Genomic DNA, 128,247 nt, shown 5'->3' on the forward strand with positions numbered 1-128,247 from the left:
AGGGGGTCGCGCTTTCGTAACTGCCCGGGGTGAAGGACCTAGGGGAGGCGCCGGGGGCTGGCCCGGCCAGCACTTGCATAACGCGCCCTGACTCACCGCCACCCGGGGCGCAGGGAGGGTCCCGTTAGGCCAGCCTCACCTCCAGGGCCACCCGCCCGGGGTTGGTGGAGCTGCCGCGCAGGGTGGCCTCACTGGGCCAAACTCTACAGCGGCGACGAGCCGCGTGGCCAGGTCCTGGCCCAGTTACTCAGCCCTTGTGCCAGCGGCCGCCAGCTGCGGCCTGGGGTGGCCTCCAAGCCCAGTAGCGCTGGCTGGAGGTTCAGTGGGGTTTGGTGGGGAAACCTTGGCCTCACAGAGAGAGAAGACACCTAAGATGCTGCCTGGCGCATTAGTGCCCAGGTCCTGGCTGTGCCAAATTGGCTCCTTTGCCTTCTAAGGACCAATTGTGCAGGGTTTGGGGGATATTTTGGCCAAGTGCTTTTTCCTTTCATAAAGGATGTATTTTACTCTTTGGGGAGAGTTGTGGTGCCCTCTGCGTCAATATTTGTTCTTTAGTTTCAACATCGTTAGAAGCATTAAAGTGCTCCCTGTTAAATATTCTCTAGAAACGCTACTCCGGTCAGGAGGGGAAATATTTTAGCAACTGTGGTGTTCGAGCGGTTAGTTGCTTACTTACATTGCTGCACTCCCTGAAACCACTTGGAATGCACACCCCAATTGTTTATGATGCATTTTTATTTAAAATCCATATTGGAATTTTGTTTTATTTTCAAAACAGTGGAGTTGGCAGAGTAGTGGATACAACAGAAAAGTAAACAAAAAACTACAACTTCGAGGGTCAATTAAATCAAAGGGCTGCTAACTAGTTGAGGTATTTGGTGTACGTCATGGCTTGATGTATTCATATTTTTTTCTCTTTCCATTCCATTAATCTCACCAAAGCAATCAAGATTTTGGCTGAATGAGAATTGGTGATATGGCAAAGAAATAAGATTCCTTTCATAAAATATCAGCTGGGTCTCCATGGCCCAAATTGGAAGGAACCTAGATGAACTATTTGCTGCAGTCAGAAATAAGAGAAGATGGAGGGGGAAATGGGTGCCAAACTGAGAAACAAGGAGTTGAGTGGTTCCCAGACCAGCCCTTTAGTTACTTTTTAAAACAACCTTGAAAAGATATCATGGCTTCCTTCAGCCGACTGTAGCCTTTTGGACATTTACCTACCTGGTCTGCCCACCTTCCTCTGAAGCATGCCTTTGAGTCACAGTATCTTTGAGGTATCTTCATAATTAATTTTTCATAATTTGGGGTATTTTCATAATGTATTAACTCCTTACTATCCCAAAGTCGTAAAAGGCTGTTTCTGGCCAATAAGCTAACTAAGATTTCAGGTTGCGCTAATTCTACCAATATGTATATACAGTCCTTCCTGGGAATCCATAAGGGATTGGCTCCAGACACCCTCCCAGTACCAAAATCCAGGGAAGCTCAAGTCCCTTATGTGGCATAGTAATTGCATATAACCCAGCCCATCCTCCTGTAACATTAAATCATCTCTGGATGATTTATAATACTTAATACAATGTAAATGTAGTGTAAATAGTTCTTAAACTGTATTGTTTAGGGAATGATGACCGAAACAAGAAGAAAAAAAAAAGTCTACGCATGTTCAGTACAGAATTGATCATGGTATATTGCTATGTAAATAGTTGTTAACTGTATTGTTTGGGGAGTAATGACAAGAAAAATTAGTAGTGATGAACCATCATGGACCTACTTACATAGCACATAAGCAAGGCTCAAGGCAACCAATGCTCAAACAGCCCGAGTAGAGGGAGCCTGAGGATCCGAGCAGTGGGGGGAAACCACAGCAGCATGTGCCTACACATCATTTCATTCACATGGATTCGGCATATGCTTAATATGCAGCAAATTCTAGTTTTGCTTCTGGATCCTTCCAGAATTTTTTTTTCCTTCAAATATTTTCTATTCATCATTGGTTGAATCTGTGGATGCGGAACCCATGGATGACGAAAGCTGACTGAAATCCCAAACAACTCAAATAAGGTATGCTCCAGAGCCCTTCCTGCAGGAACCATGCATTTGGCCATATGTGCACCCTGGCTGGGAAGGGTCCTCTGGGCACTTCTCTGACTCCTGTCCAGTGCTTAGATCCCCTCTTCAACATTCCAGAGCAGAGGATTTTCTGTTCCTGCTTTCCCTTCTCCTATGATAGAGAGCTCCTGGTGTATGTAGGCCAATTACCTTTGAACAATTGATCACTGCCAGAAAAATTTTCCCAGTGCCTCCACCCTGCCCTTCTAACCACTTCTCTAGAACACACTCTGGTGGTTCTTGGTATACTGCATATTGAATAAATGCAGGGGATTGCCGCAGTCTGGCTGCAGCAAAATAACCGGGGGGTGACGAACAACTTGTGTGCATTGATACAGCAGGAGTGGAAGCCGTTTATTGCAGGACAGGAGCAGTATTTATACATTCCACACAGCTTATCTAATTAGCATAAACTAGATACATCAGTCAACCAATAAGGAATCTCCACACTTAATGGCTCCCTTTTGTTACTTCTCAAACCACTCCCTCTGGCATTTTGCCAGGCACCATCCAGACTTGTTTACGAACTCTAACATTCCCCTGGCAAAATGCCAGGTGTTATTTTGACTTGTTTACAGACTCTGACAGGGGATTTTTATGATGATTGTATTTTTCAGCAACATCTGTTTGTTTATTTGTTAGGTGGTTAAAACACGCCCCTTCCCTCCCCTTCTTATGAAAAATCGTGAACCTTGATGTTTTAGATACCAAAGAAGAAAAACAGTTTATTTTGGCATTATCTCTTAGATTTCTTCATGATTACAAATATGTGAATTTAGGTCAACTGATGTTTTTTAACTTCAATGCTTTGACATTCATCCTCACAAAATAACTTTTCAAATATGCATACATATGCAATATCAAAAGGGAAAATGTTCGCCATGGTTCCTTGATGTGATAGGACTAGATACATTTGGTTTTCTTTGTACCTTTTTTGTGTTTTTCACATTTTCTACAGGGAAATAATTTCATCAGAAAACAAAAACAAATATCTCCTTTGCAAACATTTTCCTTTTCTTTATAAGTGAAATTATGAAGTTACACCTTATGAATCACAAAAAAATGCACATAAAGTTTATTCCCTTGCCAAGCTTCGTGAAAAGAAAGATCATCTTGGTATCTGTCCATTCCCCCTACTTTTCCATGGGATGCATCAAGACACTTGCACATAGTAGGTGCTTAATCCACAGATATTTAATTTTTTTCACTGAAATTAAGCACTTTGTATAAACTTCATAAAGCATTTGTTTAAAAAGACCTGATCAGATATCACCCTTTCTAATATATACATTCTCAGGATTTAGCATTTTTTAAGTTGGCTACTTGTCGTTTTACCAGAAAATTTTTACAGGGGAGTGGTATAAAGTTGGGGACTACAACTGCCTGCCCTTGTCTCCCCTGTACCCCCTTCCCAAAGCTCTATAAAGTCACAATCTTAAATTCTGGTCAATTAAATGTTCTGTTTGTCACTCCCAGTCAGGCCAATTTAGCCCCGACCCATCATCCATGTTCTCTTTTCTTCTTTCATTGGTTACTGGTGGAATTTCCAACAGCCTGGTTCCCTTTGGCAAATGAATTTATGTGAATGAGAAATAAACTTCCATTGGATTAAGCTGCTGAGATTAACAGAAGTTAATGTTAATGCTAACCAAAAAAAGTCATTTAACTCCTAGAAAATATTGAAAAATGTTTGACCATAAAAATTGAAGGAAGAGGAGCTAATGCAAGACATTTATCTTCTTTCCTGAAATTGAGCATTTTGTACAACGTGATATTTACATCCACATCCCAACTTAGAAGTCAAGAAAAATAAAAAATAAGAAAATCAGGTAGCATTTATTGTCTGACTGCATTTCAAAGATACCCAAATCATTGATTGAAAATGAAAAGGTTAGTTATTCAATGTTTTCAGGTATAAAGTGTCAAATAATGTTTCCAACAAGGTTCCCCCTTTTCCCCCAATGGTTGCAAAGCCACTGAAATCTCAGTGATCTCAGTCAATCTCATCAATTTATGTGAAAATAATATGGGTCCCCCCTGATGAATAGTCTCCAAGAATATCTGGTTATACCTATTAATTAGATGTAGGCAGAAAGCTCTAATGGGAGCAACGTGATATTGGTTGCCAGACTGTGTCTGAAATTCCTGCCTGTCCATAATGGCAGGACACAGCATGTAGCTAAGTGGGGGCTGAAGAGTGGGTTCAATGTAAGGATCAGAAATGCACTTAGTCAGCCCTGGACATTGTTGCTGCTTTTCATGTTGATATTTCGACTTTCTGTGCATATCTTTTGTCTATTATATAAGAATAACTTCTTGTAGAAATAGTTAACTGCAATCGACAATTTTAGCAATGATAGTATTACAGGTGGTCATTTATATAGAATACCTCTGACAAATGTCAAAGTGTTAAACAGAAAGTTTAAGAAAGTTAAAGCATTCTTTGTTACATCTGTAAGTTTTTAAAAGGACTGCCTGAAATTTTTATTTAACATTTACATTAATGTGCAAAATTTAATATTTGTCTGGATTTTTTTTTAAAGAGAGAGAGAAAGAGAGAGAGAGAGAATTTTAATATCTATTTATTTTTTTAGTTCTCAGCCAACACAACATCTTTGTTTGTATGTGGTGCTGAGGATCGAATCCGGGCCGCACGCATGCCAGTCGAGCGCACTACCACTTGAGCCACATCCCCAGCCCATTTGTCTGGATTTTTGAAAAAAAAAAGTTTGTAGATGGACAGCATGCCTTTATTGTATTTGTTCATTTTTATGTGGAGCTAAGGATGGAACCCAGTACCTCATGCATATTAGCTCTGCCACTGAACTATAGCCCCAGCCCCATTTGTCTAGATTTTAACTTTTAAATACACAAAGAAAGGATCTTGAGGCTTCCAGTTTTCCCTGTTTGAAAATTTTTGCTTGATAAAATGTCATTTGTCTTAGGTCAGGTGATTTAACAAACTAGCATCAGCTGGGTGGCTTATAAACCACAGAACTTTATTCCTCCAGTTCTGGAGGTTGGAAGCCTGACATCAGGGTGCCATCATGGTTGGGTTCAGGGAGGGCCCTCTTCCTCTTCCACATTGCCACTTCTCCCCCATATCCTCAAATGACGGAAGAGAGCTCTCTGGAGTCCCTGTTGGAAGAGTACCAATCTTGCTCCTGAGGGTTCCACCCTCATGGACTAATCATCCCCCAGAGGTCCCGCCTCCTAACACTGTCACATTGGGGGTTAGGATTTCAACAGATGAATTGGGGGAGATACAAATATTCAAACCATCCCACTGGCCAATACACAGGAGCCCTCCTTTCTTGCTTTTTTCTAATGAATAACTGCTTAATCCTAATGTTTGTTGGGTTGGGTTGGGTCTCACATTTATCCCTTCCTTCCTCATACCCAAGCAACCTCACCCATAGACTATAGAGACAGCCTTAAAGATTTTGTTTATGAATCAATACATTTTTCATTGTATAAATGATATATGTTCACTGTAGACACTTTAGAGAAATCAGGGAAGCAAAGGAGAAGACAAAAATTAGTGTCTTAAGTCCCACCGCTTTTAAATAATGAATTACATTTTGGTATATATACAGATGTGTGCATAGATAGATAAATAGGTATGGCTGTGTGTGTATGTGTGTTTTAATGGAAACATGTTGTGATACTAGTTTGTAATTAACTGCATATCATAAATATTTGTTCATATCAACAAAGAAATTTGAACAACTTTGCTATTATTAGCTATGTAGTTCTCTGTTCTATGGATTGGATGGTATTTATTTATTCAACCTTCTATTATTGAATATCTAAGCTATTTCTAATCTTTTACAAGTGTGTGTGTGTTTTACATCTTTTATAAGCATGCTTTTTATAAGCACCTTTGTAATTGCATTAATAACATACATTATTATTTTGTAAGATAAATTCATAAAACTAGAATTATAATTTCAATGCCTATATGCATTTTTTTAGAGTATTTGATAATGGGCCAAATGCAATATGGTGATCCCTTATTGGCAGAGGACATGTTTTAAGATATTCTTCGTATGTCTGAAACCACACATAGTACTGATCCCTATAAGTATTTTTCCTGTATATAATCCCAATGATAAAGTTTAATTTGTTAAGTAGACAAAGTAAGAGATTAACAACTATAATAAATAATAAAATAGAACAAATAATAAAATAGAATTAAATAACAATACACTGTACTAAAAGTTATTTAAAACTTATAAATTGTTTATTCCTGGAAATTTCCATGAAATATTTTTGGGCTCCAATTGACTGCAGGCAACTGAACCCTCTGAAAGTGAAACTGGATAAGGGGGACTACTGTATAACTTCTTAATCTGTATCTTGATGTCCAGTGTTTCTTTTCTCCAATTTTTCTTGTTCAGCACTACCAGTTTGTAAAGGAGAACTCTAATAATATTACCTCCAAGATCAAAACTTTCTAGTGTTAAGATTCTCAGCCTAACTCTGAGGTCCCAGTAATTTGGGCCCAATCTACATTTCCATACGCATCTCTTGCTAGACTATCCTGGTTAGGCTATGCCATGCCATTGCTCTGCTGATACCACCCAGAACATGCTTGACCTCCACCCTACCTACACCCACTCTTCTGTAATCTCAGAGCCATGTGTACATATGTCACTTCTGGCACTTATGATATTATCTTCTATGGCTTATGGCTTTTATGTACCAGTCTCTTCTCCCTTACTACACTACAAGTGCTTGTAATGCTGAGACCAAGCCTTCTTCATTCCCCACATCTCCTGCAGTAGAAGTGTACCCATCAGAATTCACTCAGCTATGATGCAGTAAAAAACAGCCCTCTTGTCTCAGAGGCTGCAAACAAGATCCTCATGCTACATGTCCATCTCAGGTCAGCAGGGGCCTCTGTTCCCTGACCTCCTCACTCTGGAATTGAAGAGTGAATCCACTGAAACTAACATGGCAGCATGGGGAACAGAACACTGGAGGGTCTCACATTGGCACTTAATTATTTTCTATGTGAAAGTGGCATTTCTGCCCCTGGTCCATTGGCCAAAATTAGTCCTATGGACCCACTAGAGAAGGAACAGCAAAAAACAGTAATCACTCCATGTTACTGAAAGGAGAGAAGAATCTTACAAAGGGAACATGAAGTCTGCCACAGTAGCTATTATGGTGCTCTGCTTATAATGGACCATCAATAGACAGAAGTTAAAACAATGAGCAAATAAATGAATCTGCAAGGAATTATAAAAATAAAACAACGCTGTCTAAAATAGAATGTTTATTTTTCAAATAACTTTTATTTTTATAAATAGGAGAATATCAACACAAGCACATATTGATTTTCCTATTAAGTATAAATTTGTGTACAGAGGAGTAGGAGTGTAGATCAGTGTTAGAGAGCTAGCAACAACAACACAAAAGATGAATGTGTTATGGAATACAGATACATGTTGTTCTCTATCTAAAGAGAGAAGGATGGAACCAGGGAATTGTGAGAATACTGCATGATTTAGGAAGAAATAGGAACTGCACCATAGTCACAGGAAATAACCAGGTAGAAGAGTATCCAAAACTGCATTAGAAGATGATGGTAGTCTGATAGGAGGGGTGACTCAGTTGACTCAACTCCTAGAACCTATGACCTCAACTTCTCTTTTTTTTTTTTATTGCGACTAATAAGATCATCATCACCTTAGCAAGTTAAAGTTTTAAGTTTGGAGAATTAAATGAAACCCATACAGTTACTCTTTTTGAAGCAAACTTAAATGTGGGCCTCATAATAATTTTTAGAGCCACTACAAAATATTGTATATTTTTCACTTAAGAAAATGTGTCATATTAGGTTGGAGCTTTACTGAAAGGTTTTAAAAGACTGTCACTAAGTTTGAAACCAGCACTTAAATATTTGAGACAATTGGTTCGTGAAATGAATAGTTTGATTTATTAGTTGCATAATAGTGTTTAAATATTTGGGAAATGTGCTTAATCGACGTAAAAGCTTAATAAGCTGAACATTAAACAAAACTAAATAGTAGTAAGTGTTCTTACTATGCCAGTAGCCCCTGAGATGTTGAGGATCCTAGCAACTGACAAGATAGCTATTGTCCAGTAGGTTAATATACTGTACCTTGGAGCAAAAATGCATGATGTCTGGCTACTCCTATTGAAAAAAACAAAATCCACACTAATTTTCTTAGGAGGGAAACTCAGCTGTCACCATATGGATCACTTTTTGCAATCCACTGTCTTAACGAGTTAGGGTTCAATTTGTGCCTTGATTAAGTTTGATTCGTAGGAAAATGTTTTCCTGTTTTTGCCGTTTTAGTAATAAGCCCAAGTTTGTTCCTTTTAAACACTTCCTAGGTCAAGCTTTCTAGAGAAGGTGGTTAAGAGGTGAGGGTTTTGGAGAAAGAATAATCCAAGCGACCTGAGTGACCATGGCTTCTAAGAAAGGTGAAAGATTAATAATCACTTTTATGTTGCACTGATGATGGCTGCTACACCTTCCCTCTCCCCACAAAGTGCATTAAAGTTGCTATGAAAACAAACAAGCAAGAAACCCAAGCACTTTCTATAGCTATCATGCAAGAGCAATTCAGAGTGCCAGATGATGCTGATAATTATGGAATATGTTAGTAATTCTTCCTTGCTCTGGACAGCAGCCGTTCAGTTATTTTTTTTCTGAAATAGATACTTCAACTTGACACTTGCCTGGCTGATCTAGGATGCTCTGAGTGTTCTTTGAGGTCTTAGGGGCTAATAATGCTCAGGGATTTAGTGTCCTGAAGAACTCTTTAATCCTCTGCTTCCTGAAGCCCATCATAAGCCACAGCCTTCTGTCACATCCCAGGAATTACAGGCAGTTTGAAGGCTCCACTGAGCAACCTTTCAGCTCCATCTTTGGGGGTCTTAGGAGTTACCACCTAGGATTCCTTCAGTCATTTTGACCAGTATGTACTTCCTTCTTGTCACTCTGGCTCAGGTCACGCTCTAGAGGATTTTCCTTTCTGAACAACAGCAGCAAAGCAAGCCACACCATGGGTGAGATCAACCAAAATGCTGTGGAAAAATACCTCGAGGAGAACCCTGCGTTTGCCAAGGAATACTTCGACAAAAAGCTGCGGGTGGAGGTCCTGGGAGAAATCTTCAAGAACAGCCGGGTGCCGGTTCAGGCCAGCATGTCGCTGCCCGAGCTGACACAGGTGGAGGAGTCAGCTGTGTGCCTAGAGCTGCTGTGGTCCGTGCAGGAGGAGGGGAGCAGTGCCGAGCTGACGGCACACAAGGTCCTGCAGAGGATGGCCCAGCTGCTGCAGGCCGACCGCTGCAGTATGTTCATATGCCGTTCCCGCAATGGCACGCCTGAGATGGCCTCAAAGCTGCTGGACATCACCCCGACCTCCAAGTTTGAGGACAACTTTGTGGTCCCTGATAAAGAAGTTGTGTTTCCCCTGGATGTCGGGATTGTGGGTTGGGCTGCTCACACGAAGAAACCCCTTAATGTCCCAGATGTGAAAAAGGTAGGTGACCTTGGGGCTGGGGTTGTGGCGCAGTGGTAGAGGGCTTTCCTGGCATGTGTGAGGCACTGGGTTCGATCCTCAGCACCACATAAAAATAAATAAATAAATAAATAAATAAAATAAAGGTAGTGTGTCCATCTACAACTAAAAAAAAATCTGAAGAGAAAAGTTAGGTGACCTTCTGATAGTGGGGCAGAGGTCTTGGCAGGGTCAGAAGGAACCAGTGGCAGACAGATGGCACCACTCCAGTGCCACTGGTTTGGTGAAAACCTGGAAGAGTGGGCAATGGGAAAAGGGGAGCACACAGGCCCAGCCATGCCAAATCTAGCAAATAAAAATACGTTAACCAGTTAAACTTAAATTTCAGATGGCCAGTAATGTTTCTCAGTATGCCCTTGTGTGTTGGACACCTTATCAGACACGCCTGCCTGGGCCTGGAAGAGGTCTCCACCAGTTCCCTACCTCCTCATGGCTTTGAAGATTCTTTTTTGAACAACCCCGGGCAAGCAGGGCACCCACTGGGGGATCAGCCAACATGCCCAATGCTCCCACACCTCTGATTCACAACCCTTAGAGGACAAGCAGTTCTTGGGGTTGGATCTGTCCATAAATCCATTCTTTCATCGATAGACCAAATGTGCCAAAAGAAAAAAATTACACCCTTTGAAATTTCAGATGTTTGATTTGGCTCATTACAAATGTGAATTTAGGAGATAGTTAAGTACAGTTTACCCTCCTCCCTCAATAACTCAGATCTATCAAGAATGAATGCCTATCATTAAATGGGACACTGGGACCACCCCCCCAAGACCAAAAGAACATTCTATTAATACAAGGCATTGTTATACCCCCTTATAAAAACAGAAAATTTAACTCTTCTTACCACTGCAATACATATTCATTTTAGAAAAATGGTAAAATATTAAACACCCAACACTTGGCAACATGAAACTTCCAGCATGGAGTTTCTCCTGGCACCCTGTCTCTGCACCCGAGCCCCACTGCTATGATTTCCTATTAACAAAAGGGGAGAAATGGATTACAACGGAGCAGAGGTGCCCAGGAGGGAGCAGCCCCTGAAATGCATTCTGTGCAGGGGTCCGTTGCCCGCAGGTGACCAGGGCAGCTGGAGAGTCAGGAGTATAATCCCCTCGGTGCCTCCTGAAGCTGATTACTGGAGGAGGCTGGCACAGGCCTGGGAGAAGTGGTTTGTCAAACATAAACAAACAATTGCAGGTCAGTCCTCAGGTGTAGGGGACTGCATCAGGCACTTAGCCCCCGCCCTCTCTTATAACCCTTCCTTCACGAAGTTGGAGCTGCTTGAAGTTTTCTTTTGAGGCTATGGCAGCTGCTTCCAGTGACTAAACAGATATGTGCCCTTAAGACAGGCTCCTCTTGACCCCAGCTCACAGGCTGTGTCCCCACACCCTGAGATTTTCTCATGGGAATATGCTTCTTCACAGTTTCCAACTGAGCCCACCTTCAGAATCACTAGAACATCAAATTTAAGAAGTTGACATTCAAGAATGTCTTTTCTGACTTTTTTAAGTACTGGGAACTGAACTCAAGTACCCTTTATGACTAAGCTACCTCTCCAGCCCCCTTTTTTTTTTAATTTTTATTTTGAGAAAGCATCTTGCTAAGCTGCCCAGGCTGTCTTTGAACTTGCGATCTTCCTGCCTTAGCCCCCAGAATAACTGAGGCACCAATTATCTGGCTTTTCTGAGATTTTTTTTTCTTTTTGAAGGAGGGGTGGGTAAATGATTTCTACTATAATACTTTAATGAGCTCAGGGCTCCACGTTGAGGAGAAAACAACAGAATAGAGCTGCTTAAAAGATGAAGCGGCACTGGCCTGTCACTGTCCGTGATGGGCATTTCCACATGGACAGGGCAGTTCGGGGTGGGAGACGGGGCTGGGGAAATGGGCGTCTCCCTTCTCCTGATGACTCCTGCTGTTCTGGGTAGGACAGAGAAGTGTGCCCTACACCCTTCTGAACTCAGGGGAGAGCAAAAGATCTGATTTGCTTTCCATTTCTGTTTCCCCCCCAGCATGGTGCTTTTCAACTGTCTGTTCTTCAAAATCAAACAGGTAGCTTAAAAAAATTATTGATGCCTGAGTCTCTTAGGTGATTACACAGGACTCTCAGGTTGGGACACAGACATTGCTTTTTTTTTTTTTTTTTTAAAAAAAAAAAAAAGCTCCCTAGCTAATTCTAATAGGCAGCCCATGTTGAAAGCCACAGATTCATTGGGTGAGCAGACCCAGGAGGAGGAGTTGAATTTCAAATTAGCTGTGGAATATGAGAGATGGGAAGGGCTCAGCGATCTTTAGTCTAACTCTGTCTGCTCTGTGGCAAATAGACAGCTGAGGTCCCTGAGTTGTTTCTCCTCCATAGTCCATGGTACATGTCTGTGAATGAGACAGGCCAGAAAGGAATGAAGCTCCCTGAGTCTGAGGCTAGCACTCTCCTCTTACCCTGCATTTTGCCATGATTTTGCCTGCAGGAAAATCTACAACAGGAAAGCAGGTGGAAACCAATGTGTTAAGTGAAATTTCTGATACATTCATCACCTTTCTATTGCAACTTGACAATTTATAAAGCATTTTTTACATTCTTAATCTTATTTGATTCTGTCAAAGATGCTGTGCAGGAGATGGGGACCATTCATTGTATTTCCATCTGTGTAGTGGGAATCGGCTCAAGGTCAGGTAGGCAGGCTGTGTCAGGTTCAGAACAAAAACCAGGTCTTCAAGGCCTTCCTCTTTCTACCACACACGATTTTCATTCTGGTTAGCACCTAGACAAAGATGCGGAGCTGGGTACTCTCCACGTTGGGATCTTGAAGGTGGTAACAGGGACGCTATAATGGTGTAGGGCAAATGCTTTGGTGCAGAGCCAAGTCTGAGGTTTAGTAACTGTGTTATGGATTGAATTTCCACCAGTGAGAAATGGAGACAACGAAATGTATAGATTTAATGTACACAAGGTGCCTGATTCAGAGTAGGTGCTCAATAAATGCTAGTTATTATATGATTATCATTATGCCTGTACGACTTTGGGGACTGGGTATGAAGTGTCAATGACTTTCTTAAAACAGGTTAAAGGCAGGAAAACTTTTAACAACAGGAAAGAGAAATATCCTCTTAGAGCTAATTGTTTCTTTTTCTATTGGGAAAGCTGTTCATTAAAGGTACAGATGGTCCTGAATCCGACCCTGGTTTAAAAGAAAGCCACAGGAGAAGGTTGAAGTTTTCAATAATTAACTGGATGCCTAGAGATCTCTTTCTTTTCCCCTATTTCTTCCTCTTTACCTCCCTTGCTGCCTCCTGATTCCAAGGGTTAATGGTGTTTAATCAGGATTTAGCCACACTGAGATCAGGACGGATCAGGCATCCTGTTGCCCGAAACCATGTTCTCCGGTTGCCTTCGGGAGCTTCCTTGGGGGGAAGGAGGACCATCAAGAGAATTTGAGAATCCTAGAAACACAGGATTTACCCAAAGAACTTCACTAAGGACTATTTGAGTTAGTGAAAAAAAAACAAAACAAAACTAGAAAGCCACACCTCCCCTGCCCTGTAATTTGATGGATGATTTATCCTGGATTTTCAGATGTGATAATGAGTATGCATTCAATTTTGAAACTTAGAAGGTGTTTTCTCAAAACAACCAAAGGAACTTGAGAATCTAGGATGAAATGGCATCAAGGTTCGAAGCTGCTGAGATAAATGTGTTTGGAGAGAAATGCTGCCTGACTCCCTGCGGTGGTGCATGCTTCTGGGTTTTATTTATTTTTTAGTGCCCGGGACGGTTGTGTAAATGAAGGTGACCACAATCTGTAATGGATAATAGGAGGAAAACAGGATGAGAGCTGGCCTAGGCAAGCAATGGATTAAGAGAAAGAATCTAAGAGTCTGGAGGTTTCCTGAGCTGAGGGTGAAAATGTTCCAGGAAGCAGAGAGAAGTAACAGATAACAATGGTCAGGAAAGAAATGTGGCTCTTAATGCATGGGACAGAATTGCTGACTCTTTGAGGAAGGTGCTCCTAGGCACAGGAGACTTGTATGCAACTAAGGGCATCTAATTTCTTCAGTGTTTAGAATTTGTTAGAAAAACTAGGACCCAAAGCAAAAGGGTAATTGCAAAATAGAACTACTTTTCACCTAGGATGTCCCCCCAAAAAGGCCAAGGTTTTTCTTTCCAGCATTTATTGAGCTTCTACTATGTATGAGACACTTTCTGAGTGCCCAGCCATGCTATATCAAAACTGTTCTATCTTTACATCATGGACTCTAAGTAGTAGATAATACTATCCCCCTCCTTTCAGAGTAGGAAACAAGGACACAGAGTGTAAGTAACATGTCCAGGATCACATAGCTAGTAGATTGGGGCCTGGTTTTAGTCAAGGAAGTCTGACTCAAGAATCTTCTTCGTTATGTAATGCTGGTTCCTGAAGAAATAGTTGGTTTAGGTGTTTCTGCTTTGGGAAGGGAATAGAAGAAATCTGGGATGAAGGGCTTCATTGGATTCCCCCAGCCATCACCCATTTGCTTTGTGAATGGTCCCTTTTCTAGTGATTGACCTACTGAGTTTGACATTAAAATTACCTGGAGCACTAAAAGTACAGATTCTTGGGGAACAGACATTCCAGTTTGGGAGATTGGGACTTGGTGGGTCCCAATAGGTCTGCAGTGAGGTCTTGGAATCTGACTATCTGCTGGGGATTCTGAGGCACAGCTCGGGTCTGCTGCTCTGAATTGCATTCTCAGGTCTGTTGGCCATCAAGCCCTTGTTCCTTGGGGCAATTCTGGTCTGCAAATCACATCAGTGAACTCTCCTGTGTTTACCTCGGAATCTGATCAGAATACAGCCTCCAAGGTTGATGCTGCTTTTAGAAGCACCATCAACACAGGGAAAGGAAAAGAATACAACTTATATATGCATAGAATAGAACAGGACATTAATTTTGGCCAGTGAATCTCAGAGGTAGTCAGGAAGTTCACTGCTAATTGAAAAAGACCCAAGTTCAAAGGGAAGAATGTCAGAACTCATAGAAGGTTGGGTCTCCATCCATCTAGAATGGATAGTCTCTGAAATTGAAATAATATAATAACTGCCTTCTTTGACCTTCTTCTAGAATCATCTCCTATACACTAATATAGAAAGTTCATATCTGTGAAGATCCATTTTCCTTTATCCCAAAGAAAGAAAAAAAGTATATGAATAAAAGATATTAGCTTGGTAGAATATTAAAAAGCTAATAAGTACTTGATGCCGGCAAGAGGATGGTCTCCTCACACAGTGGAAGTACAGATTTCAGGCTTTCATGAAAAGTAATCTGTGCAAATTAAAGTTGCATAGAACCTGTCAATTCAGCAAAAGGGATTTCCACTTTGGGAATCCATTGTGTAAAAGCAAAAGCAAGAATGATTAGTGTGGTATTGTTTGTTGGAGGGAAGGGGACTCTAAACAGAATCAGTAGAAGACAGTTGAATGGCTCTCAGAGCATCCATAGTGTGGGGTGCTGGGCAAGAAGCTAAGAGGTGAGTTCAAATCCATATGCATTTGTCTTGGGGGATGTCCACAGACATTGTGAAGTGATGAAAGTATTATATAAAATTAAGAAAAGGAGAAAAGTAGAAATGAAATATCTTTGTCTAGGCACATAGAAAGGCATAGAAGGAAACACTGATTTCCTCAATAGGAGATATTGAAAGGATTTTGGAGGATCATCATTATTTTCATTTATGTTGAATTGTAGGGGTGGACCCTTTTGTATTTGAGAATGAAGTCCCTGTTCCCAGCTCACTGTCCTCCCCTGCGCAGGCTTCCTATCTGTTGCCACCCTGTGCTTCTCCTTCCTTCCTTTTAGAATGTCACTTTCCAAATGGCTGTGACATACTTCTTTCCTCCTGGCCCGACCTCAGCCTAAATTAGACAAGCCACAGCTCAGGTAGGACACACTCATCTGCAATGGGAAATTTCATCCCATGCAGTCACAGAATGCGGGGTGCTGGGGAATGTTTGGAACCACTGTTCTGGGTCACCAGTTATCATCGGTATGATTTGGATTAGAGGAAATGTCTTAGATCTACCTTCTACCAAAACGTGCCATTTTGACAACATGTGAACATGTTTTTCAGAACAACCATTTTTCTGACTTCATGGATAAACAAACCGGCTATGTCACTAAGAACCTGCTGGCAGCTCCCGTCGTGATGGGCAAAGAGGTTCTTGCAGTACTGGTGGCGGTGAACAAAGTAAATGCATCTGAGTTTTCCAAACAGGACGAAGAGGTAATGCTAACCTTGCGCATCCACTTAGAGGCGCAGTAAATAAATTTACTGTATAATCAGAGGAAAAGTATTGGAGCCATGATCTGTTCTTCTCTGCCGTCTGTAGGTCTTTACCAAATACCTCAACTTTGTCTCTGTCATCCTAAAACTTCATCATACCAACTACCTATACAATATCGAATCCCGAAGAAGCCAGGTAAAAGAAGGTGACATTAGTCATGCTGACCTGTTTTGACAAAGGGCCCCAGACCCTTCCTCTCCCTCATGGAGATTTGAGCCACATGAAATAGATCCCTGGTGTTCAGTCCTGGGTGTCCCCTCGTGTCTCCCTACCCCACCCCCTCAAACCTCCATCTGGATATACAACTGGGCTCAGCTTTTTTTTTTTTTTTTTTTTAAGACTAAATCCAGCATGGCCTTGGTTTCTTCATCTCTGAGATGGTGATGATAATTAGAGTTCCTATCCTTATGGTTAGTGTGACTATTAAATTGTCATTAGGAAAAAAAAATTGTCATTAAATCTCACATAAAGCTCTTATCAGTTCCTAGATCATGGTAAAGCTATTGATTTGAAGAAAAAAAAATCACTCCATGAGGCAGAAAGATAAAGAACAATATTTGTAGCCAGGATACCTGAGTCTAGAACCTCAGCTTCCTCATCTGTACAATGCAGGGATATTGTTGGGATGGGGGGCTTCTGATGTCCCTCCCCATTCTAACTCTCCAGGTCAGGCTACCTCTGACTAGTTATGAGTGCATGAAGGAGTCCTGCAGGTTTCTACCCACATGGCCAGCAGGAGCCAGTGGACCCTCTGCCCAGGAACTTTCTTGATATCCAACTTGAGAGAACTTGCCCTTTGGAGCCAAAACATTTGGATATGGGGGTCTCATCATGGCTTCTCTGCCTTCATAAACCCATGGCCTTGCAATGGGAAGGTCTCACCAGGGCCTTGCAATCCCAATACCTACTCCTACATTGTTCAGATGAGGAAACTGAGCTTCCAGACTCACATACCCTGATCACAAATTTTGTTTTTTAATCCTTCATCATCCCACTCAGATAATCTGAGTAGTTTGCTGGGTGCATAGTGCTCAAAAATAGAATCGCATCATCTAGTGACATGTGTTCAGTTTATTTGATGCACCTCCTGTTTTTTTGGGGGGGGCAGTGAAATGCTAAACAAAGTGTGTATTTTGTTCTAACTGTACTTTTTAAAAAATATCTACTTTCAGATTCTTATGTGGTCAGCCAACAAAGTATTTGAAGAGCTCACAGATGTTGAGCGACAGTTTCACAAAGCACTGTACACAATCAGAACTTACCTGAACTGTGAACGATACTCCATTGGACTGCTGGACATGACCAAAGAGAAGGTCCTCATCGTTCCACACTGCAGAGCACCTATCAAATACACACCTCACGAAACGTGATCCATTGAAAAACAGATATGCTGTGTAAATCATCAATCATGATAGCTCACTAGAGCCAGTGCCAAGCAGGCATGGTACCCAGTAAAAGTGTGCATTTCTGAGCAAAAATGATCCAGGCTTGAATTTGGGCTCATCCACTCCTAAGCCATATAGATCATCACTAAATCTTTTTCTTTTTAAAATTAACTAATAGCCTTTGATTTTTAGATCAGTTTTAGGTTCATGAAAATTGAGTGGAAAGTAGAGAGTTCCCATAAACATCCTCCTCTCTCCCACCCCTCCCCCAGCCTCCTTTACTGTTGACATCTTGCATTAGTGTGGCACATTTTTATTTTTTTTTTGCAGTTGAGGAAGCAATACTGATATATTATTATTTTAAAAGTTCATCATTTACTCTGTGTGCTGTGCAGTTTTATAGGTTTTGACAAGTGCACAGTGTTATATATCTACCATTACAATATCATACGAATAGCTTCAATGTCCTGAGAGTCCTGACCTCCACCTACCCAACCCCCTCCCTACCCCCGACTCCAAATCCCAGGCAATCGTTTTTTTTAACTGTCTCTATGTTTTTGCCTTTTCCAGAATACCATATAGTTGGAATCATATAGAATAAAGCTTTTACAGACTAGTTTCTTTAATTTAGCAATATGTATTTAGGTTTCATCTATGTCTTTTCATAGCTTGATAGATCATTTTAAAATTTTTATTCCTTAAATTTTTCCAATTTTTAACAGACAATAACTGTATGTATTTATGGGGTACAATGTGAAATTTTGATATATGTATACATTGTAGGGTGATTATATCAAGGTAAATAACATATTTATCACTTTACATACTGATTTTTTTTGGTAGTGAAAGGATTTTAAATTTTGAAAATATAGTGCATTATTAACTCTGATCACCATATTTTAAAAATAAGTCTTGAAAACTTATTGCTCCTAAGTGAAACTTTGTAGCATTTGGACAGCTTCTTTCTAGCCCCGCTGCCCCTCACCCTCAGCCTGTGGGAACCATCATTCTATTCTCTACTTGTGTAAGTTTGACTTTTTCAGATTCTACATGTAGGTGAAATCATGTTCTATTTGTCTTTCTGTGCCTGGTCTATTTCCCTTAGCACAATGTTCTCCAGGTTCGTTCATGTTGTTACACATGGCAGGATTTGCTTTATTTTAAAGGCTTACTATTCCATGTTTTCATTACCTACTCAATCATTGATAGACACTTAGGATGATTCCACATCTTGGCTAAACTTATTCCTTTTTATGACTGAATAATATTCTATCACATGGCATTCACTTCATCTTAATTGCTTCTAATTTGTAATTATGAATAAAGCAGCCATAAACATTATGTGTAGGATATATATATATATATATATATATATATATATATATATATAAGTTTTCAACTCACTTGGGTAAATACCAAAGAGGATAACTGCTGGGCCATATGGCAGGACTTTGTTCATCTTTGTAAAACATTGCCAGACTATCTTCCCAAGGGACTGTATCATTTTGAATATCCACATCCTCTCTAGCAGATGGTGATGTCATTGTTTTTAGAGTTTTGGCCATTCCAATAGATGTGGTGGTGTCTCATTGTTGTCTTAATTTGCAATTTCCTAGTGACATATGATGTTGAACATCTTTTCACATGCTTCCTTGCCATTTGAATATCTTATTTGGTAAAATGTCTTGTCAGATCTTTTGCTCATTTTTAAATTGCGTTTTGTGTTTTCTTATGGTTCAGTTTTAAGAGTTCTTTGCAGACAGGCTCAGTGGTGTGTGCACCTGTAAATCCCAGCACTCAGGAGGCTAAGGTTGGAGGATCATTTGAGCTCAGGAGCTTCAGATTGTCCTGGAAAACACAGCAAGACACCATTTAGAAAAAAAGAGTTCTTTACATATTTTCTACACAAGTTCTTTACTGAACATGTGTTTTGCAAATATTTTCTCCCGGTCTGTGGCTTATCTTTTCATTTCCTACCAGCAACTTTTGCAAAGCAGAATTTTTCAATTTTAATAATGTTCAATTTTTCATTTTTTTCTTTTATGGATTGAGTTTTTGGTGTTATATCTAAAAAGTCTTCACAAGTCCAGGTTCACCTAGATTTTCTATATCAAGATCTAGAATTTTATAGTTTTATGTTTTATATTTAGGCCTGTGATTCTTGTTGAATTATTTTTAATGGAAGATATAAAGTAAGTAGATTCTTTTTGCCTGTGGATGCTCAATTGTTCCAACAGCCCTTCTTTATGGTCTTTGCTCCTTTGCCAAAGTTCAGCTGATCGTATTTGTGTAGGTCTATTTCTGGCTCTCAAATTTCTTCCACTGATCTGTTTGCCTTTTCTTTTGCCAATACCACACCATTTTCATTCTTATACTTTATATCAAGTCTCAAAGTCAGGTAGTATAGTATCAGAATTAGTTCTCTGTCTTTTTTCTTCTTTTCAGCAAGTCTTTTAACCTGAGTCTTGGTTTTCTCTTCTAAAAAATAAGGACATCTTTTTATGTTGTGAAGTTGTGATATAATATACAGAAAATGTATAGTACACAGTAGGTGCATAATAAGTTACCATTTTGAGATTTTGTATTTTGAAAAAAATTTGAAATTTTTTTAAAGTAAAATAATGAAATATATAATATTATTCATAATATAATGTTTATTTCTCATTTTGCTTATTTTGTTGGAGGTTTGGTTGTTCAATATAGCTTATATGCTTCCTGTGATTGATGGCTTTTTTTTTTTTCAGAGTAATTGTTCTAAATGGACTAACATAGGCCCAAACATCAGAAAAGATGGATTCTGATTTTGTCTCTGGCACTTTCTAGCTGAGTATATTGGTTAGAATGCTTTGGGTTGCAAGGAACATGAGACCCAGCCAAAAGCATCTTTAACAAAATGATGTTAAAAGTCCCCTGGTTGGACAGTTCCAGCACTGACTAATGTAGGTTTCAGTATAGACATCAAAGTCCCAGGTGCTTTCCTTTTTTTTTTTTTTCTGGCAAGTTCTTCGCTACCTGCAAAATGTTGTGAGATCTCTTCTTATGGGGACAAGAAGATCCTTGCAGCTCAAAGCATGGTACCTAGACATGACAAAATGAAGAGATATTTCCTCCAAATGTCACTTTTATCTAGACACCTTTCTCTAGTAGCTCTTAAGCAGACTTCTCCCCTTTGCTGGCCAGAACTGAGTTACGTACCTGCCCTCTAACTAATTCAAGCACCTGATACAGTACCAGGTACAGGCTGGCCAGGGCCTTTCTTCCCTAAACAAATTATCATCAGATATCCAAATAAAATGAGATTCTGCTAGCAAGAAGAGGGGAGAGTGAATGAAGGGCAAGGCAACTGACATTGTTGCTGCTCTGAGTGACCTTGGCCAAGCCTCTTAACCGGTCTGGATTTAGTTTAGTTGTTTATTAAGGAAGTGCTCTACGCTGAGGACTTTGAACTATGTGCCAGTTAGTACGTATTATTCATTTAATCCTTACAACAATGCTCTAGTATAAATTCTACTATTATCCCCATTTACAAATAAAATAAAAAAGTCAAGCTACTTGTTTACAGTCACAAGTGTGTAAGCACTATTGCTGAGAATTATAGGTTTTTTTCAGGTCTAACATTCCAGAACTACATAGATTAACATAAATTTTACAAATGAATACAATTCAGATAAGATATGGTAGGTCATGAGACAGTTTGTTTAATAACGTTTAAATATATTTGCCTCCAGGAATTCTACGATGAATGGCCAATCAAGCTTGGAGAAGTTGAGCCTTATAAAGGTCCAAAGACACCAGATGGCAGGGTAAATACAAACATCATCTCTGATGCTGTGTGTGTATGGTGTCAGATTCTAAACTAGGAGGCTGCCAAAGGAGCACTGGCCTGGGAAGGTCTGAGTTTTTCTCCTGCAATGCATTTTTTCTTTAAAGTGGTGCTGGGGATTGAACTGAGGGTCTTGTGTGTTCTAGACTAGTGCTCTATCACTAAGTTACACCCTAATCCTTCTGCACAAGTTATAAGAAGTGCTGGATTCTTCTTCAGTTATGCTGGTTTGGGATCCCCAGGGAAGGCTTGGGTTCGATTTTCTTTCACCCTTGGCTTCAAGCTTTATGAGGTCAGGCACTATGTTTATTTATCTACTTCTTTATTCCTGGCACACAGGAAAGAGAAGTTGATGGCCTGCAATGTACAGGTCTAAGGTTCTTCATCTGCCCCATGAAGTAGAGAGACTAATACTTAAAGTCACTTCTGACTTTGACAAAGGGTCCACTGAGCCCTATTTCAGAGGCACATTTCAGATAAGTCAGTGACAGAAGCGGGCTGTGTCCTCATTGTGCCCAATGAACAAATGATTGCAGTTGAGGAATTATGTGATTTGTTCTAGTGAAGTTATTCACGTCAAGTGTTTCTATATAACAAAATGGGATCACTTAAAAGTAGAAACAGACTGGTGATATGGTAGTCAAAGATTTCCGCCCCCCAAACTGAGTGAATTTCTTAGAAATGAAAGTTCAGCCTTAATGAATATAAACAGTCAATAATATTTCTGACTTATTACAAGCTTATAATTAGTATATGAGTAGTTTAGCAATGCACAAGTTCTTAAATGAGGTGTTTTCTTGGGAAATAATTTCATGCTCATAATCTCCTCTCTTAGGAAGTCATCTTTTATAAAGTAATCGATTACATTTTACATGGGAAGGAAGAAATCAAAGTGATTCCGTGAGTACTGTCATGAAGAAATCGTGGGAGTTGCTATTTTGTTTTTGTGTATGGTGCATTTCTCTCTATAGCAATGATTTTATTTCTTCTAATCTCCCCCCAGGACACCTCCTGCTGATCATTGGACATTTGTCAGTGGGTTGCCAACCTATGTTGCTGAAAATGGATTTGTAAGTTATTGGACAAATTCAAATTCTAAATAATGCCCTATGAAACTCTTACTAGTTAAGAGAGAGTTACAATTGTCACAGCAAGAATGCACTAGATAAGGGTTATGGCTACTTCCTTTGCACAAGACAGAAGAGTCTTGACTACTGAATGTAGGTTATCTGGGGACTTTGAAAGTCTACATGAAAATATTTACTCAGTGTGAGAAAGAATCACCCATCTCTCAACTTCTTACTCGGCAGCCACATGAATTTCAGACATCCTTTTGAAGTCAATGATTTGTGGAAGGTTTAATTTTATCTTAAAAAACTGGTCAATTTTTGATGCAAGAGAGACATGGTGGGGGGCACAGACAGATAGGTAGGGTGTGGGATTTCTCTGACATCTTGATCCATCTATTAATATTCTCTTAAAGACTCAAAGTATGGACTGCAACACATATCACTGATGGAAAGGCCAGAAAAGAGGAATAAGATGTTTTTCACCTCTTTAAACCATGCCTGAAGGGTGCTCAGCCCATTCAAATATATAATACATTCATGATGTATTTGAAATTAATGGATAATTCAAGATTCCTTAAACTATTTGTCTATAAATGCTCATAAAAACTATGAAATATTTTCACATTTTCTTTGTAAGAGTAGTATAAAAGCAGTCCATGTGGTCCAAGCACTCTTAAAAAGTGCTAGCCTTGGTGCCACAGGGCTACTAGCATTTGGTGTGGTGGGCAAAGCCACCTCAGTCCTGCTCACAAAATTGTTACATTCTCAGGAATTTTGTAGACAGATTGTTAAACTGTCATCAACTTGAAGCCTCATGGTGGGAGAATTTATTCCAGGCAAATGGGCAACAGATACAAACCAGAGGTCCCTGCAGGCACTGCCAGGAGAGCCCCTTCCACCAGCACCTCTCTGGAGAGCATGGTTCTGGTTTTATCTCATGTCTTAGAACAAATCACTTAGCATTTTTGGACTTCTGTTTTCTCATCTTTAAAAGGAGAAGCTTAAACTTAATTGTTAATATTCCTTCCAATCAAAATGCTGTGATTTTAAGTATCTAATATAACTTTGGTGGGAAGAAAGATATATATTTTTTTATTAGGATGTATTCATGCTGGGAAGGGTGGTGCACATCTATAATCTCAGAGATTCAGGAGGCTGAGATAGGAGAGTCACAAGTTCAAGGCCAGCCTCTGCATGTCAGAGAGATCCTGTCTAAAAAAATGAGGGGTCGGAGAGCAGGGTTGGGGACTTAACTCAGTGGTAAACCCCCTTGGTTCAATCCCCAATCAAAAAAGAAGAAGAAAAATATGCACTTGTGGACATGACATGAGGTACCAGTAACATAGAATAATCCAAAATGGAGTGATTTCTTGTCCATATGGATGGGAGAAATAGTCTCTGAATTCCAGTAGTTAAAATGATATTCCCACAGTGAATCCTTACTTTGGTGCAACCAAAAGGCTGTCTGGCTTTGTCCCTTCCTGTCCCTTTGCCACCTCTTTTTACTTGGATTTTACTGTAGGAAAAAAAAAACAAAAAAGGAGCAATCCCTGCATCCATGCCTCAGGAGAATGGCCTGTTTAGCTTTCTCCTCTCCTTGGCCTGGACAGCTAGTTGCTTTGGATTTGAAGGTGGGTTCCTCAGAGGCTGGGGGAGTGGGAAGGAGCTGAGAGGGGGTGAAATATCACCCAGTGACTTCACTGAGACGATAGCAAGTTTGGCCGAGCTGAGGTCCAGGGTGAATGCTTTGCCTCCTGGCAGATGAGAGCTGTGGATAAAACCTCGCTCCTGATGCTTTCTCTCTGATTCTCCTCTGTGGCTCCACCACACCGTATTTCAGGACTCGTGTCTCCTCTTGCTTTGCAGATATGCAACATGCTCAACGCGCCTGCAGATGAGTACTTCACATTTCAGGTAACTGAGCCCTCAGCGAGGCCCAGTGCTTACTGGGTGCCTGCAGTTTCTCCTTCTTGCCCCACACACTGAGACCTACTTCCTAGAGAACCTGACCCACTCACCAGATGAGCCCCAGAACCAGTCCCTGTACTTGCTGGCCTGGTGACCCACTCCTCTCCACTCACAGCTCTGTGGTTTGTGTCCCCCACACCCCCAAGTTCATACATCAGTGGTATTTGTTGGTGGCCCTTTGGGAGGTAATTAGAATTAGATGAGGATGTGAAGTGGGGCCCCGTGATGGCATTAGTGGCTTTGTGAGAAGAGGAAGAGAGGCCTGAGCTGGCCCCTCTTGTCATCTCACCACAAATGCTCTTTGCCCTGTTGTGAGGCAGTAAGAAGGCTTTCCCCCAGGGGACGGTGCCATGCTCTTGGACCCTCCAACCTCCAGAACTGTCAGATATGTAAACTTATTTTCTTTATAAATTACTCAGCCTGTGGTATTTTATTACAGCAGCAGAAAATGGACTAAGACAATGACTTTCTGTTTGGACTTGATTGTGGGACTTGGGGACTCTTTTGTCCCCTTTCTGACTTCATTGAGTTCACAGAAAGCCCAGCTTGTCATTTCTGCCTTCCTCTACCCTGATTCCCTACCTCCCTGCCTGTCATACCTCCCCACCTATGATCTCTGCCACTGCCCTCCCCTGACCATGGAAAATAAGCTGACACTTGGCTCCATAACCTCTTCTGTCTGCCCACTGTGGTTATTGGTCTGTGTCCTGCATTTAACAGGCTGGTTAGAGCCCTAATCCCAGATGGGAGTGGAGACTGTCCTCCCTGGTGGGCACTGCTGTTCTCTGTCTCTCTGTTCCTCTGTCTTTTTTAAACACCATACACAGCGCCACCATTTTGCTGGGTGGAAAAGCCAGTCTCTTTGAGGTCTGAGTGGTGCATCCCCAGGAGCAAACGGAACCAGGCCTTGGTTACATGGAACATTCCCCTCAGATCTGCCTTCCTCTCCCTGTGCTCACTGACATGGAAACACACAAACACCACGGAATTATACTGGTTCTCACTTCTTTCTCCCTCACAACTGAAGCCTCCATGTGACCAAGCTGTACCCAGCCCTGCCCTCTATAGTTCCACTGAGTGGGTGCCACGTTAGGACACACAGGAAAAGGAAGGGTCTGAACCTTGGGCAGTCTTCATCTAAGCAGGGAGTGAGCAGACGCTAGCCTGGGAGAGCTCGGCTGCCTGGGAGGTGCCTGGGGCTGGGCTTTCTTGCACCACACACTGTGGCGACTGCAGGAATAGCTAGCTACACAGAAAGGCAGCCTCCCTGATCACCCTGAGAAGAGGCTGAAGACCTCCCTGGGGCCTCAGGAATTCTCGGGGTGGAATAAACCTCCAGTTCACAGGGATTTTCCAGTTCTTCAGGGAACGGTGTGGTGCCCATGGAAATGTGTTTTTCTGACGTCCAACCACCCAAGGGCTGCTGACCAATGACTGCTGTGCTCTGCAGTTCACTGTCACATTTGCACCGTCGCCCTGCTTTCCATAGGCTGCTCCCAGCCAGTGACTGAGTGAGATAGAGGTACTAATGCAGCCCAATCCTGGGAGACAATCAGAATCCTCTGATGGACAGCGCTGGCCTCGGGAGGCTCCCACAACCCTGCAGACTGTCTAGAACTGCACTGTGGTCTAAGGTGCTCCCACACACCCTTGCATCCTTCCCCTTTTCCTGGGCCAGGTAGGGATGGTGTCTCTGTCTGACAACTCCCTCATACCCCTCAGCTCCCTCCCACTTCTCTCTTATAGGCTCCAATACCCAAAGCAAACCCAGCATGGAGCAGCTACCCTCTCCAAGCTACCACCCACCTTCCCTTTCTCTCTCCACCTGCTCATGCCCTACCTTGATTCCCACTCTTCCCTTTTGTACCTGTGAGGTTGGATGGCAAAGCCGGTGGTTTAGAATGAGCTGTTATCAGACAAACCTGCAAAGGCAGTGGTTCTTGGACATTCCTTGGAGGCAAGATGTATTAGTTTCCTACGGCTGCTGTAACAAATAACTATTTAATGGCTTGGAACAACACAAATAAGTCTCATCATACTGTTCTGGACATCAGAATTCTGAAATGGGTCACTGGGCTAAAATCAAGGGACAGACCGTGTCCCTTTTCAGAGGTTCTAAAAGAGATCCTGTCTCCTTGCTTTCTCCAACTCTGGGAGAAGGCTGGGCTTCCTTGGCTCCTTACCCTTTCTGTCTTCAGAGCCTGCAATTGCCTATTTTGATCTTACTCTATCATCCTATCTCCTTCTCAGATTTTGACGCTCCCCTTTGCACCACTTCTAAGTATCCTTATGATTACATCAGGTCTACCTGTAAAATCCAGGCTTGATTTAAGATAAGCTTATTAGCAACCTTATTTTCATCTGCTATCTTAATTCCTCCTTTTGATGTAAGATTCATATTCACAGGTTCCAGGGATTAGGATGTAGACATTTTGGGGGGCCATTTTTCCTTGAAGTGAATGGTAAGGTACATTCTTTAACACTAACTAGAATGACCCCAATTTTTCAGGAAAGAAGTACAAAGAATTTTTTCAGTTTTCAGTTTTTATTTTTTCTTAAGCTGAGATTCCTTTACTGGCAAAGGGTCTCAAATCATATAAACATGAACAGGCAGCAAATAAATATTTGCTAAAATATTGCAAAGTAGCTACTAAAACTTACTTGGGAGGCTTCAACAAACTTCACAACATGAGTACTTATGGTTGCGAAGTTATTTCGTACTCATATATATTTCCTGTTAAGGATTCTGTCCCTAGTTCATATGATGGTAGAAGCATATAAATATTTCTCAGTGTTTTCCAAGGATAAAGGCTTTGAGAACATCGACTACTGTCTTTTTTCTAAAGCTTTGACCATTAAGAGCCATAAACTGAAGTTTGGTTTGTCTGTTTTTCAATCCAAGAACAAAGACTAGTAATAAGTAAGAAACAAGTTATTCATAATACTTGGGTACATAACAGTCATTTATGTGCTTTATTATATTTTATGTGAAAATTTAGTAGTCTATGCGATAGTCCTTGCCTTTTGATAAGTTTAGGAGATAGCCTCAGAGACCAAAATCAACGAGTCTGAAGCATTTAGGAAATATCTGGACATTCAATTGTGTGATCCAGACTATAAGTGCTGTTGGAATGCTGAAAAAAGACAAGTTCCATATGAGTCAGAAAAGTTAGTGAAGGCTTTGTGGGAAAGACAAGACTCAACAGGGCCTCAAAGGTTGATTGAATGAGCCACGGGAGGCTCAAAGAACCAACAATGTGAGGTGTGGGTTTGAGGCTAACTTTGCCTTGTCACATACTATGCAGATGCTCTGTCATAGTTGTCACACTTGAGAGGACACCAGAATTATTAAGGGATCTTATTTAAGACACATGCCCAGAGACAACAAAGCTAGCTAAAAACAATCTGTTGCATGTGGTCTTTGGGCCACACTTTGAGAAACACTGAACCTTCTTGCCTGCATTTTCCCATTACCCTGGAAGTATCTTGAGCCTTGATTTTATTCACTTTTGTAACATCAACAACTAGACCACTTCTTGGCACAGCATAGGGGCTTGGCAGATGCTTGTTAAACTCAATGCACCATGAGAAAAAACACTACCTTTTGTAGCAGCCAGAAAAATAAAAACCGTACTAGGTATTTCAACGGAGAGAATTTGATATAAGAAATGAGTTGAACAAGGGCTGGGCATGTACTTCAGTGGTAGAGTGCTTGCTTAGCACATGTGAGTCCACAGGTTCAATCTCCAATACTACAAAAAAAAAAAAAAGAAAGAAAGAAAAAATATCATAGGACAGTGAGGTAAATCTAGGTAAGAAACTCTTCTCATCGATAAGACTAGAGAGCAAAGGGGAAAACAAGTTAAGGCTGTCAGAACATGGGCGCTTGGTTCCAATTCTGGTACACCTGATTGGATGTACTATAGTACAGTCCCAGCCATGCTCTAACACAAAGCAGGAATTGCATATATGACCATTGTTACCATTGGTGGAAGCTGGGTGAAGGATACATTGGAAATTTCCTTGCATTTCTCTCTCTCTCTCTTTTTTTTTTTTTTTTTTTTTTNGCAAAATAATGGAGGATGCATAATTATTTGTTATTCTGGGATGATATTTTGAAGGGCAATTAAGACATGAGTCACTCATGATTAAAACCAAAATATTGTTATTGTGTCATTTCTATTTCCTGACTTCTACAAATTGCAACATTTCCTACTGAAGTGTAAAGTTTGGGCTTAACCAAAATTCTTTCTAATTCTAGAAAAACAGGAAAGAGTATTTCTATCGTCTTCTTCCCTCTCATTCTCTTTCTCAACCCCAGCCCTCTGTCCAATTTTTAGATTCTGCTTTATTTATTCTACTGTGGTTTACAATTCTTCGCCTGCAATAGAGTATTCATGGTTCATTGCTCTTTGAAAAGCAAGGGATTAATCGGTTTTATTGTGTGGATCTGATTATTTATATGTTATATTAAAATAAGGATCTGGGTTTCTGATGGTGAAGGAAACTGATTAATTAGAAAGCCTGTAGATTGCTCTCACCAAATCAATTTTCCTTTAACTTAGATAATCTGAATCACTTTTTATACATTTCAGACTCTCACACAATTCCTTGGATGGTCTCTTTTAAATACTGACACCTATGAGAAGATGAATAAGCTAGAAAATAGAAAGGACATTGCTCAGGAAATGCTCATGAACCATACCAAAGCCACTCCTGATGAAATTAAGTCTATTTTGGTAAGTGGGGAATTTAACCCTATAAATACTAGGTGGTAGTTGACATCAGCTTCTGGAAATCACCTAATCACCCAGGAATCTGACAAAGGGACATAAGTTTAGTCCTGGGCTAAGGAGGGGAAAGCACAAAGAGGGGCTGAAGGAGGACTTTGGTGGCCCAGTGTACATGGACCCAGGATGCCAGGTTACTTGGTTGGATTGGCCTTTGTTAATAACAGTTCCTGGGTTTATAGGATCTCAAGTAGTGATATCTAGATTCAAGTGTGCTATCAAGGGAAAAAATATCTCCAGGAAGAACAATGTATTAGTCAGTTATTTTCATATAATGCTGCATAACAACCACCACAACAGGTCAGTGGCATGTAGTAAGAGCATCTCTCTCTCACTCATGAATTTGGGGGTTGACCAGGCTTTGTTTGACTTTGACTGAGTGTGGCTCCAAGATGTGAGTTGGGTTTGCTCTATGTGTTCTTCATCTTTCGTGGACCAGAAGCTACCTGATAGATATTTTTCTCAGAGATGACAGAAGAAAAAAAGAGCAAGTCCAAGTACACACAAGTCTTTGCTCACATCACAGTGACCAAAGAAAGTCATTGACCAAGACCGATATCATAGATAATGTGGGAGCCAGATTTTCCTAACATTTTAATTGCCATAAAATGAAAGAAAAACATCACACACCTTTTATCTCCGTTCCTTACATTCTGCTTGATTTGTGGGTATGTGCACAGGTGTAGTTTGGGTTTTGTTTGGTTGGTTTGGGTTCAATGGTGAGTTTGAGAGTTAAAAATATACTTGATTTGAGTGTTTGACATGTTATAGATGAGAAGGTCTGGGGGAAATCATGGGTAATTGCTAATTGGAAAACAGATGCAAGCTACCCATTTTTCTCTTTCTTTCTGTTTTTTCTTTTTACCTACTTACCCACAAATTTAGAGAAATTAGTTGTATTCAATTACTTCTTGGGTACAACTCTTCATAATAAAGTACCAGAGTTTAGTATCCAGAATGCATCTCTATTATGGAACTTAACTGTATTTAAAATGTATCTTTTAACTTATTTTAATAGTAGAGGAACATGATAGAAATCTCCTTCATAGGAATTTCACACCTCGATTGCTTTTACATTTTAGAAATTTAAAGAGAAGTTAAATATAGATTCAATTGAAGACTGTGAAGAAAAACAGCTTGTCAAAATTTTGGTAAGTGTTTTCCTTCTATCCCTGATGTCCTTTTAAGAAAATATATTAGGACCTGCTTTCTTGTTTCTCAAGTAAATGTTGAGGTTTCTCTTCCCTGACACTTTGGGAGGCCAAAAAGACTGACTTTCTGGTTTCCTGTTGTTCTTTATCTTTGTCCTCTCCAGTTCAACTCACAAAGATAATGTGGAATCCCAGTTAGACTCCTGCATGAAGGACCTCAGGCACAGAATCTAGGGATATCATGACCTCGTTTATTTTAATACCTTTGGATTGCACCCTGGCCACCCCAGAGGGCATGCCAGAGTTGCACGCGACCACAGACCCTTGTAGACTCAGTTGACCACGTGCCCTCCCTGACTTCTCTTCTGGAGTCTGGAGGAATTCAGTGCCTTCCTATTGTCCTTAGGTCACCCCTATCATTTCTGGTTGAAATCAATTCCTCTTTTAGCTCACTAGTTCCTTCTCTCATTTTGTCCTGTGTCCCACTCAATAAATTCTTAATATTAGAGATCATCTTTTTCGGTTCCAGAATGCATGCATAATTCCTCTTTTAGTGTTTCAACATTTTTCTATTTTGACTATTTTTAAAATCATAATTATTTTTTAAAAAACCCTTAACACCCCAATCACCTCTAAGTATGGTTCTACTGTTATTTTTACATTGGTTTCAGTCATTTGATTCTGTTTTTAAAAAAGCATGCTTCATGATTTTTAAATTAAAAATCAGATATTGTGAATAAAAATGTAGGATATCTGAATGATGTTATCATTCTAGAAAGAGGGTTAGACTTCCTTCTAGAAGATGAAGAGAATTGCTTTTAGATTTTTTTGGCGGGGGGGTCTTCTTCAGTTTTGCCCTTACTGGAGTCCCCATTGCTAGAGTGAGGTTCTTCTACAATCCCATGAGCTCCTGGGATATTTATAAAGATTTCAGAGACTTGAATCTTAAAATAATATCACATTTAATTCCCTCTAAAACTGCTTCATCCTTTTCCCTCTGCCCTGTCCAATCGGTAATACAAGCATTCCTACAAAACAAAGACATATCATCTCACCTGCCCCCTCCCATGTTTTTAGGCTTTGTCCTCCTATCCTGGCCTTTGGCTCTGCTGCCACAGATCACTGGCCTCTCAGCCTTGTTGAGAGCTCAATTCCTGCCCTCTGTGTTTTTGTGTCCCTGAGGTGCGCACACAGGGGCAAGGCCTCACTATGTTACCCAGGCTTGACTTGAACTTGGGAATCCTCTTTACCTCAGCCTCCCTGTTTGTTGATATTTCATGAGAGTGCCACCATACCTGACTTGATATGCATCTTCTTGTCAAACAGAACCTTAACCAACATATCTGACACCAGAAAGAACCTAGTTCCCACGTAGAGGAGGAAGGACCTGATATTGTAAAGTATAATAGACTTATCAAAAATAGCTTATTTTGAATGTAAAATCCATTTTACATAAATTTAGGAATAAATTTATGTAAATTTATTGCATAAAATTTAGGAAGTAAAACAAACAAATGCGCCAGAAGAATTCTCTAATATCATCCTGGAGTCATTTCTCACCCTGATTCTTTCTCCAGGGGTGCACCTTAATTTGGGGTTCAGGGGAGGTCTAGCCTCTTCTCTAGGGGTGACTGTGGTTCTAGGTCTCTGTGTGGAAGGAGTAGGGTGGCAGTCCCCTGAGTCAGGCAAAGGAGGTGGTGAAGGCCCTCCTGTTGGCTTCCTCCTGCTCTGTGGGCCATTTGGGGCCCTCTTGGAGGCCCTGCTGCTTATGTTGACCAGACCGTAGAAGTTGCAGAGCATTTCCCAGAGATGTGCCACATTCATTTATCCTTTGCTTATTTATTTTTTCATTCAGTAACTATTGAGACACACCATACAAGGAACAGCATTAGGTGCTGAGGGCAAAAAGTACAAACTAGTTCTTATCTGGTTCAAGAAGCCCCCTGTGTATTAGGAAGACAAAAAAATGTAAGCAATGTCACTGCCCAGCTGTGTTCTTGAAGCCTGAATCTCAGGGCTCTGGGAAGGTCGAGGCCTCGTGCCATGCTCAGAAGATGGTGGAGTCACAGGGGAGACCACGGTGCCGAGGTCTGAGGGGAAAGCAGACACTGGCCAGGCCAAGACAAATGATGGGGCCTGCAGATGGCTGGAGATGGGAGTGGGACTCAAGGACAGTGCATACAGGGGTGGAGACACAGGACAGCATGTTGGTCCAGGGCAACCAAAGCAGCTGGGTGTGGCTGGAGGACCGGTTAGCAGCAGAGAAAAGCTGATAGGTGTGGGACAAGACAGTGACCGTCCTGCACAGGGGACCTCAAAAGTCACCTGATTATAGTTCATGGGAGGCAGGAGGCCTGGAGTTACTTTATACTCAGTAGGCTGCCAACAAGCTCCTCCCCTGCTGTCAGCCCTCAGCTGTGATTTCTGCAAAGAACATCAGCTCCATGGAGCCAGAGTGCTACTTACCAGACCAACAAGTAGCCTTTGCTTTTATCCATCTCTCGGGATCGCAGACTGAAAAACTGTGTGATTTCTGTATTAGACTCCCATTTAATTGGCCCGTGACTGTGAATGGGGCCTGGAAGTCATGATTCTGAGAACTTCTTACTTATGTCTCCTACTGAATTACACGTTTATACTTAAGAGTGATGATCCTGCGATGTAGGCAACAACATTTCTAACTCTTATCTCTCAGGACTATGGGCCTGAGACGCCAGGGCCTGTGGGGTGGGTGGGGGAGGAGCGCACTCCACAGCTCTTGCAGCCTCTGGGGTTGATTTTTCCAAGACTCACTAATCACCTGTCTCTCCACATGGGAGTGCATAGTTCAGGGACAGTGGCCATGCCAGCTTCTCTTATTGCCTAGGACATGCACAGGTCTGATAAATATTCCTGAATGAATTAAAAAAAAAAAAAAAGGAAGGGCTGAGCTGAGCAAGGGGTCTGGAGAGGTTTGAGAAAGAAAAGAAAGAGCAGGAAGGCCAGGGACAGCAGAGGGCCGAGGAGGGCCCTGTGAGAAATGGAGGAGGAAAAAAGGGGCCCTGAACAGAGTCCCAATTTCTTTGACCGTTGAAAATGAAACTGGGATTAATTTATGACCAAACAATAAAGTCAAAAATGTCGTTATACTGTCCCATTTCACAGATGAGAACATAGAGGCCTTTTCAGGTGTGGTGATGTATCTAATTAGAACCTAAAACTGAATGCTGGTCTCCTGGCTTCAAGCCATTTCTTTTTAGAAAAAAATAAAATATCTTGTTCGAAGTTACCAGAGTGGCAGTGGTGAGAGGGGCACCCAGGAGGGCCCTGGGAAGCCCCGTGAGGGACGGGCAAGACCCCAAACAGCCAGCCCAGGCACAGGGGCCGGGGGACTAGAAGCCATATTTTGCTTGACGCAGGCATATGCCATTTGTTGTTCTCTAGAAAACTTGAACTTTCTGAGGGAAGTGACATGCTTTTTCTGACTTTTGTGACCCCCTCAGCACAGTATTGGGACAGGCTGTGCAGTCAGTAAGAGTCTCTGAATGAGCTCCTGCAGGTCCATCTGGTGGACCCTCGTGGCTGTTGCTAAACTGTCTCTTGGCACGATCTCTCCCCATCATAGAATCCCCTCCTTCCTTCTCTTTCCTTATGTGATCTTCTCCTTCCTTCCTTCTACCAGCTCATGTCCCTCCAGAGTTCCTTATTTAATTAATGGGAAGCCACCTGTCCCCAGGCACTTGGTTTCTCCCACAGCACCAAGCGCTGGCTGCCATGCTCTCTGATGAGTCTAAGCTCTCACCCCTCACTGGCCTGTATTTCATACCCATTTCAATAAATTAAGTTCCTCTAAGGCAGGATCCATATTTTTATTTCCCAAGTCATGTCAATGCTCACGTACCTACTTTGCTGTTTTTTTCACATACCCCTAAGTCCTAACAAGATGTGGGTTAAAAGAAGTGTCAGCAAATGTGCACCCACACTGAGAGGCCCTCATCCATTCATTCAGCAAACGTTGACTGAGCACCTTCAGAGACAGGCACCATGGATCTAGTGGGAGGCTATCACTGAGCAAATAAAAAGGAAAATACAAGAGGGTGGAATTAAGCAAATACCTGCTGTTGACTGAATATTTCTTGGCTGAAACAAAAGAGGAACTGAATAATGAAAGCTGATAAGACTAAACATTTAATTTTGCATCACAGAAAGAAGACAGCCACTGGAATTGGGTTTGGAATCGAATCCCATCACTTAGAAAGTTTTAAAATAAGGCGGAATCTGTTTCACCACCTGTAAATGGGCATACTTATGTAGGTTTTTGTAAAGATCATCTGTGCAAACTGTACAACCCAGTGCCTGACACAGTGGCTCAGTGAAGGACCTGTGTTACCCATTTATTACAATTTGGTTTTCCATTCAGTGTCGGGTATGTGATCATAAAGGGGAAAAGATGAATGCAATCTAAGACAATTTGTCTTTTCAACAGAAAGAGGACTTGCCGGACCCACAGGCGGTAGAACTGTATGAATTCCGCTTCAGCGACTTCCCCATTACAGAGCACGAATTGATTAAATGTGGACTCCGAATGTTTTTTGAGATAAATGTGGTGGAGAAATTCAAAGTACCTGTAGAGGTCAGATGTTATTTCATTTAAAAAAAAAAACACGGTGTGATTCTGTTGCTGCACTTCCCTAATGTTTTCTGTGGTTCAAAAGATTAACTCAGTTTGGATTTTAAATTATCATTAACTTTGTAAATACATCAGCTTTAACTCTGTCAACAAGACCAACACATCTTTTGAGATAAGATTGTCACAGGCCTTCTAACCTTTAGAATTCTATTCCAAAGTCTGACCAACGTTGTGTCTTTGGGTAACAGGTTCTTACCAGATGGATGTACACGGTGAGGAAAGGGTACCGCGCTGTCACTTACCACAACTGGCGGCACGGGTTCAATGTGGGACAGACCATGTTTACTCTGCTGATGGTAGGTCACGAAGTCCTGGAAATCATTGTAAAACTGCCAATTCCCACTTGAGCATGTGAAAGATGGGTGGGTCCATTACTTCAGATGCTTCATTTTAAGTTCATGGTTACAATCAAACCCCAATCTTGCTGCAGATGATCCCAGGAATGTGGGGAATCTCTGGGCACTGGGCTGGATTAGCACCCCGACATTCATGCAACTAATTTCTTAAAGGAAAATTCAGTCGCCTGCTAGGTTTGGGAATTTCCCAGAATGCTATGTGACACACAAGAAATAAGCCAACTCTCTGTAAAATCGTCGTGGGTGCAGGCAGGCCTTGCTGGGGAGATGTATTAATTGACATAAATATGTGCCTCTGTATATTTTTAGACAGGAAGACTAAAAAAATACTACACAGACCTGGAAGCTTTTGCCATGCTTGCTGCTGCCTTCTGCCATGACATTGATCATAGAGGCACCAATAATTTGTATCAGATGAAGTAAGTGAACACAAATACAGTATTGACATGTCCTTGTGGGTGTTCCAAGGTGCCTAGGGGGAGAAGAAAACTTTCCCTGTCCCTTAGCCCAGTGAATTTCTCTTCACCCTGTTTGGGAACAGCAGGGCCTTATTCTGTTCCCTCCCAAGCTTCAGCCATCGTCATGATGTCTGCTCTTTCTGCCCGGATGCTTACATCCTTCTTTCCTTTCCGTTTCCAAATGCCTTATTTTTATATGCCTTCATTTTTTTTCTTTATTTAATCAGAGTACTGACTTTAAATATTAAATTGCATTCATTTTCTGGGAACAGCGGTGGTGCACGTCATAGTCCCAGCTGTTCAGGAGGCTGAGGCAGGGGGATTGCACGTTTGAGGCCAGCCTTAGCAACTTAACAAGGCCCTGTCTCAAAATAATAATTGTAAAAAAGGGCCGATGCAGCTCAGTGGTAGAGCGTTCCTGAGTTCATTTCACCATACGGAGAAAAAGAAAAGTACATTAATCTTAGGCTTAAATTTGTGTCCATCTGAGGAAATGCTCCCCATCTTGAGCTGGAGAATACTTCTTCCTGGGCTCATTACCCTTCATTTCTTGGTCCTTTGGCTTCTAAAAGTCAAACCCTCCTTTAGCTGGTCTTCTATCCTAACATCAATGCCATTTTCCTCTCTTGCCCCAAGAAAGAAAATGCAATAATAAGGGGGCAGGCTCAGGGTCAGACAGATTTGGTTTCACTGGGTTCACAAGTTATTTCTGCTTTATAAGCCTCAATTTCCTCATCTGGAAAATAGGAATTATAATCATGGCATCTAACAGGTAAGGTCTTTGTAAAGATTATGTGAGATAATACCTATAAAGCCCTCGACTTATGCTAGACTCTTAGCCCTTAATGAATATGAAATATTTTGATTTCTTTTATTAGTCATTGGTATTCTTCAAAATCCAAAATTCATGCTAGACCAGATCCTTGAAAAAAAAATTTTTTAAGGATAAAGAAACTTTCTTATGATGATTTTCATCCTGTACAGACATAACAGTGAGTCCATGTTCGTAGCTTGATGTTTCTCTCAGGTTGTCCAAGTCCAGAGTCACCCAAAGCACCCTTGTTCAAGGATCATGATCATCCTTGATCGTGGTTTTAAAGATGCCCTATCTGCCTCAGCCATACTTCACCCCCATTTCTGACACATAACCCACCCCTCTCCAGAGGTAGTGAGGTGTTTTGAGAAGATCAGGCTTTGGAGTATTGGTTTTGGGGGTCCAACTCCTGTCTGGTTGAGGTATCTTGGGTGAGGTACTTAATCTATTTAAGATTCAGTTTCTTAGCTATGAAATGGATATAATAATCGCCTCTCAAAGATTGTGATGAGAATCCAATGATATTACATATGTGAAACCTACATAGTTGGTGCTCAAGAAAAACATATTGAGCAAATGTAAAGCACTTTGTAGATAGTGATTCCTCACCTTCAGCAGTGGTAGCAGTTAGGCTTTGTCCTGAAAGGGGGATCTGCTGAGGCTTGGGGCAAGAATCTCTTCATCATGGGTACGCCCGGTCCACGCTGGCCATTCTGTCCTGTGTGCAAATCTCCTGACAGTGGTTGGAGTTCTCTGCCTCTTTCACTTTTGGCAGTATATTAACCAATTCAGTTACAAAGGACCTAACATTCATGGGGTACCCTCTTGTGTGCTGGACGAAGCTAAGAACTTGACATACATTGTCTTATTTTTATCCTCCCAGCACCCCCGCCCCATGGGAGATACTGACATTCCCCACTTTTATGGATGAGAAAATCAGTTCAAAAGGAGGAAGTCACACTTACTTTAGGTTACAGGAAGCATCAGGATTGGGTGTGGTGTCTCACCTCCCTGTTTGTAGGAAAAAGATGCCTATCCCATATCCCAGATTTCTGCCTTGGCCAGCCAAGTATGGGGACTCTTAGGGTCTTTAAAACATGTCTCTTCTGGAAACTGGACGTGAGCAATGCATGAAGATTAAATGAGGTCATGTGTAGAAGTGGGGATGGAAAGGTTGCCTGACTGCAGAGCAGGACAGGCCTGTCTTCCCTCAGTCTCAGGTGGAACTACATCCTTCTGGGAGTTCCACTAAGCTCTCGGGGTCAAATGCAGTCTTTTTTTTTTTTTTTTGCACACAGTACTTCAATAGCAATTTTGATGGACCTCTTTCTGTACCCCTATTTTGTTGGAAGAATGGCTCAGGGAGCCCACAAAGATGTTGTGACATTACTTTTTATTAAGCAGTTAGTAAAAAGGTTGAATAAGACTCAATAATTCTTCTCACACTGATGGTACCAATGAAGCCACCTATGGAGTCCCCTGAAACTGTTGGGACACTGATGACTCTGCTTCCTGGCTTGACCTTGTTCCCTTGATCTGATTACTTGTCTCCAAAATGTCTGAAATCCTTCGTTTCCTTTCCACTCTTATCTCCCAGCCTTAGACTATGCCCTTGACAATGCCCTAAAAACCTTGCCATTTTCAAAATTCTGTTTACTATTCCCTCAAGTTTTTGTGTTCTCTTTGTTTACTTCACTCGTATAACCAGTCTGTTTTCCATTCCATGCTTTTATGTTTGTAGATTTCTTTGTCCCTCTCATCCCCTTTTCTCTGATTAGTTTTTTAGTTCACTGGTCTTTGGGTCTCCTTTGATTACTGGAGAAATGCCATTATCAGAAAAAAATCAGAAATTTTAGAATTCAGTCATCCTTCCATCCAGGGTAGGCCTCTCCCATATGCCTTCCTCTTTCCTCTGGTCTACGTTTGATTATTCTCCATAATGGAGAACCCACTTGCTTACAAGGCAGAGCATTCTATTTGGGGATGACTCCCGTGTTCTTCGTGATATTGAACTGAAATTGATCTCCCCACAACTTCGGTTTCTCCTAGTTCAGGTCTCTAGATCTGGCACAATATGTATAATTTATCATCCACAGACTATTCCTTCATCTAGTAAAGAAAATTATCATGTCCCTCTTCCCAAAGTACACTCTTTCCCCAGTTATACACACCAAGTCCTTTTAATTTTTTTTTCATAATGGTTTTCATCATGTAATTCTACTTATCATTCTTCTCTGAACCCACTCCAGTGTTTTTATGTCATTCCTAAAATGTGGGTCCTAGAGTTTGACAGAGTAATCCACACATGGTTTGAAGTACTACCTTGAAACCTGATTAACCTTCATCTTCTTGATTTGATTCTTTATTCTCCTTTTGAGCCATACTCTGTAAATCAACAAATTAGGGCGGGGTTTTTTTCATTTTTTTTTTTTAATCATCTATAGGTTGGAGAGTCATGGCTTCTGTCCATGTTTATTCAAGTCATCGATGAAATATGCATCAGGGCAAAACAAGGGCAGAGCCCTGGGGCAAGGTGGAAACCCACTTGTAGGCAATTGATTAAGGCAACCCCCAAGGCAGCACTGTGGGCTCTGCTTTCTAGCTGTTTGAGTATTGAATGAAGACGCCCAATATTCCAGCCTGCACAGAAGGTATCGAGAGACATCTTCTCTATAGCCTCACTGAGGGCCTGACACAGGCTGTCCCTGGCCTTCTGCTCCGGTGTCACAGCAGGGCTCTTAACATTGATACTGTGGCTGCATCTTCTCTGCAGTTCCCATTGCTTATTCTGTGCATGTTCACACGCCATCTGTTCAAAGTTTCAGAGATGCATCAACCTCCCTGTTCTCTCAGCCTCAAATTGCACCCTCTCCTACTTCTTAAGTTTTATCCTAGCCAGGTGCAGTGGCACAAGCCCATTATCCCAGCAGCTCGGGAGGCTGAGACAGGAGGACCAGAAGTCCAAAGCCAATCTTAGGAATTTAGCTTAGGCCCTAAGCAACTCAGTGAGACCCTGTCTCTAAATAAAACATTAAAAAGGGCTGGGGATATAGTTCAGTGGTAAAGTGCTCCTGGTTTAAACCCCCAGCGCCCAAAATAAATAAGTAAATAAGTTTTAACATAAATTTTACTTGTATCCAGTCTTCAATCATCCAAGCCAATACCTCAACATTTCCTAGAGAACACCAACAATGATTTCCCCTCAACACACACACACACACACACACACACACACTCAAATCCCAGCAGCAGTTGGGAATGATACTCACCTGTGTTAAAGGGCCTCTCTGTGCTCTCAACTCTCACCACCTCCTGCTGGAGTTTTAATTTTCAAAAATTATTCTTGGAAAGATAAGGAAACCTGGTAGGCTAAGTAATCAGATCACACATGTCATCTCTGTTTCTTCAACTTCTCTCCTCTAATTATTTTCTCCCTGAATGATTAGAGTTATTTTCTATACTTCAGGCTAACTATTACCAGACCCTCTAATGTAGAAAATTATTAATGAATGTTGTGTTTTTCTTTTCTTTCCTTTTCTTGTCCTTCCTTCAATGTTCTTTCATCTTCTTTGGAAATTACCTGTTTTTATTTTGGTACCAGGTTGAGCCCAGGGGTGCTTAACCACATCCCCAGCCTGTTTATATTCTTGTTTTGAGACAGGGTCTCGCTAAGCTGCTTAGAGCCTCACTAAGTTGTTGAGGCTGGCTTTAGACTCGTGATCCTCCTGCCTCAGTCTCCTGAGCTGATGGATTATAGGCGTGCGCTACCGTGCTGGGCTTGTGAATTGCTTTTACTAAGAAAACATTTTGCCAGACTAGTTTCCTCTCTTCCCAAATATGTATACGTGTGTGTGTGTGTGTGTGTGTGTGTGTGTAAATTAATTCTTTTTTACAGAACCATTTGTGAGTTGGTTGCAGACATCATGGCATTTTATTCCTAAATATTTCAACATACATTTCCAAAGAAGAAGGGGGGGACATACGTCTACATAAACACAAGATAATGATCACCCTCAGGAAATTTCCTTTTGATAACAATACTATTATCTAACACAGAATTTTTTCTCAAAAATTTTCAATTACCCCAATAATATCCTTTATAGCTATCTGCTCTCTGATTCAGGATATAGTGAAGGATCACATGTACTTAGTTGCCAGGTATCTTTAATCTCCTTTAATCCGTCTTTTCGTGTCTTTCAGGTTGTTGATATTTTTGAAGAGTTATTTTGCATAATATCCCTCAATTTGTATTTAGTCAATTGTTTCCTGATTAAATACAGGTTGACATTTTGAGGGGATTCTTTATCGATGATCTTGTATCTTCTCTGTGCGTTGCATCAGAGGTCCATGGTATCAATTTGTCACTTCAGCTATGAGGTCAAGACTACTTATGGATATGTCCAGCAGATCCCTTTTTCTAGAACATTTTCTCCTTGGTAAAGAATAAGTAATAGGTGAAGTGCTGTTTTGAAGCTGGGAGAATATCTAGTTTCCCAATATTATATTTGATTGATGTTTATAACCCTAACCGAATTAATCATTCACTCCCTTCTAAGTAGAATTGAACTTGATTCATTTAAAGAAAATCTCCAGTGCTGACACAGAGTAGGAATTCAAATATGTATTAAAATTATGATCAGTTATAATACTGCTCCAACATAGTTTAATTGTTCCCTAATCAGAGTATTTTGACAATGACTCTCCCTCCATAAAGTTCTGTTTTCTATGAAGTAAAGTGAAACTTCTCCACTAAGTCTGCCATCTATATTTCTTGTATCTTCCTTTATTAAATTATTTTTTTCTATATTTCTATGACAAATTCCTATAATTTATAGACCTTAGGTTCAGCCTCTTTCTACCTCTTATTCCTTTTATCTTTTTATTTTCAATACAGTTTCCTCTTCCCGGACCAGGAGGTGCTGGAGAAAAACAGAGTACCAAAGGCTGAGGTTCCCATTTATATAACCCTTAACAAAAGGGAACTTTAAATATAAATTTATTTCTCTGTCTTGGGGAAGGAGGAGAAGAATGTTTCTTTATGGTGATTTTCATCTTGATTCTGGGAAATTCTTACTGAACACATTCTAAGCAAATAATTTAAGGGCTTTCACAGGTTTGCTACATGTTTGTAAGTCATGGTCCACCACCATAGATCCTGGGGCAACTTAAACATTTTAGCTACAAGCTAGGTGCACTACTATAATCCCAGGGACACGGGAGGCTGAGGCAGGAGGATTTCAAGTTCATAGCCAGCTTCAGCTACTTAGTGAGACCCTGAGGGCTGTGGATGGAGTTCAATGGGAGAGCACCCCTGGTTTAATTTCTGGAGAAAGAAAGAAAGAAAGAAAGAAAGAAAGAAAGAAAGAAAGAAAGAAAGAAAGGAAGGAAGGAAGGAAGGAAGGAAGGAAGAAAGAAAGAAAGAAAGAAANGAAGGAAGGAAGGAAGGAGGAAGGGAGGAGAGACAGAGGGAGGGAGGGGAAAGGAAGGAGGGAGGAAGGGAGGGAGAGAAGGAGGGAAAAGATTTTAGATATAGGAGATGAACTGAACTCTAATGTAAATAATTTAAGCATTGTTTTTTTCCAAATTCTTTTTTTTCTGAAATAGCATATTCTCGTCTGTTAAACCTAAAGAAAACTTTTCAATATGTTATTTTTGACCATTTCACAGACATTTAGTGGGTGAAAGAGGAGAGATATGGAAAAAAAGAATCCTGAGACAGTAACGATTCTGTATCGTATGGACTTCTGTGTGATCCTTAAACAGCTAAAGTTGTGGTTTTCCTCCTAGGTCCACATCTCCACTGGCAAGGCTTCATGGGTCATCTATTTTGGAGCGGCACCATCTGGAGTACAGTAAGACCCTCTTGAAGGATGAGGTATGTGCGCCTTTCTTTAGGGCAGCTTACTGATTCTGGATCAGAGCCCTAACCCACAGAAAATGCTGGAAAGAGAGTAGCCCTGAGTTATGGTATTGACAATGCATACTGCCCTTGTTTTTGAACCATTAGTTGGAGTAGCTCAGACAGAACCATAGAAAGTCAACAGAATCTCTGTGCGTCCCTGGGCAAAGAAGTAAAAGCATACGGTGGATGTGAAAGACTATACATAAGTTAATGTAAGGGGGAAAGAGGCCACGCAGGTGCCTGGTTTTCTTATACTTCTTGGGACACACACTGTGGAGCCTGGTTTGTGCCTTGGAGAGAGCCGGACTTGATGGTGGAATAGGCATGGATCAGGATATAAGACAGAAACAGGTAGCTGCCATCAGGGGGGCACAGAGTCATGTTCTGGAGCTCCAAAGGGAGGGGCCACATTCATGGGAGGAGAAGGGGAAGGGGTCAGAGATGGCTTTAGGTAGGAAGTGGCTTTAAGTCTTTTGAATTCATGATGAGTGGCACATGTCATGTTCTGCTAGTCTCCCTTCCATAGGAGCTGCTTATTCTTCTTCCCTTCATCAGTTTTATTTAAGGGGTAGATAGATAGGTGGGAAAGTTGTGAATATAATGTAATAACACTTTCTTAAGAAAGTTTCAAACCAAAATCAATTCAAATGAGTCATTATTCAATAGAGGGGACACTATTTTTCACAGGCAACAAACTTACTTAGAATTGTATGTTCATTAGGATAAATACACCCTCTGGATAGTGGGGCTTTTTTCTCATCTACAGTAATAATCTTTTATTAAAGACTCAGGGAGGGAATACACAGGAATAAGTCAAATCCAGAGAGAACACTCAATTCTTCTAGGTAATGAAAAGCCAAGATGGTCCATACAAGCCATGTGGGAACATCTTCTAAGGCAAAGTGACTGGGCAGAGAAGTAGAAAAAGAAGAAAATGATCTGAGTGGTTTTAATAATGTCTGATTGATAAGCACTCAACACTACATCCACCCTAAACCTGCTGTAGCTTTTCTCAATCATCAATGCCCTTGGTGAAACATGTCGTCTATCCTTAGTCTGTTCTGTTGCTATAACAAAAATATCAGAGACTGGATAATTTATAGAGTAGAAGTTAATTTTGGTTCACATTTCTGGAAACTGGGAAATCCAAGATCAGATGGCTACACCTGCTGAGTCTCAGGGTGGAAGAGCAGGTAGGCATGAAGAAGAGACAGTCGTAAGCGTCTGTCTTACTTTATAACAACTTTCATGAGAACAAACTCCCAGAAAGGCATTAATCCCTCCCAGTGACACCATCACTTCTCAAGGGCCTCACCAACACCCTTACATTGCGAATCAAATTCCAACATGAGTTTCAGAGAGGACAAACCATGTTTGATTCACAGCACCTTGGGTGAGTCTAGATGGTGGTTCTCAGACATGGGTGTCCAGACTAGCTTCTTCAGAATTGCCAGTTTACTGGTGTGTGTGTGTGTGTGTGTGTGTGTGTGTGTGTGTGTGTGTGCAGGTTCTTGAAAGCACAGTCTGGCCAGCCTTTTTGGAGCCAGGATCTAGGGTTTTGCATTTGAACCAGGCCTCTTTAATCCTGAGGTGCAGATAGAATCTCTCCCTACAGCAGAAATCCTCGCATAGGTAATATCTGTTCTATGGCAATTAAAAGAAGAGTAGTGCGAGACCCTGGGTTCGATCCTCAGTACCACATAAAAAAATAAATAAATAAGTGAAATAAAGGTATTGTGTCCAAGTACAACTAAAAAATAAATATTTAAAAAAAAAAAGAAGAAGAAGAGTAGAACTGGAAGGAATTCAGGAAAGGAAAACTGTCATCACCTAATTTGTTATGATTCTTTGTTTTGTTTATGGAACAATCTTTGGTTTCTGAGTAAGAATTTTCTGTACATCCCACTGTTTCTATGATACACCATGAGGCCATGTCAAATATATCTATCACTTAATTATACATTTACTTACTAAAGCAAAATACATTTTAAAACCTACAGCCAAATATCTCAATGCTTGACATTGGAAGGCTCCCAGTATCTTACATGTTTTTCTTCTGAGCTTTGACAGTTTATAACAGAGTTATGGTTTCCCACCTTAATTTTTTATGTTATGTACTTTGCAGCCTAAATTGGCTTTGATGGCTATATAAATACTTATTATTCTTTCTAAAAAGGAATATTACATCTCAGTAATCTTTGCTATCTTTTCAAGGACCTGTCTACAATACTATTCGACCTGCTAATTGCAAATGTTTAAAGCCTTGTCAATAGAGTCGCTAGGTGATGTAATCGCATAGCTTATTTATGAGCAAATTGAACACTAAGAAAAAAAAAGATACTTTTATGTATCAGATGTGCTTTTCCTATTTTGGGAACATAATGTAGTTCTTTTGCTTTTTAATTCTGTAAAGAAAATACACATATTAAAGTTTTTAAAAAATTTTTAAATGAATGTAATAATCCTTGGGATTTAAACCAGATAGAAATCAACCCTTTACCTGATTGAATGGGTAGAAATCTTTTTAGCCAGATTTTTTTTTCTTAGTGTTCAATTTGCTCATAAAGAAATGTCTTTTTCTCAGTGCTGAGGCTGGAAGTCCAGGCTTTTCCCATGCTGAGCAGGTGCTCTACTGCTGAGCACCAGTATAAATTTTAATACTAAAATTTGCGCTACAGAAAATTTCTACAAATATGACAAAATAAATTGCTCAGTCTAAATCACAGAACCCTGTTATTACTCAGAACATCCCTTTTTGTTCCGTTTAATACAAAGAAATAGCACAGAAGAAATTAGAGGATCTGTGTCCAGTCACCAGTGAGGCCACAACATGTTGCAGTATTCTTCTGTGGGTGTCAAAGGCACCACCGTGAAGATCAGATCTGCCCATACTCTCTCTGGCTTCAACTCACCTGCGAGCACCAATCAGAGCCAATTAAAACCATTTCTATCTGTTTTGCTGTGCTACATGGACTTCATATTTTTATTGTCATTTTAATAGTCAGGAAAGAACAAAAATAGATTCTTTTTGTGAGCTAGTGAAGCCGCTGAGCAAGTCGGGCTGGGCCTGGCTGGGCCTGGCCTGGGGAACAGCCCCCCTGTCTTCCTTTGGTGCCCTTGTCTTTATATTATGTTTCAGCGAAATGCTCGGTGTATGTGTGGGAGAGGGGACGGAATACCACATCTCCTGTATTTTTTAAACTAATGATTTCAGAGCTATTATAAAAACTATGTATGCCCACTATAAAAATTCAAGCCATAGGGAAAAACTCAAAGACAAATATAGAAAGAAAAAACAACACTTCAAATCCCTCCATCCAGAAACAGATACTTCATTAACATTTAAAGAATTTGATTGCAGTCACCCTGTGACTATATACAGGCAGCATGGAGAGAAACAATTTTTCAAAAACAAAAATCACACCATAAACTATTTTTTGAGTTATTTTTTAAATCAACTTTATTAAAGAAACACACACACACGCGCGCGCGCGCTTCTCTTTAAAATGTACAGTTCTGAGTTTTTACCATTTTATACACCTGGAAAACCACCACCACAATCAAGATACAGAATGTTCCTGTCTCCCCAGATGATTGCTCAGGCCTCTCTCCTCTCCCAGCCCCAGCTGACCACTGAAATGCTTTCAGTCCCTATGGATTTGTTTGCGTGTTCTGGATTTTAACAAGTACAATCATACAATAAGCTCTCTTTCATGCTGGCTTCTTTCATGCAGAATATAATTTTAAAATTCATCCATGCTCTTGTTAGTGATTCCTTCCTTTTCATTGCTCAGTAGAATTCCATTAATCTTAAATAAAAGGCATTGGACTGGGGCTGTAGCTCAGTGGTAGAGCTAGCGTATGTGAAGCCCCGGGTTCAATCCCCAGCACCACAAAAATTTAAACAATAAGAAATAAAAGGCACTCAATGATTTACTTGAATATATCAGAAACATTTTAGAGATGGAAGGAAATGCAGAATTTCACGTGATTGTGTCATTATCACAAGAGATGTTAGTTCTTAAAGACCCCTCTAAAGTGAACAACAAATGTCAGTGAAAAGTTATGGAAGATATATCTGAGCATATAAGTGTTTATTTTTAAACAATATGTGTCAACTTTATAGTATCTAATAACTCCCTGCTATAAAATGTGAAGCAGATAAGATGCTTAAACTTTCCCCACATCTTCACCTCCGTTTTACAAGGAATTTATTATCATTTGAATTTTTTTACCATCATCAGTAGCTATAAAATTTATGTTTTGCTTTATCATTTCTGCTGTCAACTTAATTCAATTTTATGGTCCAGTACCCATTGATCCTTTGCATTTCCATGTGGAATTTTAGAATTCATTTGTCAATTTATAAAAACACATATATAACCTGTTGGTATTTTGTTGGAATTGCACTATGTAGGTTTTTTTTTTTTTTTTGTACTGGGGATTGAACTCAGGGGCCCTCAATCACTAAGCCACATTCCCAGCCCTATTTTGTATTTTATTTAGAGACAGGGTCTCTCTCAGTTGCTTAGTGTCTCCCCATTGCTGATGCTGGCTTTGAATTTGTGATCCTCCTGCCTCAGCCTCCCCCACCACTGGGATTACAATTGTGTGCTGCTATGTGCTGCAGATGACTTGTTCCATTTTGAAAATTACTCATCTTTGAATGTAGCCAGATCTGCTGCGGAATACTGCAGGGAAGAGGCAGGAGCAGCTGGGGGAAATCCTCAGCTTCCAGTTTGTTGCCTCAAACACTTTCACCAATGCATTCTTTTTAAAAAAACTTTGGTTCTTTTTTAGTTAAATATGACAGTAGAATTCACTCGATGCAATTACACAAGCATGGACTATCTATTTCTAAATAGGACCCCTTTCTTGTGGATGTACATGATGGTGAGATTTACTCTGGTGTATTCATATACGTACATAGGAAAATTATGTCAAACTCATTCCATTCATTCTTTTCCCCATCCCCTCTCCCTTCCTTTTATTCCCATTTGTCTTCACACACTGAACCCCAAGTGTATACAATGAGGTCCAAACATTTATTAAACATCAGCCACAGGTTTGGCCAAGAGCATCCTAGCAACTAACATGAGAACAGAAATAGGATCTTCTATATGAATCTATAACCACAACTTAAAAAGAAATACCAATTAGGGGCTGGAGTTATGTGGTAGCTCGTGTGCCTAGCACGTGGGAGGCACTGGGTTCAATTCTCAGCCCTGCATATAAATAAATAAAATAAAGGTCCATTGACAACTAAAAATATTTGTTTAAAAAAATACCAATTAGAAGCTGTTCTTTTAAAAACCTCAGGTTCAAGGAAGGAAGAAAATATAAAAGAATGTAGAATTAGGAAAATATTAATTTTCTCAATTAAAAATATGAGTTTTCAGATAAAAGCAAGGATGAGTGAGATGGAAAAAAGAGTGAAATTTGGGTATACTATGTTCTATACATAGAAGGAGGCAGCAATCAAGAGTTGGATATAAACCTATTCCTCATACCAAAATTTTAAAATTTAGTATTGATATATTTTGGAAAGCAAAAGAATGTTCAATAATCTATCAATTTTAATATTACTGTCTTGTTATTTTGGATTGGGAAAAGATTTGACCTGAATGCAGCAGGACAGCATTAGTCCTATTCATTTCTCTCTCTCCCTTAAAATGTGGCTTTTTCTTTCACACACATGTGTTCTTATCACATTGAATCAGGTGTTCAGGTTTATAAATATAAATAACATGCACTAAAATGATTATTGCACAATAAATATCAATCTATCTTGTTAATGGTGGTATGTTCTGGATTCTACCACCTGACACTTGGTAGAAACAGGAAGTTTCTGTCTGAGGGGATTGTTCATTTGAATTCAGCAGTCTGGCTTTTAAAAAGGATTTCATGTACTGCATATATTAGTTTATCTAAGAGTGTAAGGCATTTTCACACTTTCTCTGACATTCTCTTTTTTTCCCCCTTTGGCAAGTACAGCAATGAAGGTTGACTTTAAATGTTTTGAGTCTCCAGAGGAATGTGTCTGAATCACACAAAGACACACTAATTTTGGAACATAGCATTGTACATCTGCGAAAAAGTACAGGCAGGTCACTACCTGCCAATGCAAATGTGCCACTGGATCACCACTGGTCCAAAGGGGAGACCACCATTCTATGAGAATCGGGAGCAGATTAAGTGGGATTAAGTGACAAATGCTCCATCTTCCTTTCCCTGTCCCTGGCCAGTGCAGACCAGATTGAAAATAACTTAATTCCCAAGATTTAGTTCAGAGATTCTGGAATAAATATGCTAAATGGGGCTGCTGCGAACTGTCCTAAGTAAGAAATTGATTATAATTCAGACAATTTTTATTTTTATTTATTGTAATTTGGAGTGGTTAATAGCCATTGCTTTACTCTCAATATAAAAAGACTAAAGTTGCTATGGTGAATTCATTGTTTTAACAACAAAAAAAAAATCAGTTTTACTTTCTATTACACATGCTTTGGAAAAATACCTCTTGTTATAGATGTTATAAAAAGATTACATAAGTGCAGATTTATATATTGAATAGTATAGTGTGTAAAACTTGAGCTCTGATGAATCATTGCTTTCTATTATTTCAATCTCTTGGAATCAATGAGAGCCACACTTGGTCTTGGGTTCGCAGTTCTATGTTAACCTAGAGCTAGGCTCAAAACTTTATGTAACAATAATAAAGCTACAAAAATTTTTTAGTTTTACAGCAATTTCCATTTTGAAAATGCATTCCCAGTTTTCGTTTCATTTGAGACAACAGATCATTATTGAGCATAGACCAAGTGCTAGGCAGCAAGGTAGGGCTGCTGTTACCATTCCCATTTGAGAAACCAAATTCTCACAGACAGTAATGACAATGTCCAGGATTATACAACTACCAAGTGGTGAAGCCAGGAACTGACCCAGCACTCCTGGTTGAGAGGTGGCATAGGGTCGAGACTGAAGGCATAAACTCTGCAGGCAAGCTGCACTGGGTTAGACACCAGGGCTGACTTATTCCAGCTGTTTCACCTTAAGTAAGTTACTTAACTTTTTTGTGTTATGATTTGCTGTAAGGAGATTAAAAGTTTTCACAAAATTATAACCTGGTAGATAGTAAGAACCATTTGTTGTTATTATTATGTGGTATGTAATCCAGCATCCTTTTCAATATTATGCTGCCTCTTTCTCTACATAGCTTATCAGACTATCTCTTCTTCCAGTGGAATTTTTCTGGATTTTGTCACTCTCAATTTCATTTGCTAAGCCCCATTCACCTGTCTTTCAGCCTGTCTGACTACAACAGTTCATTTGAAATATCAAGGCTTTTAATAACCACCCCAAGTTTTATACTCTGGTTTTCTTGAAAAGAAAGAAATGAAGCTGAGGCACATAATTATCAATGAAAAACTCTTTGAAGAAAAATCTAGTTAAGTTTTTATAAAATATTATTGCAAGAAAACATTTTAAGAACAAATGGGAGGATCTCATTATTTTTTCCTACATTCACATGAGTATTAGTGGAATTTGTAGTTTCTGAAAGACCAATGCTTCCTATAATCACTCTAAGATTATCTGGTAGATTATCCAACATGTTTAACCATTAAACCTCTCCCAGGAATTCTTTATTAAAATGCCTTAATTAATATAAGCCCATTCTAAATCTACTGTTATTTTTAAAAAATAGTCTTGCAAGAAGACACTTTTTTTATATACTGAAAACTTACAACATTGAATACCTGAATATTTGCTAAATACTGTTATAATTTAAATTCCCTTAAAGTACAGTAGAGAGGTTTACTTAATCCAGATAAAAACTGGAAGCAAAACTGAGACTTGCTTCTTGTTAAGCATATTTTGATTTGTTGGACCAAAGGCAAATTAATGATTGCACTTTATTGTGAATTTATTTTCATTTTACAGAGTTTAAACATCTTCCAGAACCTAAACAAGCGTCAGTATGAAACAGTTATTCATTTGTTTGAGGTTGCAATAATAGCAACTGACCTGGCTTTGTATTTCAAGTAAGTACACACTCACACCTGTACCACAGATTGCTCTTAAACGCTGTGTAGTTCTGCTTTCCAAGAATTATCTGCTGCACTTAAAGGTAAGATGCATTTTTTCACATGCATGCATGCAAATTTGTTTATTTTTCTTTTGGAATGTCAGTTAGAATATCCTCAAGACAGGTGCCTGATAGAGAATTTACTAGAAACCTGGAAATATGTTTTAAAAACTTACACTCCCCCTCATGTTAAGTTGCTTGTTATCTGAAGAAGTTTGAACTAAAGAATATGCTGTGAAGTTTGCAGGTTGCCAGCACAGGAATGTCAACCTCATGAGGTGGCCTTTTGTCTTGGTGAATTCACCATGGTCCAGAATCTGGTATTCAGTGTTTCCAGCTCAGAAATTTGATCCTTTCGGAGTCTAGGAGCTGAACAGTCTTAGTGATTGTGGCACACATGAGCCAACCTCACAAAATTGAGTTATAGGCAGCAGAGGGCCAGCCTGTATGTAACAATGACATTACCAAGGAGACCAGATACCCTAAGCATCTCCACAGTTTCTCATAAGTGAAATATGAAGTTGTTAGTGAACACTGATGATAACAGTGAGTCAGTTATGGGATCCATATATTCAATTTTGCCTTTCTGATCCTTCTTAATTAAAAATTTAACTATTAAATAGTTCAGACTTGAAAATAAATTCTTAATATATTCTTAAATATAAATGTTCACAACCCAAATTCAACCATGTTTCTTTTTGCCATATTTGCCTCTGATCTCATTTTTCAAAGAGGAAAAAGAATATTAGGGATGCAATGGAGATGGTTTCCAATTTTTCACTATTGCCTAAAATGTGATGCTGTATATCCTTATGCACATATGAGAGCTTCTCTAAAATACATGCCCAGCAGTGGTAATGCTGTAAGGTTTGCCTATGTTCAATGCTGTGCCACTTTGCAAAGCTGTACTCTTGAGCAGTCGGGCTGATTGATGTTCCCAGCAGCAGTGTACAAAAGTTCCTGCAATCCATATCCAGAACACTCTGGATCTGTGCACACTTGCATTTTATTTTGTTAATCTATTGACTGTGAGATGATATTTTACTGTTTAATTTTGTATTTCCTTGTTACCAATGAGTCTTAGCATCTATGTGCTTGGGGTTCTGATTTTTTGTTGGTTTTGTCTTGTGATACCTTATCACAGTCTGTACCCTCTCTGTTATAGTCTCTGTTCCCATTTGTAACTTTTAGTTTTAATGTATTCAGTGTTACCTGGTTTTTTTCCCCACTTTTTGATTTGTGCTGTTTCTCTTAAGCCCTTTCTATGACAAAATTAGGCAGCCATTGCCTGTTCCCTTATCCCTTGGCCTCTTGACTTCTGCTATGTGGATATCCTGATGCAAAGTGGGAACGTGAAATATGAGAAACATACATTTGAGACACCTTTTGCTCTGCCTTTATATGGTAAAATTATTTTCTAGGAAGAGAACCATGTTTCAAAAGATTGTGGATGCCTGTGAGCAAATGCAAACTGAGGAGGAGGCCATCAAGTATGTAACCATTGACCCAACCAAGAAGGAGATCATTATGTGAGTGGTCAGAATGGTATTTTCCTTTGGGGGGAAGAAAGTAGTTTGTGTCTTTTTCTATTTAACAATTTTTCTTTTCTTCCTAAGGGCAATGATGATGACAGCATGTGACCTGTCGGCTATCACCAAGCCCTGGGAGGTACAAAGCCAGGCAAGTCCAGTTGCACTATGGCTCTTGTTGCTCTAGGGTTTTTTTTTCACTGCTCACACTCAGGTGCAGTCTAGATCCCACGTAAAAGTCCACATGAAGATAGCTTGCAACCCAAGAATTCTATTCTGACAAATTATAAATATCAGTAAGTCAACAGATGCTTTGATCAGGCCCCAGGATAAGGCAAATAGAGGAAACTTTGGAAAGAAGCTGCTTCTTTAATAATTCATTATCACTGAACAGGTTGTAAAAAACTTTTGTAAACTTATTCAGAGGAGGTCTGAGTTTTTAGTTGAGGAGACAAGTGAGAACAAGACCAGGGTATCATTCAAGCTGTCCGCTGCTAAGGGTGGTTTTGCTCTTGCAACCTCTTCTTCGATGTGCTGTCAGTTACCCAAAGGGCACTAGTTGAGGTGCTGGTTTAAGGTTGTTGTTGCCCATGTGTGGAGTGAGAGGTGTGGAGGCAACAGTTGACTACTTACTTACTAATTGGATGGAAGAAACTTCTTTTCCTTCAGTTACTTCTAGGAAAAAAACCTCAAGCAGAAGAGAGGCCAGAATGACCTGGTTCAACTATAGATGTGGATTCTACCTGTAGAGTAATTGGAACTCATGGGAGGAAAAATCTGTTCCTTACCCATCCTAAGTTAATGGCTGAGGCCCCTGTAGCAAAAGACAGATTAACAAAAGAAAAGCATATAGATGTATTTAAGTGTGACACAAGAGGCTTTACTGTAAAGAAATAAAGGGTCTGGTGTATAGCTCAGTGGTAGAGGGCTTGCCTCTCATGGGTGAGGCTCTGGGTTCCATCCCTAATACCACAGGGGTAGGGGAAGGAAAAAAGATCCCAAGAAACAATTGCATTTGTGTATTTTTATGCTAGGCTTGGTGAAGAAGCAGTCACAGAGAAAGAGGGTCTAATGGTAAAGAATTGGAAACAGCAAAGCTGATTTGTTCAGGTTCTCATTGGCATCTCTGTCTTAGGCTTCTCTCCTCCAGGGATAGGGGTCACCTCTTGAATAAGAGTCTTACAATTGGTTTTAGGTAAGGTCAAACAATCCTTCCTAGGTTTTATGACTGCCTTCTGGGGAGAAAGGCTTCAAAGGTGAGCCTTCTGCTCCTGTGATTTTCTTAAATTCTTAAATTTTGGGAGTGGTGTCCTCTGAACTCCATCATCATCAAGTCCAAAGCCAAGTGCTTACTCACCCTGAAGTGCCTGCTCTTCCTCTCACACCCTATCTGCAATGACTGGGCTGGAAACCTTGGGCTATACTTGAGTTTATCTCCTTCATTTCATGATTATTTGATCATTTGTCTGTTCCACTTGCTTTTGCCTTGGTGAAGACTTTTATCCAAGCTTTGATCAGAATTTTAGTGGCAGCTTCCCACCTATCCTGATTAACTCCCCAGCCCATTCCCCATCGCCAGAGGTTTCCAGCCTCTTTTAAGTCCACTTCCCCTGACAAGACTTATACAAGCACTGGGCCTGTCACCACCTGTCCAGAACTCACACTCCCAGATGCATTTCCGTCACTCTCTCCCATAGCATCACACACTAAGCTCCTATTCACATAAGCTGGGGACAGTCCATTTACTCCTGCACAGACTTTCCCTCTTCTTTACTGGCAAACTACTGTACTTACCATAAATGCAACCCTTCATGGAACTTCTTTCCTCCTTTCCTTGATCCACAGCACTTCCCAAATAGATCACATGTCTATTTTCACTAGATTCCCCACATCAGAAAGAAAAAGTTCACTTATCCTTCTCACAAGCCTGGACCATGCCAGTGTAACACAGTGTAATATGGTAATATTTTAATTTTTGGTAGCAGGGATTGAACTCAGGGGCACTCAACCACTGGGCCACATCCCCAGCCCTATTTTGTATTTTATTTAGAGACAGGGACTCACTCAGTTGCTTAGCATCCCGCCGTTGCTGAGGCTCGCTTTAAACTTATGATCCTCCTGCCTCAGCCTTCCAAGCCGTTGGAATTACAGGCGTGTGCCACCACACAATAAAAATATTGCCTGGCAATATTTTTAGTGATATAAATTAACCCATCTTGAATGCCCTCACACTATCTGTGCATGTGTCCATGTACAAAGAAATGTGCTAGATGCTTCTAGATAACCAAAACAAAGAAGGAATTGAGAAATGTTGCACTTGTAACATGTTTTATGGAACTAAACGTCCTCTCAATCCCATTCTTTATTGCTGAGAAGGAGTAGCAATACAAACCCAGAATTAGTCTAGAATATTCAAGTAAAAACTTCTCCTTCCTATTTCAATATAATCTGTACATCTTTTTAAAACTTAATAGCTTTAGGGTTTGACATCTCAAGCAATGACTGTAGATACAACCCTTCAATGTCACTCATGCTAATAAAATGCAAGTTCTCTCTTAATAAGTGGATTTAGTGAACCAAGCCTTTCTCCTTTGCAGGTAGCACTTCTGGTTGCAAATGAATTCTGGGAACAAGGAGATCTGGAGAGAACAGTGCTGCAGCAACAACCTATTGTAAAGACCTTGGAATAAAATGCATTACTTAGTAAAAATTAGTATGAATCAGTCTATTTTGTTCATTAAATATAGGGAAATTATCTTAAAAGGATTTATTTCTCTTTCTAGCCTATGATGGACAGAAACAAAAAAGATGAACTACCTAAACTTCAAGTTGGATTTATTGATTTTGTTTGTACTTTTGTATATAAGGTAAGTAAACCAATTATTTGAATGAGCCATATAATCTCTTAGATGAGAATTTTTCTCTTCAATTATAACAGCAGCAAAAGTCCACCCACCCACTCCCTCAGAGGAAAGCCATTAGGGGTGTCACTGTTCTCCATAGTAATTTTGAGATGTGACCCTAATGTCATTCAGGGTGGAATAAAAAGTGTGAGGACTCAGATGTGAACCACTTGAGCAGACCTCCTGAGCAGGCAGGAAGGACTGTACCTCCCAGTCCCAAGCCTCAGAGGCACTTAGTTACGCTCATCCCAACAGATCTGAGCACTGCACAGCGCCTTACAGCTCCTCTGCATGTGAAAAATACCAAAACTCAACTTTCCAACCTAAAATTTTCTTTAGGAGTTCTCACGGTTTCACAAAGAAATCACACCCATGCTGAATGGCCTTCAGAACAACAGAGTGGAATGGAAATCTCTTGCTGACGAATATGATGCAAAGATGAAGGAAATTGAAGAGGAGATGAAAAAGCAGGAAGAAGGAGAAGTGGTAGTAGCACAAGGTGAGATGGATTCTGCTTTTGCTCCTTACAAAGAAGCCAGAGGTCAGGGTGAGTTGAATGTCACATGACAAAAACATAAACAGTAACTGTAAAATGAGTCCTGCTTTCCTGATGCAGACTGGTAATTAGTGGTTTTCAGACCCCAACCCCCAACATCCTTCAAAAAGATCTTATGTGTAATTCTATATAGATTTGACAGGAATAAACTGAAGTAGAGGTTGAAGCTAGGTGTCTTTGTCCCTCTAGAAGGTGGCTCCTGAGGCACCTCTGCAAGACTGTAAGAACAGTATCAAAACCAGAGTCTGAGATATCAGGGATACATAAGAATACAGCTTTAGACTGGTGTACCCCATTAGCTATGAAGATTCTGGGCAACTTGCTTAACCTTTCTGAGGTTCATGTTCTCTACCTAAGGTGGCTTAGAAGATGCCCAACTTAAGGAAGTCCTATATGTAAAGCTGGCCAAAGGGGGTGACTTCAAGGACACTCCCCCATATTTTTGTTTCCCAGATGTATCCACATGGTGCTGTTTTACCTGGCCTGAAATTCTATTCATATAGTCATTCATTCGATTTAACATTCAGAAAGCCTGTTATAGTGCTTAGGTGCAACTATTAGTTCATCAAATGACTGAAATGTCATCTTGAAAGTGGAATGCTAATTTCTGTCTTCCAAGTTTAGCATTCTAAAGGTTTTGTAAAGAATTCTGATTGACAATAATCCACATGGAAACACCTTGAAAGATAAACTTCCTTTAGATGGTTACATTTGGTGCCATTTTAATCAATTTACAGAGGATATTTTCCTTAACAAATTTAGGGGGGCATCCTTCAACAAAATAAAAAGTTCCTGACTCTCCATATGCTTTCACTGATGTATTCATTGAGTATCAAGGACCCAAGTCAGGCAAGCCTTGGGGAAAAATTGTCGTCCTTATCTCCAAGAGTTACAATGGAGTGGTGATGGGGGGAGCTACACATTAAGCAATCAATGCATAATCAATGTGCTGATTACAAGCCTCAGAGAGAGTATGGGTGTGTATGTGGATGCATATGCCAAGATCTCAAGACAGTAAACTTGGCTCACACAAAAAGGAGAAGTGAAAACACTGAACATTAAGAAAAAGATGTTGAGGGCTGGGGCTGTAGCTCAGTGGTAGAGGCAGTAGGTTCCATCCTCAGCACCACATAAAAATAAATTGGGCTGGGGTTGTGGCTCAGGGGTAGAGCGCTCGCCTTGCACATGTGAGACCCTGGGTTCGATCCTCAGTACCACGTTAAAAAAAAAGAAAAAGATGTTGAAATGCGAATAAGCCCAGTGTAATTGAAGAACTTAAAAACTGGTATGGCTGGAGTCTAGAGAGAAGGAAGCTACGGCATTAGATGAAGTTAGTAGTTCAGGGGCTACCAGAGAGCAGACTGCCTGGGGCCTGCTGAGGACTATTGTCAATAGAGGGGTTCTGACAGGAAAGCAGGAAAATCTGACTTGCACTTCAAAAATATGTGATTTTTACCAAGCTCTTGGAAAGTGAGTATTCCTTAGTATTATTAAATTTTCCCTTTATCCCAACATTATGATGAAGAGACAATCAGGTCCTTTAAGAGGCTCCTGACATTTTATTATTCAGTATACTAGAAACAGATCTTTTTACTTACATAAAAATTAACTTCTGAATTTTTTCTGGTACACACTGAATTCTTTGTAGACTAAGAATATTATTTTGTATTCCTTGGTTATCAACTTTTGTGCATCAAGTAAATTCCCACATTAAATAACCTCAATGAGAAACTGATATTAATTGGTTAACCACTTGTCAGATTATATTTTTTAAATGAACCAACTGTGAATCAAAATGTTTTCAAATGTTGAAACCCACAGTACTTGCTATAGATTAATATTATTAATTGGGCTATAAAGTTGATAAGAGAGAATATCATGAGATTTCTATATTTACATTAATTCTTATAATAATATTGCTTTTCTTATTTCTTACTAGTTGCTGAGGATTCAGGCGGTGGTGGTGTTGATGACAAAAAGTCCAAAACATGCTTAATGTTGTAAAATAGTCCAACTGGTCTAAACTTCAAACATCATCTTAGTTTTGAAGAAAAACAGAAAACATTAAAAAAAAATACAAAAAACTTCAGTAAATTTCATTCAGCAAATCATCAAGTAACAGAGTTAAGAGGATCACCAGAAAAACTATCCTGCGACTTGTATCAAGAGAATATATATTTTTGGCCTGAAAACCCTGAAGATGAAATAAAGTTCAACAAAAATGCAAAATAAGACAAAAAAACAGGTGCATTTTGGGTACCAATTTGCTTTAAAAAAATGTGGTCCTGAAACTAGTCACAGGTTTAAAAAAGTTTTAATTATATTTACTTGCTAAGGCTGCATAATAGAGTACCTACCACAGATCTTTTTACTTACAGAATGGGTGGCTTAAACAACAGAAATTTATTTTCTCACAATTCTAGAAGCCAGAACCCACCCAGAAGTGCAAGACCAAGGAGGTGTTGGCAAGGTTGGTTTCTCATGAGGCCTCTCAACGTGGTCTGTAGCTGGCCATGTTTCCCCTGTGTCTTCAAAGTCATCCCTCTGTGTTTATGTCTAGTTTCCTCTTCTTATAAGAACACCAGCTCTAGCACAAGGTGCACCCAGTAATATGAATGAATGATAATCAGAATGAATGATACAATATGTATAAATAAGAAATAATAAGTCATCACTTTGGGTAAGTACTGCCATGTACTCCTTATTTCCATTATTTAATGTTGAGACTCCACTTCTAAGATCACATAAGAAATTATTCTTTAAGCTTTATTTTTAAAGTTTTAACCCCTGGACACCAAGTCAGTTCAAATAACTTCCCTTCTCAGTCACCAGAAACTGAGCTGCGGGTAGCAATGTGCCACCACTGAAGGTCTGCCAAATATACGAACTCTGCTTCAGAGCAATTGTAAGGAAGCATAATCTCAAACCCTCCAGACCAAGGGTCCACTGACTGCACTGAGGCAAAGTGTGAAATAGGTATGTAGGAGAATTAATGTTTAAACTATCATTTTGGAGCACTTTTCAAATACTCCTTAAAATAGGACTTATAGGAGAGGGATATAGCTCAGTTGGTAGAGTGCTTACCTTGCATGCACAAGGCCCTGGATTCAAACCCAAGCAACACACACACACACACACACACACACACACACACACACACAAGAACTTTCATCATCTGTCATTATGTTGAATGGATTAAGTATTTTAATTTTATGTAACAATCTAAATTTATCATTGAACTTGATACATAAACTCATACTTGCACTACCAAATATAAGGATCTATTTTAAAAGGGTATTTAGATATTTTTCCAATTAACATTAAATTCTGTAGGAATAGGACTATATTTTTATCATAAGAATATTTAATTACATATATTTCACTTCTAATAATTTTACTTTTGGACCTTTTAAATATTTTTCTTAGAAATCAAAATTCCTTTTTATTTCAATGTAAAGTTGTGAGATGAAAAAACAATACCTTCAAGAAATGAGGGAACTTTCACATGATATTTAACATTAATAAACCTAACGCCAATTTACTATTTTCTAACAAGTTCAGAAATGATTGCATAATTATTTCCTAGACAGTTTCTTTACAGCAATGCCTAGCACAGTGCCTTACATGTAATAAAAGCCTGATAAATACTTGTGGAATTAATGAATAACAACTGTTTAATAAAAGGAAAATTTCTGATATTAACCCTTTTACAGTAAGACAGTAAATTACTTAGTTTTCAACTTCATGCCAATCATTTCATGTTTAAATGTATATCAAGGAGCTATGGATGAAAGAGAATTACAGATGAGCATCTGATGGGAAGTGTGTCTGCTAATGAACTCAGGAAGCATTAGACATCCTGAGAGTGGCTGAATTTTTATTTCCAAAGACCAACCACTCAAACTGCAACCTATAGATAAAAATTTTATGAAGTTTTGAAGTATATTTTCACATTAAGGAATGCAGGCTTTCTCTCTCCCATCTCACAGAAACAAATCCTGAAAATACTCATCAAATTCTTCTTCCCTGTTTAAAAGAAAAAGTATGGTTATTAAAACCAATAGAATAAAAAATTATTTGGAGACACATTATGAGATTAATAAAAACACTGAGTCTTGTATGTATCAATATTTCCATGAATAGGTCACAGAGTAATTCTTAAGTTTCTAAAATAACCGAAACCATACTCAAATTTATTAAAATTAAAATAATTTACAAGTTGACACCTCTCCCAAAATGTAATACCTAAGATTTTGCTTTAAAGTACTCTGAAATGTCACTGCTTCTCTTTACTTTTTGATTTACTTTATACCTTCTCTGTTCATTCTCAATTCAAACTATATTCTGCTGAAAAAGTGAATGAAAAAAGTTATTTTTAAGGAAAAAAATACTTGTCTTACTTCCAAAACCAGGGAGATTTTGCTTATAGGTTGCAGACTTCCAAAGCCAGGGAGATTTTGCATAGGTTATAGTATTTTATTATATTGAAAACAGTAAATATATTATGTATTAGTAGCAATAATTTTTTTTTTCAATACTGGGAATTGAACTCAGGGATCCTCTACTACCGAGCTATAGATACATTCTTAACCCTTTCTATGCTTTATGTTGAGACAGGGTCTTGCTAAGATGCTGAGGCTGGCCTTAAACTTGTAATCTCCTGCCTCAGCCTTCAGAGTCACTAAAGATTACAGGTGTGCACCAGGCCTGGACCAAGAATCTTATATCTAAAACAAAGAACAGAACTCTGGAAGGAGATATGAAATTAGATTACAGGGCTGGGGATGTAGCTCAGTGGTAGGGTGCTTGCCTAGCATGCATGAGGCTGTGGATTCAATCTCTAGTACTGCCCCAAACAAAAGAAGAGTTCCCCCTTAAGAGTTCAGTGTATAAAAATACTATGAAAAATGTAAAGTACTAAATAAATATGAGTGCAAGGAGCCAGTGTGAGACAGTGGAAATAGCAGAATTTGAAATTGCACCCTGTATAGTTCTAGCTCTGTTATTCATTAGCTATGTGAACAAGTTACTTCTTTATACTCAGTTTTAACATCTGTAAAATAAAGATAATTTCTATTCCCACTTAAGAGTTGTTGTGAGGATTAAATGAACACATAGGTGTTTTTCTTCTTCTGGGAACACAGAATAAAATGGATAATAAAAATTAGCCTACTGATCTCTTTTAAAAAATTATCTTTTAGATCAGATATGTCTAATAGGACCATATCATTTGGTTTAAAATAACTTAGAATGCATAAAGCCAACAAAAATATGTCCAAATTGAAAGGAAAAATTACAGAATCAAATAGAAATGATTAAAGAATCATCTGCAATTTGATATTCTCCATATGCTATTTTTTCACTAGTAATAACAGTACTAACTATAGTTAGAAAACTACAGAAATTATATATATGAAATTGGTGAAACCTCTACATGGACTTAGATGCTCAATGTCAAAAGAGTTGAATATATAAAAGTTTTATATTATGAAAGCCTTCTTTCATGGGATTTACTCAGGTCTCTTTATTGCCCAAAGAGATGAGCTGAGGCAAACACCTTTTCTGCTATTCTCAGCTATAAAGCCCCTCAAGGAGAGGTGCTCAACAAATGGTTAGAGGTTTAGTCATTTAAATTGAACACCAATATTTTATTTACAGCAAATGCTTTTTAAATAATTTGATCTATAATAATCATACTTTGGGAATTCTTTGAGGGAAGAAAAAGGTTGCCACAGAAAAAAAGTAATTTTGCTTAAATACCTCTAACACACCTAAATTCTATCACACTGAGGACATACCATATAATCAGCAAAATATTTTATAAGTAGTTTAAAGTAATAAAGTATAGTTGATTCAACAAGATCTCTTTTATGAACCAATATGGCTAGGGACGGAAAAACGGGGACTAAAATTTATTGAGCATGTATTACATTTATTTGTACCAGGTGGTTATCTTCTTAATTCTATTTAATCTTCACATTAAACTCTACATGGTATTTTATCTCCTTCTAATAGATAAAATTCAAGCAGTGAACATCCCAATATATGACAAAACTGACAATATTTCAGCCCATATTCAGTCAGTGTTTCCTCTTCCACCTATAGTAGAAATAAATGCACTGAGTTATCCATCTTTGGGGAGCTAAGGTGGGTGTTGGTAAGTCTACTTCTTCACCTGTATATATCTTTAAGGGGTTCTTCAGTAGGGATTTTTGACAATCACAGTAACATGGAACAGACTGCCCTGGAAGTTGGTAAATAGTCTTCTCTAAAGAAATCCAAGGAAAGACCAGACCATTTGTTAGGAGGAGCTGATGAAAGGTGTATTCACCACGAGGAAGATAGAGACAGACATTGGCTATTTATGACCATAAACAATGGCTGGGAAAAAACTTTCTTCTTACCAGGCTAGCTAGTCATTGGTATTAAACTGACATTCATGATGTTAAATTTTTTCCTTGTTATCAAGAGTGGCTGTGGTCATAGCTACTTAAAATGGTTAAATGGGTCTGTATTATCTATTAGTATGAGTACTTACTGTGATTTTTCATCTGTCTCTGGTAGTGGACCCTTCCAGAGCTCAGACTCGGAAACGCTTTCTTCCTCATCAGAGTTTCCTGTTCATTTAAAAAGACATTTTTGAAAAACGTATTATATTTAAAACACATTTTGAACTACTCATCAATGCAATTAAATTAATGTTGAACTTAATTGCAATTCAAATTCAATTTTTATATGATTCTCTGGAAATTTAATTCACTCTTCCAGGTACAATAAATTATTTTAATTAATAAATAATGTGACAAATACCAGAGTCTCAGCAAAAAGGCCAAGAATTAATGTCTCATGAAAAACTTCCCTAAGTTACTTTGCATTAGAATAGCAATTCCAACATTAACTCTTATAAGAAAAATTTTCTTGCAATATAATTGATTTAGTTTCTTCTTTTTCTTGGTCATCAAAAAAGAAATCAAAGTTAAGATTCTGAGAAAGCATATTTATATTAGGACCTATACCTCAAGAACTGAATTAGTATATAAAATATCCAGTTAAATTGTGAAAAAATTATTGTCAAGACATTTACTTAAATTAATGCTAATTAAAAGAAGAAGCCTGTTTTGGTGAAGAAACAGTTATTCTCAAATCATTCAGAGTAAAAATTCTGTAATCTTTTTTCTTAAAGAAAATATGGCAACACAGAACAGTTTAAAAGCACGTAACCTTTGACCAGTAATGTTGCTTTTAGGAATTCGATTGTTTACTTCAAATAAATAAGCACCTCAGATACATATGTATGAAGAAGCACACTGTAAAACAACAAAACATGATAACCTAAGTCCCCACCAATCAGGGACTAAGATTGGTTAAATGAATATTTACAGCTGTTCAAAAACTTTAGCTCATTTGTATGTGTTGCCAAGGAAAAAGATCTATGCTATATTAATTTTTTCAAAGTTACAGAAGATATGCACAGTATTATCTACTTTATGTTAAAAAATCATTTATACTTATTATATGTATATAATGTAAGTTTACACATGTATATTGAGTTTGTAATGTAAGGATCAACCAAACTTTCCAGTGCTTATATTACTAGGATCCTGGGATACTTTTACTTTCTACTTTAAACATCCAAATTTCTTGTATATAGACACTTCTATTCTGAAAATGTAACAAAATGGACATGTTTCAAATCAATCTGCTAAAAATTGTTAAATACTGAGAAATATATTATTAGATAATAAACCTTTATGCCACAAAGTAATCACATTAACAAATAATTCCTTTCCAATAATGACCATTACTCAAGAACTACTCTTGAGGTACTAGTTCTAACAGAAAAATATGCTTTCTATAAAAAAAATCTGAACTTGTCTTTTATATAACCAAGAAGAAACTAAATCAAAGACAACTATGTTACAAGAGATAATTACCTTATAAGAGTTAATATTGAAATTACTAATTTAAATCTGGCCTGTCAATACAGAATGTCTCTTAGTTCAGCACAACACAAAAATATAACAGTATTGATTTGCCACGGTGGTTCTCTTGCCTGTTGAACTTTGGTCCTTGAATCAATGTGTGTATCTGAACTTTGGTCCTGAGTCTACTGTGGCACCAATTTTAACAAAAATGGCAAAAGTGGGGGGAAGTTGGGGACTACTGTTGTATTTCTAGTGATCTACATACAAATGATGACAAAATTATAATGTCTTGAGTAAAAGATTCCTGTTTTATTGGAGGCCATTACCAAATCTGCACATGTGAAGATAAAATTCATCAACTCCTATTTTTATAAAAACTCACCAACATGAGATAAAGTGCAGAAAAACTACTTAAGCCTAACAAAAGTAATACTATGATGTTTCTGTTAAGATGTAAGAAAACAAAACCTACAAAGTCTTTAAAAATGGGGAGCTAATAATTTCAAAAAGCCTTACCACTACTACCTGTTTTCCAGTTCCCTCCCAGGAGTACTTCCCAAATTCCAGCTTTCCTACACCAATTTTCTGATACCTAACAATCCAATTTTACGAAAAAAATCAGTTTAGAATAATATTATAAAATAACTCCCTTTGAAAAGCATCTACTGAAAGTAGCCAAATATCCTTAGAGAAGCAAGTCTACAAAACTTGACTAAACAACCTCTAAGATACCTTACAACATGATTAATCGAAAATATTCTGGTTCCCTAAGGGGGACAGTCACTACAAATCATTGCTATAACTGCTACAACCTGTCAGAGGTGGGAGAACTGTTGCTAAGGAAATAATAGGAAGAAAGGTCAATACAAAATGATGTTCTTGTATCAACACTATCAAATCTCTGCAGTAATTACTGGCAAGTGAGGATCAGAATCTAAGTCAACGACTCTCAGGTAGAAAGACAGCTTGGAGGTCTTTTAATCCAAACTTTATCCAAAGAATGAATCTGTCATTGCAATATCTCCAATAATAAGCATCAATTCCACTATGTTCAAATACACAATTTCCAAGGCAGCCTATTTCTCCTTTCCTTTTGTCAGATAGTTCTAAGTGACAAGTTTTTCCATAAATTGAGGCAAAAAATTGTTTTCAGGCAATTTTTATCTGTAGACTCCCAGTCTGTCAACTAGAGCCACCAAAAAAAAAAAAAAAAAAAGTCTTCAACATAGTAACAGCCTTCACAATATCTGCCGTTTCCACATCCACTTCCTTACCTCTTCTCTCATCCCTTCACTTTTCTCCAATCTAAACCTCTGCAGTTCCTCCAATATTCTTCCTACAGCACAATTTCAAGTTCTCTTAATACCTTAGATGTTCTTTTCCTGACCAGCTTCAAGTCTTCAATATTCCCTTTAAGGTGTGGTACCTAAAACTGCATGCAATTTTCCCAAAAGCTTTGAAAATGAAAGCAAGTCTATCATTTTGGTTTTTGCGGATATTATATAATACCTAAAAACTCACTCTACTGAAGAAAAGGCAAATGTCTCCAATAATCATGATAACAAACAGACAGGTCAAACTTTACAGACTTGACTTTTGATCTGATCAATTTCGGAAAACAATCATTTTAATGTCTAGTATTTTTCTTTTCTCTGATTTAACAAAGTAGGTTTCTTTATATCCATTTTACAACAGAAGTGAGACAGAGATCAAATCATTTATATGTGGATCTGTATGATGTATCTGCCAAAATTAAGGTACAAAGAGTAGATATTTGATTCACAGTTGTTGGTGGTAAGGTAAAAAGGACATAGACTTTAGGGTTATAAATTTGTTTAATATTAGCTCTATCATTAATTATTTGACCTTGAACAATTAAATTCTCTGGTTCTTGGGAGATATACTGTATAGCACAGTAACTATAAGTCATCACAAATTGATGTCCTCTCTCATAAATCCACAGCAGAGTCTTCTCTCAAAACTGCCATGAAAAAGTTCAATACTGAGTTCTCTTTATTATCTTACGTACTGTTGATGGTATCACTATTTGGTTTGGCTGTTAGAAAGAACAGTGACAAATCTGAAATCTACTTTTGCAATGATGCAAAACTTTTTGGTACTTATTTGTCCATATCAAATTTACCTCTAGCTTTCCATTGCTATTTCACCTTATTTTGCCATTATTTTGATTTTTGTTTATCTTTTTTAAAAAACTATATTTTTAAAGTCATAGAGCGTACTATTTGAACTACAGCAAGTAAAAAATTTGCAGCAAATATTCAGTAAAATCCAATCTATTTTGATCCAAGCTTGTAAAAACCACAGGACTAATTAAAATACTAACCAGCAGCAAGCAATTCTCCTTTCCATGCACAAACCATACACTTCAATCAATCAAAATCACCAGATGATCACTCAGACTCAAGTAATAACTTTGGCTTACCTATCAACCCATCCTCCAAATTTCTTTTTCCTTCCAACCCCACTGCTGCCTCTCCTTCTGTTCCTTCACATTTTTACAATGTGAAACTGAAATGTATATCCATTATGTTCAGTGAAAAAAAATTAAATGTTCTCTATAGTTAAAATAAGATAAAATAACATTTAATTTTCTTAATTGGAAAATAAACATTCACTTTTGGCCTTCTTTCTATGACTTTTCTCAAGTAATACCAGAGCAAAAAAAAAAAAATTCACATTAAAGCAAGATAAAATTCATGAGAAACCCAAACTGCATACTTTGAACTCACATATTTCTATTTAATAAAGAAACACCTGATACTTACTGTTTACAGAATCTTCTGATTTCTTTGAGGTTGAATGCCCTGAAAAGGAAATAGCATTGTTTTATTAAGCATCATCTTGGGGTTATGCAATAGTTGTAGCTATAACCATAATTCTTTCCCACAGTCTAACTGGTTTATATTCTTGTAGATGCACTTCTTTGTTTTCTAATCTTTCAGGTTCCTTGGTCTTCTCTCCTCAATTAAAATGTTAGGTCCCTTTAGGGAGGGATCACATCTTTCATATAGCCTGGAATAACTAGCATAAAACTTAAAAAAAAAAAAACCCTCATGGATTGCAATATAAACAATAATTTCTCACATTTGGGGAGATGGTCAACATCTGAAAGTAGTTTACAAATCAATGTTCATTTTCTACAATATTTTTCCACAGTCATTTACAGGTAAGAATATGGCCTTTGCCACAGTCACATACAGTAGAAAACACACCTAATTATGTAATAAAAAATTTCCAACTTTAAAATGTAATTCTTTACAAATCAATACTATAGAGAACTTGATGCAATAAGACAACAGGGGAAATGTTTCTCAAGGCTAATAAAGTAAAAAGGAACGGTATCAGATGGAGAATAATGATTCCTCTAACATCCCTGGATAGGTCTCATAAGCTATAGCTTATGGCCCCTTGAAGGCCACAAACATTGTTGTGTACTACAAATCACACTGGGACCTTGGTAGCAGATCTAAAGGGAGCTGAGATTGTGTATTTTCTAACAAGCTCTCAAGTGATAATGCTGCTGGACAGAGGATATACTTTGAAAAGCAAAACTATAGAATATCCTTTCAATCATGATACCAGGATTGATTTCTGAGATTCTTTCAATGCCGAGATACTGGCTGAATTCACTGATTCACCTAACATTTACCAAATGCCTACTATGTGGAGAATGCACTGTATTATATGTTGGAAATGAAGAATTAAATAAACTCCAAATAAAAGTTATTTTTCAGAAAGAAAAAAAGAATTAAACAAGTCACATAGTCCCTTCCTTCACAGAAAATAAATTATTCCAGAAGTCCTACATATTTCTAAAGTAGAAGTGCAGACTGCTACTGTGATATGTAATAGGGATCCAATGTTATTTGGAGAGGAGGTTGAAGGGTATCAGGAATGAGCTAAGCTAAAGGATGAAGTGGCATTTGGAAGAAGAGTAATGATGAGAGAAGTCAGATCTTGAACTTTGTGCCAAGACAGTTGACCTAAGTGTCTTTTGTCTTTATCTGTCAAATCAGACTGGTCTTCAAAGTCAAGTTATTGAATCTAATTTTTTTTTCTCTCCATTCATTCGTTGAACAACCAGCATCCAGTTGTCCATCCATCCATTCGCTTATTTAACATTTCCTAAAATGGTAGCTTGAAGCTATGGGAGCAAATAGTATCACACAGGAAGAAAACAGAAATGCCTAGGTAAAAGCCCTAAGGAACTCTTAACACCTAAGAGTAACTCTAACACCTAAGGAGGAACTGGGCAAAAAAGGCTGAGAAGCCAGAAAGACAGAAAAAAAACTGAGATATTAAGTTGATCTGAGAAGAAGTATCAAGAGTACAAGTGCGCCAGTGACGTCAAACATTTATTAATTACTACTCAAGCTTGTGCCAAATTAAGGTGATTTTGCAACAAATCACATCAAGATGGAGTCAGTTCCAGATGACACCAGATATGAAGATAATGAAAAATCCCACACAGTTTTCCTAAAAGTTTGCTAAATTTAAATTGGTCTTATACCATAGATGTTGGGGTGGCTGAGAGAGGAGGCTGAGGCAGGAGGATCACAAGTTCAAGGTAGCCTCAGTAACCTAGAAGACCCTATCTCAAAATTCAAAAAAATTTTAAAGTACAGGGGAAGTAGCTCATGGGTTCGATCCTCAGCACTACATAAAAAAAAGCTATATTTTAGAAACACTGTTCTCTAAGGTGCTCTTCATAGAAAACAAATAAGAAACACATGTCTCAATTTCACTGTGCTTTGATTTTATATTCCTGAATCTTCCCTGAAACCATTTCCAATGTCTTCATTCTTTTATTATTATTTATGCCAAACATGTTAGTGGTGTGATGGGGACAGAGCAGTAAATATGCAGGCAGAATCCCTGCCCTCTCTGGACTTTTAAGTCATTGTCATATGTGTAATGAAAGAAAGTTCCAGGGGCTGTGACGGCATTAAAAATGAGGGTCCTAATTTAGACTTATGGTGGAAGACAGAATAGGAAAGGATCCCTGGGAAACAGTATTAAGTTTAGACCTGAAGAATGAGTTGGATGGAAACAAGGGTTTTAGGAAGAGAGGAAGCAGCATCCATGCAACCCTTAAAATGGAAAGAAACATGGCATTTTCTAGAAACTGAAAGCCTGAGTGTGAAAGTGAGGGAGAATGTGATGACAAATCAATGAGCAGAACAGAGCAGTAACCTAGGAGAGAAAATATGGTGGTCTGTAACAGGGTAGAGACGATTTGAGGAATCTATACTTGGGGTAAAACTAATTAGATGTGGTGACAAATTAAATATAAATAATGAAGGCATTAGGATCATTCTCAGATTTCTAATATTGTTTTTTACGCTGATAGAGATGTCCATCTACTGAAATACAGAACACCAAAGGAAAAACAAGTATAAGTAAGATCACATGCACATGTAGGTACAATCTGAAGAGTCCACCTCCATCCAGCCACTAAATCCTGTTTTGAATAACCTCTTATGAGGTAGAGATGAATTCTTCTTTAATTTGGAATAGGCAGTAAATAACATGGCATCATAATTATGATACCAATGCAACAATATTATAAAATGTAATGATAAGTGCAACAAATTTCTCAAAGGGTACATAAAATATTTTATTAGCATATCAGAAAAAATAAAAATTTGAAAATTCAAATGAGATATTTACACTTGTTAAATTTTTTTTTAGGGTTGGGAAATGATTAAGATAAAAGGGCATTCTGCTTTAAATTTTAATTTTCAATAAACAATAAAACAACAATTTCTTCTTACCACCTACCAATTCTACCAATTCTAAAACTTGGTAATATTATATACTTGAATATTTTAAACTCCATCTACATAATGAATATATGAGATATGTAAGAAGAAAAAATACATGTAAGAATGCAAGATATCTAATGATCTTCATAGCTGGAGCGAGGGAGCCCTCTCCTGTCCAAATATTATATTAACATTTGCTAGAATCTAGTTCAACCTAACACTAACTACCTAGTTTTAAGTCTGATTCACTATAAGTAATAGCTTTTACTCTTTATTACAGGCTGAAAAGGCAACTAGAAGTAATTTTCATAACAGCTACTTATGTGCCAGGTACTAAGCAAAATGCCTAATGAATTACCTCACTTCAACATACAAATAATCCTATGAGATAGGTAATGTTATCATGGCCATTTTACACATGAAAAAACTGAGGCTTAGAGGGGCTGGGGTTGTGGCTCAGAGGTAGAGCGCTCACCTAGCATGTATGAGGCAATGGGTTCGATCCTCAGCACTACATAAAGTAAAATAAAGACCTTGTGTCCACTTATAACTTCAAAAAAACCTGAGGCTTAAGAGAGCTTAAGGACTGGTTGGGGATATAGCTGAGTGGTAGAGCATTTGCCTAGCATTAGCATAATTCCCTGGGGTCAATCCCTAGCACAGCAAAAAAAAAAAAAAAAAAGAAGAGAGTTAAGGAGTTGAGGGAAAAGTAAGCACTTGACTGATGATAAATTTGAAGGCACAGTTATATGCCAATCTTTCTCATTTCAAAAAGCTCATAAACCAGGCATGGTGGTGCACATCTATAATTTCAGGTACTTAGGAGGCTGATGCAGGAGGATCACAAGTTCAAGGGTAGCCTCAGTAATCAGTAAGACCCTATCTCAAAATTCAAAAAATTTTAAAAGTACTGGGGAAGTAGCTCAGTAGTTAGTAGAGTGCTCCTGGATTCAACCCTCAGTCAGTCACTCACACACAAAGCTCTAAGCCAGTGAAAATACTTAGACATATTATAATAAAAATCATAGCATTGTAATCTTATACTATCCAACTATAAAATTTTTACAGTTTCCAAAGTGTCTTTCACAGACTTCTTTGATTCTCCACAATAAGCCTGATTAATATGGAGGCCACATATTCAAATTACCCAAACATACATGAGAAAAGTAAGCTCAAGAAGTTCATGTCCAAAGTAATAAATCCAATAAAGCCAGGATTAGAATGCTACTTACAATATTATACTAGCTGCCAAAAATGAATCAAAATCAACACTGTTAAGTTGCTAAAAATTAATATCTAAATTCTTAACTAGTTTCCTTTCAACAACTATAAGACAAAATTCACCAATTATAATCTATATTTGAGATAGAGCAGATTATATTTCATATTCAGAAATGTAAGTACATATTATATATCTTAATTTCCTTTTACCTTTATCTTTTTTCTTGGAGGCCTCTTTTGCAGAAGATAATTTGGATTTTTTATGTGATGATTCGTCACAATCTTTTTTGGTTTTGGCCTTTCTTTTTTTTGACTTGATTTCTTTTCTCCTTTATGTTAAACAACATAAAAAAAGTTAACTTCTTCAATTGAACTTAAAAAAAAAATAAAAACCAATGAGTTAAAATATTTATTTTAAAATGTAATTTGTGTAATATGAAACCTTAAATAAATCTATATATATTTTAGGTTAATATAATAAAGACAACTGAAAGATAATGAAGCCTAAACACATTGAGACAAAAAATTATTTTTTATAAGTTTTATACAAAACCTTCATAAATACAAATTGTAATTCTACCTAATTCCTCCTTTCTATATTCTCTCATTCCGCCATTTTAAAAAAAATGCAAAAAAAAGCAAATCTCATTTCCCTTCACATAATTCATATCTGCATACACACTGGATGAACACAAATAAGAAACTACTGTAACATCTCTAAACACTAGTAAACAGAAAATTCTTCTCTTAAGAATGAAAGAATGCAATGCAAGTATGATGGAATAGACGGAAGGGGCTTATTAACTCATATGTCAACTTTAGGCCATTTGTAATTTATCCTCTTACTGGTATAACTTTCTCTCATCTAGGTCAGGTTTATAAGCTGGTCAGTACCATGGCTGGCAAGCCATCAATTTTAATTTGTTCAGAAAAGAAATACTAAATAGAAAAAGGTGACAATTCTGAAAATGTAACTGGCAAGGAAAAAGAGGATTACTTAAAAAAAATCCAAATTAAGGTNCAGATGAGGTAGAGAGGGAAGATGGGAGGGGAGGGGAGGGGGGATAGTAGGGGATAGGAAAGGCAGCAGAATACAACAGTCACTAATATGGCATTATGTAAAAATTGTGAATGTGTAACTGATATGATTCTGCGATTTGTATTTGGGGTAAAAATGGGAGTTCATAACTCACTTGAATCAAATGTATGAAAGATGATATGTCATGAGCTTTGTAATGTTTTGAACAACCAATAAAAAAAAATCCAAATTAAGGTAACTACACCAAATGCTATAACACTATTCACACAGCAACCATTTTTCTCTTTCAGCAGAATCATTTCAATTTTGAAATGAAGCTCAAAAGTCAAAGTCAAAAGACATACTTGAATCAAAGTGTGAAATATGATATATCAAGAACTATGTAATGTTTTGAACAACTAACAATAAAAAATTTAAAAAAAAAATGTAAAAAAAAAAAGACATCAAACTAGTTTCAGTGTCATGGATAAAAAGAAGAAATAAAGGGTTAGGCTATTCAAGTAATCTAAAAAGTTCTAAAAAAATTTCCTATACAGAAGGAAAAGGGTAAATACTAGAAATTATATTGACCAAATTATATTATTATATTGTGTGCATGCACAAATATGCAGCAACAAATTCCATCATCATGTACAACTACAATGCACCAATAAAAAATAAAATGGATACTCTTTGACAAACAGTATAAAGAAGTTGGCAACACCCTATGCTCATGAAAAGATAAAGACAGTATGTGCCAGATATCATGGGTAATGCAGCAAGGAAGGCTGTAAGGATTAAAAAGTCAAGTGGCTTCGTGGTTTTCATCTTCTAAAGCAAGGAAGTTAAGACACTTGGATTTCTAAAGCATACCACTACTGAGGAACCTAGAGCACCAGTTCCTCTGAAAAGAGTGCAGTGTTTCAGGGTCGCTGAAACAGGAGGCTTAGCTGAGAGTGTAGATCAGGAATGCTTACACTCCACTCCACAAATGCCCTCCCCCAGGTTTGCATAGTCAGGCAGCTAGTTACTCCTTCCCCTTTAGTCATTTCTTGAGAAATCAAATCAATGAGCAAAATTAGGACTTAGTATTCATTTTTAACAGCTAAAATATTAGATAGGCACACTTATACTAAAGCTGATTTTAAAGTCACGTTACTCAGGAGCTGAAACCCGACCCCTACAGTAATGGCAAGTCACACAGATTTTGGCTGAACACTTCAGTGCCAGGGACTATGCTTGATTTACCATATGCCAGGAGCTATATCAGGTATTCTATGTGCTCTTTTATTTATTCCTTTAGCATCCCCACTTTTTTACAGGTGATAAAAATTGAGTCCTACAGATGGTAAGCCTAGTAAGTTAAGCAGCTAAGAGAAATACTCAGGTCTGCTTTCAAAGCCCATGATTTCATATGCATTGTACAGTGTAGGCCACAAGTACTCCCTCCCACCCACTCAATATGGCAGGCACATTCGAGTTCATTCATCAATAGGAGCCTGATTTTAACATTTGAATAAATTCTCTGCAACAATGACAAACTCCGGTTAAAACATTACCACAAGAACCATTCCCTGAGGTCTGCTTTACAACATAATTTTTAGAATATTATGGTATCCCACATAAGCCTTCACATTTAAAAGTGTTTGGTTAGAATAGAGATGGTGATTTTCCAATTACCTGTTTTATGTGGTTATACTTTCTACAAATCAAACAATCCATCCATCAACTACCCAAGTCTACAATTAGACATTCAGTGCAGGTAAATGACTACGTCTGAGATAACTAAACACTACAAATGGCATTTAAAAAAACAATGTTACCTGTGATGAAAATTTAATTTAAAGGAACATTCTTGGCATAACCCTAAAAAAACACAAAAACAAAAACAACACTGAACTGCTGAATTTGAATAACTACACTGTGACTCTACTTTTTAATAACCATACATTTTTCATTTCCTTTATATTTCTTTACTGTAAGAGAGCAAACAAGTAATTTGAAAAAAAAAAATCTGACCTTACCACCTCAAATACTACATATAGACATTTACTTCTAATAAAAATTATACTAGTATGATTCAGGAATCGAAATATTTTAACATTTAAAAAAGTATTATAAATTTACTGTTTCAGAGGCAGCATTAACATGTCTCACAGATATCTGATGATAATAATAATATAATAATTTGAGTATAGTTATTTTCTCTGAAGAGCTTTAAGAATTTTCAAATGCAAAGGAGCTTTTCAAATAGTTCCATAATTGTGGCCCTTATCTCACTCTATAATGGCTTTTCCTGATGAGCACTTCCATAACTCAGAAACCAGTCTGTAATAATCACATGTCCTACATTTATTTAAGATCCAGAGAAAGTTGAAGACCATTAACATGACAAGAGGAGCAGCTGACACACAAACACTAAAGAAAAATAATAAACAGATTCTAATCCATGCATATTAAGGGAAACTGCTTATTTTTTAGTATGTTCCTAAGTTTTTAAGACCGATTTCAAAAATAAGTCTTTCTAAAATTTTTCTTTATTGACTATCAAAGACAATGGGTTTATTATCCACACCACAACAATATGGCTATATAATCAGTCAATGTGAGATTTTAACACTGCTTTCTGTGATACTCTGCCTGTTAGACATGTAACTTAAGAGACATTTGCAAGTTAATGGAGATCTTCACTCTACAAATTATCAGCTTATATTTGACAGTAGAAATGTTTTACTGAATGTATATGAACAAATATATAACAATGAATCCCACCATTATGTATAATTACACTGTACCAATAAAATATGGAAAAAAAATTTTACTGAAATGCCACTATGTATAGCTAAGCATGTAAAAGGTGTAAGCTCAAAAAAGTCTCTGAGACTTTGGAAAGCTCTAAGAAAAAGGAGCACTTCCAGGAAGAAATGTTAAACATTTTAAGTTGAATTTGAAACAGTCTGTATATTTTAAATTCCAAATTAAAAGCTTGGAGGAAATCAATTTTATCTCTCCTAAAGTCAACTTACTTAATTTAACAAGTGCATTTCTCTTTTCACCATGTTCAATATAACCAAAATTAACTTCCCAACTCTTTAAGCCTTCTTTTTCATCACAACGTTTATTTCCACAAAAAAATTGACCTGCAAAAAGGAAAGAAATATTAGCTATGGTAGTTGACAGTATTCATCTATATAAGCTGTTACTATCTCTAAAATTTACTTTTAAAATATGTAAAATCAAACACTACAGTAAAACTAATTTGTATTATGTGCAAATAATTATAACAGAAAATCTAAAATTAAATTTATTTCAAAAAGTATGTAAAATCTTAGCTAAAGTCAACATTTAAAAAAACTGACCACAATAATGATCTTATGTTCAACAGATGTTTATTAAAGTATCAAATTGAGGGGCTGGAGTTGTGGCTCAGCGTTAGAGCATTCGCCTAGCAAGTGCAAGGCCCTGGGTTTGATCCTCAGCACCACATAAAAATAAATAAATAAAATAAAGGTATTGTGTCCTACAACTACTAAAAAATAAATATATTTTTTAAAAAGTATCAAATTGAAGAGCTGATCTGTTACAAAAAAAAAATCATTCTCAGTCTCAGAATTATTGCTTGATAAACTGTTTATATTGAGATAAGTTTTAGTGAATCTCCCCTATTAGGGAATCTTACACTTTGTAAAGTGAAGGCATTGAGTGAACTCACCAAAATCCTGAAAGAAAATAAGCATTTTCCAAAGTAAATGTATTTAATATTAAAATTAATATTTGAAATAACTAGCATAGCATTTATTTAAATAGCATCAGTAGGCATAAGAATATATTTAAACCTCTTGCACTCTGGGATGAAATACACTAAGTAATCAAACCTGATACTTTAAATTTTAGAATCACCTGTTGCTAATATTAACAGATCACCATGTTCACTATATTAAAACTTCCAAACAAAGGACTAAGGCTGACTGATGATCCAAGGGAGAAAAAAAAAGAAAGAAAAAGAAAAAAGATACCATGCAACAATTATTTACTTTGGCAGAAAAAGATAAAAATCAAACTTTAATTTATACAAACAAAAAAAATAGTAATTTGCACCAACAGCAGCAAATCTGAAATAAGCAAATTATTTTTATAAAAATAAATTTAGAACATTATCATCCAAAATGCCAATTTCTAAATTAGCCTTTTAACTCATTCCAAATAAATGCTTAACTGAATTTACATGGTTAGTAATGGCTGCTAAAATGGCAACCACAAATTATAACTTAAATCATAGTTGCTCTCTTCTTCTCAACTAATTCCTTAATCAGTTATATGAATTTAGAAAATGTCCATCCATTTTTTAAAAGATAGCACTGTAAATTTGCCTAAAAATCCCATTCAATAAAAGTATAAAATTTTAAAATTCTGATAGACATTTCAGGATCATTATTTTAAGTAAAGACACAAACTAAACTGAAACCCTAAGAAAGCTAGAAGTAACTTTAAATTTATTCTTTTTCCATCTCCTTGAAAGTGACAATCAAATATTTAGTTTATTAGCAAAAGATCAAACATTTGGTTGGCAATCAGTAAATGTATATTTGTACACAGTCTTATGCTATAAAATTAGCTCTTTGTAGAATAATTGCATTTTATGTGATAGTATTTCTAAAAACTATATAGTAGCATTTAGGAAATAATTTTAAACTTAATTTAGAATCTCTTTTAAACTAAGAATAAAAGTTACATTTTTAACTCATTAAATATTTATACTATCAGACATCTTCCATAAAATGAATATATTTTATGTCAGGTATGAAACTGGTTATTCAGTAAAAGAAACAGATTAGGATTTTTGGGGAAAGATGTCTGAGACATAAAACATTATACAAAAAACACAATTTTCGAGACAAAAATTCATTGAATATAGTGCATAGAAAAAGCATTTACTGAGTGCCAACCAGATGTTTGGCTTTTTGCTATGAGGGTAAATATTTGGGCCATTTCAAATACTCTCCCAGATAAAAACTAGCCTATACGGGTATAAAGTGAAACGTAATTTTTATTTTCAAAATGTGGATTTGGCTAGAATATAATAGAACCAATTTATTATTCCAAAAAATGTAAAGGAAATAAATAATTCACTTGTTCCTTGTATTAAATCTTTAAATATTTTCTATCTATCTTCCTTTGAATGTTCTAAAGTCAAAAATCATGAAAACATATTTTCTGACCTTTGTTAATAATGTTTCACAAATTCATCTTTAATTTTATTTAAGTAGATAATAATTTATTGCATATGGTAGGAAGAATCTTACCCAATGACTTCAATTCAATATCACAACAAAATAAGCTGTATCCTATTAAAAAAGTAAAATTTAAAAAAAAAGAATTACCTTTTCCTGAAATTACTTCTTTTTCTACTCGCCACCTAAATCCAAACTGTTAAGAAAAATTTACATTTATGCTAAAGTAAATTTAAACATTAAATTTAAATTTTATATAAATGTAAATATGGAGCCAACCATTTACCAACTTAAAATAAACCTAATTTTCATCATGAGAGCATGTTCTCTTCTCATAGGACTACAGATACTTGAAAATACATTTGAACATTTGTTAAGAGCAACCTTCTTTACTTTTAAAATACCCTGCAATTATAGGTACCAGGCCAAGATACCTAAGCTAATAAATAATATATCCTGTTTTCTGATACTAACAAGAAATAAACAAAAAAGGCTGTAGTACAGCAAGGAGCCTGTGTAGTATAGCATAAAAAAGTAAAGCCTTTGGAGTCAGATATAGGATTGGGCAAGTGATTTAATTTCTTTTTTGCCTCAGTTTCCTCAGATGTAAAGTAGACATATAAGTAACTACTTCTTTGGGGTAAGTTTAAATGAGATTATACATATGAAGCATTTGCAATAGTAATAGGTAGTGGAAGGAGGTTAGCAAACCATGGCACAACAGTCTGTTTCCTATTTTTATAAATACAGTGAATACAACCACATTCTTTCATTTATGTATCTCAACCTTCACAGTGGGGTTTAGTAGTTGTGACAGAGAGCATATAGCCAGCAAAGTAAAAAATAGATATTATCTAGCCCTTTACCAAAAAGTTTGCCAACCCCTGTAATAATGGTCAACATTATCAGTTATAACTATCATGTCCTCTGGATCATCAATGGATACAAGCAACTATTACTCAGACACATGAGAACATAGGGTTCAGTAGTGAAAAAAAAAAAAGACCTCTGATCTCAGCAATCTAATCTAAGAAATCTCTGACAAAAGATCCAACACTATTCAGGTTTCTATCACTGGCAAAGCTTGACTCAGAAACAGAACAGAGGATCCTATCTGGAACCCTAAAATGGAAAGGTTAATTTTCATCCATATTTCTAAACTTAATTTTATTTGTTATTTGGCTGTTGATCCATCTGTTCTATTTTTTAAGATATTTCACATTTATCCACTAATTTACCAGTTTTACTAACAAATTTAGTTTTCTGTTTGGCTTAACATATGGTTAACAGCTCAATATCCAGCAATCAACACTCCTTGGTATTTACCCAAGAGTTGAAAAATATGTCCAAACAAAAATCTGAACATAGATGTTTACAGCAACTTTACTCATAATGGCTCAAACTTGGAAGCAACTACAATGTCCTTCGTTATGTGAACTGATAGATAAAACTGTGATACATCCAAACAATGTAATATTATTCAGTGCTAAAAAGAAAGGAGGTATTAAGCCATGAGAAGATACAGTTATATAGTTATGTATTGTAATAATATGCATAAGTGCATATCACTAAGTACAAGAAGACAATCTGAAAAGATTTTATATGATGTTGTGGTGAAAAAAGACAAAACTATGGAGACAGTAAAAACATCAGTGACTGCTAGGAGTTAGGGAATAGTGACAGATGAAGAAGCAGAGCACAGAGGACTTTTAGGGCAGTGAAACAGTACTCTGATACTATAATGGTGGACACATACCATTATACATTTATCAAAAGCCAAAGAATGCATACTACCAAGAGTGAACCTTTATGTGATAATGATGAATCAATGCAGGTTCAATGGTTCTAACAAATGGACCATTCTGGTGGCAGATGTTAATGGTAGGGGAGACTATGTGCAGGGGAGGGTGGAGGCTTATGGGAACTTTTTAACTTTCCAGCCAATTTTGCTGTCCCTCTAAAAACTGATCTAAAAAATAAAGTCTATTTTAAAAAAGATAACAAAAAACCCCACTCAGCTCCAGTATCATGAAGACCTATAACCAACTCAAGAAGCTTGCCATTCATTAACTAGATCTATAACCTTGGAAAAGTTACTAAATTATTTTATCTTTTTGTATATAAATGGAAATGGAAACAATCTTAATTAATTGAAGTGTTGTATTAAAAGAGAATCCAGATAAAGGGTTCAATGCTTGGTTGGCTTTCAGTTTAAAACATTTTTTTAAAATCATCTATTACTTGAATTTGGCAATTTTCTATCTTAAAAGCAAATAAATCCTCAAGATATTTCAAAATATTCTGATTAAAACCCCCCAAAAATAGAATCCTCAAAGCCTAGGGGGAAAAAAAATTCAAATGTGTTTGTTTTATCTTTTAGCCTAAGCATATTCAACATATTTTGGAATGTCTATTGAAGCACTGACAAATGCGCACTAGCAATAGTTTCCAAATTTTTTTCTTTCATAAACTAACATACTTAACAAACACTAAATAACTACTTTTCAGCTTGGCATTAACTAAGGATAAAAAGTGATTATTAAAATAGTGTCTGTCACCAAGAAAGTTATAAACTTATGGGAGGAATAAGAAATGTAATGAAACTACTACATTATATCCTACTAGCCAGCAAATGTATATTTCTTATATCCTTTCCTAATATAAATTTCTTGTTGATAGGTTGGATGAAAACTAGAGTTATTCAAGATTTGGTGCCAAACCTCCTCCTCTTATTCTATACTCTCACAAAGAGGTCACACATGCAAGCAAAAAGAAAGAGAAGATTGTGACTTTATGACATCAAGTTCCATAAACATCTACTTGGAGTTTTACTACAAAAAAAAAATAAGCTCAGCTTATTTAAGTCGTGTGTTTTTTTGAGAATGTGTTTTATTCCTTGCAGTTAAATCTAATCCTGATACAAAAATACAAATACATTCTCAATGATGAATGGTTCTTCCAAAAAAGGAATGGAAATATGGAGCAAAGATGGAAACTCACTAAAAAATGCACTAAGTAATGTAAAAATGTGCAGTATGTGTGTGTGTATAAATATATATTTTTATATTACACACAGAATTAGGAGTTAATTAAAAGTGAAAAATCATTGTCCAAGGCCTTATTCCAACTTTCTCCAATACCTCAAACATAGTTTGCCAAAATACAAAGTCATTATCTTCCCAAAAAACATCACTATCCAAATTCCCTATTTCTCTCAGTATCCACACTCAAAGTTTGCAAATCCAATCTGATTCCTTACTAGCACTTAACCTCATATCCAATTACTCATTATATTCTAATATGAAAGCACAATTTGTTTCAAGATTATTCTCCTTCAACGATGATTTCTAGTAATAACGCTTTTTAATGGAGAATACAAACAATTGATTTTTATTTACATAAACTTTCCTCCTCAACTAGACTTCAACTTTTCAGTCCAATTTCAATAAATATGAAGAAAAATCCATAAATGAGCTAGGGTTGAAAAAGCTGCTTTGTTACATGCTCCTAGAAAGACAGTATTTCATACTTGATTTGTAATCTATAAACTCAGGTAATTCTAATTGTTGTGCTCTTTGGACGAGTTGTGGAAATTGGCTGGCACAAAGATGAGAGATATTAATGAGAACCATAACTAATTCATAAAAAACTGAGAAGACTCTGGGATACACAAAGCACATGGTTTGTAAACAGGGTTATACAAAATGAATATTATTATTGTCTATAAGAAATTGAGAAGCAACATATATTAAAGGCACACTGAAAATATTGTTAAACTAATCCTAATTCTAATAAGGTCAAACTATTTAAATGAAAAAGAAATCTCTATGATACATAAATTTAATACAGCTTTTAAAATAGGTTGTCTTCCTTAATATAATATAAACATACATTATTCATAACATATATTTATGCAGCATTCCCTCTCCTCTCACATTTCCAACTAAGATCATCTGTTCCTGGGTCACCTTCTTAGATATAAATTTAAAGTTGATTTAGAAATAAATATAACTTTAATATTTACTAAAGTAAGATGTAAAGTGAGTATGGAAATCTGCCACTACTAATAAGCATAGATGGAAAAGTTAATTTTACTAGAATAGGCATATTTATATAATAAAAGATGTGCATCTGGCACTTTATAAATGGTAATCAATTAAAAAATATCTGTCATTTTGAAACATAAATCTATGAAACAAGAATCATTCCACAGTATTAAACCATCCATCATAATCACTAAGGGGTCTAGACCAGAGTCAAGATGAAACAGGATCCAAGAGCCACTTGTGTTTAATTTTAGGCTTTTCATGCCTCAGCTCAAAAAGAAAAAGCACTCTTGTCCTTTATAAATTCCACAGGCCCTTTGTAAAAATCTCATGGTCAAAATGATACTCCATAGGTGCAAGACAACCTAGACTAGAAATAGCATCTTTAAAAGAATAATGTGGGTCATGATAGTATAATAAAAATTAAGACCATATTTGAATAAGAACTTCCTTCTGTATTTAGAGGACATACCTTATTTTCTTTGTATCTACTGAGATCTCCTATGCAGTATTCCTTGAATAGTTTATCGTAATATTTCTTTGCAAGTCTCTTCTCCCTGGATACATTAAAAAAAATGAGTATTTTACATTTAGAAATCTAACCATAGTTTGCTACTTGGAAGCAATGTCAAAAAAAAATAACAGATATAAAATAGTAATGTTTTAAAAGAGGTCTATTACTTCCATGTGCACAGAATATCTGGATATAAATTACTGAAGTGGCTTTCTTGGGGAGTGAAAATTGATAAACTGACAATTGGAAATGATAAGGTGAATTACTCTTCCTTTTATTGGTATTGGAGAGTGAATCCAGGGGCACTCAACCACTGAACCACATTCCCAGCCCTATTTTGTATTTTATTTAAAGACAGGGTCTCACTGAGTTGTTTAGCACCTCACCACATGCCTCAGCCTCCTGAGCCACTGGGATTACAGATGTGTGCCATGGCACCCAGCTACTCTTCATTTTTTACCCTGTAATGTTTGGATTTTAAAAAACATTTTCAGGTATTATTTTTTCCCAAATCATTTAAAAATGTTTAAAAGAAGAACATAACAGAAAATCGCAAGACAACACATAATATCATAAAAAAGTTATTTTTTTAAGACTAAGTCAAACAAGAAGTCAGTTAAAACTGCCACAACCACCAAAGGAACCAACTCAGATTCAAGAATGCTAAATATGGCTTTATGTCTTTGATTCAGAACGATCCTATGAAGAGGCTGAAAGCCTTGGATAAGTGACAGCTAAGAAAACACAAAACAAGAAAGACAGGACTAAAACATTTGATGCACCATGACTCTGATGGCTAAAATTACCAAGTCATCTCCATTTCATCCTCTTCATTCCATAGGAATCTATGGTTTTCTCGTATAACATCCAAGTCTGTCTTATCATTTTCCCTGCAAAATAAAACAGTTTCAATTTACTACACAAACAAAATTAGTCAAATTGAGGAGGTTAAATAGTGTTGCAAAATTTTTGAAAATGTGAATAAATGTATACATAAAAATAGTTTTATGTGTGTATGTATATGTATATTTATAAAAACTATTTCAATATTTTTAAAAGGTACCTATGAAGAGTACTGCTATAGAATAAGTTAAATGGACAAAAGAATCCATCCATTCTACTAAAGTTTCAAATACACAAAGGGTGCTAAGTTACTAAAGTTAGCATGAGACGGAATAAGCACTAAAATAAGAGAAGGTGAATGAAAATAAGTTTTGGAATCTAACTAATCAGTAATACCACTCTACTGAGATCAAATTGTTTAAAAAGTTACCTCATGTCATTACCAGTTCCTAGGATGAGTTAGTAAGGATAGGATCTTTCAAATTTAGAATAGATGAAATAGTACTAACTCAGAAAAATTAAGTCACTGATGGAAAAAAACCCATGGAAGGCAAAGAGGCTCTGACAGATGGGAAATTCTGTAGTGAGCTTTCTTGTTTACCCTTCCTTTAAAAAGCAATTCTAAACACTAAGGTCTAAAATTTAATAGTTTCAAAAATCTTTGCCAATAAGACACATGAGTATTTCTCATATATACTGTTATGGCCAGGTGGTACGAGGCCTACTGCCAAGGAAATAGGATTCATGAGGAGCCCTTAGCTAGAAGGTGTGGATGGCCTCTCCACCTTATGTCAAGGAAACTGGAACAGAAAGCAGGGAAAGAATGATAAAATCAGAAGACACAATAACTATGGGTATTTGAAGTCATCCATACTTCCCCTCCCATTCTATGATACTTACCCTAAACGCCTGAAGTCTTCCCTTTTGCCACCATAGTATAAAATATAGTCATTTACAAACTTTGTATGCCTTTGATACTGAAATTTAAAAATATTAAGGATTTTATTCACATAGGAATCATTCTGTGTCATATTACTAAGTCTATTTATCCTCCAAAAGTATGCAAGTATGTACGATATATGCTCGCTCACACATTCAAAGAACTCAGGAGGGTACATAATGAAAGTGACGACTAAATTAGAAGAGCTTTTACTTTCTATTGGATACTTTTCCAAGCATATATTACGTATAATGTAATGTTTGGAATATTTTTCAAATACATATTACTCTGTGATAAAACACATCACCATCGGGGAGAAAGAGAGCTTCCTACTGCAGGACTGCCAGCAACCCAATACCACCAATCACTCTAATAATCATAATATAAAAATGAATAATTTATGCCTTCTAAAGTTAAAGGTAAGAAGCAGAATTTATCTTTCATTAAAAAATATACTTCAGTTATGTTAGTAATGATAAAACCTTTAAGTAGAAAACTTAACTTCTATAATACTAAGTGCTAATCTAAAGCTTTTTAAAAATTAAATATAAGAAATCAGATATTACTTTTTATACTTTCTCTTAATATTTAAAGAATCCATGCAACCATGTGTATTTTCAGTATAGTATATGAAGATAAAATGAGCATTACTTTTTGTTTTAAAAAAGCTCAGCAGCACTCCCTCTAGAACCAGCAGAGTTGGCTTTGCCTTCTGTAATATTGTCTGTGACTACATCCTATTATATTAAAGATATATAGTAATTTAATTGATCACAATGTGTTTTTTTTAATATTTCTTGTAGTTGTAGATGGACAGAATGCCTTTATTTTATTTGTTTATATTTATGTGATGCTGAGGGTCGAACCCATTGCCTCATGCATGATAGGCAAGCGCTCAACTACTGAGCTACAGTCCCAGCCCCAATCATAATGTGTTTTAATAAAAAACAATCAGAATGAAACTTCCAAAACTGATAACAAAGCAGCTGATGTTTCTAAGAAAGAGAGAAAGAGAGAGAGAAAGGGAATGAGAGCAAGCCAGATAGATATCTGGAAATCACAGTTCTAGCTCTTGAACTATCCTAACTGCTCCTGTAACTATGTTAAGACACTTAAATATCATTAGAGCTGGAATCACCAAACTTTTTCTGTAAAAAGCTAGATGGAAAATATTGCAGGCACTGTAAGTCATTTGGTCTCTGTTGTAAATACTCAGCTCTGCATTTCTAGCAGAAAGGCAATCATGGACAACATATAAATGAATAAGCAAGGCTATGTTCCAATACAATTTTTTTATGTCCAAAAACAGGTGGTGGGTAGGACTTTTGCTTTGGGGAAGATGAAACAGACAGAGATATATTTTTTCATATTCCTCACACTAACAACAACTAAAAATCTGGAATATTATAAAACAAATATAGTAAGACTCTGAAAGTTGGAGAGAAGAAGGTACATCAAGTAGGGACCTCAGGTTGTATGTTTCCTGGGTTTTCATTCAGTCTCACATATCCCAGATTTGGAAGTAAAACTGGCACCCTAGAAACAACCATTAGACAAAGACTAAATAGCCTCAACAAAAGCTGTCTTCTCTAACCAAACAACTGAGAGTCAGCCTAGTGAGATCGATAAATTTTTGGATAATAACTACTCCAACAATAACAACAACAACAACAACAACAACAAAAAAAAACAGAAAAATCTATGGTCCCCCTTCAACCTCTTCCAGAAAAGGAATGCCTACACTTTCACTTTCACATGCTAAATGCCCCAACACCTTGATGGTGTTAGAGAAGACAGACCAGATGTTCAAATGCTAATGGAACAAGTAGCCAACGAGATTCACAGGAACACCAAGCTATTAGGCTAGGAGGTAAAAGGAATAAATAAATAAGGGTCAAATGGAATTTCTATAACTTAAAAAAGAATCAGAATGATAACAAAGTGAAAAGGATGACTATAGGTAAGGGGTGTATTAAAGTGATATTATATTGCCTTGTTCTTCCAATCCTGACCTTAACAATAAATACACAGAAATACTTCAGATCTTGCTTGGTCTCCCTTTCATTCTCCAATATTCCCTGCAGTAATATGGATAGCCAGGTACTGTAAGGAGCCACAGTCTTATTTAAAAAATTAAGTTGAAACATACTACAAAAGGAAGCAAGTTAACAGCTTATCAATAGCCTCCAGTCACATTTGAGAATTATAGCTACAGCAGGCCTGGGGACAGTCTACAAACGATCTAATTTTAAATACAAGTTCTGCAGAGAACTTAGATAGCCAAGAACCAGGTAGGAAGAGAATAAATTAAAATGAGACTAAAGATAAGGAAGTGTAGAAAAGGGAATTTAAAAATTTGACAAAATCAAGTTGGAAAAAATATCTGCAGGTTCATGGATTTATAAGCCTATATACAGAATGACAGTAATACATTTCACTGTTTTTGTCTCTAAGTATTTCCTGTGTTAGGAAAAGAGAATTATACCCAAAAGTATAAGTGGCAAAATTCTACATCAATAAACACTTAACCCTAAACATAAAAAGGCCTATTTAACTTCACAAAATTTTATGAAACAAAAATAACAAAGCAAATTTTAAAATATTCTACTAGTTATAAAAATCTAGAAATTTAAAAAGGATACAGCATCCATAGCTATGAGATGAAACCTTCTGTTTCTTGCTTCTTCCCTGTTAAAGAAATTTTTATTTTAAGCAAATTCAAATGTCTATATATCCTAACTAATATAATCCAAGCCCTTAGTCCAAGTTTATAAAACATCTTAGAACAAAGAATGTAATTTACTTTGAAATACCATACCTATCCAGCAATTCTGCTGCAACTTGCTTATGAGCCACCTTTCCATGTTTTTCTTTCTGAAATGGCTTTTTGAGCAGTAAATCATCTTCGGTTGCCCTGGTGTATTAATAAAAAAAATTATTAAGAGCTAATTTTTCTTAGAGTATTTCCTAATATTTTTATATTTTCATAATTAAACATGCTTTAAAGAATTCAAGTTGTTTTTTTGTGTGTGTGCATGTGGTGCTGGATATCAAACCCATGGCCTTATACATGCTAGGCAAGCACTTCACCAACAAGCCACAGTCCTGCCCCCAGAAGTCAAGTCAACTTAAAAAAGACACACTGATGTTTAATGAGACATTTTACATCTCCTTAACCTTAATCTTTTTTTTTTTTTTTTTTGTACCAGGGATTGAATCCAGGGGCACTTAGTCACTGAGCCACATCCCCAACACTTTTTTATATTTTATTTAAAGACAGGGCCTTGCTAAATTGCTGAGGCTGGCTTTGAACTTGCAATTCTCCTGCCTCAGCCTCCTGAGCTGCTGGGATTACAGGTGTGCACCACCGTACCTAGCTACCACCTAGCTACCACCTTAATCTTATTACAGTTAAGTTTCTTAAACAAAAGAACCCTCCCATAATTATAATACTTTTCTGCACACTATCTTCATTTTGATGGCAAGTACTAGCAAGAAAGAACCAACCAACCCCTCTGTGCTATGACATTTGCAAGTATAGTCTTTAACAGTTGAAAACTACATGCAATAGAGAAATCTGAAACCTTTCATTTTCCCCCCTTCCATTTCAATAACCCCTTTACAGTACAGACTTTTTATTTTTCCCCAAACTGTTCTCCAATTTTGAATCAATTTATTGTAGCTTAATGAATAAAAATTCATTCACTAAGCAGTTGGCTTCACATGTAAGCATGATCCCAAACCTAATATTATTTATACCTCATAGTGTGGTGAGCCGCTTCTGCCGTTTATGCAAATTATGGTCACCATTACACGATGGCGCTGGCTCCGCTGTGGTCTGTGACAAACAACTCCTTGTTTGGGAGAGTTGGCGCATGACTTTTCATCACTCTATGAGAAAGCTCCACGTGGCTGCTTTGCATTGGGGCTTGAGATGCTTTATTAAGGCTGGGAGGGGCATCCGAGAAAGGAAGAAGAACTATCAGGGGCCTGAATAAAAAGTTGCTGAAAGAAGATTCTTGGGTTGCGTCTTTCTTGCGGGCAAGAAGTCGCGCGCAACAAGTGGTGCCGAAACCCGGGAACTCAGAACTTTCAGCAGTCAGGGGGGTGCACCGTAGTCCCAGGTAAGTGGGATCCGCAATCAAAGCGGGAAATCGTCCCAAGTAAGTGGGATCCGCGACCAAAGCGGGGCAGCAGCTGCATTGTGTACTTTCGTTTTTACTTTCGCTTTTGTTTTCTGTGTTTCTCTTGTTGTGTCATTTTGTTGTTGTTTTTGTGCTTCTTTTGTTGTTGTGTCATGGGTGCCGCACCTTCCAGTCCGCTTCTTCTGGCCCTAGATGGCCTGTTACGTTCTAAGGGTCTGGAGGTGAAACATAGTACTTTACAGAGATTTTTACAGAAGGTAGATATCGCTGCACCGTGGTTTGCATTTTCGGGCAGCCTTACTGTACCTAGTTGGGATAAATTAGGCAAAGATCTTGACTTTGCTTCTGAGCAGGGCATATTAGAGGGTGGGGTGATACCCCTTTGGAAAATGGNCATCGCCACGATACAGGATGCGAGGCAAAGTACTGCACTTGAGTGATCCTTGACATGGACCTCAAGGAGAGCATGTCCTATTGCATGCGGGTTAGACGCGTCCACTCCCCGCCCCACGAAAAAAGGCGTCGGCTGATATGGTCTCGGATCTGGGGAAGGGCCCTCCTTAAGACTGAGCCATACTATGCAGCCACTTCTGCACAGTGGGATAGGACCTCTACTCTCGCCTGTATTGTTTTAAGAAAACAGAAAGGGGGAACTGTGGTGAGCCGCTTCTGCCGTTTATGCAAATTATGGTCACCATTACACGATGGCGCTGGCTCCGCTGTGGTCTGTGACAAACAACTCCTTGTTTGGGAGAGTTGGCGCATGACTTTTCATCACTCTATGAGAAAGCTCCACGTGGCTGCTTTGCATTGGGGCTTGAGATGCTTTATTAAGGCTGGGAGGGGCATCCGAGAAAGGAAGAAGAACTATCAGGGGCCTGAATAAAAAGTTGCTGAAAGAAGATTCTTGGGTTGCGTCTTTCTTGCGGGCAAGAAGTCGCGCGCAACATCATAGCAACATAGAAAGGATGTAAAATACTGATCAATAAAAAATTACCTTTTTTTCTTCTTACTAGATTCTCCGCCGTGTTCATCATCACTAAAATCAGAGTCATAGCCTCCATGCCCATGCATCTGCAGAAGAATATAAAGTCAGTTACTTAGAACCTAAGTTTCTAATTGTTCAGGAAACGGGACAGTTTAAAAAAAAAATCAGAGATCTTAACTACAATAGTTTTAAAAGATCATGGTATGCCCACTGTTCATGGGCTCTTCAGCCATGTAAAATTTGGATTCACTTTGAAATAACAAACTTACCCTTCAGAAAAATGCATCAATATTTTTCACCTTTAATTGACATTAGGAGAACAAGGGAAGTTACTCTTTGGCCTTTCCATTAAAAACCAGGCCCAGAAACTGCAAGGGGACTGAGTCACTTTTATTTAACTCATGACGGTTACTGTGTACAATCATGCACCCTAAAGCAGACCACATATGACAACAGTCTCATAAGATTATAAGGGTTGAAAAATTCCTCTTATCAAGTATTTTTACTGTACTTTTTCTGTGTTTACATGTTTAGGTACATAAATACCAGCAAAATATAACAGCTTATAACATTAAATACTATATAAATTTGTAGCCTAGAAACAATAGGTTATATCATTAAAGCCTAGGTATGCTAGTACACTACCATGTTCACACAATGATAAAACTGCCCAACAATTCATTTATCAGAATGCTCTTCTAAAATAATGTAAGACTGCCTTTGTCCCAGACACTTTATAAAAATGACTGTGATTCTGCAACTATTAGAAACTATTCTCCATTTCAAGGATGAAAAAAAAATCAAAGACAAAGTTAAATAAATTAATTCTACAACACAAATATGTGGTTAAGCTGATTTACTTGATTTTCAAGCTCACAATTTCAAGTATTCCAAATTGTATCACTGGAATAAGGTTAGAATTACTGTATTTGTGAATGGTACACTATCAGTTGATGAAAAAAAATTTTTTTTCAACATAAGTGGAGATTTCCATTTTAAGATTCTTCAAGTTGAACTACCTTACCCTTTAGCTTAGTTTTGTTTCCGTTCATTTTTAAATTGACATTCTTAGAAATGCTGAAAGACCTCAGCTCTCATGGAAGAAGACAATCGCACTGGAAGAAGCTTCTGCTTCCAGCATCATGTTTGGGACTCACATTAATGGTGGATGGATGGATTATTTGACTATTTGATATCATAAGTATTCAACTCATGGCTTAAAGTAACCAGTCTAGGTCAGAAGACTCCAATTTTTTGAAACTTTAATATTCATGACAGCAAGTACAGCAGAAAAAAAGAGGAAACAACTCCCTGAACTTCATTACATTGGATCTACAACAGAAGATGTTTCTAAGTTTAACTATTGTAAATAATTCATTTCATCTCTTTGGGCTTCATCTATTAAATAAGGTATATACGTCAAATAATCATTAAATTCTATAAGTCAATTATCTTTCTGTAATTCTATTTTCAAACTTAGGTGTGCAAGTGTATACTTCTCTTCCCTACCCTGCAGAATTCTATAGAGTAGGAGACCCCAGACAAGATTGGAAATGGTGGTTAGAAGACCACAGTTTCAACCCTACCCTGCCTTCACACCTGGATTGCATACCCGTTACATCAACTTCTAGTTCCTGTCATCTTACTATATCTGTTCAAGCTATACCACCCTTTTACTCCTAGTCCTATATCCTCACTTTCTTCATATCTTGATGGCAAAAAACCACAGTGTGGAGCCAGGAAATGTGTTCTAAAACCGGCCTGCCATAATTCAAAGACTCGCTCTACATTTTTCATTTGCCTTTCTCTGGACATGTTCCTTAACTTCTAGGTTGCTATGAGGTATAAATAATAAGCCTCCGTTTCACCATTTGTAAAATAAGACTAATTGAGAGTACCAACCTCAAAAAACTAAATGAATTACCACATCTAAAGGGTTTCAGAACAGTGTCTAGTACCATAAACCTTGTAAACGTTAACTTGAATATCATCATCTTGTTCCCTCATCCCTCATACCACCTCCTACCTGGCTCCCACTCTCCCATTTCTTTTTCCTCTGACGGCTTCATCCGCCCCATACGCACCTTAACTCAGAGGTTGCACTAAAAAGCTCTCACTCACATCAGTTTACGAATAAACTGAGAAGGGCCGAGAAAATAGAGAACGGAGACGTCGAATGTCTCCAGAATCTGTTATCAAAAGAGAAAAAAGCAATCAACTATTACGAGGAACAAGTTTCAGGTCCTTCTCTCGACACCAAATATATCACGTCCCTCCAGACACACCCCTTTCCTGGCGTTCCTCGCTGCTCTTCCAAGCTCTCCCCGTGAGTCGTGGCAGTTGCTGCTACCGCCCGGTACTGAGCAACCGCTGCAGGACCGACACGGTACGCTGTGAACAGAGCTTTGCCACCACCGCCACCGTCGCTGCCGCCGCTAGCTCCCCACCGCCCTACGGATCCCGACGGGAAGCCACTTCCGCTCCGACTCGGACATGTGTCACACCTAAAAGGCACCGGCTCCGGGTGCGCCGACCTCGTGCTACAGCCAGAGCAGCTCCGGGAAACAACAGCGTAAGGAGAAAAGGCCCGGAAGGGGAAGCAGAAGCTGCTTTCCCAACGTCGCAGCTCCTAATTTTTTCCTGAGCCTCCTTCTTTTCCCCTCTAGGGAATCCAACATGTAGTACCGTGTAGCACTGCCTGCAGCTCAGCCCACGCCCGTCATTTGCAAATATATCTCGTTTTAGAAAAAAACCATGCCTGCTTATCATCTGCCGTCCTCTCTCTAGTAACCTTAGTAACGCCTCCTCAGAGCATCCTCGCCCCGATCTCAGCCTCACATCAGCCTCTCCCTTTCCCCTCTCCCCTCTGTAAAACAGGTTCTCATAATTAGAACAAAAATAACTTTCCATCGTTTCACCACCCACACAATAGATTCTGTTCCAAATGCAGTGCTGGTGGCAGAAGAACTCATCTAATTTGCCAGGGAAGAAAGAATAGAGAGTAGGAGAGATTTCACGGGGTCGTGGATTCTCTGCCAACAAGCGACCTGGCACATGTGAAAAGGGATCCAAAATAGAATCTTAGAAGAGAGAAGGGGAAAAAAAACACCCTCAGGCAGGAAAAATTAAAGTTAAATTATTTTAAGTGCCACCAAGTTCTTCCTGCGTCGTGCCTTTCTACATGATGACGCCCTACTCTGCTTTTCACTCGAGTTCATGGGTTTAGGTCTTGTCTCCCTCTGGCATCAGCCTTTATTCATCTTTGCTTCTTCCTCACTACCCAACACCGTGCCTTGGAAATCACAGGCGCTAATTAAATATTTGTTGAATTGATTTGGCATGCTTCTGGGCTTTTGCAGCGAGCCCTTTTTAGAAAAAAATCCTTGGCACTCGGTGCACATTCATTTTACATTTTTTGCCCAAAACAGTAGATAAAAATATCCTTATCAGTTCAAGGCTCCTTCTATCCCCGACAGTAAATTATAGATTCATCCTGCTTTGCCCAGTGTAGTGAATGTGATCTTGAAAAGCTGTAAGGTAAGTTAAATGATCGTAAATTCAATTATTTCAAAATGTAATTGAATTATACTTCAGTAAAAACGCTGGCTCAAAAAAATTTAAAGTGATAAGAAGCCTCATGATTTAACATTATACTATATTGCAGTCCTAATCGATAACTATCTAAAAACATATACTTTGTTCTAAAATCTAACACATCTGTACCTTGTATCCAATTTCCTTTCTACTAGTATTTGGCATTTATTAGCATTTTCTTCCATTCCTAGTATCTTCTTATCTTTTGCTTCATTTTACTCTTACAACAAACTGTTCTGCTCTTATTAGCATCCCCCCTCCTTTTTTTAAACACACGAGGAAGAGAGGCACAGAACCTAAAGCCACAAACCTGGTGAGATTTTATAACTATGCAGTACTTATCGTTCTGCAAGATGGGGCTCCCCCTTCCCCCAACACATGGATTGTGTAGGCAGTAGCTTCTGGTTCCAACATTTCTAAGAATGTCATATTTTTTTGCTACCAGTCCATTCATGTAAAAATTCCGTTTTTCATTTTGAAGTAGCAGCTACTGAAAGAGAATAAATAGAAAATATATGTTATATGTGTTAAGTATGGATCACATGATCTGAATGAAAACAGGTAGTACAATTCAAACCTGGTGGCACATGCCTGTAAACCCAGTTACTCAGGAAGCTGAGGAAATAGGATTCCAAGTTCAAGGCTCAGGCTGGCAGTGAATTTGGAATCCTACCGGGCAACTTAGGGAGACCCAATCTCAGAATAAAATAAGAAGGGCTGGGAGTGCAGCTCAGTGGTAGAAGGCTTGCCTGGCATGTATGAGGCCCTGGGTCCAATCATAGTACTGGAAAAAAAAATCTTAATAAAGGAAAGGAAACCTACCTGATCAGAAAATCTCAAATTAGCAATTATAGCTCAACAACAATAAAAGACACAAATATTTATTATGTGTCTTTCTGAGCAAGGTAGTGTCCTCGATGTCAGCGTTATAGATATATAAAAGCCAATCCTTAAACTTGAAAATCTGAAGAAGACTATGTAGAATAATAGCAACTATATATTCTGTCATATGCCCAGTGCCTACTAAATGTATGAACCTCTGGATCCCAATATGTAAAATGTGCTATTTCAATGAAAATGAAAATGTAAATGTGCATCAATCCTGTGTAATTCAGATAATACAGCAAACACTATGGTAGGTCTGAGAGTTGAGGAGGGAAATTAGAGGATGATGGTGGTAATATTAAGTAATATTTCTAATATAAACTATGAATGTACATTCTGATAATACTTTATAACTTTGAGCAGATTTCAATTTCCCCAAATGGTCACACCAATATTTCCCATTAAGCATGCTCTTTTTATGACTTGACACTGATACTTCTCCATAGTAATTTGGCCCTTTGATTCCTGCCCTGAATCTGGCTAGATATGCTAGTGACTGTAGTAGAAGTAATGCTAAGAATTCAGAGATAGTTACAAAAGATAGAGCTTCTACCTGGCTCTTTCTGTCTTTCTCCATTCCTAGCTCACATAGAGTGGAACAGAGATGAGCTGTCTCTACTGAGCCCTATCTAGACTGTAGATTCATAAGGAAATTAAATGTTTTCCAAGCCACTAATTTTGGGGGTGGTTTGTTATATACCGATAGATAACCAGAACCATATTCTATCTCAATCCCAACAACATTTGATGAGACTTCAGCCTTACTGGGCTTGCTTGATTTTTTCAATATGAATGCTTCTTCAGATTTACCATTCCCTCAATATGGAAAGTCCTCCCTGCCTGCCAAATCTGTTTTTATCCTGCAAACCTTAGCTTGGGTGAAGGAAAAATCTTTCATGACAAATTCTCGCACAGACTAGGTAGGATTACTATGAAATGCACACATTACTTTCTGTAACAATGAGCTACATACATCACACACTGATAATTTAATCCGTGTCTGTCTGCCTCAAAGATGTAAGCTCCTTGAGGTCGGGAGCATGCCTCTTTTTAAATCCTCACTGTTCAGCACAGTGCCAGACACAAATGATTGTTCAAAATAGTCACTGAACAAATGAAGTAGGTACTATCATTCCCCATATAGATGAAAAAACAGATTTAGAAAAATTAACTATTCTAGAGTCATGAGCAAGTAAATGGGAACACAAATATAACTGCCTCTAAAACTCATGCTATTCACTATCATATATATTGCCTTTCAATAAGGTCCATGGCAATATTTGATATTTTAAAAAATTAGAAATCACTTTAATGGAATAAAGTTACAGATAAGTTGAGACAGGAAGATCAGTAAGAGGTGGGAAAGGCTTTGTGGGGGGAAGTGGGGCTTAAGCTATGATTTAAATGTAGATCTTAAATAAGAGGAGAGGAGATAGTCAAGGCTGTAGGGACTTAGTAAAAGATTAGAGGTAGAACTATCCATGGGTTGTGCAGGGAGATATGAGAGGCCACTTCAGCCAGAGCAGAATTTTTGAAAAGGTGTGGTGAAGGAAAGATCATCAAGTGAAGTTGGAACCAGATTTGGGGTGTTCTTGAATTCTGGGCTATAATTTTTATCTAGAGATAGGGAAAAGTTGTAATGAATAAGGTGATGGTTTGAATGGGAAGAAATTTGGATTCAAATTTATATTAAAATTCTGATTCTGCTATTTACTAACTATGTTCCCATTTACTTAATTCAATTTTTAATCTTCTATAAAGTGAGAATAAGAAACATAATGACTTCATAATATTATTGTGAAAATCAATTTAGATGTTGCATTTGAAGAGTTTAGCCTGGTTCCTGTATGTAGTAAAGCTTAATAAATTTTCACTATTGTTTTAAAGAGGAGATACTATATGCAGCGTTTTAATAACATATTATCCTGTTGGGCATGATGGCATATTGCCTGTAACCCTGCTACTAGGGAGCCTGAGGCAAGAGGATCACAAGTTTGAGGTCAGTTTGAATAACTTTTTGAGACCCTGTCTAAAATAGCTAGGAAGAGAGCTCCATGGTCGAGTGCTTACGTAGCATGCACAAGGTCCTGGATTCAATCTTCAGTACCATAAAAATGAATTAATAAAATAATAATAATATATTATCCTGCTAATCAAATGCAGGAAGGCAGAAATGGCTGCAGGCAGGAGAGGTAGAGAAGGGAGGTTTATCAGTACAGATAGCAGTCAGTGCTGGGAATACAAATGAAGAATTTAAGAGTGAGCTGAAGAAATAAATGGTAGAAGTTGTGACTCATTGGGCATGAGGGATGAAGGATACGGAAGTGAAAGATGCTTCCAAAGCTGAAGAGACAAAAAGAACATAGGGCCCTAATGAAAATGGAGGAAGTGACTTTGCCTTGGGAAATGGTAAGTTGGCTTTGGATGGAAATGTAAGGCTATAGCAAGACATGCAAACACTAAAATACCTCTTCCATGCAAAATTATGATGTTTGCATAGTTTGTTTTAGGAATTCTTCACTGAGTCTTCATTTGCTCATCTTTTTGTGAGGCCCCATCCTCTCTGTCCCTCTCTTTTCCAACATAGTGCTTTTGTTCCTCTCCCAATCAAAGCTGTTCTGACTTCAAAGTCAGCCAGATCCACATTGGATTTGGGTTCCTGTCATTCACTAGCTAGGAGACCTTGGGCAAGTTATTTAATTCTCTGAGTTTAACTTCCTAATCTATAAAACAGGGTAATAATATAGTCCCTATATCATAAGGACTGATGAAATTTAAAATGAAATTATGTGGATGAGATGATTCCCAGCTCACAGTAAGTATACAACCAATGCTGTTTGAGGAAAGAAGCAGATTACAGCCATTCTTTCAGAAAAGAAGTTTAACAGTCTCTCAAATGTGGTCCAGAAACAGATCCACACATACAAAGTCCCATAATTAATGGCATTGAGTTAAGCATAGTTTTTAAAATAAATAGTTCTGAGTTAATTGAATAATAGAGTAAGAAAATTAATCTTGATTTCTACCTCACACCATACATAAAAGTCAATTTCAAAGAAAATGAGAAAATATCTTCATTGATATTTCATGATATCTTTCTTAAATCCAGAAACTTTTAGAAATAAGACATGCAAGGAGCTAACCATAAAAGAAAAATTATTTCTTCATTTGTTATTAATTTAATTAAGAGCTTCTGTTTACGTACAATATTTTACTAAGAAAATGAAAAGTTAAGTCACAGAGTGGGAGAAAATGTCTGTAATGTGTATATCCAATAGATTATCAGAATATATAAGAACTTTAAAATCAGACCATTGCCTACCCACCAGAAAAGCTAACTGGAAAAGACAGATCTACTGTTGGCAAAGATGTGGCATGACTTTAACTTTCATGTTGATTGTAGGAATAAGAAGTGTACAACCCCCTTGGAAAATGTGTTTGATAATACCCACTAATGTGGAATGTGTATTCTATGTTCCATATATTCCACTCCTCAGTAGATGTCCAGGAAAGAAGTATACACAAGTTCACTGAAAGACCTGAACTGTAACTATAATAACAACTCTGCTTGTAAGAAAAAAACTGGAATCAACCTGTTTTGATTTAGATATGAGTTATCCCCAAAAGCTCATTGTGGGAGGCAATGTGAGACAGTTTAGAGGTTTCAGAGCCTTCCCCTAATCATTGCACTAATCCACTGACATGGTTTAACTGGGTGGTAACTGTAAGCAGGTAAAGGGTAACTGGAGAAGGTGGGTCACTAGGGGCGTGCCTTTGAAGTTTATATTTTGTCCTGGTGAGTGGAGCTCTCTCTGCTTCCTGATTGCCATACTTTCATCTGCTTTTCTCCACCATACTCTTCTGCCATGATATCCTGCTTTACTCTGGCCCAGGGATAGAGAGTAGACTTGTCTGTGGAGACCTCTGAAACCATGAGGAAAACTTTTCCTCCTCTAATTGTTCTTGTCAGGTCTTTGGGTCACAGCAACAAAAATTACTAAAACACAACCCAAATGTCCATCAACTTTAGAATAGTTAAGTAATTCGTGGTTTATTTGCACAGTGGAATACTAGACAGCAATAAAGTTAAATTATGTGCAGTAGCATAGCTGACACTATAACACTGAGCAGCACTCCATAACCCGAAGAATACATATATGATCCCACTTATATGAAGGCTAAAACAAATAAATATGATAACTATGTGAAATAATGCATATGTTAATTTGCTAAATTTAGTCATTCCTCACTATATATGTATTCAGAACAATAAATACATAAAATTTTATCTACCAATTAAAAAACACTAAATAATGTAATTTATCTTGTTCTAAGCCAAGATGGCGGTTTCCCTGGTGGAGGGTAGGGAATGACTGGAAGGGGGCACAAGGCAGGAGGCAGGGGCTTCTCAGAAAATGGCAATGTTCTGTGTTTAGTGTTCATATTACGAGTGACTCATTAACACCTCTGATTTGTGCACTTTTGTGTGTGTATGCTGCATTTAATAAAAAAGCTCACATTTTGAAAAATTTAGCTGTTCCTAGGAGTTTTTAAAACTTTGATTCTAATTGATCATTGGACGTTTTGTCAATTAAAACAGTTTTTGGCATGAAAGAATAGATCGGAGAGCAGATAGGTGGGATTTCCTGGGGCCTCAGAAATTATGCCACGTAAATGCTTACATACTCAAAGACAAATTTCCTGTATGCACTGAGGTGGGAACTCTGTAAGTGCTGAGAAAGACTCTGGTCAGCATCCAAAAGACTAAAAGTGCCCAGGCCTTGAACACTTGGCAAGGTCAGCCTGTACTTCCTCTCCATTTATAAGCCCAGATCTTGAAGAAGGCAACTCCACAATCCCCATGGCAAAGCTGGGTCCTTGAACAGAGGCACAGTCCAGTGGCTATCTTTTGCATGCTGGCCAAAGGTCAGTCACTTGCTTGTGTAAAAGACTGGAGGAGACTGCCAGAGAGGTTGCTCTGAACAAACTGTGGTTGGAATGAACATTGGGAAGCAAAATGGAGAGACAGCAGTATACCAATTAGCTAAATGAATTGATTGTCATTTTTAGGCCTGATCCCAGGAGGCCAGAACAGAGACAGGCTGTCTATAAAACCCTTTTCTGAGAACAGTTGTAGATAAGGAGCTTGTGATTAAGAGATAGAGAGACACTTACCCGGACAGATGAGATGTGAGGCAGAAACCAGGAACACTAAATGTCACCAGAAAATTGATGTGCTGATTTTTTTGTATATGGCTATGGAGAATTCATGCCTCATACAGGACTGCAAAGGAAGAGAGCCACTATAATATGAAGGCTTGAAGGTGCTGTGTCTCTGAATCTTTGCTCAAGGACTGGCTGATTCAGGGTCTATAATCATGAAAAAGATACAACCCCACCATCAAAGTTCACCTCTGGGTTGGACACAGAAGCAGGTAATTTCAATACCTTGTGATGAGCAGTAATAGGAATGGGCCCAGAAAGCTATGGGAATATCAGGAAGGAACCCCTAACTCTGAGAGAGGAGAGACCAGAAACACTTCAGAGATAGAGGACTTATGTTCAAAATGCTTAAACCACAGGGTTTAACTATTCACCACCTCCCAACAGTCCATTCAGTTATCAATGGATTAATCCACTGATAAGGTCAGAACCCTCATGATCCAATCACTTCCTACAAACTCCTTTTCAGAATATTGCTACTTTGGGACCAAGTCTTCAACATGTGAATCCTTGGGGAACACTTCATATTCAAACCATAACAATACCACCGGCTTTGCATCCCAAAGAAAAAGAGTTTAGGAATGTCATCTCAGGTCCCCTACATTCTCCAGTGACCCCAAATATCCCATACAACAACTACGTGGTGTAAGCAGGCACCAAGTAGTTACTGACTAAATCACACGATTTATGAACACTAAATGGACCATATAGAGTGTGCTTGTATGATCAAGTAAAATATCCAATGAAGTCAGTCATGCATTCAATGATAGTATCATGATTTCTGTGTGGTCAGATGATTCACCACAAATAGTAGGCAGTTTCCCTAAGTGATGTTGTTATGGTTTGAATATGAAGTGTCCTCCAAAGACTCACATGTTGAGGACTTGGTCCCAATGTAGCAACGTTCCAAGATGGAGTTTTTAGGAAATGATTGGATCATGAGAGTTCTGACCTTATCAGTGAATGAATCCATTGATAACTGAATGGACTATTGGGAAGAAGTGAAAGCGGTAAGTAGATGGAGCATAGTTGGAGGAAGTAGGTCACTGGGGGTGTGCTTTTGGGGTCTATGTCTCCCCTAAATTCATTCTCATTCATACTTTCTCTCCCCCACCACCTCGTCTCTACTTCTTGGTTGCCATGAACTGAGCAGCTTTTCTGCCACATCTGTATGCCATGATGTTCTGTCTCATCTCAGACCCAAAGCAATGGGGCTAGCTGACCATGGGCTGAAACCTTTGAAATCATGAGCCCCGATAAAGCCTTCTTCCATTAACAAGTTGCTATTGTCATGTATTTTGATCACATTGAAAAAAAATTGACTAACACAGCCTGTCTTGATTAATAAATTCCCTGAAAGGTGACAACTGGTGGAAGGAAATGAAATAACTTAAACACACAGAGAAAACATAAATGACTAAATGGGTTCAGGTAAACAGGGGTGAATAGGAGTTGGAGAGTTCATGTCCTCCTTTATTTTGGCTGTGGAAAAGCAAAACATCCAAAGTAAAATTTGCATTTATAAGATGAAATTTTCTATTACACACTTTACTGTCAGGAATTTTGTTAAATAATATAGGAGGCATTCAATAGAAATTCAGGCTAGAATTGCTGAAACCGTTCACTCAATTTTCAAGAGAAGTTAGAAATTTAGATTTTGAGATTCACTATTCTAATTGTAAATATTAGCGTATAATTAAAGAGCTCTCCCTCTTCCTCAAAGTCTATGCCTTCTGGGTTACCTGCTACTCCGCAGGGCTGGACATAGGTATTCTTTCTACTTAACTCTGTCAGTCATTCCTATGACTCAGAGGCCCATCTATGTTCTGATGTATCCTAGTTTAAAACTCCAGCCTAGACCTCTTTCCTGAGCTCCAGGCTTACATGTTAACCTCTCCACTTAACATCTCTCCTTGTTGCTGTCTCCAAGTTTATGTGACCAAAACTGAACTTTTAAGTGCTGTTCCAAACTACCCTCCACATTCCCTACCTGTCTTTCTCATTACATTATAAGGCATTGCCACCCCCCTGGGTGCTCAAGCCAGAGGCTAAACATCTCCTTTGTCTTCTCCCTTTCTGACCCATGGCCCAACACAATCAGCAATAGCTGTCAACAGTCCCACAGCTAGTAAGTGAGCTGCAGTGTGACCTAGAATTTTAGAATTTCCTGTCCTCCATCCTGGTGCTGTCAACAGCACATCTGACCATGACCTCTCCTTATTTTAAAAGGTAATCTTTGATGGACATCATTACCCTAAGTACATGTATGAAGACACGGGAAAAAAAAGATAATTTTAATAATTTATAAGTGGACAATTCTGTGGCATTAAGTATATTCACAATGTTATATAACCCACCACTAACTATACACATGATTTTTCATTATTTCCTCCAAAAAAATTCTTCATCCATTAAACAACAGTTCCCCATTCTCCTTTTCCACAAGCCCCAGCAACCTCTACTTTCTGTGACACACGAATTTGCCTATTCTAGGTTTCTCAAGTGGAATCACACAACACTTGTCTTCTTTGTCTGGCTTATTTCACTAAGCATAATGTTTAAGGTCTATCCATGTTGTAGCATGTGGCAAAATTTTATTACTTTTAATGATTGAATAATATTCCATTGTATTTATGTACCACATTTGTTTATGTGTTCATCCACTGATTGATAGTTCAGTTATTTCTGCCTTTTGGCAATTGTTAATAATGCTGTTGTGAACATTGGTGTACAAGTATCTGGGCAAGTTGTTTTCAAGTCTTTTGTATCTATACCTCGCAGTAGAACTATTTGGTCATGTGGAAATTATAGGTTTAATATTTTATTAAATATTAATAAATATTTAATAAAACTATTAAATCCCACCAAACTATTTTCCACAGCAAACACATCAGTTTCTATTGCCACTTTCTCTACATCCTTGCCAACATTTATTTCCCATTTTAAACAAATTAGGATTATAATTTTATTAATTCTGGTAGGAATAAAGTGGTATCTCATTGTAGTTTTGATTTGCATTTTTCTAATGACCAGTGGTACTGAGCATCTTATATTATGCTTATTGACCATTTGTGTATCTTCTTTGTAGAATTATTCAAATTATTAGCCCATTTTCTAATTTGGTTCATTGTTTTGTTGCTGTTGTTGAGTTTTAGTTCTTTATATATTCTGCATATATATTCCAGATATAATTTGCAAATATTTCTTCCCTTTCTGTGAATTGACTTTTCATTTCCTTGTTAGTATCCCTTGATGCACAAATGTTCTTGATTTTGGTGAAGTTCAATTTTAAAAAATAATTCTTAAACTAAAATTGTAACTCATGTATAAATATAAAATTAACATGTCAGAGGTTTTATTTTACTAAGTAATGAGTAACCAGTTAGATGCTACAACCAATTCAAAGGGGCATTCCAAGAACACACATATGTAGGAGGTCAGGAAAGCTAAAATGAATTTCAACATTGGTGCAAAACTGGCCAATATGCAGGGCAATTATCAATTTTATCCACTTGACAAAATTCATTTGCATCTTAAGGACAAGAATCATTTGTATCAATAGCTAACCTTTTGAAACTAAACTTGTTGTCCTTTAAAAGATGAATGGATAAATAAAGTGTGATATATATAAATGTATATGTATATATATATATATGTGTGTATATATGTATATATATATATGTGTGTATATATATATATATGTACATATATATATAATGGAATATTATTTAGCCCTTAAGAAGAATGAAATTATGGTGTTTTCAGTAAATGGATGGAACTAGAGAATATCATGCTAAGTGAAATAAGCCAATCCACAAAAAACCATAGGCCAAATATTCTTTCTGATATGCAGATGCTTACTCACAATAAGAGGTGGGGAGGGAGGGAAGAATAGAAGTTCATTGGATTAGACAAAGAGGAATGAAGGGAAGAGAGTGGATGGGAATAGGAAAAACAGTAGAATGAACTGGACACAAACTCTACATCGTGTAAACCCACAAGAATGGGATTCTAAATTATACTACATGTACTTATAATATGTCAAAATATACTCTACTGTCATGTATATTTAAACAGAACTTTTTTAATAAGCAAAAAAAGGAATCATTTGTATCACTATCAGTTTTCTACAAAGTTGTAAGAAGTCAAAGACAGGGACAATCTAGACAACTCAGTAGTGTGCTAGACACATTACTGAGGGTTTTTTTTTTTTCTTTCTTTTTTTTTTTTTTTTTTTTTTGCCTATTTCAAAACCTTTCATGATTTTTCTGGATACCACCTCCAAGGTACCCTTACCCCATCCCAGCAGTAATGCGTTCACACTGCTCCGTGTTGCCTCAGGCTTTCAGCACCAGGATAGCTACTGGGGGCAGTTCAAGGACTGATAAGTGCCAGATGGTGGAGGTATAACTCCTTCTGCTACAGCTACTTTCTATCTACCATGAGCCAGCATTATGCTCTGAGCATCGTAGGAATCAAGGCAGACATGGTCCTTGTCTTCTTGAGCCTTACTCACCAGATGCAGATAGGAGTAACAAGTAAATAAAATAATTACAAACTGAGATCAATGCAATGAAGGGAAACGGCTGCTGATACAAAGAATCACCAAGAGGGGCTTTGTAAGCAGGGTGGTCAGACTGGCTGCTTGTAAGAGAGACCGCTTAAACTGAGACCCGAAAGAAGTGGAGTCAGCCATTCTAAGTGTGGGGGTAGGGGTGGGAGGAAGCCAGCCAAACTGCCAATTCTAGTCTGCCCACACCCTCTGCACTTCTAGGGACAGATCTGCAGGAGCTGTAGTTATTGCTTCTCCCTGCCCAGGGCCCTGGGGTTTACAGGAGACCAGAAAGGCCAAGCCCCACCCTCCCAGCAGTGTTACTAGCTGCTTTTGAGTCTAAGCTCCAGAAAATATTAAGGGGAAGAGAAGGCCTCCTCCCAAACCAGATCACCCTCCTCCCTCCTCAGTCCTGATTCAATTCTCCAGTCTGCTAAGAGAAGCCTGAAATGTCTTCAACACATGAACAAGAGTTGAACTCACAAAGAGAGATAAAAGGCTTTAAAAATGCAAATGTCTGGGAGAGTTAACACATTAGTGTGACAGTGTAAAATGATCAGCTCTCTTGCTGAAGTGATTTGATTAGAAAACTGCAAAGCACAGAGATCTCCTGGGCAAGAGGAAAGAGCAAAGGCAGAGTGGGGCGATGGGGCATCGGGATCAATGTCACCTGCCTCACAGTTTTGTCCAGAACTGGGGCTGAATCTCATCTCTGTTCCAAAATCATTTCATGCTGCTCCATAGCTCTCACCAGGAGGTTGGCACTAGAAGGCCAAGGTGGGGAACCATCTGCCCGAGTTGGAGCGCTGCTTCTGGGGACAAACTGCAAAGAGAGGAGCAGGCAGAGCGCAGAGTCTGGGGGCAGTGACACAGGCAGGAGAGGAAGCAGGAAATGGAGAATAGAATCAGAGAGCCCACAAAACTAAAAAAAAAAAAAAAGAAGGAAAGGAAAAGAAAATGTTGTATCATAGCAACCAAGGGACATGCTTAAGGAGAGGACATGGCCAATTATGTCAATATAGGGATCCAGGGACTGTTTCTGAAAAAATATATAGTTCTGGTTCTGAGAACACCCACATCAGAATTGCTAAGGGACTATTAATAATTCAGGCATCTAGGCCCTGAACTCAACCCAGTTCCAAACCTCTAGCACTGAAACCAGAACTTGGTAGTTTAATAGGTCCCTGGGGATTCTCATGCTTATTCTGGACTACAGTGGTCCCACCTTATCCATGGTTTCACTTTCCATGATTTCAGCTACATACAGTCAACTGTGGTCCAAAACTTAAATGGAAAAATCTAAAGATAAACAACCAATAAGTTCTAAGTTGGATATCATTCTGGATAGCATAGTAAAAATTTCACACTGTACTGCTTTGTCTAGCTTGGAGTGTGACTTGTCCTTTTCCAGCGTATCTATGCTGTATATACTACCTCCCTGTTAATCACTTAGTAGCCACCCCAGCATCAGAGGGACTGTTGTAGTTTAACAGTGCTTGTGTTTAAGAAACCTTTAGTATGCCCCAAAATATTAGAGGAGTGATGCTGGCAATTTGGATATGCCAAACGGTAATAGTGAAGTGCTTCCTTTAAATGAAAAGGTGAAAATTCTCAATAAGGAAAGGAAAGAAATAAGAAAGGATGTGCTAAGGCTACTTAGATTTACAGTATAATAAGATCTTTTGAGAGAGACCGTATTCACATAACTTTTGTCACAGAATATTGTTATAATTGTTATATTTTGTTCTATTTATATTATTTATAATTGTTCTATTAACTATTGTTAATCTCTTCTCGGCCTAATGTATAAATTAGATTTTACTATAGGTACATAAATATAGGAAAAGCACTATATATGTAGGGTTCAGTACTATCTGTGATTTTAGGCATTAACTGGGTGCTTGTGAAATATTTTCTATGGATAAGAGAGGCCTACTGAAGTGTTTATACATACTGAATGTGAAATTGGAGCTGGGTCCAATCCTGGTTTCTTCACTTGGGCTATTGGGCAAATATTTTAATTTATCTGATGATACTCTTTTTTGAAGTAATATCTACTTCAGTCATAATGTTGGCATAAGGCCAATCCTCACATGAAATATTTCAGTATATAAACTATATAGTACTTAGTACATGGCTGGAACACAATTGGAAGTCGAAGGAAATTGACTACTATTACTACACAATAAGGAAATCCCAATAGATATGGGAAGAAGGGAGTAATCTTTAAATTTTCAGATATTATCAGTATAGCAACTTGGGGGAATTTCTGGGAATGGAAAAGGAAATGCATGTATAAAAAGTCAAAAGAGGGCTAGGGTTGTGGCTCAGTGGTAGAGTGCTTGTCTAGCACGTGCGAGGAACTGGGTTCGATTCTCAGCACCACATATAAATAAGTAAATAAAATAAAGGTACATAAACAACTAATAAAAATATTTTTTTAAAAAGTCAAAATAAAAGTGAAACCACAAGATCAAGTTCAGGAGACTTTGCGCAGGAGAAAAGACAGTTAAGTTGGTGGCTAGAGCTGGGTTATGTAGGTATGAGCAAGGTTAACTAAAACAGCAGTGGTGAGAGGTACTCAGAGACTGCAGTAAAGGAATTTTCAATGGTGCAGATATTGATACCATTAAAAGGCAATAGTTAGGAATCGGAACTCCATCTCAGAGAAGATGAAGTAGTGGGGTGGACATGAGTTAGAGAAGCTAAATCTTTCTCCCTGAGATCAGAGAAAGAAATTAGAGCAGTAGTTTACTATGGTTCCAGAATGGACACTACTTTGGAACTTACTAGAAATGCAAATTTGGAGGCTTAACCCCAGTCCTACCCTCTGAGTCTAGAAACTCTGGAGGAGAGGTCCAGCAATTTGTGTTTTGACAAGCCCTTTAAGTGGTTCCAATGGAACTAAAAGTTCATGAACCACAAATTGGGAAATAGTTGTAGAGGCAGGGAGCTCTGACCTAAGTAGGATTAGCCTGGAGATCTGATGTAGGTGTAGTGATTACACTTAATACTATTGTGTCATATACTGAAGATTTGCTAATAAAGTACACACACACACACACACACATACACACACACACAGAGTAAATATGCAAGGTGGTGAATATGTAAATTTGTTTAATCTCCATAATTATTCTCCTTCTCTGTTTCTGTCTCTTTCTCTCTCTTTAAAAGGTGAGTGGAGGGTTTGAGGAAGGAGAAAGATATGTGCCCCAGACAAGAAGAGTCTGAGAGAGGTGTCTGTTGGGGGATGAGCAGCAGCCTACAGGCCTGTGGTTAATTGGGGCCTGGATCACACGGCTGGGTGTGAAATTAGACAGGAGAGAGCTGTGAAGAGAAATGGCGTTCCTCCCTCTCACACCATAGTCTCCCCCATTTCCTTCTGGCAGTTCTTAAGAATTCATTTCATTTGCCTTCAAGGCTTATTTGTAAACACAACTCAGCACTCACTTGAACTAGCTAAGAACCTCACTTTTACATTTTTGGTTGTTTTTTTTTTTTGGGGGGGGGGACTAGACCACGCCTTTCCACTCTTAGGAACCAGTGCAACACCCCCTGGGAATGAGAAGGAATCATGAACTCAGGGCTTTCTACAAATGATGTGGTATTTAAATAGGAAGCTGAGAGAGCAAAGGCCAAGAGTATCTCACCCAAATAGCACTCTTTCTTCCCTCCTGGCGCCTAGGATATTCCCTCAAGCGGTTTCCTTTGCTCCCTACAGGACAGCACTGGATTCGTTCAGGACGAGATGTGAGATATCACCCTCAAATCATTAAGACTAAAAGAGACTTTGGAAACCACCCAGCTAGGCCTTGAGGGACCCAGAAATGCAAGTGGCTGAAAGTGAAAACAAGACCAGAACCCAGGAATCCTAAAGCCCTCTATGTATATAAGTTTCTTTCTCTCTTCTTTAAATGTAATTTGAAATAAAATTCCAAAATAAAAATAATGGTTTTTTTTTTTTGGTTTGTTTGTTTAATTCAATACTATGGGTGTGGTGGCACACACCGGTAATTCTAATGTATTCATGAGACTGAGATAAGAGGATCACAAGTTCAAGTTCAGCCTAAGCAACTTAGTGAGACCCTGTCTCAAAAGGGGAAAAAAAAAAATTAAATGGACTGGGGAGGTAACTCCATGGTAGAGTGTCCCTGGTTCAATTCCTAGTACAACAACAACAATAATACTCTTGTGCTTGCTCTCCTGTGTGCTCTCTGCCTTTTTTGTTTCTTCTAGATGCAGGATAAAGTCAATAGGACCTTTATTTCATTCATTTATTTACATGCATCAGAATTCAAATATTCCCTTCAATAGAGTAACTGAATAGCTTTTTTGGTTTTTGTACTAGAGATTAAACCCTGGGGCATTAAGCCACTTCTCAGCCCTTTTAATTTTTATTTATTTATTTATATTTTGAGACAAGTTCTCACTAAGTTGCTTTAGGACCTGGCTAAATTATTGAGGCTGACTTCAAACTTGAAATTCTCCTGCCTCAGCCTCCAGAGTCACTGGGATTATAGGTACGTGTCACCATGCCGGGCATGAATTGCATTTGCTAAGCAGAGTTACCTTAAGAAAGGGTTAAACTGATGAATTGTTTCAATGTTAGACCTGCAAGCAGAAGTATTTGCTAGGCATTGGGGATGAAGCTCAGTGGTAGGGCACTTTCTTAGCATGCTGAGGCTCTGTGTTCTGTCCCCAGCACCACAAGAATGGCAGCAACAACAACAAACAAGTCATTGATATACTTTTGCTTTTCTTTACTGTATTGCTGCTGCTTTGCTCAGAAGTGTGTCATGTTATTCTTCGTACATGTTTTTATTTTCCTTTAGGGACCAAACCCGTTGAAAGGGAAAGACCCTGTCTTGTTTATCTTTGTGGTCTTCATGGTTTCTTTTCTTTAATTTATTTATTTTTTTAATTCTTGAGTTGCTGATGGACATTTATTTCATTCATTTTTTTTTTTACAAGCGGTGCTGAGAATCGAACCCAGTGCCTCACACATGCTGGGCAAGCGCTCTACCACTGAGCCACAGCCCCAGCCTTCTTCATGGTTTCTTGTACTGCTTTCAACACACTGTTGGCTCTTCATAAGCTTTGGGCACAGTGTTCACTCTTCGTAAACATTTGTGGAATGACAAGGCTTAAAATAACTTTGCAGCCAATATTTTTGCAACTTGTACCTTCACCACAAAAAGGAGAAAAATCCAATCGCAAAATGAATATGCCACATTGATGGGAGAATAACAACAACCTTCATTTTAAAAGAAACCACCATAGAAAGCTATGGGTTCAGACATTCAGTTCTGAAGTCAAAATCACTCAGATGAGTCTGAATGGCTGAATCAAATCTTTTGAAATAAATTAAAAAATCAACTCATAACAATTTTGGCAAAATTAAATAAAACATCAAGTTGCATTTAAGCCAATTTCCCTTTCTAGAGTCAATGAGTTGCTTTGAGGCAATAAAATATAATAAAATAAATGAAAATATAAAACCCAAAGGATTGTGTTTATTTACAGTCTGTGTAAGAAAAACTGCCTGTTTGCTTTCCTGTAAAAGTGAAAGGAGCAGAGAAGGTTCGTAGACTCTTTTCAGATGCTTCAACTAAAAAGTGAACGGAGCCCTAATGCCAATAATTGAAAATGAGGAGAGAAATTGTGCCAAACACTTGGCACCAGCTGTAGCAATTAAGAAAGCACCTGCTTTATGCTTCATCTGCTGTCACTGCCTCCCTGCTTCATTTAGACTGTTTTTTGGTGTGTTTTTTTTAAATTTATTTTAAGGATAAATACACCTCACTGCACAAACACACAGAGCTATCTTTTTCTGTCTTTTCACGTTTCTTCTTTCCCTTTGGCTATCATTAACTCAGGCAAAACTGGGTGCCAGGAGGATCCAGACAAGGACAGACACCTACATTTCTAAAATGTTAGAACTGTCGTAACCATAGCAATTGATTCTGATATGATAGTACCCATGTCCCCTGCTCTTACTAAGCAGCAGATTACACCATCCCAGAGAGACCCTGTAAATAAAAGCGTAGGTTTGATTTCTGGAAGGAAGATCGATTGTTATTGGCTTAGTCGTTATTGGCTTAGTCCTGAGCCTTAACTGTGCAACAAAAGCAAGTTTCTCTGTAGAGATTTAGGCTTATGAGGAGACACCATCAAATAGTTCTAGACAGTTATCAGCACAAGGCTAGCATGAGCATCAGATGAGATGACCATGCTTTGAAAAGTTGAAAGAAGTATGCAAATGCAAACCAGGTATTAATATTAAAGATGTTTATCAAAATCTGCCTAAGAGAAACAAGATAGGAAGCATATTCATTCATTCCCTGGAAGTGAATTAGCATTTTTCCAAGCCTGAGCTGCCATTTCCTCTTTCCCCTTTCATCCTATTCATAAAAGCTGGCTAATGATGCCTATATCAGAGGCGATTGTGAAGCTCAAATGAGATAATGCCTGTGAAGCACCTTGCTCCATACCTTCTGTATAAAAGACACTTCATAAATGTGAATTGTATTTCAAAGGGAAAATCAAGTTCATTATCCTGAGAATTCTTCACACTTACAGTCCACCAATAGATGCTTCACATTAAATTACATGTTTTCAAGAGAGAAAAAGAGAAAGGTCACCGTCAACCCTACACAGTCAGTGAAGCTGACTGCTTCTTACGTGGGTGGGGAAGACAGACGTGAAACAAAGGCATGTATCCCTGGATCTGGTGTGTGGAATTGTCAGTCCCCTCTTCCCATTCTGATTAATAATGTTATGCTCTCTTGGGGAAAACATTTTTAAGCTGCTTTTGAATTCCCTCTAATACAGACAGACACCTACAAAGAGATTCTGAGAATGGAGCCAAAGCTTCTGGTTACAGCCTCAAAACTCCTTGAGGGCAAGGTTCACTCTGCCTGGCTCCCTGCCACGTCCCAGCACTTTCCTGAGTGCCCTGTGACCAACGAGTGAGTGTTCAGTATACATTTGAAGGATTTCTCTTCTCTTTGTAGTTTTGGGGATCAAAAGCAGGAATCTTGTGCATGCTAGGCAGGTGCTCTGTCATTGAGTTACGTCCCCATGTCCTCCACTCAGTGCACATTTATTAAATTATTTCAGCACATCAGCAACATGAAGGAGAAGCTGAGATACAATTAAAGGTGTTTTAATTCATCTATTCCATTGGCATGTCCTGTTTCATCTGCATTGAGTGCAAAATAAGGTCACATTTGTTTTAGTGCTCAAACCATGACTCTGAGGTTTCCTTTTGTTTATTGGGATAATCCACCATGCTCTTATAGGGAACTTGTCCTGTGAATAAGACTAAGAGCTCCAGGAGCTGAGAGTTCAAAATGGCTAATTTAAAGTTAATTAGTTAATATCATCTCACCTGAAAAGAAACTACTTAGTCTGTTCAGTCCACAAAAGGGCTCAGCTATCTGATGTTTGTGTTGCTTTACATCAATGCAAAAACTGTAAAGCTCAGTTATCCAAAATAAGACCTATTTTGTTTTCGATATTGCTACAGTACAAGACAGATCCCATTGACAGTTCTAAGAGATTATTAGGGAGTGGCAGAAGATCATCTCTCTCCCTTTCTCTCTCTCTCTCTCTCACGCACACACACACACACACACATACACACACACGGACATACAGATACACACACACACACACACACACCTATCCTTGGATCCCCTGGGTCCAATATGTCTGAACTTCTGATATGACATCACCTGTGGATGCAGAGCTTCGGGTTAATACACATACACACACACACATACACACTTTGTCCCTAAGGAATGTCTATGGTGCCCAGGTGGCAGCCACTCTATGCCCAGAATCCTTTTCTTGGCTCTTCTCTTCCCTGGAGAGCTTGGAAACCCTGAGCTTGTATTCAAGGGAGTAGTCGTTGAGCAAAACCTTGAAAATGGAATAGGGAAGAGGAGATGAGCACACTAGGAAAGCAGACGCAGTGTGACCAAAGCCAGAGTAGCAAAATACCCAGAACCACAAGCAAGCTTCATTTGGCTAAATACAGAATTCAGGCAGGGTTGGGGAGGTGGGAGATATAGTAAAGCAGTGCCATTGTGGGTTCAAATACTAGAGGGCTGAAGGGAGTACAGAGGGGTCAAGATTTAAATACAATTATTATTGACTCAGAATATGACAGACACCCTAGAAAGGTGCCATTTATACCACATTTTATTTGTCAGTTTGACTTGCAGTGCTGGGGATCAAACCTAGGGCCTCATACATGCTAGGCAAGTGCTCTACCACTGAGCTACATCCTCATCCCATTATACCACATTCTAGACTTGAAAACTAGAAACCACTGCCACCACTTTAGTGTCTTACAGATTAGTGGCACCAGGGTATCCCTAGCAATCCACAATGGCACATGAAAATGAATTCATCACCTTGAGCCTCAGGTGACGCACTGAGGCCACCACTGCTCTGTGGGACATGGATATGGTGGGGGAGGGGCACCTGAGTCTGAAATGTGGTAGGTGCCCTGCAGCCATATTACATCAAATGCTCTTTAAAAAAGTAAATCTTAATGTCTGGAAAAGGGTACAGTGAGTGATCAAGGGTGAACTCTTGGCAGAGGCAAGAGATGTGGTCAATTCTGTCATCTAATATTTGCAGAACAATCCAGGTAGCCAGAGTCACACCCTTGGGGAGAATCAAGTACCTAAAGAGGCACTGCCTTGGGATTACCTTGTCTGCACCTTATTCCCATTATTGTCTTGCTATTTTATTTTAATATTGAAAACTGTGATGCCCACATTACCTTATGAATTTCAGAAAATGCCCAGGTTTGGAGAATGTGCTCAGGAGGAATGGGAATTTCCTCTCTAGTTTCAAAGCCCAATAAATTATAGTCAGGTTCTCGGGTTCTACCAAGAATTTACCCTTCCAAGAACCTGTCGTAGCTCTGCCACTAATTCACTAGGTGCTATTGAGCAAGTTATTTTGCTTGTTTAAATTTAGTTTAATCTGTAATATCGGGGTAATGAGTTGCTATGGCAAAGACTATGTGTTTGCCAAATTGCTTTCTGTTCTTGCTATACCCCTAGTGGACATTTCTAGCCTCCCTTGCAGCTAGGTAGGCCATATGATTGAATTTTGGCCTGTGAAATGTGGACAGAAGTGATGCATACCATGTTCGAGGCTAGATCTTAAGAAAACCCTCTGTGGGATCCTTGCTTTGTGCACTTTCTCCCTCTCCCTTCATCTTCTAGCAAGATGAAGAAGATCCATTGGAAGACTCCAAGGTCCTAGGGAGAGCAGGATTACTCAAGAAGGGACCTGAGTCCCTCCCATTCCTCCTGCTCATCCTGAGGCATGAGTAAGAGCTCAACCATTACAATATTAAGACATTGAGATTTGGGGATGTTTCTTATAGCAACTAACATACACTGACTGATTATAACAATTGGAACTTTCAAGCAAGATAATTCACTTATAAACTCAGTGTCAGGCACATGTTAAATGTTAGTAAATAAGAGCATTTGTTATATTTACCTTGCTTAAGGTATGTGAACTTTTCTCTTCTCATTTTCCCAGTGTAATTTTTTTGTTTTGTTTTGATCCGGTGACTAAGGCATCTTTGGATGCCTAGTGCTGCTTTGTCTTTAAGCCTAATCACAATGTTAATGCATGGCTTCTCTGTGGACCTTGCTTTTCTAATAGCATTTCCTTGCAAAAATATGGGGGAGGGGTTAGAGGGGATGTTTCTATTGACATGATAATGGTTCTGAAATGAGTCAGAAGCATGAAGCAGTCCAACTGGCACGGTTCTTCACAGCTCCATTTTTGCTTTCCCTGTCTTTCTGTATGAAGGCTACAGGGCTGAGAGTTAAATTGGTTTGAGAGCTGACTCGATGAACAGCACAATCTGCTCCACTGGAGAAAACATTTCACAAAAACTGTTCCTGCCGAATTTTCGTGCCACTTCCAAATTTTAATTAGAAACTGGAGGACCAGATGGGTAGCAAAAGGAATTTAAGGTAACAAGGGAGCAAGTGCTTATACACGGAGGTTAAATTCAATAACCATGTGACCAGGTGGTCACTAACCAGTCTGGGGGCTCCCCTGGTGGCCCTCACACATCTCCATGCAGGTCAGCAATGCCTGAAGTTGTTCATAGCAAGCCTTCCCCATCAGACATCACTTTTTAATGATCTTTCTTCACACTGTCACTTTCCTGCATGGCGGGGTTATAGGTATGGACCACAAGGCTCCATGGAATGATCTGCACGAGATCACACAACTGATAAAGGACAGAGCAAGAACTTTCTCACATGTCCAGGATTTAAGTTTCTTTCTACCACATGACAATTGTCTCTGCTGCCATTAAAGCTTCGTCTCTTTGGTCTAAATGTATTCTAAGTAACTGGTTATTCAAAGGAAATTTTACCTGAATCTTATTATATAACTGGAGTTCTTCTGCTGAGGTGTTTTATGGGAAGGCGAGGCAAGAAGAAGAGGGAGTTTGGAGATAGAGGCAATGTTCAAGTAAACAGCCTAAAAGTATTCAGGCTAAAACATACTTGGGGAAGGATTAAACTCCAGGGATTGAGCTCAGGGGCACTTGACCACTGAGCCACATCCTCAGCCCTATTTTGTATTGTATTTAGAGACAGGGTCTCACTGAGTAGCTTAGTGCCTTGCAGTTGCTGAGGCTGGCTTTGAACTCTGATCCTCCTGCCTCAGCCTCCCAAACTGCTAGGATTATAGGTCTAGGCCACTGTGCTTGGCCTAAAACATTTAAATGCAAATATTTAAATGCCCTACTTAAATGCATATAGCCTAGGAGGAGCCACTGTAATTAATCATACCTTGTATCCTATTGGGTCATTTCTTTTTTTGTTCTTTTTTAAAAATTCTTTCTATCATTTTTTAAAAATTCTAATTTGTTATATATGATAGCAGAATGCATTATAATTCATATTACACATATAAGCACAATTTTTCATCTTATCTGGTTGTATACAAAGTATATTCACACCATTCGTGTCTTCATACATGAACTTAAGGTAATGATGTCCATCTCATTCCACCATCTTTTTTACCCCCATACCCCCACCTTTCCCCTCCAACCTGGGGTCATTTCTTATCACCTAAGTCAAGGAGATAGAAACAGGCCCAGATTAAAGGACTCAGTGTGTAGTGAAATTAGGAGATAAGGAGGAGAAAAGGGATAAAACCAAATCTACATGTTATTTTAGGTTTTCTCTTTCTATGGAAGAAATCAAAACCTTCTGTGGCAAATAGATTAGATTTTGTGCTTCTCAAAGATTGGTGTTTTAAAACTACTAATGCAGAAACCAAGAAAATCTAGAATTAAAAAGTGGGGGGGGAGTGGAATCCCAATCCAGCTTTAAAGGCCTTAAAGGGGATCTTTATGTTTTTAAAAAAGTTAGAGTTCCTTATACTTGTCAAAAGATACATTTTGAAAAGTCAACAACATGATCTTTATATAAACATAGCGTGAACATGTGTCAGAGATGTATTCAGCTCATTAGTGAAGAACGGTGAAGTTGGATTCCAAGGAGAATTAGAGTCGCTGGAATTATACGGGCATTAGAGAAAGAATGTTGGAATAAAATGAAAACTGGTTACTGGCCCACAAGCAATAGAACCATAACGTTGAGGATTATCTTTTAGACCTTTCAGAATTCATTTACATCTCTTCTGGACACAAGTCCACAGAGTCATGTGTAACCTCATGTCTGAGCCTTTAATCCACAGTAAACAGAAACTCAAAGGTCCACTCCTTGGCCTCCATAATTAAATAATCCTTGGGCAGGCCTGTGAATGATGCTCCACTACGACACCAAGAGGACTTGCTGTTGTCGCTTTCCCTTCTTTCCAAGTTTTGAGTATTCTTGGCCCAAGTTGGGCTCAGGTCAAAAATCTAGTTCCAATTCTGAGTTGCCTTTGGATACATGAGTGTTTTCAAACAAGGAAAAAGGCGGAAGGGGAGAATATTTGTATTACTTGCTAGAGTTGCCATAGCAAAACACCAAGACTGGGTGGCTTAAATAACAGAAATTTATTTCCTCACATTTCTGGAAATCGGAAGCTCAAGATGGAAGTGGCAGCAGGGTTGGTGTCCCCTGAGGTCTTTCCCTGGTGCACAGGCAGTTGCTTTCTCCTGGTGTCCTCACAAAGCTATCCTTCTGTGCATGTGCACCCCTGGTTGTTCTTCCTTTTTCTCTAAGGACAGGGACAGCAATCCTATCACATTAAGGTCCTGCTCTTATGACCTCATTTAACCTTAATTACCTCTTTAAAGTTCCTCTCTCCAAATACAGTCACACTGGAGGCTAGGGCTTCAATGCATGAATTTGGGGAAGATACATTTCAGACCATAACAACATTTAATTAGCACTTTCTTTGTGCCAAGAGCTTCCAGTTACACAATTATCTTGATTGCTCACCCCCAAAATGAAGTGGGGGTGCATTTTACAAGTGATGTTTAGGGAGCTTAGGTCAGTGCCCAAGATCACCAACCAGGTAGCAAGCAGCAAACTACCTGGGGAGATCATGTCACAGGGAGTCAGGAGGTAACAAGGTTATTTGTGGAAGCCACGGGAAGGTTCCACATTCGCTACAACTTGCTTTTATTTGCTATTTGCTGTAATCCTCTTACTCTGAAAAGGAAAACATCCTGGGGGAGTGTCCTCCTGGACAGCTTTGTCTGGGAAAGCCATGGGCATAGCCAGTGTTGTAAGAATGAAGGTTCCAGAGACCAGAGAGAGTGGTGGAAATCTACCACTCTGCTGCCCCAATTCCTTGAAGTAGCAAGGTGGAAGAGAAGAGGGGACAGGCAGCTGGCCTGTGGCTGGGATTGGTGGGACAAGTAGATCTGGTAAGTTGGATTCTGATAAGTTGGAGAAACTGAGGGGCTTCTCTCCCTCCCTCATGCCCTTCTCACACTCTTCCCTCAGTGCCTGACTCCATATCAACTGATCTACTGAGCTCCTCTGCAGCCAGCACTACCAGGTGCTGGAGGATTTAAGCTCTTACCAAGGATCTCCTTCTCTATTCCACCCAAAGTCTCCTTTCTGGGAATAATAGTGTCTCTCACTCCTGGAAAAGAAAAAAGAAAAATAATTACTCTTAATAAGAAATGACCAAATGACCAATTGTAGTTTCTTGGGTTCAAATCCTAGACCTGCCATCAGGTAGGTTTATGAACTATTTATTTCATTTCTTTTCTTACTGGCATAGCAATTATACCGATCTCAAAGAATTGTCATGAGAAATAAATGACACAGTGAAATACACAAACGTAAAGATTCTTAGCACCATGCTTGATGGACATGTGTGGCTTATTCTTAGCACCATGTGTGGACATGGCCCAGTGAGTCATGACACCTTGCTCTTCTTCCACTTTATTTCATATTTGTCATTATTCTCTTTGTTCCCTAGAGATTATGTCTCAAAACCCTTGGTCATCTTTGTGAGAATTTGGAGGTGAAGGAGGAAGGAAGTTTCCCGGCTCCCTTCAGGGGCAGAACATGGAATACTATCCGCTGTACAGTCACCTGACTCTTGTGGTTGCCTGACGTGTGCAGGGAAGTGGGCCCTGGGGAGGCTTCCCTGATGGACCATGGCAGGGACAGAGCCCTTTGTGTTTAGTGTAAACTTTCCTGACACCTTAGTCAAGATTTTGCGCAGCTATTGCTGCTGCCCCAGCCTGAATGTCCCTTCCCCCACTTTGTGTCCTGCTTGCCTGCTCCACTGCACCATGTGGGCCTTGAAGGCAGAGACTCTGTGGGCTTTGCTCCCTTCTGAATGTTCAGTGCTAGGCTGACTCACATGGAGGACACACACACACACACACACACAGCACATGTTGAATGAATGAACTGAGATGACTATGCTGTGCAAGAAATAAGATTTGTTTATTCATAATTTTAAAAAATAAAAATAAAAAACTAAAAATATAAACGAAACTCAAATTCAGACTTACTTAGCTCTTATGGTTAAATGTTAGGTGGGTAACACATCTATCATAACTGACTCTCACACAGACCCCAAAGAACAACGAAAGGAGAGGTTTTCCTGGCAAGACTCTCACCCATGAGAGTACTGCTGCTCATTTGAGTGATCTCTGAAGCTGTCTCTCCTCCAGAATAGGGACTGAAGGAAATGCTGCCCCTGGGCTGTGATCCCTCAGGGGTCTGGGATTTCCTCTTGCAGTAGAATTAGAGCACCTCTTACACAGGCCTGGGCCTCAGGGGTGTAGTCTTGGCCAGAGAGGCCCCCATTCTAAGTGGGTTCTCACGGCTCCTCAGGCCTAGTTTCATCTCTCACCCAAGTTCCTCTGTCATTCTGCCAGTTTCAGGAGGGGGCTTTATAGGAAGGGGAACAATGGAGAGTGGGAGGATGACTGGAATAAGAATGGCTTGTTCTGTGCTAAGCACTTTCTTCCACTATCTCACTTCTCATCACCACTGTCCTGGGAAGGCACTAGCAGACCCCAAGCCATTGATGAGGAAGCATAATATAAAAAGTTACCCAAGGACAGCAAAGCCTGGGTGCCACACTAGACTGCACCCTACTGCACAGGGATAACTCAAGGATGCCCCAGGCATCCCCAAGAGCCTCTGGGGCCAGGTGGGGTCTGACTTAGTCATTTTCTTGCTTCAACCATCATAAAGTCAAACAATACTTTTCAGCTGTTTTGTATAATTCTTGTTTCCCACAGATAAGCACTGGAGAACTGTCTGCAATATCACACATATATAATGAAGAAATCCCATGGTAAGTATTTTGGAAATAAACACAAGTCAGTTTGAAGACAAAAAAAAAATGGTCTTGGGCATGTTATTTAACTTCCCTAAGCTCCTGTTTACTCATCTGTGCTGTGGGCACAGTAATGCCTTGCTTACCAGGTGGATGAAAGGATCAGTTGAGATGATGCACAGAAAGTGCTTGGCCCTTAGGAGGCCCCTCAGGCCTGCCTGCCTCCAACTCCCTGGCTTCAAGGCTGGGAGTGATAGGCAGTGCCACATACGGGGCCAGCCATAAAGCTGGTGTAGAATCCTGGTGCTTCCCTGCCATTAACACCCATTCCTGCCCTGTGCCCGCAGAGCACAAATCCCATGGTCAGAACCAGTTCTGTCATTCTCTTGCTATTTTCTGGGGTCAAATTCCGACCTTCTTGAATCACATTTCTACTGAAACTGATGCCGTGAATCACAGGCCGCAATGGAAGTCTCTTGTTCTTCCAGAATGAGAATATACAGCCAAACAAAACAAAACAGAATGCTTCTAAAGGGATAAAGACAAAAGGCTGAAATCCAACATCATGAAGTTCAAGTTTCCAAAGCATGAAAGTCTAGGTGCATGATTTTCCTTTTAATTTCAGAATCTCAAGCCAAAAAACAAACACAAAATTAAAAAAACAAAACAAGGCACTTAAAGATCTCCTTGAAAGACTGAAGGAGTGAGTACCTCTTTTTTTTTTTTTTAATGACCACTGAGAACTATCTTGGGAGTAACTGAGACATAAAATAGGAGAAAGAGTATAATCACATTTTTTACTTCATATTTTAATAGCTAAGCCTCACTCTGTGGCAACACCTCTCAGAGTCACTGCTTTTCATTAGTACCATCCCAAAATATATATTTCAGCTAAATTATTTTCACTTTGCCCATGATTTAGAATTACATTATCCTGTTCCCTAATGTTTTCCGAATAATATGTTTTGTTCAAGTCTAGCCCATGGGAAGGGCGACCTTTTATGATCATTCTTGAGTTTTGGGTGCTTAGTTCTGATAAAATTCAAATATATTTCCAGAGAAAATACCAAATTGTTAAAATCATACTTTATAAAAGACATACTGGGATCATCTGATTCCATACACTTTTGGTTTAAACTTTATTATATGTGTATTAGTTAATGGCCTGTATCAACCACACAAAATGGGAAAACAAAGAATCTCCAAACTCTGTTTTTACAAGGAATTTCCCTTTGCTGGAGAGAGAAATTAGGAAGTCTTAGAATGTTAACGCTATAAAAATGGAGAAACTGAGGCCCAAGGAAAGAAAATGCCAGTCCGAGACCACACAGTCTCTCTACAGTTCTTGCTAGAGGATATCTGTCAATGTGTTCTGGATTCTGTATGAAGAATTCGCTGGGGCTGGGGATATAGCTCAGTTGGCGGAGTGCTTGCCTCCCAGGCTTAAGGCTATGGGTTCAATCCCCAGCACCAAAAAAAAAAAAAAAACAAAGAATTCAGCTTCCCTGGATTATTGATTACTGTTCAAAAAAAATGCACTTATACGGGGTAATATGGGAGTTCATAATCTGCTTGAATCAAATGTATGAAATATGATATATCAAGAGCTTTGTAATGTTTTGAACAACTAATAATAATAAAAAAAATGCACTAAGAGGTATGCTGTGTTCTCCATGATGAGAACCTCCCTCAGTGGGAGCTCTAAGAACTTTTGGAGCAAGACAATCCTTCATTGTGTGTGAAGGTCCCAAGAGTTGCAGGATGTTAGCATTTTCAGTCCAACAAATGCAAGTAGCACTTCCTCGCTAGAGTAACAAAGGAAATTCCCTCATGCCTTTTCAAACACCTCCTAGGAACTTGATACCCATAGTGCAAACGGGAATTCTGGGATCAAAACAATTGAGAAGTCCTCAACCTCCTCCCTACCCTTCCCTTCCCAGGAACTTTATAATTCCTTCCTCATGAAACAATCATTCCTTTCTTCTTTTGGAAGTTCCCTGAGCATCCAAGAATAGCCATGAGTGATATTCACCCATTAACTAACTTCAGGCATATGGGGCAAGATGAAGAAAGAGGCAACTAGGCCCAGTGTTTTCAGAACTCTTTAGCACAGCTACTCAGCTGCCAGCTACTTACTTTGGGATGTGCAAGAACCTGCTCAACATTTTCCTTGACTTTTCAACAATCAATCTCCAGTAGGATTGCCAGCAGGGGTAGGTCATGCACAGCATCTTCAGAGATCACTCTGCCCAAGAATCTCCTTGGAAAGCCAGAGCATAGGTGTTAAGAGTTGTGCCCAAAGTCACACGGCTGATTCTTAGTGGAACGAGATCTTGGTCCATTATCCTTCCTCCACAGCTCAGAGAAAAACTTCCCATAAGCCACCGCTTTTCCAAGGGTCAACCCTGATTACACAGCCAGACTGGCACAAAAGCCCAGCACCCACCATCTCATAGCTCTCACGCACCTATTGCCTGCTCCTGTGTGAATAAGGTAAGAGGGCCTTTGCTCCAGGAAACCATGCTGATGAAAGATGCTATGAAGAGATAAAGAACATGGACTCAATGTCTACATGCTTCAGTTTTAAGCCAGCTTGATCTCTCCTCTTGGGCAAGCTACCTAGCCTCTTTATGCCTCACTTGCCTCATTTCAAATTGGGGGCCAATAACAACCAAACTGTGTTATGACAACTCAATGAGACAATAGTTCTAAAGCACCTGAAAAAGTGCCAGGCACACTATAAGCACGAGTCAAAGTTTCCTTGTGGCTGCCCTCCTTGTTGTGGTCATCCTTGTTGTTGTCATCATCAACAATTATATTGTTTTTTGTTCCTCAGGATTTAAACCAGGGAAAGAAACCTGCATGAGTCAGAAGAGGTATGGGGGTGGGGGCAACATAAGCAATAACCCCTAATCCATGGCTAATTTACTTTCTACCCAACTTTGAAGATAGATGAAAATATATAAATTTGGCACACTTCGGTAATAAAAATTCAGCAAAACAAAGTTTACTCTTTTTAAAAGTAAGGAAAAGTTCCAGCTTACACCTCTCAGTTAACTTTTCTATGGAACAATTTTAGCTATTACTCCGTGTGAATGACCAAGGATAAACAGGTAAATAAACTGTGAGTGCAGCCTTTCAAAGAGTTTTATTGGTGCAGTAGAACTGTCTTTCTTTCCATTTTCCTGGTTTCACTCTGTGATGGAAGAAGGCACAGGGCCAAAGTCCTCCTGGATTTACTGCCTTCCTACTCCCTTTCTTGTAAACTACCCCTCCTCCTTGGGTGGTCTCTGGTCTTCCACACTCTTCCTAGTGCCCTTAGAATCTGGTCAGTTGCTTTCTAATGAGGATGGGTGGAAGAATATATTGGGCCATGCTGATCCTGAGCGGACTGCCTCTCCCAGGTGAGTCAATTCCTAGAGATAGTAAATGACAGGAAAGTGAACACACCTTTCTTATACAAATCAACTAATCCAGATCCATACCCGCACACACCTCTTCCACACTCCAGTGCACTATCCCCCATCCCTAATTATCCCAGGGCCAGGTACCAGACAGCCAGGGACAGCCCCTAGGCTCTATCCTAAACCTGCTCACTTGCTTCAGCTGTTCCTTTCCAATAAAGGCTCTTGGTCACATTTTTCTTGCACTCTGCCTGCCTCCTAACCAAACCTGATGCTTCCCCACGTGAGTCCTCTGCATTGCATGCTGTACCTCCTGTTTTATACTCCTGGGGAACTCTTTAGAATTTTACTGGGACCTTGAAAAGTCACATCCCAGACTGATTAAATCAGACCCTCTAGGAATGGGACCTCGGCATCAAATATTTTTTTTTAAAAATGCCTCAAGTGATTCCACAAGTTTGAGAATGGGTGCTTTAAAACACCTTTATTGATATTTTCACAGTACACATTTCTAAGTTAAAAAAAATCTTTACTGTAGTAGTCGCTAATGCCTACTTTGAACAAAAATTGCAGAGGATATTTTAACCTAGAATTTCACCCGCTCCTCTATCTCCTGCCACTTACATCTGCATTCATACTTCACTTACATAGTTATCCTTTTGGGAGATTAGATTTTGCCATTGAAAAAGGATTTACTCAAGACGGTGAGGAATTTTGGCAAAAACGGGTTAATATGTAGCCCAGTTGCATGCTGGGAATTGTAGTTCAAATGTAGTGCCTGGCCAGGGAGGCGCTATTGGTCTCCAAAGCAACACAGCGTCTCCCATTCCACACAGCCTGACTGAGAGGCTTGTCCAGCAGCAGCTAATCCTGCAGAGGCCAGAGTCCCAAAACCTGGGATAAATCTCAGCCCACCTTTCAGCAGCAGCAGGATCCTAAGCAAGTCTCCTAAACTCCTGAGCTTCTGTGTTCTTTTCTATAACTACAGGGGGAATAATAGTATCTATCCCATGGGATTGTTATGAGGACTAAGTAAGTTAATATACATAAAGTTAATACACATAAAATATACATAAATGGCAGCTGGCACTGAAGGGGCATTGAATAAGTGTCAGCTTTCATCGTCATTACCTTCCCAACATCCCCAGGGCCAATCAAGTGCATTCTCTCAAACCAGAAGACGTAAAAACCCCTTCCTTGATTTCATAGTTGGGGCATCAGAGTTTCACTGTCCTATGAGAAATTATCTACAGCTGTTTGTCTAAATTGTCTTCTTGTTGATTCTCTTTAAAATCATGGAGTTGAGTTTGGGTGGGAAATAGGCAAATGGTATAGGCTAGTGATCCTGACACACTCCAAGGTGAGCATCTCCTGGTTTTGCTTGCCCAGAGTCCATTCTCTCTCCTGGTAGCAGCACCAAACTTTCCTTTGGGAACCGCCCCTCTCCCATCCTGAGCCCTCTTGGAGGGAATGCCAGTCAAGGTACCTGCTTTTCCATGGCAAATGCATGGGCACCTGACACAAGCTCAGCAGTAAGATGCTCTCCTTTGGGGAGGAACATGAAGGTAAGAACTGGTTGAACTGGACTCACCTGAGAACATTGTGCTCCCACCACCCAGGTCCCTAAGCTCTCAAAAGTTCCCCCATTTCTAAAGCCTGTTTGGTCAGCCCTTCCTTGGATTCTGGTGTCATTCAATCTCCATGGCAATAGGTTCTTTTATACTTAGGTTGGCAGAGTCAGTGTCACTTGCTACCAAAGTCCTAAGTGACACTACTTCTAAGTAACCTTAAAGGTCTGGCCCTTTGCTTACTGCCCTCATCCCTCTTCCCTCATTAATTCTGGTGGAACTAACACTAACAGTACTTGAATGCCTTCTTTGTGACGTGCCTTTCATCTGCATTATTAATCTAATATCAGTAGTGCAAAAATGGTATTATTACTACTTTACCAATGTGAAAAACAAGGCACAAAGAAGCTAAGCAACTTGCTCCATGTGGCACAGAACAATATTCCAAAAGGGCTAGTGATGCCCTCAATCAGTAAATGAAATTTATTGGAATTTATATCATTTTCCTGCTATTTCACAGACTTCAGGGGTGGGTGAAGATACTTAGCAGCTTCTAATGCAGTTTTCTTTTCCTTCCTTCCTTCCTTCCTTCCTTCCTTCTCCTTCCTTCCTTCCCCTTCCTTCCCCTTCCTTCTCCTTCCTTCCTTCCTTCTTTCCTTCTCCTTCCTTCCTTCCCCTTCCTTCTCCTTCCTTCCTTCCTTCCTTCCTTCCTTCCTTCCTTCCTTCCTTATTTTTTATTACAAATCATTTGTAACAGTTTATATCACCACCATACTCATACATACAACATCCAAAAAGAAAGGAAACGAAGACTTCAGAAGGCAATCCTTGTGAGAAAAATATACTTCAGTTTTGTATTCAAAAGCATCTATTTTTTAAAATTCTGCTTGTACTCATTAGATTGATTCCCCAACCAACTATTGCATCTGACTCGCAGCTTCAAAAACCCTGCTTTATTAAGAAAGCTGCTTAAAATGACACTAGTTTGCTAGTCCAAGTTTTTGCAAAAGGAGGCAGGGCCAGGCTTGATCTTTTAAGGCTCCTAATAATGATTTGTTTACTTGCACAATGTGTGTTTCCTAGGCCACACCAGCCTGAGGGGAAAACTGGGATCATACCCACGGCACAGGCTGTTCCTCTCTTGTTGCTTTCATTGGCTCTTCCAGAACTGTCAGCACACACCGCCCCCCTAGGACCCTCTTCCAGTCTTTCTGAAGATGGTCAGGGAACATTGCATACATGCTCCCAAACATCCCACCATGTCCCGTATTTTTCTTGTCTTTTGCTCTGGCTGCCTGTTGGGATCATTTGCCAATTCCTCTGATGTCTAAGGGTCTGTCACTGCTTCTTGGGCCACTAAGGTCGAGCTGCTCCTGGAGATGTCTGAGCCTCAGGCTAGATGAGGACACTTTGTCTCACCTCTCTACAATGACTGCAGGTACCACTGTGTTCTGCATAGTCCCCACATGCAATTCAAAGGTGCTGCAACCAGAGAGAACCCACCTCTTGTTACAGGGATCCTAAGTTGGTTCCTTTTACTCCCCTCAAACATTATACATGTTCAAGTGCAGTGGGCTGAAAAGAATCTTCATCTTATATTCACAACCACTCTTTCTATCTCCAGTTTTGGGCTTTGTCATTGGGCCAAGCATGGGTGCTGTTACTCTCACCTAAAGTGGCAAGTTCTTTCTTTCCCGGGAGGCATCTTGGTTCCTTCATATGGCCAGTCTCTTGATGTTGCCAGTCTGTCATCCTGCCCAGAAGTGCCTACTCCCTAGAGTGAATATAGACACCAGCTAACCTCATTTCTATTTGAGAGTTTTGTTTTCCAAATACCAGGAGTCACACGTTCAGAATTCAAGTTGGGCCAGGTGCGGTGGTGCACACTTATAATCCCAGCAGCTCAGGAGGCTGAGGCAGGAGGATCTAGAGTTCAAAGCCAGCTTCAGTAAAAGTGAGGTACTAAGCAACTCAGTGAGGCCCTGTTTCTAAATAAAATACAAAATAGGGATGGGGATGTGGCTTAGTGGTCAAGTACCCCTGGGTTCAATCCCCAGTACCAAAAAAAAAGAATTCAAGTTGGAATTGTGAGGATGATCATGGTGGTGATGGTGGTGAACCTCTCCCATGTATCAGACCCCATACTAAGCACTTCAGATATACTATCTTACTTAATTCTTTCAACAACTGTATGTGTTATGTACTATTACTATCCTCACTTTGCAGAGGAGAAAATTGTGGCTTAGGAAAATGGAATAGGTCCATGGTCACACGGCTGGCAAAGTGCAGAGCCAGTCCTGGAGCCTGCTCAGCTCCTCCTCTACGGCTTCAACTGGGCATTGAGCCAGCCTAGGCCAGGCCTCCCAACTTCCCTGGGCTTCTTCCAGCGCTGCTTTCATCCTGTCTCCACCCCTTTCCCCAGGGCAGCCTCTACAGGTAGGTTGCCAACCTTATCCGAAGGCCTCCAAGTTGATGGAAACCTCTAGGCTTGCACCCTCTGCGCTCTCCCCTGGGCTTCCCGAAGGGGCAGGATGGGAGGTGTTGTCAGCAGTAGATTCTCCTCCAGGAGCCAACCCCAGACCTCCCCAGCCTGTGGTGAAGCAATCACCGTCCTCACTCTAACCCCTTCCTCACGTTCATTCTGGAGCCTGTTCCCAGGAAGGCCACCAGCATCCTGCCTTACATGGTTAAAATTTTGCCTCATCTTGGTGGGTGTTTTAACTGAATAAAGAATTCAATTCTGGGCTTTAAATGCCATAGAAAAAGAACAAGTTACTGTCTTTTCAGAATGCCCATTGTGATTTGTCCTTGGAGTCCCCCTCCTCCCCAATGATCCTTTTCCCACTTGAACTGACAGACTGAACTGCCAGATAAATACAGCTGCAAAGTGAGTAGTGTGGATATGATTTCTTTCCCTCATTCATTGCCCTTTCAGCTTTACCGAGTCAAAAATGAAAACTGTTTTACTGTGTCTACATCAGCACAAGTCAAGGGCTTCAAAGGTATTTGAAAGTGAAACACAAAGAGTGAATGATCCCGTTTGACTCCACCATTTGTATTATTAACCAAGCATCTGCCATTGTTTCCTGCAGGGTGGTGGATCCGCCATTAAGTATTATGTGCCTAAGTTTCCCCATATGTAATATGCAGGGATTGAATCCAAGGTCTCAGAGGTCCCTGAAAGTTCTTGGGGTCTTTGTTGTATAGTCACAAAAACATCATTTTAAATCCAATAATTGAAGGGGTGACAATGTGACTAAAAACACCCCCCATAAAATATTCACCATGCAATTACTTTATGGAACAAGTTTCCACTGTGCACTTGCAGCAGGGTTCAATTTACCAAAAAGTCTGATTTGTGGCCAACTTTACACTTTTATTGTTTAAAGTGAGGTTTGCCCATAGGTAATGATGTCTAAAATCACTATCATATATTCTTTCCTCCACAGAAACTTTGACAATGGAAAAAGTAGTAGAACCCATTTTTAAATCATGACTTCTTTTGGGATGAGGATTTTCTTCTATTTCTCCATTAAAAAAAAACAAAAACAAAAAAACATGTTTACAACCTCCCACGGAAGGGGGGGGAGGGGACTGGCTCAGTGATAAAAATCTACTTTTGAAACATATATCAGCTATCAATACTCTTCCTAGAACTCTGCAGAGGCTTCCCATTGCTTGAAGATCATGGGTGGCCTTTGCATGTGCCATGTCCACCACCTGAAGTGTTCTCATCACCCCCTTTCATTCCTCCTTAGCTGGGAACTTAGTTCAATCATTGCTTCTTTTTTTAAAATTAATTTATTTATTTATTCTAATTGGATCTATATGACAGCAGAATGCATTTTGAGTCATTGTATACAATTGCAGCACAACTTTTCCTTTCTCTAGTTGTATAATATGTAGCATCGCACCATGTGTGCAGTCTCACATGTTCTAGGGTAATGATGTCCATCTCATTCCACCATCTTTCCTGTCCTCATGTCTCCTCCTCTTGGCCCAATCACTGTTCCTCCATTTTCCCCATGCCCACCCCCCATTATCCCATTATGGATCAGCATCCACTTATCAGAGAGAACATTTGGGACTGGCTTACTTTGCTTAGCATGATATTCTCCAGCTCCTTCCATTTACCTGCAAATGCCATAATTTCATTCTCTTTTAATAATGAGTAATATTCCATTGTGTATATTTACCACAGTTTCTTTATCCATTCATCTCTTGAGCAAAAGAAACAATCAATGAGGTGAAGAGAGAGCCTACATTTTGGGAGCATATTTTTGCCACATACTCTTCAGATAGAGCATTAATCTCCAAATATATAAAAAACTTAGAAAGTTAACACCAAAAAAAAAAAAAAAGAACCCAATTGATAAATGGGTTAAGAAGCTGAACAGACACTTCTCAGAAGAAGATATACAATTGATCAACAAATATATGAAAAAAATGTTCAACATCTCTAGTAATTATAGAAGTGCTAATCAAAACTACTCTAAGATTTCATCTCACTCCAGTCAGAATGGCAGTTATCAAGAACACAAACAATAACAAGTGTTGGTGAGGATGTGGGGAGAAGACACACCCATTGCTGGTGGGTCTGCAAATTGGTGCAACCACTCTGGAAAACAGTATGAAGATTCCTTAGAAAACTTGGAATGGAACCACCATTTGCCCCAGCTATCCCACTCCTCGGTCTATATCCAAAGGACTTAAAAAACAGCATATTATAGTAATGCAGCCACATCAATGTTTATAAGCAGCTCAATTTACAAGAACTAAAGTGTGGAACCAATCATTGCTTCTTGGGGGGATGATCCTCACTTCCTTAACTAGTCAAATCTCTTTATTATAACTCAGAGGTGCAGTTTCAATGGATTTGGAAGAGCAGGTGGTTACCAGGAATAGACTGAGGTGCTACTGTTGCATTCCCAGGCCTGCTGGTCGCCTACTGTCTGTGTGCACAGTTCTCTCCAGGCCCTGGGTTCCCAGCAATGTCTCTACCTTCATGGAGCTTTCAGACCTCTGGGGTAAAGGGACAGTGGTCAGATAGAGAATGAACAGGCCTGCCACTGCCCAGCCCTCAGAGCATATAGAGAGGAAAAGGAGGGATTGGAGGTGGAGGGGAAGGGTAGAATAGCAACACATCATGCTCTGATAAGGATGAGCTTATTCCATAATCACACATTTTCTAAAACAGTCCTTTTAATAAGTTCAGTCTAACAAGCAGGAGGAGAAAGGCAGTGACCTGATGTCTGCCTTCAGCAAGTAAGAGGACCAGGGACGGTTTTTCTTCTCTTTTAACACCTTAAGGGTCTTCCACCCTCTTAGACTAGACTATCCCACCCTTGGCCAGAGCTTTTTAATTTTTCCTCCTTTAAATGGATTTCCATTTTCAAAGGTGCATCTTTCTTGCCATGATGTACACCAGTAACACAGCCCACCATTTTCATAATAATTATGGGGTGTCTGTCCTACCACCCACATTTGCAGACAGGGGAATAGATTCAACTGTTTCCTTATCTGTAGAATCAGCGAAATCCCAGCAGAACTGGCATCTCTGAGCCAGATCTCCCGGTTCTTAGTCCAGCGTTTCCCCCGTTTCCCCCACGATATCACAGCCTCCTGGGCTGAGCCAGGCCTTTTTCAAGCCCCAGGAAGCCAAGGTTGGCTGCCTCCTGCTGGCAGGGAGTTCCTTCCAGGCCTCTGATGCTCCTGCCAAAGAAGGGTGGGTGCGAGAAGTGAGGAGGGTGGATTATACGCGGAGGGAGGCTATGCTTCTATTTCCCTCCCTTATCGTGGAAAGAGGGAATGGATTACGCCTGGGGGGTGGGGAGGAATTATGAAAATCAATAATTCATGACAGTTGATCCGTGTCAGAAAAGTATTTACCCACCTTCATCCCCATGAAAGTCACATTCTCCATGTGTTCAAATTTGTCTTTCAACAGTGCCACCAACCAGGTGGACTCAGCAAGAAATATCAAGGTTTTAGCCGAATGCAGCGGAGAGTTTCATTTAACTTCATTTTTTTTTTCCAGCCAGGGCTGGCTCTGAAGCTAGTTTTTCTTACTAGGTTGTTTGCTACATGAAAAGCCAATTCCCAGAGGTTCCCGAGATTGCCGACATCCTATGCAAGATGACTGCTC

The 128,247-nt window shown here is 38.7% G+C and overlaps 2 protein-coding genes across 5 annotated transcripts; one reads left to right on the forward strand and one right to left on the reverse strand.

Moving 5' to 3' along the window:
* The first annotated feature begins 9,104 nt into the window (after positions 1-9,104).
* On the forward strand, positions 9,105-57,610 carry Pde6c (phosphodiesterase 6C). Its single transcript, XM_015500029.2, has 21 exons — positions 9,105-9,635; positions 15,780-15,932; positions 16,039-16,128; positions 17,166-17,306; positions 21,107-21,181; positions 22,037-22,101; positions 22,205-22,271; positions 24,138-24,185; positions 28,829-28,978; positions 30,112-30,180; positions 34,646-34,792; positions 35,038-35,145; positions 35,515-35,624; positions 42,265-42,352; positions 50,321-50,421; positions 51,887-51,994; positions 52,082-52,145; positions 54,592-54,666; positions 54,778-54,861; positions 55,237-55,396; positions 57,393-57,610. Exons 1-21 carry the CDS (start codon positions 9,156-9,158, stop codon positions 57,455-57,457), a joined length of 2,448 nt encoding a protein of 815 aa, XP_015355515.1. The 5' UTR covers positions 9,105-9,155; the 3' UTR covers positions 57,458-57,610.
* A 1,494-nt stretch (positions 57,611-59,104) lies between these two features.
* LOC107154493 (protein FRA10AC1) lies at positions 59,105-90,612 on the reverse strand. 4 transcript variants are annotated; one of them, XM_015500134.2, is made up of 15 exons: positions 90,396-90,611; positions 90,195-90,299; positions 88,120-88,196; positions 85,796-85,891; positions 85,620-85,665; positions 82,938-83,014; positions 82,001-82,084; positions 81,153-81,237; positions 76,785-76,830; positions 74,430-74,543; positions 73,227-73,269; positions 70,596-70,714; positions 66,165-66,203; positions 61,992-62,070; positions 59,105-59,479 (listed from the first exon to the last, which is right to left on the reverse strand). In XM_015500134.2, exons 3-15 carry the CDS (start codon positions 88,194-88,196, stop codon positions 59,437-59,439), a joined length of 948 nt encoding a protein of 315 aa, XP_015355620.1. In that variant the 5' UTR covers positions 90,195-90,299; positions 90,396-90,611; the 3' UTR covers positions 59,105-59,436. The 4 variants fall into 4 exon arrangements, 3 of the variants coding, with proteins under 3 accessions (XP_015355620.1, XP_048657726.1, XP_048657727.1); XM_048801770.1 differs by lacking the exon at positions 59,105-59,479 and adding an exon at positions 59,493-61,552 and having other exon boundaries at positions 90,396-90,612; XR_007347069.1 differs by lacking the exon at positions 73,227-73,269.
* Between the last annotated feature and the right edge of the window lie 37,635 nt (positions 90,613-128,247).

The sequence above is a fragment of the Marmota marmota genome, unplaced genomic scaffold (genome assembly GCF_001458135.2).
Source record: "Marmota marmota marmota unplaced genomic scaffold, marMar, whole genome shotgun sequence".
Classification (NCBI taxonomy): Eukaryota; Metazoa; Chordata; class Mammalia; order Rodentia; family Sciuridae; genus Marmota; species Marmota marmota.

What these genes read in the sequence shown, in the direction of transcription:
- Pde6c (XM_015500029.2), top strand. Translation starts at nt 9,156, where the DNA reads ATGGGTGAGATCAACCAAAATGCTGTGGAAAAATACCTCGAGGAGAAC. An exon ending in CCTGGGAGGTACAAAGCCAG is followed by an intron (nt 52,146 to 54,591) that starts GCAAGTCCAGTT and finishes TCTCCTTTGCAG; the next exon opens with GTAGCACTTCTGGTTGCAAA. An exon ending in TGCTGCAGCAACAACCTATT is followed by an intron (nt 54,667 to 54,777) that starts GTAAAGACCTTG and finishes TTCTCTTTCTAG; the next exon opens with CCTATGATGGACAGAAACAA.
- LOC107154493 (XM_048801769.1), bottom strand. Translation starts at nt 88,196, where the DNA reads ATGCATGGGCATGGAGGCTATGACTCTGATTTTAGTGATGATGAACAC. An exon ending in AAATTAAATTTTCATCACAG is followed by an intron (nt 70,715 to 73,226) that starts GTAACATTGTTT and finishes TTTAACATAAAG; the next exon opens with GAGAAAAGAAATCAAGTCAA. An exon ending in GAGACAGATGAAAAATCACA is followed by an intron (nt 59,480 to 61,991) that starts GTAAGTACTCAT and finishes TCTTTTAAACAG; the next exon opens with GGAAGAAGAATTTGATGAGT.